Here is a 144179-nt window from a genome sequence, read left to right on the forward strand (position 1 = left end):
GCCTCAACTCCTGGGCTCCTGCTAATGGCTTCAGGTTCTCGCCGGAGAAGACCGTTTGCGTACACTTTTGTCGTTAGCGTAATCTTCATCCTGAACCTGAATTAAAGCTCGGACAAAATGTAATTCCAATAGCAGCGGACACAAAATTCTTGGGACTCGTATTCGATAAAAAGCTGACTTTTCTGGATCACATCCGTCAACTCCGCACAATGTGCACAAGAGGGCCAAATATTCTGCGGTCTCTTTCCTCAACATCTTGGGGTGCGGATCGATGCACCCTACTACGCATCTATCGTGCACTTGTACGATCCAGACTGGATTACGGGTCCCTGGTATACAATTCGGCCAGAGACAGTGTACTTCGTTGGCTCGATTCTGTCCATCATCAGGCTCTACGTATCGCTACTGGAGCATTTCGAACATCTCCTGTCCAGAGCTTATACGTCGAAGCAAACGAACCACCGTTATCGCTTCGTCGTAAGCAGTTGTCTCTAAAGTACGCCTTAAAACCAAAATCCCTGCCAGACCATCCTACGTGGCCATTCGTTTTTGAGCCACGACGGGAAAATTTGTACAACACCCGTAAGACTGCCAATCGTCCTTTTGTTATTCGGCTCCAAGAGCTACTCAAACAACTTAATATGAAGGTAGACAAGGTTGCCCAAACACCAAAGAAACCCTTTCCACCCTGGCATGCTCGTGTCCCGGCATGTGACTTGTCCATCAGAAATTGGGGAAAGTCGGACACTCCATCGTCTGTCTACCTGCAGCTTCATTCAGCACACCGAGCTGAATATTCCGACTTCGCGCCAGTTTATACAGACGGTTCTAAGTCGGAATCATACGTGGGATCTGCTGCTGTCTTTACAGACACCACTACATCAGAGCAGATTCCCTCTGAATGCAGTATATTTACTGCAGAGCTGCATGCCGTAGAGTTAGCCTTGGATCACATTAGTGAATGCCAATACCAACGGTTCATTTTATATTCCGACGCTCTCAGCGTGTTACAGGCTTTACTATCTGTCAGGTATAATCCTCATCCAGTTCTGTCTCGCATTCAGCAGAAGATTCACGTTCTCCATGAACGCGAATATGACATCCGCTTCTGCTGGATCCCGAGCCACATTGGGATTAGGGGAAATGATTTGGCTGACGCCGCAGCCAAATCAGCAATTCTCAATAACAACTGCTGCCTGTTAGTCCCCTATACAGACTACAGGCAAATAGTACATCAAAAGTTACACTCCCAATGGCAGGATTTGTGGAATAGACAGACTGCGAATAAATTACATCGTATAAAGCCTGTAATTGTACCGTGGCAGTCTAGTCTGCGCAGGAAACGTAAGGAGGAAGTTGTTCTTGCCCGGACCCGCATAGGACACAGTCATTTAACTCATTCGTTTCTGCTGAGGGCTGATGACCCTCCTATGTGTGAGTCCTGTGGAACAATTTTAACCATAAGACACATTTTAGTTGAATGTCCAGATTTTACCAATATCCGTTTTACCGCTTTTAATCATCTGACTGAGCCTTATACACTCAGTCAGATTATATCTGACAATGACAATGTGTCTGCTGTTTTTAGCTTTTTAAAAAGAATAAATATTTTTACTCTTATATAAAATTTTTACATTGTTCTTTTATATATTTGTTATACCTTTTGACATAGTGACCTAACTGATTAGGTCACTGCAAATTAAAAAAAAAAAAAAAAAAAAAAAAATTTATTAAAAAAAAAAAAAAAATTTTTAAATGACCTGGTCTTGGCGCATTATAGCCTTAGCAGCTAATGCGCCAAAAAAACCAAAACCCAAACCCAAATCTCACCAAAATTTGAAAACATATATAGGAATCGCAAAAGTGCAAACAAGCCTCTAGGAATCAGACTGCAAGAGCTATTGACAACATATGATCTTAACGTAAATAATGTTGCAATTCTTGAAAGGCACATAATACCACCATGGATAAACCACTCCGCAACTTGTGAACTCTCCACGCAAACCTGGAATAAAAATAACTTATCAGACATTAACTCTAAACAACTACATGCAGCACATAGAACTAAATATCCCAATCACTTACCAATATGGCCCCGGGTGCCAAGCGTTTCCGTGGCTAAGCGATTATTGTGCGTTTATAGAGCGTTTTCACTCCACAGCGACTGAGTTTTCCCTTGTTTTATCTCGCATTCATTAAAAATTTCTGTTAATTAGCTCTAATTTCTTAAAAGGAATAAGAAGAGAGCCCAGAAAAAGGAAAGCACCTTTTTCTTTAATTTAGATACTTTACTAATTGTACTAACCTCAACGCTTGGCCACAAAGCGGCACTGCTCCTGCCTCCCCGTGGCGGGGCCGGTAACCTGGGTGGTAAAGAGAAACCCCCAGGGCCAAAAGGAGCCAACATGGATAAATATAATTATCCACCCTTACAGCCTTCGAGTACAAGAACGGAAACATACCTTGACCATCATTCCAGTTACGACTTAGGAAATGATCCAAAGAGGCAGAAGACTACTCAGATGGAGCAACCCTGCCCATCATTTCTAATTATCCACTCCCTCACAAGTCAACCTATGAGTAAACTCTCTCCATTCGTAATTCAAAAATATCTGGAAGCTATTGCAGGATCTCCCAAAAATGTTAAGAGACTGCAATCTGGAGACCTATTAGTGGAAACAACGAATCAAAGACATTCGGAGAAACTTTTACAGATCACAAACTTTGCTGGCATTGCAGTAAAAATATCTCCCCACGCAACCCTAAATTCATCCAAGGGTGTGATATCCAGTTGGGACCTTCTAAATGTCACAGAGGAAGAAATTACCCAAGAGCTGCATGGACAAAATGTAATTCAAGCAAAACGTATAATGACTAAAAAAGATAATGAACTTATACCAACCAGAAATATTATTCTCACGTTCAATACACCCAACTTACCCGCCTCTGTAAAAGCAGGTTATTTACTTTGCCGCATCCGCCCGTACATTCCTAATCCTTTAAGATGCTATAAATGCCAAAAGTATGGCCACTCTCAAACAGTATGCAGAGGAGTTCCTGTCTGCCCCAATTGTGGGTCTCCAGATCACAATCAGAGCGATTGTTTGGCTACAAAAATGACGTGCGCTAACTGCAAAGGTGACCACCCTGCATATTCCAAAACCTGTGAAAAATGGAAATCTGAGAAAAAAATTGTAAAATACAAGGTGGAGAATAAAGTCAGCTACCAAGAAGCAAGAAAACTAGTTGCACCTGCTGTAAATAAAAATATTACCTATGCTAATGTAGTAAAAAAATACCAAACAGTCTCCACTCAAACAGATGTCACAGTTCACACTAACAAATCAATTTCTGACTGGGCTAGAACTGTCCTTTCTGAGCAACAACCAAGTATGCGACAACAACCCAAACTCTCAGACCAGGCAAATAATTCACCTCTGACAATACCAGCGGTAACTCCTCCATCAGTGATTGCTACCACATCTTGTATTACAAACACAAATACCCCTCGACGTGGGCACCTGTACGTGGTGAGGGGACCTCCCAGTGATGCTGCTGGGTTTCCAGATTAGCATCACTGGGATCTAACGCCCATACCTTGGTTCCAGGGTTACATCTTTGGAATCCGGCGTGTGCAGCCGTGCGCCGCGACCCGTGGAAGCGGAAAGGGGGATCCTGGTGGTTGAGGGGCCCAGCCTTAATACACCACTTTGGCCCCTGCTTCGACAAGACGGGCGGTCCCGGACCGGCTCGACTGGGATCAATCGGCGGGTGGTTTTATACTGCTAGGGTCAACTGCGTTCCAATAAGTCTCCCTCCCTATGGTCCTGGGACGGGATAAAGATTTATTGGTAACGTGGGTATGGTGTTCTAAGCGAACTCGGCGTCCCATTCGTGTACGCAGTACCTGCTAGTTCACGAGTGGGCGCCCCCTCGTAGGGCTCCGTGGTGGGTGAGGTACTTAGGCATCAGACACTTTCTCTTTACTCATATGAGTAATTTAAATCCCCTTTCTTCTGGGGCCCCAACAAGGCCCCTACCTAATCGAGAAGATGAAAAAGAAAACACCTCTGCAAAAAGAGCCAGAACTGAGGATACACCAACACCATCAGTGACACCGCTCTTCCTCATTCTCCATTCCATCGGAGAACAGTCAATTGGAAAGATGTCACCCTTCTTTATCCAGAAAGGATTAGAAGGGTTGGCAGGTTCACCAAAATCCGTTAAACGACTGCGTTCTGGCGATCTTTTAGTTGAAGCTTCCAGCACAAAACAAGCTGAAAAATTCTTGAACTCTACATCCATAGGGGGAATACCTATCACCGTAACCCCCCACAAAACTCTGAATTCTTCACGTGGTGTTATATCAGAGTGGGACCTTCTTCATGTTTCTGAAGAAGAGATCTGCTCTGAATTGAAAGACCAAGGAGTGACAGCTGTGAAAAGAATATCGATACGAAAGGATGGGAATCTCGTCCCTACCCGAGTTCTTATCCTCACGTTCAATACCCCAAGGACTCCAAGTTCCATCAAGGCAGGCTATCTAAACTGCCCAGTGAGGATTTACATCCCAAACCCACTGAGGTGTTTTAGATGCCAAAAATACGGCCACTCACAAACATCTTGTCGTGGTAACCCTGCCTGTGCTCGATGTGGTGTTAAAGACCACGAGAGCAAGGAATGTTCAGCTTCAAAACCGATTTGTATTAATTGCCAAGGAGAGCACCCCGCCTATTCTCGAGCATGCCAGCGGTGGAAGGATGAAACAGAAATCCAAAAACTGAAAACAGAGCTGAATATCTCCTACCCAGAGGCCAGAAAATGTATCGAACCAATAAATAGCGGGAAACCTTCCTATGCTCAGAAGGTTTCTGCCAAGTGCACTATCGGTACTCAAACTGAGATGACTATACCACCGAAAGAGTCATTCACTCCGATTGCACGCTATTTATTAAATTCACAAAAGCCCACCAAAAAAACACAATCAGTTGCCACTCCTATATCCGTACCTCCTAGTGCTCCACCACTACCAAAACCAAGTGGTAAAAAAGAGCAAAAACGTTCTGAAGAGTCACCCGTAATACCAGAAACAATGGATGTAGAGAACAAGGAGGTACAGGAGGAATCAGTCTTGGAACTCTTTGCGGAGGAAGAAATGGACACGGGACATCGTCCATTCTTCCCCAAAAAAGACAAAGCCAAGACTGATAAAAGTAAGCCCTCAGCACCTCGGAAGCCGCCTGATGGACCCACCAAGCCAAAATAATGGCTAAATTCCTACAATGGAATTGTCGTGGATTCCGGCGAAATACTGATGACATCAAGGCCCTCCTGCAAAAGCACGAGCCAGTTTGCTTTTGCTTGCAGGAGACTTATCTAAAGGCAACTGATGATCCCACCCTGCATAACATCACAATCTTTCGTAAGGATAGAATTGCGGATGGTCCTGCTCATGGAGGAGTGGCTATCCTTGTGGGTAATCAGACCCCAGTTCAGCCCTTGCTAATTACAACCAGCATAGAGGCTGTTGCAATTCGCCTTACAGTGGGATTTTTAATAACGGTCTGCTCTATTTATTTGCCACCTGGGACTGATATCTCCCAGGAAGACCTTGATGATCTTGTAACGCAGTTGCCTCCCCCTTTCTTACTTCTCGGGGATTTTAACGGACATAACACCCTGTGGGGTAGTGCTAACATCAACGGAAGGGGACGGGTCATAGAGCGTATGCTCAATGACAATGACCTTTCCCTTCTAAATACTGGAACAAACACCTTCTTCCATATGTCTACCCGTACTTTTTCTGCCATTGATCTCTCTATCTGCTCCCCTTCTCTACTCCCTTCACTCACCTGGGAAGTGGAGGAGAATCCATACGGAAGTGATCACTTCCCTGTGATAACCTTGTTACACAGTGGGAGACCGTGTCTTCCTTTTAGGTTACCACGGTGGAAGTTTGATCAGGCTGACTGGAATGCCTTCCAACATCAGGCAAATTTTGAACTCAGTACAGTCAGTCAGGAGCCTATCAATGACGCAGTAACGTACATCACAGAAATCATTGTCCACGCAGCTGCTACTGCTGTCCCAAAAACATAAGCCCGGTTTCCACCATTTCCCAAACCTTGGTGGAATTCACAATGCACAACAGCAAAAAAGGCTCAAAACAAAGCGTGGGGGATATTTCGCCGATATCCTACCACGAACAACCTTATAGCCTTTAAACGTGCACGAGCCAAAGCACGCTACATCCGTCGTCAGAGTCAAAAGGAATCGTGGATCCGTTTTACCTCATCTATTAACCAGTCTACCAACTCTAAGGTAGTCTGGGATAAAATCCGGAAAATGAAGGGAAAATATACATCCCACCCTTCTTCAATCTTAGATTATAATGGATGCGCTGTTGCAGATCCAACTGCAATAGCCAATGCTCTTGGGGAAACATTCTCTAACATCTCCGCAACATCCTCGTACTCCCCAGAGTTCCTGGTCCTGAAACATAAACTGGAAAGAGAACCACTTAATTTTAAGTCCAAGGGCCTCTATCCCTACAACGGGGATTTTACTATTCAGGAACTGAAAAGAGCCCTCGCTCTTTCCAAAGCAAGTGCTGTTGGACCAGATGGCATCCATTATGACATGATTAAACAACTTTCACCAAAATCTATGGATTGTCTGCTCCTTCTGTATAACAGAATCTTTACTGAAAGGCAGTTTCCGGATTCCTGGCAAAAGGCAATCGTTCTTGCCTTCCCTAAGCCAGGAAAGGATCCAAAAGTCACCACCAACTATCGTCCTATTGCTCTGACTAGCTGTCTGTGCAAAATCCTGGAGAGAATGGTTAATTATCGTTTAATATGGTACTTAGAATCAAATGACCTTCTCTCCAACATACAGTGCGGCTTCCGAAGGAACCGGTCCACTTTGGACCATCTTATTAGATTGGAAGCATCCATCCGGGATGCTTTCCTAAAACGTGAACACTTGGTGTCGGTGTTCTTTGACATGGAGAAAGCGTATGACACAACTTGGAGATTTGGCATCTTAAAAGATCTGCATAGCCTTGGCCTTAGGGGGCAACTCCCCATTTTTATTAAAAACTTTTTAGCCAATCGATCTTTCCAAGTTCGTGTGGGATCCTCACTCTCTCGTTCCTTCAGCCAAGAGGAGGGAGTACCACAAGGATCAGTATTAAGTGTCACGCTTTTTGCCATCAAAGTGAATTCCATCACAGAACAACTTCCTCCAACTGTAAACTGTGCCCTCTATGTTGATGACTTTAGCATATTTTGTCAGTCATGCAACATGAGGGTTATTGAAAGACAACTGCAGAAAGCTATTGATCGCCTCAACTCCTGGGCTCCTGCTAATGGCTTCAGGTTCTCGCCGGAGAAGACCGTTTGCGTACACTTTTGTCGTTAGCGTAATCTTCATCCTGAACCTGAATTAAAGCTCGGACAAAATGTAATTCCAATAGCAGCGGACACAAAATTCTTGGGACTCGTATTCGATAAAAAGCTGACCTTTCTGGATCACATCCGTCAACTCCGCACAATGTGCACAAGAGGGCTAAATATTCTGCGCTCTCTTTCCTCAACATCTTGGGGTGCGGATCGATGCACCCTACTACGCATCTATCGTGCACTTGTACGATCCAGACTGGATTACGGGTCCCTGGTACACAATTCGGCCAGAGACAGTGTACTTCGTTGGCTCGATTCTGTCCATCATCTGGCTCTCCGTACCGCTATTGGAGCATATCGCACATCTCCTGTCCAGAGCTTATACGTCGAAGCAAACGAACCGCCATTATTGCTTCGACGTAAGCAGTTGTCTCTAAACTACGCTCTAAAACTGAAATCCCTGCCAGACCACCCTACGTGGCTAACCGTTTTTGAGCCACGATGGGAAAATTTGTACAACACCCGTAAGACTGCCAATCGTCCTTTTGGTATTCGTGTCCAAGAGCTACTCAAAGAGCTTAATATAAAGGTAGACAGGGTTGCCCAAACACCAAAGCAACCCCTTCCACCCTGGCATGCTCATGTCCCGGCATGTGACTTGTCCCTTAGAAATTGGGGAAAGTCGGACACTCCATCGTCTGTCTACCTGCAGCTTTTTTCAGCACACCGAGCTGAACATTCTGACTTCGCGCCAGTCTACACAGACGGCTCGAAGGCGGAATCATATGTGGGATCTGCTGCTGTCTTTAGAGACAGCACTACATCGGAGCAGATTCCCTCTGAATGCAGCATATTTACTGCAGAGCTGCACGCTATAAAGTTAGCCTTGGATCACATTAGTGAATGCCAATACCATCGGTTCATTTTATATTCCGACTCTCTCAGTGCGTTACAGGCTTTAATATCTGTGAGATATAATGATCATCCAGTTCTGTCTAGCATTCAGCAGAAGATTAGCGTTCTCCATGAACGTGAATATGACATCCGCTTCTGCTGGATTCCCAGCCACATTGGGATTAGGGGAAATGATTTGGCTGACACTGCAGCCAAATCAGCATTCCCTAATAATAATCGCTGCCTGTCAGTCCCCTATACAGACTACAGGAAAACTATACAGCAGAAGATACACTCCCAATGGCAGGATTTGTGGAATAGACAGACTGGGAATAAACTGTATCTTATAAAGCCTGTAATTGAACCGTGGCAGTCTAGTCTGCGCAGGAATCGTAAGGAGGAAGTTGTTCTTGCCCGGACCCGCATAGGACATAGTCATTTGACACATTCGTTTTTGCTGAGGGCTGATGACCCTCCTATGTGTGTGTCCTGTGGCACAATCTTAACAATCAGACACATTTTAGTTGACTGTACCAGTTTTAGAAATGCTCGTTTTACCGCTTTTAACCATCTGACTGAGCCGTATACAATCAGTCAGATTTTATCCGACAATGACCATGTGTCTGCTATTTATAATTTCCTAAAATCAGTAAACCTTTTTAATCATATTTAAAAATCTTATTATTTTAAGATTTTCCATTGTTACTTATTTACTGATATTTGTCTGTTACAGTTTATACTTGTTTTTATAACCTGACGTAGTGACCTAATTCAGTAGGTCACTGAAACTTTTTTACCTTTTATGACAAGGTTTTGGCGCATTATAGCCATAGTTGCTGATGCGCCAATAAAACTCAACCAACAAACACAAATACTGTGAAAAATATTCAGGGCACAACCATGGATACAGATGGTACATCCATACAAGAAGATCCTATTTTAGAAATCCATGCTGAAGAAGAAGAAATGGACACTGGTCGGCCAGTCTTCCAAAAAAAAGACAAACAGAAATTGGAACGCCATAAACCAGTCACTTTCAAAAAGCAGTCAGAATCAGCTCAATCAACTAAACACAAATAATGCCTTGTTTTTTTACAATGGAACTGTAGAGGATTTCGTCGCAATACAGTCGATATCCAAGATCTAATAAATCGATTTTCTCCAGTTGCCCTTTGCCTTCAGGAAACTTACTTAACTTTGCAAATTTCCCCTTCGATAAAGAACTATTGCCTTTACCGAAGGGATCGTAATACAGCAAATGCAGCCCATGGTGGTGTAGCAATCCTAATAAACTCAAAGATCCCAACTAAACATATTCCACTTCAAACTGACATAGAAGCTGTTGCTGTGCGTATAACGCTCCATATTGAAATAACATTAGTATCAATCTACTTACAGCCAAACCGCACCTACTGTTTAAAAGATCTTGAAGATCTCCTTATACAGATACCTCCACCTCTCTGTATTTTAGGGGACTTCAACGGGCACCACCCCTTATGGGGCGATCCTAAATTGGATAGACGAGGTCGACTCATTGAGAGCCTAATAGAGGCAGTAAACCTCACAATACTAAATACTGGCACACACACTCACGTTCAGCTCCCAAATGGACATACCTCAGTCATAGATCTCTCCATTTGTTCTCCATTACTGGTCCCGACCATTGAGTGGTATGTCTTAAATGATCCAATGGGTAGTGATCACTTCCCAATCGTATGCAACCTGTTAATAGCACAGCCTCCTCCAGCTGAACCCTGCAGAAAATGGAAATTTTCCCGAGCAAACTGGGCAAAATTCCGGTCATCAATATCTTTTGATGAGGAAAAAATCCGTCTGCAGCCTATCGATGATGTGACAGAATACATCACGTCACATCTCCTAAATGTGGCTAAAGAAACAATACCACTGTCAAATCCCTCGGTTCGTAAGCATTATAATTATTGGTGGAATGAGCAATGCACAAAAGCCAAAAAAGAAAAAAATAAAGCCTGGAATTTGTTTCGGCAATATCCAACAACACCCAATCTAATAAATTATAAGAAGTCAAAGGCAAAAGCACGCTTCATACAAAGGCAAGCCAAGAAAGAATCCTGGATCCGTTTTGCATCAAGCATTAACAAAAACACCGACACCAAAATAATATGGAAAAAAATTAGACAGCTTTCTGGTAAGTTCCCTACTGTACCTTCACCAATTCTGTCCTATAATGGGCAAGATCTATCTAGTCCTTTAGATATCGCAAATGCTTTGGGCAACACATTTGCTGAAATCTCAGCGGCAGCAGCTTACACTCCACTTTTCCAGAGAATTAAAAACACTGCAGAACAGCACTCTGTTAACTTCCAAACTGCTCTCCTTCTGCCGTATAACAAACCCCTACAATATTCCGAACTCTTGCATGCTATCGGAACAGCCCACAATGGTGCTCCCGGACCAGACGGAATCTATTACGTCATGCTACAACATCTTGATGACAGAGCATTGCATCTCCTTCTGCTGTTTTACAATCGCATTTTTCTAGAAAATATCTATCCAACTTCTTGGCATCATTCTACTGTTTTGGCATTCCTAAAACCTGAAAAAGATCCAACCAATCCCCATAGTTATAGACCAATATCCCTCTCAAGCTGCCTCAGCAAAATTCTAGAAAACATTGTCCACTGTAGACTCGTCTGGATCATTGAGTCAGAACAGTTAATGAGCAATAGTCAGTATGGCTTTCGTCAAAACAGGTCATGCCTGGACCTTATGGTAAAGGCTGAATTTGCCATTCGTAATGCCTTTATTAAGCATGAACATCTAGTAATGGTCTCCATAGATATAGAGAAGGCTTTTGATACCAGCTGGCGGCATGGCATACTAAGAGACCTTTACTCTCTTGGTCTGCGGGGCAACCTTCCTATATTTATAAAGCATTTTCTACACACTAGATCTTTTCAAGTTCGATACCAACATGCCCTCTCTGCAACTTACATTCAGGAAGAAGGTGTTCCACAGGGATCAGTACTGAGTGCCACTCTTTTTGCCCTAAGAATAGACTCTATCACTAAACAACTTCCAAATACTGTAGAAACTTACCTTTATGCGGATGACCTTGCCATCTCCTGTCATTCCTAAAATATGAGATCTATTGAACGACAGCTTCAGATATCATTAAATAAAATACAGCAATGGGCCAGTCTTAACGGCTATAGGCTTTCGCAGCAGAAAACAGTTGCTATCCATTTTTGCAGACAACGCAAACTTCATCTGGATCCTGAACTTTACATCTCTAATATCTCCATCCCAGTCACTAGTAACATTAGATTTCTAGGTTTAATCATGGACAACAAGCTAAATTTCTTAGAGCACATTAAAAAAGTACGTACTGCCTGCTTAAAAAAGATAAACATACTCAGAGCTTTATCTGCACAAACGTGGGGTGCAGATCGTACCTCCCTTCTTCGATTATACAGGGCATTAATCAGATCTCGTCTTGATTATGGAGCTCCCATTTATGACTCTGCCAGAAAGAGCGCATTACGCTGGCTTGATCCAGTACAACACAGTGCACTGAGGATTGCACTTGGCGCATTCAGAACATCGCCAGCACATAGCCTTTACATTGATGCTCACGAGCCGCCACTATCTTTACGTAGGAAATTGCTTTTGCTGAAGTATTCTGTCAAGATACAACGTTGTGCCTCACATCCCATTCAGCCATATCTTTTCAATCCACCATTAGAAAATCTGTACAGAAATAAACCTAGCATAGGAAAACCAGCTGGCCATCGCCTTCTTGAACTATTGCAGGTATGGAATATATCCATTCATTCCGTACAACAAGTCGCCACTTGTACTCAACCACCATGGGTTCCACCTCCTATACCGACCTGTGACACTTACCTCTGTCAGTGGGGAAAGAATATCTTGCAATCATCAAATATCAGACAAGTTCATGCTGTTCACACTCAAAAGTATATTGATTTTTTACCAATATACACAGATGGCTCTAAATCAAATTCAAAAGTTGGAGCAGCTGCAGTGTTTCCGAATACAATTGTATCAGCAGCTCTTCCTTCTGAATTCAGTATCTTCTCAGCTGAGTTATTCGCAATTAAACTAGCTTTAAAAAATCTCCCTCCTGACTGCTCATTAAAATCAGTTATTTACACGGATTCCCTCAGCTCAATCAACGCTTTGTGTAGTTCAGATAAATTTCACCCTGTTATAATTGAAATTAGAAAATTATTACTAAAGATTATAGAACGCCACCAACTGGTCACATTCTGCTGGATACCAGCACATTCTGATATTTTAGGCAATGAACTGGCTGATAAAGCTGCAAAAAACCCAACCAGCTTAGATTTAACCAATATCCCTGTTCCAGCCTCAGACTATGCACTAATGATTCATGCTGCATGCCTATCAGAATGGACAGCACTATGGCATTCCCAAACGAATAATAAACTCTTACAGATTAAACAAGTTCCGAAAATCTGGCTCTCCAGTGTCCGGACATCAAGGCGGGAAGAAGTAATTCTTTCAAGAGTAAGAATAGGTCATACTTATCTAACCCATTTTCATTTACTCACAGGAGATGATCCACCACAATGTCCACATTGCTATATAAATATGACTGTTAAACACATTCTCACTGACTGCCCCCATTATAAACAAGACAGAATTTCCACCCTGCAATCACTGGTTATCCTCCAACAACCAATAACCCTAGAGAATTTGATAGGTGACAAGGCAAATATAACGGAATTCTTCCGTTTTCTGAAGCAAATTAGAATTATTAATCTATTCTGATTAAGGACATTTCAGGCAGTACGATTCTTTCTCATAAATGAATAGGCGCATTATAGCCAAAGTTGCTTATGCGCCATGAAACCCCCACAACAACAACAACAACAACAACAACTTACCAATATATACAGATGGATCAAAAGCAGAGAACCATGTAGGAGCATCGGCAGTATTCCCAGACACTACACTGGCACGCCAACTTCCAAAAGAATGCAGCGTCTACACTGCAGAATTAGTAGCAGTTCAGATAGCCCTGGAGTACTTCAGAACCACATATCATTTGAGAACAGTAATATACTCTGATTCATTAAGTGCAATACAAGCCATTCAAACCACGACCAATGCAACCCATCCAGTTCTAGTGCAAATTAAACAGATATTAACGGATTTAACAAAAGAAAAACAAGAAATACTTTTCTGCTGGATACCAGGACACAAAGGGATAAAAGGAAACGAAGAAGCTGATAGATTTGCAAAATCAACAACTAACCTTCAGAAACAACCTTTCCCAGTTCCGTATCAGGATTATAAACCAATCATTCAAAACCGCTCTCTGACACAATGGCAAGAACTCTGGCAAAAACAAACTTCAAATAAATTATATAAAATAAAACCAAAAGTTGAACATTGGAAAACAAGCACAAGAAAATCAAGGAGAGAGGAAGTTGTTCTGACTAGACTACGAATTGGACATACACACCTCACACATTGCTATTTACTACGTGCAGAAGAACCTCCAAGATGCCAAACATGCAATACTACCCAAACAATCAGACATATACTCATAGAATGCCCAACCTATGAAAATGATCGACGAAAGATTTTCTCATCATTATATAAAAGAAATCAAGACATCACCCTCAAAGATATCCTAGGTGACGAGGGACGGGTATCAGACATTTTCAGATTCATGCAGACAATCAACATCTACCATCTACTATAAATAATGATAGAGTATATAATCACAGAAAATATTTAACTCCAGTTAACACGACAAGATATAGAGAATCAATATACATACAAAGACATAATATAACGAATGAACTGGCGCATTATGATCTCCGTTGTCAATGTGCCAATAAACAACAAAACAAAACAAACAAAACCCATTTCAGCCTTTGCAGCTTACAACTAGCATTGAAGCTGTAGCAATTTGCCTTACAGTGGGGTTCTTATTAACTGTCTGCTCTGTTTATTTGCCACCTGGGACTGACATCCCCCAGAAAGACCTTGATGATCTTATCATGCAATTGCCTTCCCCTTGTTTAATTCTTGGGGATTTCAATGGACATAAAACTCTGTGGGGTAGTGCTGACATCAATGGAAGGGGACGAGTCATAGAGCATATCTCACTGACAATGATCTCTCCCTCCTAAATGTGGGAACAAACACCTTCTTCCACATGCCTACCCGAACTTTTTCTGCCATTGATCTTTCTATCTGCACCCCTTCTCTCCTTCCTTCACTTGCTTGGGAGGTAGAGGAGAACCCATATGGAAGCGATCACTTCCCCGTGATAATCACCCTAACTAGTGGTAGACCGTGTCTTCCATTTAGTTTACCGCGGTGGAAGATTGATCAGGCTGACTGGAATGCCTTTCAACATCTGGCAAATCTTGACATCGCTACAGTCAGTCAGGTGCCAATCAATGATGCAGTCGTGTACGTCACAGAAACAATTGTCCAAGCAGCTGCAATTGCAATCCCAAAATCATCTAGCCGGTTCCCACTCTATCCGAAACCCTGGTGGAATTCCGAATGCACAGCAGCAAAAAACAAAGCCTGGGGGATATTCCGCCGATATCCCACAACTGAAAATTTAATAACATTTAAACGTGCACGTGCGAAAGCGCGTTATGTACGACGTCAGAGCCAAAAGAAATCTTGGATTCGTTTTACATCTTCCATAACTCAGGCTGCTAGCTCAAAAGTAGTCTGGGATAAGATCCGGAAAATGAAGGGAAAATATCCACCATGCCCTTCTGTGATCCTCGAGCATAATGGATGTCCAATTGTAGATCGAACTGCAGTAGCAAATACTCTAGGGGAAACATTTGCAAAAATATCTGCAATAACATCTTTTCCCGCAGAGTTTTTGGCCCTGAAAGAGAAAAATGAGAAAAACCCCCTGAACTTCTATTCAAAAGGGCTTGAATCGTATAACAAGCCCTTTTCACAGGAGGAGTTAAATGCTGCACTCTTTCTCACGCACGCAAGTGCAATGGGGCCCGATGACATCCACTACGAAATGGTAAAACACCTCACACCACAATGTAAGGATCACCTTTTAATTCTGTTTAACAGAATTTTTCTTAATAAACAATTTCCGGACTCCTGGCGGAAAGCAATCGTTCTTGCCTTCCCAAAACCAGGAAAGGATCCTAGCAATCCAAGTAATTATCGTCCTATTGCTCTGACAAGCTGTTTGTGCAAAGTCCTGGAAAGAATGGTTAATGCACGCCTTGTATGGTATTTAGAAACAAATGGTCTGCTTTCCAGGACACAGTGCGGCTTCCGAAGAAATAGATCCACTCTGGATCATTTAATCCGATTGGAAACGTCCATTCGTGATGCTTTTATTAAATCCGAGCATTTGGTAGCAGTTTTCTTTGATATTGAAAAAGCGTACGACACAGCCTGGCGATTTGGAATTTTAAATGACCTCTATAACTTTGGTCTTAGAGGTAACCTTCCTGTTTTTATTAAAAACTTTCTTTCGAATCGCCAGTTTCAAGTCCGTTTAGGATCCACCCTCTCTCGAGTTTTCTCTCAGGAAGAGGGAGTCCCACAAGGATCCGTTCTAAGTGTTACGCTTTTCGCAATCAAAATAAACTCTATCACAGAACAACTTCCACCCACTGTAAACAATGCCCTCTATGTAGACGACTTTGCCATATTTTGCAATTCATGCAATATGAGGGTCATTGAACGGCAACTGCAGAAAACCATTGATCGTCTCACAGCTTGGTCTTTGGCTAATGGGTTCAGATTTTCATCACAGAAGACCGTTTGTGTACACTACTGTCGCAAACGTAATCTTCATCCTGACCCAGAATTAAGGCTTGGGCAAAATAACATCCCAGTTGTAGCAGAATTCAAATTCCTTGGACTTATTTTCGACAAAAAGCTGACATTTGTACAACACATTCGTCAGCTGAGGACAAGATGTGTCAAAGGGCTTAACATCCTTCGTGCCCTTTCATCAACTTCATGGGGCGCAGATCGTTCTACCCTTCTTCGCCTTTACCGAGCACTTGTCCGTTCCAAACTCGACTATGGGTCTCAGGTTTATGGTTCTGCTAGAGATAGTGCACTTCGGTGGTTAGATCCAATCCACCATCAAGCCATCCGGACAGCCACTGGAGCATTTCGCACATCTCCTGTCCAAAGCCTCTATGTTGAAGCAAATGAACCATCTCTGTCTCTTCGACGTAAGCAGTTGTCCCTACAGTACGCCTTCAAATTAAAATCCCTGCACGATCATTCCACGTGGCCATCCGTTTTTGAGCCGCGCCTGGAAAATCTCTACAACACCCGTCGGACTGCCAACAAACCTTTTGGTATTCGCATTCAAGGGCTGCTGAATGAGCTCAACCTGTCGGTAGACAACGTTGCCCAGTCACCAAGGCAATTCTTTCCACCCTGGCATGCTTATTTTCCAACTTGCGACTTCTCCCTTAAGATCTGGGAGAAGGCTACGACACCGCCATCTGTCTACCAGCAACTCTTTGCATCACATAGACAGCAGTATTCTGACTTTCTGCCAATCTATACAGATGGCTCAAAGTTAGAATGTCATGTGGGATCTGCTGTTGTGCTCCCTCACAAAACGTTATCCTATAAGATCCCACAAGAAACTAGCATCTATACTGCTGAGTTGCAGGCCCCGAGTGCCAAGCGAGTGATCATAGCGATATTTCCAAAGTGATTTGAAAGCGTCTTTTCTCTAAGCGACAGATTGTAGAGATTGTTAAAACCCTCTTTATTTATAAAATTATTTAATTTTGGCTTTTTCTAAATAAAGAACTTAGCTTCTATCAAGGAAGGAAAGACACCTTTCTTTTATATTTATATATATATAACCAACTTCTCTAACACACTAACCACTAATCTCTTATCGCTTGGTCACTGATGGCACCGCTCCTGCCTCCACGTGGCGGGGCTGGTAGTCTGAGTATTAATCTAATACTCAGGGCGAAAAGGAGCAAATATGGATCCATTAATATCACCAACTGTAGAGCCTACGTGCTCGCATGAACTTGAGTCATCTCAAGCAAAAAGAATCAAAAAAGATGATTCTTCACATGACCTACCTGCTTTTCTAATTGTACACTCGTTATCAACGAAACCTCTTAGTAGCTTATCGCCATTTCTTGTGCAGAAAAGCATAGAGGCTGTAGCAGGTACTCCCAAAATTGTCAAACGCCTTCGCTCAGGAGATCTTCTTATAGAGACTTCCCATCCCAGTCATTCTAGACAACTCCTGAAGCAAACGACCTTCGGAGGCCTTCCCATTTCGGTAACCCCGCACAGAACTTTAAACACCTCAAAGGGAGTCATCTCGGAATGGGACCTCCTTAATGTTTCTGAGGAAGAAATTGCCGAAGAACTTAAAGCACAACGTGTTGTCGGAGTTAAGAGAATTATGACCAAACAAGATGGTGTCCTTACACCCACAAGAAATGTTATCCTTACCTTCAGTAGTCCGAATCTACCAGAATCAGTAAAAGCTGGCTACCTTTCCTGTAAAATCCGACCATATATACCAAATCCACTTAGATGCTTTAAATGCCAGAAGTATGGTCATTCTCAAACAGCATGCCAAGGTAAGACAATCTGTCCCCTGTGTGGCTCATCCGACCATTCCCAAACTGAATGTACAGCAGCAACGCCAAAGTGTCCCAATTGCCAGGGTACTCACCCCGCATATTCTAGAACTTGCGAATTATGGAAAACGGGAAAGAAAATAATGAAGTACAAGGTAGAGAAAAATGTATCTTACCAAGAGGCACGTAAACAGATATTAAACGTGATGCCTGCCAAAACATATTCCAATGCAGTCAAAAACACTAAAGAATTTTCTACTCAGACGTATATTACTGTTCCTCCTAAATTATCTCTTATTCAATGGGCTAGATCCATCCTTGCGGATGGTGAGACACTAACAGCAACAAAGACAAAGAGTCTATCAAATACTACTAATACAAAGCCATCCAAACCACAACAAGACGTTCCAAACTCAGGCACATTATCAAAGGAGAAAGATGTTCATCGTACACAAAATAAACCAACTGAACGAACCATGGAAACCGATGAGAAATTAGACAATGATGATGCTGTTCTCATGCTTCATGCTGATGATGAGATGGATATTACTCGCCCAGTCTTTTCAAAACGAGATAAATATAAACAGGATCGAGGGAAAAACAAACGATCAGACCAATCCACCTAAACTAAACCCAAGTAATGCAGAAAATTATTCAATGGAATTGTAGAGGACTAAGAAGCAATCTTGACGAATTAAAATACCTAATGCACCAGCATGATCCTGCATGTATTTGTCTACAGGAAACTTATTTATCATCAAATTATACCCCACACGTCTCACGGTATACACTATATAGACGTGACAGATGTTCTGATTCTCCAGCAAGAGGAGGAGTAGCAATATTAGTTCGTAGTAACGTACCATCGAAACCCGTTCAGTTTTCCACTAATCTAGAAGCAATAGCCGTTCGTATTGTTCTTGGAATTAATCTCACTCTTGTCTCCATTTATATTCCACCAAACGTTTCTTGTTCCATTGCGGAACTTGACAACTTAATTAATCAACTGCCCCAACCTGTATGCTTTCTAGGTGATCTAAATGCTCATCATCCTTTGTGGGGTTCCCCGAACATGGATCGTAGAGGGAGGATGATCGAAACTCTACTTGATAACCATCACTTAACACTACTGAATACCGGTGTGCATACTTATATCCACTTGCCTACAGTTTCCAGCTCTGCTCTGGATCTGTCCATATGTTCCTCGTCTATTTATCCTAGCTTTGATTGGACAGTATTGACTGACCTTCACAATAGTGATCACTTTCCTATAATTTGCAAAATACAGACAGATACAAACTATACATCTAACCAAAGAATTACATGGAATTTTCACCGAGCTAACTGGGAGAAGTTTTCGAAAACAGTGCAATTTGATAACCATCTGATTCTTACTGCACCTATTAATAATGCCACTAGACATATAGTAGAACAACTACTTGGAGCTGCTACCAGCGCAATACCGAAAGTTAACCTTACAAAACAAAGGTATAATAATTGGTGGACAAGGGACTGCTATCTTGCCAAAAGGAAACAAAACAAAGCTTGGAACACTTTTCGCCGAAATGCTACAATGGAAAACCTTATAAACTATAAACGGCTGAAAGCTGAAGCACGCCGAATTCGTCGAAAAGCTAAACAGGATGCGTGGATTCGATTCAGTTCTACCATCTGCAGAAACACTGACCCCAGAATAATTTGGAGAAAGATCCGTATCCTCAGTGGAAAGTGCCAACAAACCAAAGCCCCAATCTTGACCTGGAAAGGAATAGATATTTCTTCTCCAACTGATATTGCAGAGGCTTTAGCGCAAACATTTGCAGTCACTTCATCATCTCAATCTTATGAAGACTCATTTAGACGCAAAAAAATGTCCATGGAAAAATATAAAATTAACTTCGTTACAAAACAACCTCATTCTTATAACCTTCCGTTCACTATGAATGAACTCAACGAAGCTCTCCAGAATTCTAGAAATAGTTCTGCTGGACCAGATGGCATTTTCTATATAATGCTTTGCCACCTCAACTCAAACTCAAAATCTATACTACTGAAATTTTACAATAGAATCTTTGAGGAGAATGTTTACCCTGATACCTGGCATCAGTCAGTTGTGGTAGCCATAGCAAAAGCCGGGAAAGATGCTTCCTCTCCCAATAGTTATCGTCCTATATCTTTGACCAGCTGTTTAGGAAAGATAATAGAAAAGATGGTTCACAAGAGACTTGTCTGGATTGTTGAAGATCAAGATGCTATATCATGCCACCAATTTGGTTTCCGCCGTAACAGGTGTACAACTGATGTCCACATCAAGGTTGAAGCTCACATTCGAAATGCTTTTCTTAAAAAACAGCACATGGTAATGATAACTTTCGATATTACCAAAGCATTCGATACAACCTGGAGATATGGAATCCTCCAAGACTTATACAAACTTGGACTGAGAGGTAACCTGCCTAGATTCATTCAGAATTTTCTTCACCTCAGGACCTTTCAAGTAAGATTCCAGAATGAGCTATCCAAAATTCACACACAAAAAGAAGGAGTACCTCAGGGATCTATTTTAAGTGCCACACTCTTTGCTTTACGTACCAGTAGCATTACAAGAGACATCCCAGCCACAGTAGAAGTTTATATGTATGCAGACGATCTTACTATTTCCTGTCAATCATCCAACATGGCTACCATTGAAAGACAACTACAGATAGCAATAAACAAAATTGAAACTTGGACAGAAAGCAACGGCTATCAATTAACCGAGGGGAAAACAGCAGCAATACACTTCTGTAAATTACGATCGCTTCATCCGGAACCTGTATTAAAACTGAAAGGCAGAGAAATACCGATGACAGACTGCATAAGATTATTGGGTCTGAATTTAGACACCAAATTAAATTTTCGTAAACATGTGACCTATCTACGAACTACGTGCCTCCAGAAACTAAACATCCTTCGTGCAGTATCCTCAACATCTTGGGGTGCTGACAGACAGTCATTGCTGAATTTGTATCGTGCTCTAATCCGGTCACGATTAGACTATGGAGCTATAGTATATGCATCAGCTAAAAAAAGCATCTTACGCTCTGTGAACACCATTCAACACAGTGCCCTTCGATCAGCATTAGGCGCCTACAGAACCTCGCCAGTTCAAAGCTTGTATATAGAAGCACATGACCCTCCACTTTATCTTAGAAGACAACGCCTACTCTGCCAATACGCTGCCAAAATAAGAAGCTTTCCAACTCACCCTTGTTGGGTATACCTCAACCAACCTTTATGGCCAACACTTTATGAATCTAAGCCTAATGAACCCAGACCTGCTGGGATTCGTCTTCAAGAAATAATAAAAAAGTGGAAACTCGATCTCAATAAAATTGCGGAAAATGAAAATATGCCCTTACCCCCATGGAATAGACATCATATAAACATTGATCTTTATTTCGCTCAGTGGCCAAAAAATACCATTCCACCATGTAATATCCGACAGTTGTATGCCAACTATACTTCGCAACACACTGGGAAACTCATAATCTATACGGATGGATCTAAGAGCCAATCACATGTAGGTGCAGCAGCCATGCTCCCATCGCATATAATTTCAAAATCCCTTCCAGTTGAGTGCAGCATTCTAACTGCAGAGCTGTATGCTATACAGCTTGCATTAAGTGAAATATGTCAACACTCGTCCCTTTCTGTCTTAATATATTCGGATTCACTCAGTGCTATTTCAGCCATACAGGGTAAACGACATTCTCGTCATCCTCTCCTACAAGAAATTGACTTTCTAATCAACCTCTGTCAAAAGAAACAATCCGAAATAACTCTTTGCTGGATCCCAGGACACTGCGGAATAGAAGGCAATGAAAAAGCAGACATTGCAACTAAGTCAGCATCCGAACTGCCAAATAAAACAATGATAGTGCCACACACCGATTTTAGTCCAATCATTATTAGAGAAAGTGAAAATGAATGGTCTCAAATATGGAAAAATGAAATCAACAATAAACTGCAGGAAATAAAACCTAATCCAGAAATATGGAAGTCCAGCATCAGAGAGAGTCGCAGAGAAGAAGTAATACTTGCCAGACTGAGAATTGGCCATACTCATCTTACTCATTTTCATCTATTGGCAAACAAAAATCCCCCACTCTGTGTCCAATGCCAAGTTCAGCTTTCCGTAAAACACATTCTTTTGGTATGCCCTCGATTCAGAAATTCCAGATTGCTTTGTTTTCAGAGTTCATGCAATAACCAGAATCCAGTTACCCTTCAACAGATCTTAGACAATTCTGCGAATATAGAGGAATTGCTTAATTTTATCCGGCAAATCAGATTTGACAAACAAATCTAATAAAAAAAAAAAAAGTTTGATTTACAACAAAACTTGGAAAAGACACATCTTGGCCATTGATGCCCTTGTGTCATTAAACCCTTAATCAACAACAACAGCTGAGTTGCATGCAATACAATCAGCCCTAGATCACATTAAAAATCGCGACTACCAGAGGTATATGATTTATTGTGATTCATCAAGCGCGTTACAGGCTCTGGTATCGGTGAGTTTTAACCCTCATCCGATCCTGTCTAGGATCCGGCAGATTCCATTTTCTCTCATAGAATTGGAATATGATATTCGCTTTTGCTGGATCCCAAGACACATTGGGATCCGGGGAAATGAATCGGCTGATGCCGCTGCTAAATCAGCCATTTCCCTGGATAATCATTGTCTGTCAGTCCCCTATACAGACTACAGGCAAATAATACGTTCTAAATTACTCTCCCAATGGCAAGATTCTTGGCACGCACAGGCCACAAATAAATTACATCGTATTAAGCCTGTAATTGCGCAATGGCAGTCCAGTCTACGCAGGGACCGAAGAGAAGGAGTTGTTCTTGCTCGGCTCCGCATAGGTCATAGTCATCTAACGCATTCCTACTTACTGAAGGTGGATGACCCACCTATGTGCGAGACATGTAACGTAATTTTAACCGTCAATCACATTTTTGTAGAATGTCCTGTTTTTATTGAAGCACGACGCTTGTGTTTTACTGATTTTAATAATTTGACTGAGCCATTTACACTCAGTCAGATAATATGTGACAGAGACAATATGTCTAACGTTTTTAACTTTTTACAATTTATTAATGTTCATACAAAGATCTAAGTTTTATGCTTTTACTTTTATACCTTTTTAAACATAATAATTAATTGTTTGACGTGGTAGCCTTTGCTACCAAAATGTTTAATAAGATTTTAAATTTGTCTTGGCGCATTATGGCCTTAGCTGCCAATGCGCCATTAAAACTCAAACCAAACCAAACCCAAACACCAAAGCAACCCTTTCCACCCTGGCATGCTCGTGTCCCGGCATGCGACTTGTCACTTAGAAACTGGGGAAAGTCGGACACTCCATCATTGGTCTACCTGCAGCTTCATTCAGCACACCGAGCTGAATATTCCGACTTCGCGCCAGTCTACACAGACGGTTCGAAGTCGGAATTATATGTGGGATCTGCTGCTGTCTTTACAGACAGCTCTATATTGGAGCAGATTCCCTCTGAATGCAGCATATTTACTACAGAGCTGCACGCCGTAGAGTTAGCCTTGGATCACATTAGTGAATGCCAATACCAACGGTTCATTTTATATTCCGACTCTCTTAGCATGTTACAGGCTTTAATATCTGTGAGGTATAATCCTCATCCAGTTCTGTCTAGCATTTAGCAGAAGATTCACGTTCTCCACGAACGCAAATATGACACCGCTTCTGCTGGATTCCCAGCCACATTGGGATTAGGGGAAATGATTTGGCTGACGCCGCACCCAAATCAGCAATTCCCCATAATAACCACTGCCTGTCAGTCCCCTATACAGACTACAGGCAAACAATACAGCAGAAGATTCACTCCCAATGGCAGGATTCGTGGAATAGACAGACTGGGAATAAACTATATTGTATAAAGCCTGTAATCGAACCGTGGCAGTCTAGTCTGCGCAGGAATCGTAAGGAGGAAGTTGTTCTTGCCCGGACCCGCATAGGACACAGTCATTTGACTCATTCGTTTTTGCTGAGGGCTGATGACCCTCCTATGTGTGAGTCCTGTGGCACAATTTTAACAATTAGACACATTTTAGTTGACTGTCCAGATTTTAGCAATATCCGTTTTACCGCTTTTATTCATCTGACTGAGCCGTATTCACTCAGTCAGATTTTATCTGACAATGACAATGTGTCTGTTGTTTTTAGCTTTTTAAAAACAATAAATATTTTTACTCTTATATAAAATTTTTACATTGTGCTTTTATATATTTGTTATACCTTTTTGACATAGTGACCTAACTAATTAGGTCACTGAAAATTTAAAAAAAAAAAAAAAAAAAAATTTTTATAAATGACCTGGTCTTGGCGCATTATAGCCTTAGTAGCTAATGCGCCAATAAAACCAAACCAAATCAAAAATCAAATCAAACCTATTTAAGTATACGTCACATTTTAACCGAGTGTCCACGTTTTAGACTCGAACGTGATTTATACTTTACTGCTTTCAGTCATCTGGCTGAGCCGGTACACTCAATCAGATTTTATCCGACAATGACCATGTGTCTGCTGTTTTTAACTATTTTAAATCAGTAAACGGTTTTGCTCGTATTTGAAATTTACATTTTATTGTGATTTTTTATTGATTTATATTTTATACCTTTTATACATTTGTTGTATATTTTGAAATGGTGACCTAACTAATTAGGTCACTGAAAGGTTAAATTTTTTTATATATGACCTGGTCTTGGCACATTATAGCCTTAGTTGCTAATGCGCCAATAAAATCTAAACCAACCAACCAACCAGGAAACAAACTATACCAAATAAAACCAGAACCAAAGATGTGGCTGCCCATCTTCCGGAAAAGCAGACGAGAAGAAACAATTTTAGGAAGGCTAAGGATTCGACATACGCATCTCACACATCTGTATCTATTAACTAATGACAGCGCTCCCCAATGTACATCATGTCAAGTACAACTGACCATTCTCCATTTGCTAGTGGACTGTCCCCACTTTCAAAATATCCGCTTAAACTCCTTCAAATCAATTGCTAATATACAGTCATCAATAAATTTATTTCAGATTCTTGGAGATGATTCTAATAAAGAACAACAACAACTTTCCTAAATCGTATAGGAATGTATCATAACATATAGTTATATTAATGAAGCTGATATTTCATATTCACCATTAGAAAGACACAATGTGGCCCCGGCAGCCTATGTGTCGTTAAATTCGACAACAACAACAACAACAACAACAACAACAACAACAACATACATGATAGATTCTAACTGGTTCCACAGCAGTATACACTTCGTAGATTCAAGTAGATTCATAGATGCAATATGGTCTAAGTAGCCACTTGTATATTTCCAGAAACTCCCATAAAAACAACAACAGTTGTTCTTTAGCTATCTGGATTGCGCATCCCCCCAGTTTGTGCAAGAGTTTAGCTTCCCACGTTATCTTATCTGTTTTCTGGACAGTTTCAGACACGGTGTGAGCAGCTGTATTCTATCACCTCTACATCCCTTTGATCGTCTCTAATCATCAATACTATGTTGATTGCTATTAACTGCGAAATCGCATTAATGTTTTTATCCCCTTAAGTTCAGTCCACATGAAATCTGAACTAAAAAACTAACCCAACTTAAGAAATTGAACCTATCTTGTTAACAGAAATATCTTACCAGCCATGGAATTAACTAACCAAGAGGTGACAACCCAAAATAAAGACTAACCTTGTATCTTGTACTTTTAATAATTCTTAAAATTTTCTTCCGGTACAATGATGTTGGTAATAAAAGGCGGTTCATGCGGGGTCCCATTTTTTCAACCAGTTCGTGAAATTGTGCTTTGCTGGAGATATGAAGTGGTGTGTAATGTGTCGCCATCTATCATTTAAGTAGAAAATTACAAACATTTATTCTGGTTATCTTCTTAACAAAACCCGATGGGGACTAATTTGGTCTGCTTCGTGCAGAGAAGACAGGGCCAGTGGAAAAGCTTTTCCTTGGCCCCATCACTTTGAAATAATGATATTTGAAAGTAGTAAGGGCTCGTGTTTTAAGGAAAGGATGGCGCTGTTTTAGTTTTGATTTTTGAAGTCCAGTGTTCGGGAATTATGGATTACACCTAATGAAAAATAAATATATTTGCTTTTAAATATATTATATTGAAATCCCAGTTTTAAAAATAATATATTTGTCGAAGCTTACCTTACTTGAATAAAATTTCATTTTCCGGGTTTTCTGAATGTAACAGATTCTGTGCCAGAAATTTTCTCGGCCCTGATCTTTTGCCTTATTTGTCTATCGTAAATTGGGCTCGCTACACAATCTTAATTATGGCAAAATTTATTATCCTACACTGGGTGGTAATTTAGAGTAGTAGGACTTTGAACATGGAATTTTGGAATCCTTACGGGTTGAGATTTCTCAAGGATATTTAACTGTCTGGGTTCGAATCCCATCAATAAATAATTAGAGGAACTTTATTGGGCTTTTTTCATTCTGTTGCTGAGTTAGTTTCAGGCGAGGTAGTTTGTCCAGAAAACAGACAAACTGACCTGAGGAAATGATGCAATTTACTGAAGAATACCCCGTGTATTTCTCATAAGTGAACTCAATTAATTTGGGAGGCGCAATATGGCCTAATGTGAAATATAGTAAACTCTTTAAAATCCGGCACCATCGGGGATTCATGGGTTAAGCATTTTTAAATTTTCCACATTTTAGAGAGGTGCATTTAATGGGTAGAGCAGCTTTAGAGAGCACATTTCAATAAATATTTAGTACAAACAGCAGAACTTATTTAAATCTGTAAAAAGTTATATTTATTGTGTCCTATAATCTGGTTTTGCAGGAAGCAAGTTTTAAACTGCACGAATAAGGCGATAATCTTAATTCCACAACAATTTTCCTTTGTAACGAGTTGAAATGGTGTTACACTACTTTCAACGGATAGGTTTAACTATAATAAAACATTGAAAACTGATTTCGTATACTGCATAGAAATCCACATTGAACAACATATTTACAACTGATTCATCCGCTTGTTGTCACTAGTGAGAATCTACTATTTAATAAGTGACCAGTTAACCCTGAAAACAGGCGGTCATACCATATTCATCTTTTAAAAAAATGCCATCCAATTATGCGAAAATATTTCAATACCAGATCAGTTCCTTGCAAATGCAAGTTTGTTCTGTTTGTGTGAGAATTATGATCGCTTCATTACCTATGCGGTGGTCTGCTGGCCACAGAAACACATTGATGGACAAAAAGATAGTCGTGAAAGCTTGCAATAAAGACAGAAGCGTAACTCCTTCTGCACCTATTTTTAAAGATAAAAGCTATCGTTGATCCAAGTGCAGAATTGTTTGCTTAGTAATTCCGGATTGTAAAGTGTGTACGTTTTTGTAAAATATGCTGAATTTTGCTGTGACTCGCACTGTATACACTTAATTTTAAGACCAGACTAAATAAGCTGAACTAGTCACTCCAATAAATTCATAGCGAAGACTCTAAAATTGGATTCTGATGCATGCGGACACGCTGATAATGTTTGCAAGTTCTGTTAAGAATATATTAAGCATTATAATTATGCTATAAAGTGGATATAAAATCTTTTAACTCTAACAGTAATTAAATTTGTCGAAATAAATCAAATTCTTATGTCCTTGTAAAAGAGAACCGGAATTATTATTACTTAACCACCAAGGACGATCAAGATCCGTTTGCTGATTTTCTCATGAGTTTATACTCATGAGAAACAGATGTCGACAAAATATATATCGAGAAGGGCAGCCATCAACAGGTGAATTATTTCCCTTGGGAGCTCCATAGTAATCTGACTCCGAATAGATAAGAAGTTTAATAAATTAAGAGACTTTCCAGAAACGGTTCCCCACAATCATTTCTCTGTTAGACTATCGTGACTAGGTCAACCAAAAAACCAGGTAAGTTCGATATTTCTTCTATATTTTTGGTTAGAATAGAATAGTGATTTCAATAAGAAATAGTTTAAGAAACTTTCTGTTATTAGTTTTTCTCCCAGCTGTTGTGCATTTTCAAAGATTTTCTACGAATGTTCAGAGAAAAGAAACCGAGTAACCAAAATTGTTTTTTGTTCAAATAGACCAGTTCAGAATATTTGGATACCAAATGAATGCTTGTATTAGTAGATGTAACATCGAACATTGTCCGAATAGCCCCTCGACGTGGGCACCTGTACGTGGTGAGGGGACCTCCCAGTGACGCTGCTGGACTTCCAGACTAGCATCACTGGGATCTAACGCCCATACCTTGGTTCCAGGGTTACATCGTTGGAATCCGGCGTGTGCAGCCGTGCGCCGCGACCCGTGGAAGCGGAAAGGGGGATCCTGGTGGTTGAGGGGCCCAGCCTTAATACACCACTTTGGCCCCTGCTTCGACAAGACGGGCGGTCCCGGAATGGCTCGACTGGGATCAATCGGCGGGTGGTTTTATACTGCTAGGGTCAACTGCGTTCCAAGAAGTCTCCCTCCCTTTGGTCCTGGGACGGAATAAAGACTTATTGGTAACGTGGGTATGGTGTTCTAAGCGAACTCGGCGTCCCATTCGTGTACGCAGTACCTGCTAGTTCACGAGTGGGCGCCCCCTCGTAGGGCTCCGTGGTGGGTGAGGTACTTAGGCATCAGACATTTTTTTCTTTACTCTCATGAGTAATTTAAATCTTTCTTCTGGGGCCCCAACAAGGCCCCTACCTAATCGATCAGATGAGAGTGAGAGCAATTCTGCAAAAAGAGCCAGAACTGAGGATAAAACACCATCTATAACACCGCTTTTCCTCATTCTCCATTCTACCGGAGAGCAGTCAATTGGGAAGATGTCACCCTTCTTTATCCAGAAAGGATTAGAAGGGCTGGCAGGATCACCAAAATCTGTAAAACGGCTGCGTTCTGGAGATCTCTTAATTGAAGCTTCAAGTACAAAGCAAGCAGAAAGAATCCTCAATGCGACATCCATAGGGGGAATACCGATCATTGTAACACCCCACAGAACTTTGAACTCTTCACGAGGAGTCATTTCAGAGTGGGATCTTCTTCATGTCTCTGAGGAAGAGATCTGCTCTGAACTAAAAGACCAAGGAGTGACGGCTGTCAAGAGAATATCAATGCGTAAGGATGCGAATCTCGTCCCTACCAGAGTTCTCATCATAACATTTAACACCCCACGGCCTCCAAGTTCCATCAAGGCAGGCTATTTAAACTGCCCAGTGAGGCTTTATATCCCAAACCCACTGAGGTGTTTTAAATGCCAAAAAAAAAAGGCCATTCACAAACGGCTTGTCGTGGTAACCCTGCCTGTGCTCGATGTGGTTCGAAAGATCACGAGAGCAAGGAATGTTCAGCTTGCAAACCGATCTGTATAAATTGCCAAGGAGAGCACCCTGCCTACTCCAGGGTATGCTTATAAAGCAGACTGGGTAAACTACTCAGCTTGTGTCCTTCTCGACACTCAATATGTTCAACATCAACATATTGATGACGTAACTGACCACATTACCAGCCAAATCCTATATGCAGCAGAAATTTCCATCCCAAAATCAGACCAATGCAAACATGTACACAAAAACCAATGGTGGAATACGGATTGCTCTAAAGCTAAAGTAGAAAAAAACCGTGCTTGGAACCGGTTCCGCAAATGCCCAACTACTGCCAACCTAATTTTATACAAAAAACTCAGAGCAAAAGCAAGGCAAATTAGAATGAAAGCAAAACGTGACTCCTGGATAAACTTTGCATCAACTATTAACAAAAATACTGACACACGAATTATATGGAAAAAAATACAAGCTCTCAATGGAAAATTTCCTCCGCAGCAGTCCCCGATAATACAATGGAATGGACAGGACCTATCCTCTTCTACTGACATTGCAAATGCTTTAGCAGAATCTTTCTATAACATTTCCGCCTCCTCTTCTTATGTCACCTCCTTTCAACGCATTAAATCTGTTGAGGAACGTCATAAATTTAATTTTTCAACTAGACTCTCACTTCCGTATAATCAACCCTTTTCTATAGCTGAACTCAAAGAATCCTTGAGCAAATCTCCAAATAGTGCAGCAGGACCAGACGGCATTCACTATAGTATGCTGAAGAATCTATGTGAAGCCGATCTCTACATACTATTACTCTTTTATAACCGGATCTTCTCAGAAAATACATATCCTCTCTCATGGCGTCATTCCTACATTTGTGCTATTCTAAAACCAAGTAAAGATCCTTCCATAATTGAGAATTACAGACCAATATCCTTGACAAGCTGTTTGGGCAAAATCTTTGAAAGGATGGTGCATAAGAGGCTCATGTGGGTGCTAGACTCCCAAAACGTTCTTTCCGATCACCAATATGGCTTCCGTAAAAACAGATCTACCCTAGATTTACTACTCAAAATTGAATCTAACATACGTAACGCTTTTGTCATGAGACAACATCTGGTGATGGTGAACCTAGATATTCAGAAAGCATTTGATACCACTTGGCGTCATGGTATTATTAAAGATATACATCAGTTGGGGTTGAGAGGCTACCTTCCACAATTCATCCAGAACTTTTTAAGGTTACGCACCTTTCAAGTCCGATACCAAAACATGCTATCAGCAACTCACATTCAAGAAGAGGGTGTTCCTCAGGGTTCCATACTGAGTGCTACCCTATTTGCTATTCGGGTCAACCACATATTGGAAGAACTTCCAAAATCCATACAAATATACATGTATGCAGATGACCTCACCATATCCTGTCAGTCACAAAGTATGAATACTGTTGAAAGACAGTTACAAATTGCTCTTTCCAGAATAGAATCGTGGACCTTACGTAATGGATACCGCCTAGCTGAGCAGAAATCCACCACTACTCATTTTTGCAAATTACGGTCACTGCATCCCGATCCTGAGCTAAAGATCAATAACATTTCAATTCCTCTTGTTCACACTGTCCGTGTTCTTGGCCTCGTACTTGATAAGAAACTGAACTTTCAAGCACATGTATCTTATCTTAGAACTATCTGCTTGAAAAAGTTGAATATTCTCCGGTGTGTGTCATCTATGTCATGGGGTGCTGATCGACATACCCTGATCCATCTTTATCGAGCCCTCATCAGATCCCGCTTAGACTATGGCTCTCCAGTGTATGACTCTGCGAGAAGAACTACTTTAGAGCGATTAAACACGATCCAGCACAGTGCGCTGAGAGTTTCTCTAGGAGCTTTCAGAACCTCCCCTGTTCAGAGCCTTTATATCGAAGCTCATGAGCCACCTTTACATCTTCGGAGGAAAACATTACTTTTGATGTTTGCCGCAAAAATTCGCAGTTTGCCCTCCCACCCTAGTTGGAAATATCTGTATAATACCGAATGGGAGTCATTTTACAACAGTAAGCCAAATGAAAACCGACCTGCTGCACTTAGACTTAGAGAACTCACTCAAGCATGGAATATAGACATCAGCAATATATTTCAGGACATGACACCTCCTGATCCGCCTTGGACAAATATTTCTGTTAATTACGACGGTTATTTTCAACAGTGGGGTAAGAACACCTTGTCGCCCTCCAATATTGCACAATTACATGAAACTCACTCTTCTAACTCAGAGGCCTACAAAATCTATACAGATGGATCAAAAACTGAGACTCAAGTAGGTGCTGCAGCAGTCTTCCCTTCATTCACCATTTCTGTTTCATTACCAACAGAATGCAGTATCTTTACTGCTGAGCTTTATGCTATTAATTTAGCTCTCGACCGGATAACTGAATTTTTAATTACAACCAGTTTAATATACACCGACTCACTCAGTGCTGTCACTGCTATAATAAGTGGTAACAACTCTTCTCACCCTGTAATAAAACAGATTCATTCTAAGCTACTTGCCTGTAAGGAATTAAACCAAACTGTGACATTCTGCTGGATCCCAGGTCATTCTGGAATAGCTGGCAATGAAAGAGCGGATCATGCAGCCAAACAACCAGAAACCACCACTTCGCAGAATTTTCAAGTTCCATATACAGATTACAAATACATTATCCGTAAAGCATGTTATAACAGTTGGTCATTAATCTGGAAAGGTTATTCAGGAAATAAACTCTACCAAATAAAACCGGAACCAAAGCTATGGCAATCCAGCTTCAGCAAAAACAGGCGAGATGAAATAATTTTAGGAAGGCTAAGGATTGGGCATACGCACCTCACTCACCTATATCTATTAACTAGTGACAGCGCTCCACAATGTACATTCTGTCAAGTACAACTGACCATTCGCCATTTGTTAGTGGACTGTCCCTACTTTCAAAATATCCGCTTAAACACCTTTAAATCAATAGCTAATACACAGTCATCAATAAATTTATTACAGATTCTGGGTGATGATTCTAATGAAAAAGAACTATTTATTTTCCTAAATCGTATAGGAATATACCATAAAATATAGTTATATTCACTATTAGAAAGACACAATATGGCCCTAGCAGCCTATGTGTCGTTAAACACAACAACAACAACAACAACAACAACCAGGGTATGCCAGCGGTGGAAAGATGAAAAAGAGATCCAAAAACTAAAAACAGAGCTGAATATCTCCTACCCAGAGGCCAGAAGACGCATGCAACCAATAAATAGCGGGAAACCTTCATATGCCCAGAAGGTTTCTGCAAAGTGCACTATCGGTACACAAACAGAGATGACTGTACCACCAAAAGAGTCATTCACTCCGATTGCACGCTATTTATTGAGTTCACAAAAGCCCACCAAAAAAACGCAATCAGCTGCCACTCCTATATTCGTACCTCCGAGTGCTCCACCACTACCAAAACCAAGTGGTAAAGAGCTAACAGATAAAACGGAAACAATGGATGTCGAGCGCAAGGAGGTACCGGATGAATCAGTCTTGGAACTCTTTGCGGAGGAAGAAATGGACACGGGACAGCGTCCATTCTTCCCCAAAAACGATAAAGCCAAGACTGATAAAAGTAAGCCCTCAGCACTTCGGAAGCTGCCTGATGGACCCACCAAGCCAAAATAATGGCTAAATTCCTACAATGGAATTGTCGTGGATTCCGGCGAAATACTGATGACATCAAGGCCCTCCTGCAAAAGCACGAGCCAGTTTGCTTTTGCTTGCAGGAGACTTATCTAAAAGCAAATGATGACCCCACCATGTATAACATCACAATCTTTCGTAAGGATAGAATTGCGGATGGTCCTGCTCATGGAGGAGTGGCTATCCTTGTGAGTAATCAGACCCCAGTTCAGCCCTTGTTAATTACAACCAGCATAGAGGCTGTTGCAATTCGCCTTACGGTGGGATTTTTATTAACGGTCTGCTCTATTTATTTGCCACCTTGGACTGACATCTCCCAGGAAGACCTTGATGATCTTGTAACGCAGTTGCCTCCCCCTTTCTTACTTCTTGGGGATTTTAATGGACATAACACACTGTGGGGTAGTGCTAACATCAATGGAAGGGGACGGGTCATAGAGCGTATGCTCAATGACAATGCCCTTTCCGTTCTAAATACTGGAACAAACACCTTCTTCCACATGCCTACCCGTACCTTTTCTGCCATTGATCTCTCTATCTGCTCCCCTTCTCTACTACCTTCACTCACTTGGGAAGTGGAGGAAAATCCATACGCAAGTGATCACTTCCCTGTGATAACCTTGTTACACAGTGGGAGACCGTGTCTTCCTTTTAGGTTACCACGGTGGAAGTTTGATCAGGCTGACTGGAATGCCTTCCAACATCAGGCAAATTTTGATCTTAGTACAGTCAGTCAGGAGCTTATCAATGACGCAGTAACGTACATCATAGAAATCATTGTCCAAGCAGCTGCGAATGCCGTTCCAAAAACATCTGCCCGGTTTCCACCGTTTCCCAAACCTTGGTGGAATTCACAATGCACAGCAGCAAAAAAGGCTCAAAACAAAGCGTGGGGGATATTCCGTCGATATCCTACCACTGTTAATCTAATAGCCTTCAAGCGTGCACGAGCCAAAGCACGCTACATTCGCCGTCAGAGTCAAAAGGAATCATGGATCCGTTTTACATCATCTATTAACCAGGCTACCAATTCTAAGGTAGTCTGGGATAAAATCCGGAAAATGAAGGGAAAATATACATCCCACCCTTCTTCAATCCTAGATTATAATGGATGCGCTATTGCAGATCCAACTGCAATAACCAATGCTCTTGGGGAAACATTCTCTAACATCTCTGCAACATCTTCGTATTCCCCAGAGTTCCTGGTCCTGAAACATAAAACTGAAAAACAGGCACTTAATTTTAAGTGTAAGAGCGTTTTTCCCTACAACGAGGCATTTACTATTCAGGAACTAAAAAGAGCTCTCGCTCTTTCCAAAGCGAGTGCTGTTGGACCAGATGGCATCCATTATGAAATGATTAAGCATCTTTCACCAAAATCTATGGATTATCTGCTCCTTCTGTATAACAGAATCTTTTTTGAAGGGCAGTTTCCGGATTCCTGGCGCAAGGCAATCGTTCTTGCCTTTGCTAAGCCAGGAAAGGATCCAAAAGTCACCACCAATTATCGTCCTATTGCTCTGACTAGCTCTCTGTGCAAAGTCCTGGAGAGAATGGTCAATTCTCGTTTAATATGGTACTTAGAATCAAATGACCTTCTCTCCAATATTCAGTGCGGCTTCCGAAGGAACCGGTCCACTTTGGACCATCTTATTAGACTGGAAACATCCATCCGGGATGCTTTCCTAAAACGAGAACACTTGGTGTCGGTGTTCTCTGATATGGAGAAAGCGTATGACACAACTTGGAGATTTGGCATCTTAAAAGATCTGCATAGCCTTGGACTTAGGGGGCAACTCCCCATTTTTATTAAAAACTTTTTAGCCAATCGATCTTTCCAAGTTCGTGTGGGATCCTCACTCTCTCGTCCCTTCAGCCAAGAGGAGGGAGTACCACAAGGATCAGTATTAAGTGTCACGCTTTTTGCCATCAAAGTAAATTCCATCACAGAACAACTTCCTCCAACTGTAAACGGCGCCCTCTATGTTGATGACTTTAGCATATTTTGTCAGTCATGCAACATGAGGGTTATTGAAAGACAACTGCAGAAAGCCATTGATCGCCTTAATTCCTGGGCACTTGCTAATGGCTTCAGGTTCTCGCCGGAGAAGACCGTTTGCGTACACTTTTGTCGCAAGCGTAATCTTCATCCTGAACCTGAATTAAGGCTCGGACAAAATGCTATTCCAGTAGCAGCGAACACAAAATTCTTGGGACTCATATTCAATAAAAAACTGACCTTTCTGGATCATATCCGTCAACTCCGCACAAAGTGCACAAGAGGCCTTAATATTCTCCGCTCGCTGTCCTCTACATCTTGGGGTGCAGATCGATGCACCCTTCTACGGCTTTACCGTGCACTTGTGCGATCCAAATTGGATTATGGGTCCCAAGTATGTTCTTCAGCCAGAGACAGTGCCCTTCGATGGCTGGACCCTGTCCATCATCAGGCCCTCCGTATCGCTACTGGAGCATATCGCACATCTCCTGTCCAGAGTTTGTACGTCGAAGCAAACGAACCATCGTTATCGCTTCGACGTAAGCAGTTGTCTTTAAAGTACGTTTTAAAATTGAAATCCCTGCCAGACCATCCCACGTGGCCATTCGTTTTTGAGCCACGATGGGAAAATTTATACAACACCCGTAAGACTGCCAATCGCCCTTTTGGTATTCGCCTCCAAGAGCTACTCATAGAACTTAATATCAAGGTAGACAAGGTTGCCCAAACACCAAAGCAACCCCTTCCACCCTGGCATGCTCATGTCCCGGCATGTGACTTTTCCCTTAGAAATTGGGGAAAGTCGGACACTCCATCATCGGTCTACCTGCAGCTTCATTCAGCACACCGAGCTGAACATTCTAACTTCGCGCCAGTCTACACAGACGGCTCGAAGTCGGAATCATATGTGGGATCTGCTGCTGTCTTTACAGACAGCACTACATCGGAGCAGATTCCCTCTGAATGCAGCATATTTACTGCAGAGCTGCACGCCGTAGAGTTAGCCTTGGATCACATTAGCGAATGCCAATACAAACGGTTCATTTTATATTCAGACTCTCTCAGCATCTTACAGGCTTTAATATCTGTGAGATATAATCCTCATCCAGTTCTGTCTAGTATTCAGCAGAAGATTCACTTCCTCCGTGGACGTGAATATGATATCCGCTTCTGCTGGATTCCCAGCCACATTGGGATTAGGGGAAATGATTTGGCTGACGCCGCAGCCAAATCAGCAATTCCCAATAATAACCGCTGCCTGTCAGTCCCCTATACAGACTACAGGCAAATAATACACAAGAAGATTCACTCCCAATGGCAGGATTCGTGGAATAGACAGACTGGGAATAAATTATATCTTATAAAGCCTGTAATTGAACCGTGGCAGTCTAGTCTGCGCAGGAATCGTAAGGAGGAAGTTGTTCTTGCCCGGACCCGCATAGGACACAGTCATTTAACTCATTCCTTTCTGCTGAGGGCTGATGACCCTCCTATGTGTGTGTCCTGTGGCACAATTTTAACGATGAGACACCTTTTAATTGACTGTCCAGATTTTAGCAGCACCCGTTTTACCGCTTTTAATCATCTGACTGAGCCGTATACACTCAGTCAGATTTTATCCGACAATGACAATGTGTCTGCTGTTTTTAGCTTTTTCAAATCAATTAAGGTTTTTACTCGTATTTAAAATGTATACGTTATTGTTATTTCTTTTATTGATAAGCTTTTATTATATATGGCCCCGGGTGCCAAGCGAATTCGAGGTCAAGCGTTCAAAGTGCGAATATACAGCGATCTTTCCCAGTGATAAAAATTCATTTTAAGTTATATCGTTCTTTACTGGAAGTTCATTTATAATTTAGTTCTATACTTGAAAAATCACAAGTAAGAACCAGGAAGGAAACTCACCTTTCTTTTTCAATACATATATTTACTCTATTTTACTAACCAACTAACTTATCTAACCGCTTGGCCTCCTTGCGGCACTGCTCCTGCCTCCCCGTGGCGGAGCCGGAAACTTGGGAGGGAAAGTCAACCTCCCAGGGCAAAAAGGAGCCTAACATGGACTACGACAACTACCCAGAGCTTGAGCAGCCTAGGCGCTCATCCAGTACCATCAACAATGCTGATCATGAAATTTCTCACGATGTAACAAAGTCTAAACGACTGCGTACAGACACAGACCAACAGGAATGCCCATCATTCCTTATCTTACATAGTCTGTCGGACAAATCTATGAGCACTCTCTCACCATTTCTTATTCAAAAATGTTTGGAAAATGTGGCGGGCTCTCCCAAAATGGTGAGAAGACTAAGATCTGGAGACCTCTTGGTAGAAACAGTGAGTCGCGCACATTCTGAGAGACTGTTGAAACTAACAGTATTTGGCGGACTACCCATTCAAGTTACCCCTCATGCAACACTAAATACTTCCAAGGGAGTAATTGCAGAGTGGGATCTGATAAATGTAACAGAAGATGAACTGGCCCAAGAACTCAAACATCAGAAAGTGATACAAGCCAAACGCATCATGATCAGGAAAGATGGAGAACTTGTTCCCACCCGCAACATCATCCTGACATTCGGAACACCTATCTTGCCATCCAGTGTCAAAGCCGGCTATCTCAACTGCCGAGTACGACCCTTTATCCCGAATCCTATAAGATGCTACAAGTGCCAAAAATTTGGTCACGCACAAATGGCTTGTCGAGGAGATCCAGTCTGCCCAAACTGTGGATCGAAAGAACATTCGCAAGCAGACTGTGACGCCAAAACACCACACTGTCTGAATTGCAAAGGCGTGCATCCAGCCTACTCCAAGTCATGCGATCTATGGAAAACTGAAAAAAAAATCCAAAAGTACAGGGTAGAACGAAAAGTCACATACCAAGAGGCAAGAAAGCAAATTATGCTTAACGCACCTAAGAACACATATGCAGCAGCAATGCAAAAATACCAAACAACAGCAACACAAACTGAAGTATCAGTTCCCCCAACCATGTCGATTGCAGATTGGGCCCGATCTATACTGTCACCAACAATGAAACAGACTCCAAAAGAGCAAAAGGTAGTAGATAGAGCCAACAACACCCCTGTCACAGTCCCACCTGCAACCCCACATAGACCATCAGATAATTCAAAGTCAAAAACCGACTCAGTTACAAATAGGAAGACAAACAATATTACTTCAGAAAATATGGACACTGATAACAATACTGACCCAAATGAACCTATTCTAGATCTTCATGCAGAAGATGTCTTGGATACCGGACGCCCAACCTTTCCAAGAAAAGAGAAAATGAAACTCGATCGCCACAAACAGCCTGGGAATAAAAAAGACTCAGAATCCACCTCAAGTAACAAAACCAAATAATGCACCAAATCATACAGTGGAACTGTAGAGGAATTCGCAGTAACATTGATGATATCCACGAGTTAATTGATCGTTACCATCCCGTAGGCATCTGCCTACAAGAGACAAATTTAACACGACATGTATCACTCTCAGTTAAGAATTATGCACTCTTCAGAAAAGATAGAATTGCTACAAATAATGCTCACGGAGGGGTAGCCATACTCATAGACTCACGAGTACCTTGCAGATTAATTCCTTTACAAACCTCCATCGAAGCTGTTGCAACACGTATTGTGATTGGTATTACTTTGACAATTGTTTCCATCTACCTTTCGCCCAATCACTCCTATACTATCCATGAACTGGAAGATCTTATTCAGCAGTTGCCAACCCCTATCTGTTTATTGGGTGACTTCAATGGACACCATCCATTGTGGGGTTCTCCCAATGCAGATAGACGAGGACAACTTATCGAACAGCTTGCTGACAGACAAAATCTGATTATACTAAATACTGGCTTGCCAACTTACATCCATCTCTCTACGGGTACAACTTCTGCAATAGACCTTTCGATATGCTCTCCGATCCTCTTCCCTAGTATTGAGTGGACGGCCCTCGACAACCCGCTAAATAGTGATCACTTTCCGCTAATATGTAAAATTCAAACAGGACATTCCATAATTTCCCAAAACTATGTAAAATGGAAATTTCACAGAGCAGATTGGGCAAAATTCACTTCCCGAGTGTCCTTTGATGAACAGATCATCGAAAGCTGTCCTATTGACACAGCTACCGATCACATCACGAGACAAATACTGGCTGCTGCATGCACTGCGATTCCACAATCACAGTCAACAACCCATAGAACCATAAACTATTGGTGGAACGAAGAGTGCAAAGGTGCAAAAAAAGAAAAAAACCGAGCATGGAATCTGTTTCGAAAATATCCCACCACCGCCAATCTTATAAACTACAAGAGACTCAGAGCCAAGGCCCGTCACATTAGGAAGAAAGCTAAAAGAGAATCTTGGATTCGATTTGCGAGCTCGATTAATAAGAATACTGATTCAAGAATAATATGGCGGAAAATAAAACAACTAAGTGGCAAAGTTCCCCAATTATCCTCTCCAATTCTGAACTGGAATGGACAGGATCTTTCTTCTCCTACAGATATAGCCAATGCCCTAGGGACTGTTTTTTCACAGCTATCTGCCTCAACAGCATATGATCTATCATTCCAGAAGATCAAAGCATTAGCTGAAAAGTCCAAACTGAACTTCAGATCTACGAGTAAATGTACTTTACCTTATAATCAGCCGCTTACAATGCTTGAACTTCAAGAAGCCATATCTAGCTCAAAACACAGTGCTGCAGGCCCCGACGGGATATACTACATTATGCTCCAACACTTAAATAAAGAATCGGTCTGTTCACTGCTCATTTTTTTCAATCGCATCTTTCTTGAACATTGTTTCCCCAGTTCCTGGCACCACTCCTATATAATAGCAATTCCGAAACCAGGAAAAGATCATTCCATTCCTGAAAACTATAGACCTATTTCTCTCACCAGCTGCTTAAGCAAAACCCTGGAAAAAATAATTCACCGTCGACTTACTTGGTTTCTCGACTCTAAAAATATAATTTCTGACAATCAATTTGGATTCAGGAAAAATCGATCAGCCCTGGATCTCATGGTCAAAGCGGAAACAAACATCAGGAATGCATTCATTCGAAATGAGCATCTCGTCATGGTATGCCTTGATGTAGAAAAAGCCTTCGACACCACATGGCGTTTTGGTATCCTAAGAGATCTGCATTCCCTTGACCTGAGAGGCCACTTACCGTACTTCATATTGAATTTCCTTCAGCACAGATCTTTTCAAGTCCGATACCGACAAGTTCTCTCTCAAACATATATACAAGAAGAAGGGGTCCCACAAGGCTCTGTGCTCAGCGCCACCTTATTCGCAATAAGAATAAACCATATGACTAAATATATGCCCAGCACTGTGAATTCATACCTCTATGCAGATGATCTCACTTTTTCTTGCAGTTCTCAAAACATGACTTTCATTGAGCGGCAGCTCCAAATTTCAATTAATAATATTCAGTTATGGATGGCACAGAATGGGTATAGACTCTCTTGTTCAAAATCGAAAGTAGTTCACTTTTGCAACAAAAGGAAGATGCATCCAGATCCAGAAGTACACTTAACAAATCAACCTATCTCAGTTGTGAGCAGCATTCGTCTGCTTGGTCTGACTTTTGATAGTAAGTTGAACTTCATAGAGCACGTTAAACATCTAAAGACGTCTTGCTTGAAAAAAATGAACGTACTTAGAGTCATTTCTTCTACATCATGGGGTGCAGATCGGTACACGTTACTGCATTTGTATAGAGCCCTAATCAGATCTCGCCTTGATTATGGTGCCCCGGTGTATGATTCTGCTAGAGGAAGCGTACTAGCGCGACTTGCACCAATTCAACACTCTGCCCTGAGGATTTCTACAGGCGCTTATAGAACTTCACCAGTCCAAAGTCTTTATATTGATGCTCATGAACTTCCTCTAACCCTCAGGAGAAAGATGTTAATTCTTAACTATACAACTAAAATCCAAAGTCTACCTACCCATCCCATTAGGCCGATACTTAACGACCCACAGTTCACAACATTCTATAGAAAAATAAACCAAGAGCAATTCAACCTTTTGCTCTCAGAGCTCAAGCACTATCAGAAACCTGGAATATAGATCCCGATAAAGTTCTACAAGATTTAAGCAGTACGGATCCCCCATGGAGGTGTATTATGCCACTCTGTGACAATTATTTTCTAAACTGGGGAAAACACTCTCTTGCAAATGTTAATATACAACAACTCCATATAGCCCATACACAAAATTATCTGCAATTTTCAAAAATATATACTGACGGATCAAAATCTGAGAGTGGAGTGGGTGCATCAGCCGTTTTCCCTCATAAAACCTTCTCTGTATCACTTCCCAATGAATGCAGCAGCTATACAGCTGAATTATACGCCATCAAAATTGCAGTGGAAAATATCCTCCATCTGACCATCCATAAAAGCATGATATATACAGACTCCCAAAGTGCGATTATAGCTTTACAGAACAATTCTCCTAAAACACATCCTTTAATAAAGCTCATAAAATCCAAACTGATGCATCTTCAAGAACTCCAACGAGTGGTCATTTTCTGTTGGATCCCAGGCCATGCTGGGATACAAGGAAACGAACGTGCAGACTATGCCGCTAAACATCCATCCGACAGTGAATTATCACAGCATTACGTCCCATATCTTGACTACAAAAGTAACATTCGAAGAATGTGTAAAGAACAATGGAGAATTCAATGGCAAGCCCAAACGCACAATAAACTCCGCCAAATAAAACCTGAACCGCAATCGTGGACCTCCAGTTTCCGTATGAACAGGAGGGAGGAAGTAATTTTAACTAGAGCGCGAATTGGCCATAGTCACCTTACCCACCTTTATCTCCTCACAGGTAATGATCCTCCACAATGCACACAGTGCAACTGTCCACTCACAATAAAGCATATTCTTATTGAGTGTACTTTATACACCACTGCCCGCCAAGTCTCTTTTAGCTTTCTGCCAAACCTTAAAGAACCTTTGACACTTTGCCACATCATAGGTAACGACGCTAATCTACTGGAGTTCTTTCATTTCACAAAAAATATCGAATTATATGATCGTTTTTGAGTAATGCCATCACAATCACCATGCATATGTAACATTTATAACGGTGATAGGTGCAATATGGCCTAAGCAGCCCTTGCACCAAAAAACAACAACAACAACAACAACAACAACATTATTATATATCTGGACATGGTGGCCTAACTACTTAGGCCACTGAAAGGATAAATTTTTATATATTACCTGGTCTTGGCGCATTATAGCCTTAGATGCTAATGCGCCAATAAAATTCAAACCAAAAAAAACCAAAAACCTGTCCCGAATCCAGCAGATAATATACAGCCTCTATGAAAGTGGATTCGATATCCGCTTCTGCTGGATCCCCAGTCACATCGGGATTAGAGGAAATGATTTGGCTGACACTGCAGCCAAATCAGCAGCCGTGACGGATAATCTTGACCTGTTAGTCCCCTATACAGACTACAGGCAAGTGATCCGTAGTAACCTACAATCTCAGTGGCAAGACTCGTGGCATCGACTGATTATTACAAACAAACTATGTCAAATTAAGCCTATGATCCATCCTTGGCGGTCCAGCTTACGCAGGGATCGCAAAGAGGAAGTTGTTCTTGCTCGGCTCCGCATAGGACACTGTCATATTACACACTCCTTTTTGCTGAGGGCTGACGACCCTCCTATGTGCGAGCAGTGCGACACCATTTTATCCGTTAAACATATTTTATGTGACTGTACCAATTTTAGCAATGCTCGTTTTACCGCTTTTAACCATCTGACTGAGCCGTATACACTCAGCCAGATTTTATCCGACAATGACAATGTGTCTGCTATTTTTAGTTTCCTAAAAACAGTAAACCTTTTTACTCATATTTAAAAAAAAAATCTTATTATTTTAAGATTTACTACTGTTACTTGTTTTCAGATATTTGTCTTATACAGTTTATAATTGTTTTATACTCTGACTTAGTGACCTAATTCATTAGGTCACTGAATGTTTTACTAATTTTTTTTTTTTTGACAAAGTTTTGGCGCATTATAGCCTAAGTAGCTGATGCGCCAATAAAACTCAACTAACTAACTAACTGATAAAAGTAAGCCCTCAGCACCTCGGAAGCCGCCTGATGGACCCACCAAGCCAAAGTAATGGCTAAATTCCTACAATGGAATTGTCGTGGATTCCGGCGAAATATTGATGACATCAAGGCCCTCCTGCAAAAGACGAGCCAGTCTGCTTTTGCTTGCAGGAGACTTATCTAAAAACAAATGATGATCCCACCACGCATAACATCACAATCTTTCGTAAGGATAGAATTGCGGATGGTCCTGCTCATGGAGGAGTGGCTATCCTTGTGAGTAATCAGACCCCAGTTCAGCCCTTGTTAATTACAACCAGCATAGAGGCTGTTGCAATTCGCCTTACAGTGGGATTTCTATTAACGGTCTGCTCTATTTATTTGCCACCTGGGACTGACATCTCCCAGGAAGACCTTGATGATCTAGTAACGCAGTTCCCTCCCCCTTTCTTACTTCTTGGGGATTTTAATGAACATAACACCCTGTGGGGTAGTGCTAACATCAATGGAAGGGGACGGGTCATAGAGCGTATGCTCAATGACAATGCCCTTTCCCTTCTAAATTCTGGAACAAACACCTTCTTCCATATGCCTACCTGTACTTTTTCTGCCATTGATCTCTCTATCTGCTCCCCCTTCTCTACTCCCTTCACTCACTTGGGAAGTGGAGGAGAATCCGTACGGAAGTGATCACTTCCCTGTGATAACCTTGTTACACAGTGGGAGACCATGTCTTCCTTTTAGGTTACCACGGTGGAAGTTTGATCAGGCTGACTGGAATGCCTTCCAACATCAGGCAAATTTTGAACTCAGTACAGTCAGTCAGGAGCCTATCAATGACGCAGTAACGTACATCACAGAAATCATTGTCCAAGCAGCTGCGAATGCTGTTCCAAAAACATCTGCCCGGTTTCCACCATTTCCCAAACCTTGGTGGAATTCACAATGCACAGAAGCAAGAAAGGCTCAAACCAAAGCATGGCGGATATTCCGCCGATATCCTACCACTGTTACTCTAATAGCCTTCAAGCGTGCACGAGCCAAAGCACGCTACATTCGCCGTCAGAGCCAAAAGGAATCATGGATCCGTTTTACATCATCTATTAACCAGGCTACCTATTCTAAGGTAGTCTGGGATAAAATCCGGAAAATGAAGGGGAAATATACATCCCACCCTTCCTCAATCCTAGATTATAATGGATGCGCTATTGCAGATCGAACTGCAATAGCCAATGCTCTTGGGGAAACATTCTCTAACATCTCCGCAAGTTCTTCGTATTCCCCAGAGTTCCTGGTCCTAAAACATAAAATCGAAAAACAGGCACTTAATTTCAAGTCCAAGGGCCTCTATCCTTACAATGGGGCATTGACTATAGAGGAACTGAAAAGAGCCCTCACTCTTTCCAAAGCAAGTGCTGTTGGACCAGATGGCATCCATTATTAAATGATTAAACATCTTTCACCAAAATCTATGGATTGTCTGCTCCTTCTGTATAACAGAATCTTTATTGAAGGGCAGTTTCCGGACTCCTGGCGCAAGGCAATCGTTCTTGCCTTTCCTAAGCCAGGAAAGGATCCAAAAGTCACCACCAATTATCGTCCTATTGCTCTGACTAGCTGTCTGTGCAAAATCCTGGAGAGAATGGTTAATTCTCGTTTAATATGGTATCTAGAAACAAATGACCTTCTCTCCAACATCCAGTCCGGCTTCCGAAGGAACCGGTCCACTTTGGACCATCTTATTAGACTGGAAACATCCATTCGGGATGCTTTCTAAAACGCGAACACTTGGTGTCAGTGTTCTTTGACATGGAGAAAGCGTATGACACAACTTGGAGATTTGGCATCTTAAAAGATCTGCGTAGCCTTGGTCTTAGGGGACGACTCCCCATTTTTATTAAAAACTTTTTAGCCAAATGATCTTTCCAAGTTCGTGTGGGATCCTCTATCTCTCGATCCTTTAGCCAAGAGGAGGAAGTACCACAGGGATCAGTTTTAAGTGTCACGCTTTTCGCCATCAAAGTAAATTCCATCACAGAACAGCTTCCTCCAACCGTAAACGGTGCCCTCTATGTTGATGACTTTAGCATATTTTGTCAGTCATGCAACATGAGGGTTATTGAAAGACAATTGCAAAAATCCATTGATCGCCTTAATTCCTGGGCACTTGCTAATGGCTTCAGGTTCTCGCCGGAGAAGACCGTTTGCGTACACTTTTGTCGCAAGCGTAATCTTCATCCTGAACCTGAATTAAGGCTCGGACAAAATGCTATTCCAGTAGCGGCGGATACAAAATTTTTGGGACTCGTATTTGATAAAAAGCTGACCTTTCTGGATCACATCCGTCAACTTTGCACAAAGTGCACAAGAGGGCTGAATATTCTGCGCTCTCTTTCCTCTACATCTTGGGGTGCGGATCGATGCACCCTACTACGCATCTACCGTGCACTTGTACGATCCAGAATAGATTACGGGTCCCTGGTATACAATTCGGCCAGAGGCAGTGTACCTCGTTGGCTGGATCCTGTCCATCATCTGGCTCTCCGTACCGCTATTGGAGCATATCGAACATCTCCAGTCCAGAGCTTATACGTCGAAGCAAACGAACCGCCGCTATCGCTTCGACGTAAGCATTTGTCTCTAAACTACGCTTTAAAACTGAAATCCCTGCCAGACCACCCTACGTGGCTATCCGTTTTTGAGCCACGTTGGGAAAATTTGTACAACACCCGTAAGACTGCCAATCGTCCTTTTGCTATTCGTCTCCAAGAGCTACTCAAAGAATTTAATATCAAGGTAGACAAGGTTGCTCAAACACCGAAGCAACCCCTTCCACCCTGGCATGCTCATATTCCGGCATGCGACTTGTCCCTTAAAAATTGGGGAAAGTCGGACACTCCATCATCGGTCTACCTGCAGCTTTATTCAGCACACCGAGCTGAACATTCCGACTTCGCGCCAGTTTACACAGACGGTTCGAAGTCGGAATCATATGTGGGATCTGCTGCTGTCTTTACAGACAGTTCTACATCGGAGCAGATTCCCTCTGAATGCAGCATATTTACTGCAGAGCTGCATGCAATAGAGTTAGCCTTGGATCACATTAGTGAATGCCAATACCAACGGTTCATTTTATATTCTGACTCTCTCAGCGTGTTACAGGCTTTAATAACCGTGAAATATAATTGTCACCCAGTTCTGTCTAGCATTCAGCAGAAGATTCACTTCCTCCGTGAACGTGAATATGACATCCGCTTCTGCTGGATTCCTAGCCACATTGGGATTAGGGGAAATGATTTGGCTGACACCGCAGCCAAATCAGCAATCCCCAATAATAATCGCCGCCTGTTAGTCCCCTATACAGACTACAGGCAAACAATACAGCAGAAGATTCACTCCCAATGGCAGGATTTTTGGAATAGACAGACTGCGAATAAACTATATCGTATAAAGCCTGTAATTGAACCGTGGCAGTCTACTCTGCGCAGGAATCGTAAGGAGGAAGTTGTTCTTGCCCGGACCCGCATAGGACACAGTCATTTGACTCATTCGTTTTTGCTGAGGGCTGATGACCCTCCTATGTGTGAGTCCTGTGGCACAATTTTAACTATCAGACACATTTTAATTGATTGTCCAGCTTTTAGCAATATCCGTCTTACCGCTTTTAATCATCTGACTGAGCCGTATACACTCAGTCAGATTTTGTCCGACAATGACCATGTGTCTGCTGTTTTTAGCTTTTTAAAATCAATAAATAATTTTACTCGTCTATAAAATTAATATTTTTATTTATACCTTTTGACATAGTGACCTAACTAATTAGGTCACTGAAATTTTAAATTTGTGTTAAAAATGACCTGGTCTTGGCGCATTATGGCCTTAGTAGCCAATGCGCCAATAAAATCCAAACAAACAAACAAACAAACAAACTTGATGTTGAGAAAGCCTTTGACACTACATGGCGATTCGGCCTCTTAAAAGATCTGCATTCTCTTGGCCTGAGAGGTAATCTATCATACTTTATCAAAAATTTTCTACATCAGAGATCCTTTCAAGTTCGTTACCGGGGAACCCTCTCTAAGATCTTTACCCAAGAAGAAGGAATTCCGCAAGGGTCGGTTCTCAGTGCCACTTTATTTGCAATGAGAATGAATCACATAATTGAACTCATTCCGAAAACTGTAGATTCCTACCTCTTTGCAGATGATCTCTCAATATCCTGTCATTCTCAAAACATGCATTATATTGAACGCCAGGTACAAATATCAATTAATCGCATCCTGACATGGATGACACAAAATGGTTATAGACTGTCCAGCCAGATATCTGCTGCCATACACTTCTGTAACAGACGCAATATGCATCCTGAACCCGAGCTCCACTTGAATAATCATCCTCTTCCCATAGCTAATTGTATTCGTTTACTAGGATTATTTTTCGACAGCAAGTTAAACTTCCAAAAACACGTTGAATATCTCCGGACAAACTGTCAAAAGAAACTGAACATACTCAGAGTTTTATCAGCGACAACATGGGGAGCAGATCGTTACACCCTGCTTCACCTGTACAGAACCATAATTAGATCACGCCTGGACTGCGGGGCGCCTGTTTTTGATTCTGCTAGGGAGAGTGTTTTATCTCGCCTCAACCCTATTCAACATTCAGCTCTTAGATCAGCATTAGGTGCGTTCAGAACATCTCCAGTGCAAAGTTTATATATCGAAGCCCATGAACCTCCTCTAAATATCAGGAGAAAGATGTTGCTGTTAAAATATGCAATCAAGATCCAAAGCCAGGTAACCCATCCTAATTGGTCAATACTTCATGATCAGCTGTATATGACCCTGTATAGAAACAAACCACAAACAGTTCGGCCTGCTGGTATTAGGCTAAAACATCTAACAGAAGATTGGGATATACACTTCGATAAAATCTTGCAAGATCCTATAGATCCTGACCCTCCATGGTCTGTCATCACGCCATGTTGTGACAAGTATTTCCATCAGTGGGGTAAACACTCTCTATCAGACTTTACCATCCAACAGCTGCACACTGAACATGCTCAACATTATCCTGACTTCGCTAAAATATATACAGATGGATCGAAATCCGAGAGTGGATCGGGTGCAGCAGTGGTGCTCCCTGATAAAATAGTTTCTCAATCTCTTCCGACAGAGTGTAGTAGCTACACAACTGAATTATTTGCCATAAAGCTTGCATTAGAAAATGTCTTCCATATGTCAATTCAAAAGAGCATAATATACACAGACTCGCAAGGTTCCGTATTAGCATTGCAAAACAATTCCCTACCTACTTATCCGATATTAAAGCTCATCAAAACACAATTAATACGTCTTAGAGAGCATCAGCAAAAGATTATCTTCTGCTGGATCCCAGGCCATACCGGAATACCAGGGAATGAAATTGCAGATGATGCTGCCAAAAATCCATCCAGCCCAGCCCAAACGAATTCTCTAGTACCCATCACAGATTATAAAATGAACATACAAAGAATATGTAAAGATCAATGGACTCTTCAGTGGCAAACACAATTCCATAATAAACTATTCCAAATAAAACCCTTACCAAAATTATGGGCTTCTAGCTCTATAGCAAACAGACAAGAAGAAGTAATTCTAGCCAGAGCCAGAATCGGCCATACTCATTTAACCCATCTGTTTCGTTTGTCAGGAAATGATCCTCCCCAGTGTAATCATTGTCATACACCACTCACAGTCAAACACATACTTCTGGACTGTACTCTATATAATAATGCTCGACTAATGTCTTTCAAATCTCTGTCAAATTTAAAGGAACCTTTGTCACTTCGCCATATCATAGGCGAAAATTCAAATCTTGCAGAATTCTTCTCCTTTCTAAAACGAATAAGATTGTATAACCGTATTTAACTGCTTCTAAGTCAACAAACACAGACTGTATGCATCACTTCCATAAGTGCAATATGGCCTAAGTAGCCATTGCACTTTAAACCCCAACAACAACAACAACAACAACTAAATGAACCAACACAGGCAGTATGAACCACTTTTCTAAGTGCAATATGGTCTAAGTAGCCATTGCACTTAAAACCCCATCAACAACAACAACAATCCCGGATACAGTAGGGGATCGTAATTTGATATTCGCTTCTGATGAATCCCTAATGACATTGGCACGAGTATAAAGGGAAACCATTTAACTGATATCGCAACCAAATGAATAAAGACCCTGGATAAATATGGATTTCCAAATGCCACATTCACTGCTTTGGATAGGCTGCAAAATATCATACGAGTTTAATACTTTAATCTAATACAGTATTGGCAGTGTTTCTTGGGCAGAATCGTAAAGAGAAAGTTGTACTAGCTCGGATAAAACACAGTCATCTTATTCACTCCCTTCAGATGAGGGCTGATGACCCTTCTATGTGGAACACTATAATACCATTTTAGCCATCAAACATATTTTTAAATGTACGCCTTTTGTGATTTAGCGCTTTTAATTGTCTGACTGAGTTTTATAAACTCAGTCAGACGGTTAAAAGCGCTAAATCGCAAAGGTTTTTTTAAAAACTCAGCAAGATTTGTCTGACAAAGATGACATGTCCTAAAGTATTAACCATTTAAAAATTATAGATTTCTATATACATATATAACTGTTTTTAACAATCATTGTATATAATTCTGTTTCTTTACCTGTTTTTACTTCAATTTACTTCGTTTTAGCTTTTTATATATTGGTACATGGTAACTATTTGTAAGTTACTGCTAATTTTAATATAGTTAATAACTGAAATTGGCACAGCATGCCTCAATTGGAATACTGGGATAAAACTACATTACTTCTAAGTCAGATCAGCTAAGATTAAATCTAAAGAGCATTCAGAGTCAAGCACATTTGTCTAAATATTTTGTGTTTTTCTTCTAGCCATGAAATTTCTTATCTTCATTTGTCTGCTCGGTGTTTCCTTTGCCTTCGTCCAGGGTAAGCCATTTTTGCATTCTTTCCTAAATAAGTTAATTTGTCAAATATGTAAAAAGACTGTTTTCCCTTTTTTTTTTTTGTTTTTAATTTCTATTCTTTCTTTGTAGATGAGGTTCCAACAGAAGATGTTGAAATCAAAGACCTGGATATACTGTAAGTATTTATTTTATTAAAAATGGTAGTTATCAGTTAAACAGTAATGCGTGAGGGACTCTAAGAAATATATCATCATATCTTGACAAACAGTGTTTTTGGTATGTAATTTTAGTTATACTGAGAATTACTTCACACTTTGAACCGCTATCCACCATTTTAATTTGTCTCCCTTCAAATACAAAATACTCCGTTTAGGTAATAATAATGGGAGACATTATCAGTAAGAATTCTTTTGTCATCCGGGTGAATAATAGGATCTAGAGCCCCCATGGACATCATACATTTGTGGAAGGTATTTCAGACATTTACACTAGCCGTTTTCATTAGACATTTACACTATCTGGAAAGGTCAACTTTTGAATCCCGTCAATGAGGGACTCGATTGCTAAGCGATTATTAATGTAACCAAGCGACTCCAGCGACACATATTTTATATTGTGTGTGCAAAAAACATAGTTTTCCCTTGATTTTAAATACAGTTTTCATTATTTTCTTGAACTGCGTAATTTTTACACTACAAGAAGTAGGCAGAGTTCCAGAAAGAAAATTCGACTTTCTGTTTCTTGTTAATAGCACTGACCAAACTAACTCAGCCGCTTGGTTACCTACCCTTGTGGCACTCATATGCTCATCAGCCCTTTTTCTACTGACTGGACTGCTCATGATAGATTACTAGGTATCGACCACTACCCAAAAATAGTCCGTCATATAGAAGCAAATTTACCATCCTGCCACAATTAGACAGCCAATTGGAACTTTGCAAAAGCTGATTTGGAAAAATATAGGCAATTACCTACCCTAAAAAGGTCGCACTGCTCGTGGCACTGCTCCTGCCTCCCCGTGGCCGGGCCGGAAACATGGAAGGAAAAGCTATCCTTCCAGGATTGGCCCCGGGTGCCAAGCGTATTTCGAGGCCAATCGATATTCTTGTGATATATAGAGCGCTGTTGTAAAGTGATTGAAGTTATTTTCTTTTAAGTTCCTACATTTTTATCAACGGCCTTTCTTTAAAACTAGTTCTATATTTGAAAACTACAAGTTAGAACACAGAAAGGAAACACACCTTTCTTTTTCTTATAATTCTAGTCCTACTTCAACCGCTTGGCCTCCGAGCGGCACTGCTCCTGCCTCCCCGTGGCGGGGCCGGTAATCTGGGGTAAAGTAATCCCCAGGGCTAAAAGGAGTAACGATGAATAAAAAAGACTATCCAGCTATAGAGCCTTCAAACTCAAGGCTAGATAACGCAGTGATGATGAATTAAGCCAACCAAAAAGGCTCCGAAGAGAAGTGCAGTGCAATGAGATGCCAAACTTTCTGATGATACACTCTCTCTCTCCAACCAGCCTGTTGGCAAATTATCACCATTCGTCATCCAAAGATTTTTGGAATCCATTGCTGGAACACCAAAAACGGTTAAAAGACTGCAATCCGGAGACCTATTAATTGAAACAGCCAACTCCAAACATTCCGAGTAGCTGCTCAAAACAACGACATTCGGTGACCTGCCAGTATCTATTACTCCACACAATACCTTAAATTCCTAGAAAGGCGTTATAACCGAGTGGGATTTACACTTTCTGAAGAGGAATTAGTACTTACAATTTCTGAAGAGGAATTAGTTCAAGAACTGAGTAATCAAAAAGTAATCAACGCCAAACGCATAATGACTAAAAAAGATGGAAATCTCGTCCCAACTAGGTCAATCGTTTTAACTTTCAGTACCACGGATTTGCCATCCTCAGTAAAAGCTGACTATTTAAACTGCCGAATTCGGGCTTATATCCCTAATCCCATTCGTTGTTTTAAATGCCAAAAATATGGCCATTCCCAACAAGCACGCAGAGGAGAAGCCATTTGTCCTATTTGTGGTTCCAAGGAACATACACAAACAGACTGTTCAGCATCAAGTCCCATTTGCCCCAACTGCAAAGAAAATCATCCAGCATTTTCAAAATCATGTGAAATGTGGGAAACGGGGAAGAAAATTCAAAAATATAAGATTGAACACAAAGTCACATACCCTGAGGCACGCAGACAGGTTACGTTGACCATACCCAGTCATTCATATGCATCTCACACTCGAATCTTTAATTCAACAGCAGTACACACTTATGTATCAATACTTCCCAGCACATCTATGGCTAATTGGGTTAAAAATACATTATTTAACTCAGGAAAAGACACACATCAAACTAAAACCAGTGAATCGATCAAAACACCAATCAGCATCCCAACTGATACACGGACAATCCCGCATGACAAAGAAAAATTAAAAACTACTAAAGACAACAAGAAACCTGAAACATCCACCAATAGTATGGAATTAGATGTACACTCAGATCATGAAGAACCCATACTAGAACTGCATGCAAATGACATTATGGATACTGGACGCCCCAGGTTCCCAAAAAAAGACCGGAAAAAGTGCTCCTCAAAAAAAAAAAAATAGTCAGAGGAATCATCCTCAACTAAACCTAAATGAACCATAATATCTTACAATGGAATTGCAGAGGTTTTCGTTGCAACACTGACGAAATTCAATACCTAATTAAACGATATTCTCTAGTTGCCTTCTGTCTACAGGAAACTTACCTGACCTCACAAATTTCTCCTTCCATAAAGAACTATTGCCTTTATCGAAGAGATCGAAATACTGCTAATGCTGCCCATGGTGGTGTAGCAATCCTAGTAAACTCGAAGATCACAACCAAACGTATCCCACTCCAAACTGAAATAGAAGCTGTTGCTGTTCGTATAACTCTCCATAGTGCAATAACACTTGTCTCAATCTACCTACCACCAAACCGTACTTACTCTTTAAAAGATCTTGAAGACCTCTTTATACAGATACATCCACCTCTCTGTATATTAGGGGACTTTAACGGGCACCACCCATTATGGGGCTCTCCTAAATTGGATAGACGGGGCCGCCTAATTGAAACCTTTTTAGAGGCACTAAATCTCACCATACTCAATACGGGTGCACCGACACACGTACAGCTCCCAGCAGGACACATTTCAGCAATAGATCTCTCAATTTGTTCACCAGTACTAGTCCCAACCATAGAGTGGTATGTAATAAATGATCCCATGGGGAATGACCATTTCCCAATAGTAAGCAACTTTCTGAAAACAAACACTCCTTTAACTCAACCCGGTAGAAATTGGAAATTTGTCCAAGCAAACTGGGAAAAATTGCAGTCATCAATCGACCTTGATGAGGAAAAAATCCGCCTCCAGCATATTGATGATGTGACAGATTACATCACGTCGCATCTTTTTAATATGGCTAAAGACACAATACCACTATCAAATCCCCAGGGCCGAAAGCATTATAATTACTGGTGGAATGACAAATGCACCACAGCAAAGAGAGCAAAAAATAAAGCCTGGCATTTGTTTCGGCAATGTCCGAGCACAGTCAATCTCATTAATTATAAGAAATTAAGGGCAAAAGGACGCTTCATACAAAAGCAAGCAAAGAAAGAATCCTAGACCCGTTTTGCATCCAGTTTTCACAAAAATACCGATCCCAAAATAATATGGAAAAAAATCAGACAGCTGTCTGGTAGGTTTCCTACCATACCTTCTCCAATCCTCTCCTGGAATGGGAAAGATCTCTCTAAACCTGTAGATATAGCTAATGTTTTAGGCAATACCTTTGCAGAAATCTCAGCAACATCAGCCTATACTGCCGCATTCCAAAGGATTAAAAACACTAAAGAAAAGCATGGTATTCACTTTCAAACTGCCCGTCTTCTCCCATGTAACAACCACTGCAATATTCTGAACTTCTATATGTCATTAAAACCGCCCGCAATGGTGCTGCCGGGCCAGATGGGATTTATTATGTCATGCTATAACATCTTGATGACAAAGCTTTGCGCCGCCTCCTGGTCTTTTACAATCGCATATTTTTAGAAAATGTTTTTCCAGCATCTTGGCATCGCTCTACAATTTTGGCATTCCTGAAGCGTGGAAAACACCCAAGAGGAGGGAGTACCACAAGGATCTGTTCTAAGTGTCACGCTTTTTGCGATCAAAGTAAATTCCATCAGAGAACAACTTCCTGCAACCGTAAATAGTGCCCTCTATGTTGATGACTTTAGCATATTTTGTCAGTCATGAAACATGAGGGTTACTGAAAGACAACTGCAGAAAGCCATTGATCGCCTTAATTCCTGGGCACTTGCTAATGGCTTCAGGTTCTCGCCGGAGAAGACCGTTTGCGTACATTTTTGTCGTAAGCGTAATCTTCATCCTGAACCTGAATTAAGGCTCGGACAAAATGCTATTCCAGTAGCGACACAAAATTCTTGGGACTCGTATTCGATAAAAAGCTGACCTTTCTGGATCACATCCGTGAACTCCGCACAAATTGTACAAGAGGGCTGAATATTCCGCCCTCTCCTTCCTCTACATCTTGGGGTGCGGATCGATGCACCCTACTACGCATCTACCTTGCACTTGTACGATCCAAACTAGATTACGGGTCCCTGGTATACAATTCGGCCAGAGACAGTGTACTTCGATGGCTGGATCCTGTCCATCATCTGGCTCTCCGTACCCCTATTGGGGCATATCGAACATCTCCTGTCCAGAGCTTATACGTCGAAGCAAACGAACCGCCGTTATCGCTTCGACGTAAGCAGTTGTCTCTAAACTATGCTCTAAAACTGAAATCCCTGCCAGACCATCATACGTGGCTATCCGTTTTTTAGCCACGATGGGAAAATTTGTACAACACCCGTAAGACTGCCAATCGTCCTTTCGGTATTCGTCTCCAAGAGCTACTCAAAGAACTTAATATCAAGGTAGACAAGGTTGCCTAAACACCAAAGCAACCCCTTCCACCCTGGCATGCTCATGTTCCGGCATGTGACTTGTCCCTTAGAAATTGGGGAAAGTCGGACACTCCATCTTCTGTCTACCTGCAGCTTTATTCAGCACACCGTACTGAACATTCTGACTTCGCGCCAGTTTACACAGATGGTGCGAAGTCGGAATCATATGTGGGATCTGCTGCTGTCTTTAGAGACAGCACTACATCGGAGCAGATTCCCTCTGAATGCAGTATATTTACTGCAGAGCTGCACGCTATAGAGTTAGCCTTGGATCACATCAGTAAATTCCAATACCAACGGTTCATTTTATATTCTGGCTCTCTCAGCGTTTTACAGGCTTTAATAACTGTGAGATATAATCCTCATCCAGTTCTGTCTAGCATTGAGCAGAAGATTCACTTCCTCCGTGAACGTGAATATGATATCCGCTTCTGCTGGATTCCCAGCCACATTGGGATTAGGGGAAATGATTTGGCTGACGTCGCAGCCAATTCAGCAATTCCCAATAATAATCGCTGCCTGTCACTCCCCTATACAGACTACAGGCAAATAATACATCAAAACATACACTCCCAATGGCAGGATTCGTTCAATAGACAGACTGCGAATAAATTATATCGTATAAAGCCTGTAATCGACCCGTGGCAGTTTAGTCTGCGCAGGAATCGTAAGGAGGAAGTTGTTCTTAGTCGGATCCGCATAGGACATAGTCATTTGACTCATTCGTAAATGCTGAGGGCTGATGACCCTCCTATGTGTGTGTCCTGTGGCACAATTTTATCCCTCAGACACATTTTATTTGATTGTCCAGATTTTAGCAATATCCGTTTTACCGCTTTTAATCATCTGGCTGAGCCTTATACACTCAGTCAGATTTTATCCGACAATGACAATGTGTCTGCCGTTTTCAGCTTTTTAAAATCAATAAACATTTCTGCTCGATAAAATTTTATATTTTTCATTTATATCTTTTATACATATGTTATACCTTTTTACATAGTGACCTAACTAATTAGGTCACTGAAAGTTCAAAATTTTTTATATATGACCTGGTCTTGGCGCATTATAGCCTTAGTAGCTAATGCGCCAATAAAAATCAAAACCAACCAACTGAGCCGTATACACTCAGTCAGATTTTATCCGACAATGACAATGTGGCTGCTGTTTTTAGCTATTTTAAATCAATAAACGTTTTTACTTGTATTTAAAATTTACATGTTATTGTTATTTCTTTATTGATTTATCTTTTTTACATTTTGTAGCTTTGTTATTTTATATCTTGACATGGTGACCTAACTAATTGCGTCACTGAAAACTTAAAATTTTTTATATTACCTGTTTTGGCGCATTATAGTCTTAGTTGCTACTGCGCCAATAGAAATCTAAACCAATCGAAACCACTGACGTCGCATGGATTGGCCGACACGGTCGAATACACCTGGAGTTTGAGAATAGCAGCAGCGCAGACGAGTCTCGCCACAAGATCCATTTCCGTGTCCACAGGCAATTCATATACGATAGATTTGAGGCCCCCCCCATAGAAAGAAATCAAGGCTCGATAAATCAGGTGATCAGGTCAGCTGAGGCCAGGCTACGGTTCCACCACGGCCAATCCATCGACGCAAAAACGCCTGTTCAAATTGTCACGAACACACCTTCCATAATGGGCAGGCGCTCCGTTATGTTGAAACCGAATGATGCGTCTCACATTTGCTGGAACATCGTGAAGTAACCCTGGTAGAACTTGTTCAAGAAAGATCCGATATTTAGCGGAGTTCATGCTGGATTGTAACAAGTATGGGCCTATTAAGCAGTCACCGACCATACCTGCCCACACATTTATTGGGAAGCGTTGTTGTGCCGCATGGGGGCGCACCGTGTGGGTTGTCATGAGCCGACACATGAGCATTGTGCTGATTGAATAAGCCTTCCTGAGTGTACTTGGTAATATTCAAAACTTGCTGGCTCATCTAGCTAAGAACACGAAAGTAGTAAAATTTTGGTGAGTCGCTAGCCATGTTGGCATACCTGGCAATGAGAGTGCTGACCACGCAGCCAAATCTACTGTGCAACCAATTCATGACGCTTTCAAAATTCCTTTCACCGATTATAAAAGTCTTATAATAAAGCGAAGTATTGAATTACTGGCAAACCATCTGGCAAAACCAAGAAGGCAACAAACTCCTTCGGATTAAACCGAAACTCCAGTCTTGGCCATCTAGTTTCCGCTCTAACCGAAAGGAAGAAGTCACACTTGCAAGACTACGAATAGGACATACACACCTTACTCACCTTTATCTTCTCTCTTCCTCAGACCCGCCTTCTTGTCAGAACTGTCATGCTCAAATCACAGTCTAGCACATCATTGTTGAGTGCCCTCTCTATAATGGAGTACGGCAGACCACCTTCTTATCAAATTATGCAGCCCAAATCACACCTACTTTGCAACAAATATTAGACGACAGATCTGATATTGATGCAATTTTCACTTTCCTAAAAGGGATAAAATGCTATGACAGAATGTAATGCTTAAATCTCACATAATGCACATATCTCACTTTTAATAAAGCCTGTTACCTCCTACCATTGTTTGGCGCATAATGGCCTCTATCTGCCGTGGCGCCGTAAAACATACAACAACAACAACAACTTCCCGAGTGAAATATGCCTCATCTGTTAACAAATCATAGGCTGGAAAATTCAAGTCTTGAACACTTTCTTCGAGAAACCACTGCGCAAAAGCCACACGTGCAGGATGATCTTGGGGGAGCAGTAACTGAACCCTTTGGAGATGAAAGGGGTGTAAGGAATCGTCGTGCCAGACAAGACACGACGATTGCTGTACGACATCTCGACAACAAGATGTCGTACATGTTGTTGAGATGCTGTACGACATCTCGTTACTGTACACTGCATAGTGTGTGCATAGTGTGCATAGTATTAGGGTCAGGCGCCACCTGTGGTTTCCCACATCTGCGCCATATGTTCGCTGTGAAGGAATACAGTACTACTGTAAATGCCAGAAAAGTGTTGTGTGTTGTATATGACATATTGCGTTAGGTTCTGTTGTGTGTCCTGGCATTTGGCCGCAGGGCCCCTGGTGGGACTCCACGTTGCCCGCACACACCACTAGGAGGTAGCCAGTCTGCCCATTATTCTCTGGCTTGTCTCCGCCAGGGTCGCCAGAGCTTCCTGGACGGAGACAAAAAAAAAAAAAAAAAAAAAAAAGGTAGAGTCGGGGAAGTACAGAGTGTACGCAAGAAAGGAGGGTATAGCTAGAAATATGGAGGATGTAGGCGAAGGTATCCTCCAGGTTATCAATGGAGCAATAAGCGCCATCAGTTGAAAGGGGAACCCGGGAAGGACGATAAATAAGACAGCAAGAGAGCCGTGTGCAAGTTGCCACTGAGGAATGAGGTGGTCCATACGCCAGTTGATCCTATCCAGGTTAAGATCAGTTGGCCAGTTAGGTTAGGATCAGATGTTTGGGTTGTTCCTATTTTGTGTTGGCAATAAGGTGCTCCGTCTTGTGAAGAGGGCTTGTGCAAACTTGGTAAACTCATAGTAGTAGTTTTCTTCTGTGATGAATAAGTGTTCATTTCCTTGAGGGTTATCTTGTATACGAGTAAACAGGATGCTGCGGAGGTCCTCATAGTGTTGGCAGGTATATACTAGATGGTTCCAGTCTTCTATTTCACCACATGCACAGTAGGGGTTGTCAATGATTCCCATGGATGTTAATTTATGGTTTATTGATCCGTGTCCAGTGATGAGGTAGGTGGTATGAAGACCAGGAGAAAACCAAGTTGGAGATTTAGGAAATACGGCATTCACATAAGGTATAAATTTCTTGGTGATTGGGCCCTTGTCGGTAGCAGTCCATCTGTCCTGCCAGGTCTGAAGTAGTAGGATGGCAATTTTTTTCTTTTCCTGCCTGATTTCATTCAGGTTATTGATGGAGTGTCCAAGGATAGTTGCTGGTATACCCCTGGATAGACAGTAGTGGAGGCCCCTTCGAATAACCTCCAGATCAAGCGGAAGGACGCCCGCAAGAACCTGAAGGGCTGGGTTGCTAACTGTGCAGCATGCCCTTGTAATAGTAAGAAGGATGGTGCGCTGGATGGTTCCCAGTTTACGTTTGTTGTTGTAAAGAGTTGCCCTGCGAAACCAGACCCCTGATCCATACGTTATGAAGGGAAGGAAGATTGATTTGTACAGAATCTTAAGGGTGCGTCGGTTCAATCCCCAATCGCGACGACTCACCCGTGCGATGAGAGCAGTGTAGTTTCTCACTTTCGCGTGGAGGTGTGCAAGATGCGGAGAGAAAGTGAGCTTAGGGTCAAGTATTATTCCCAGTAGTTTTAACGTAGAAACTAGCTTGACGGTTTGGCCTTGAAGTTTGATAGTGGGGTTTCTAGTAGGCTGCAGTGATCCCTTCAGGAGAATGGATTGTGTCTTTTGGGGTGAGAGTCTTAGTTTGTGTAGGGCTGCCCAGTTCTGAAGGATTTGAAGTGCCTGGTTTCCTCTGGCTTCCAGAGAAGCTCTGCTGTCAGCCTCAATCGAAATGGTCACATCATCAGCAAAGGCTTGTATACCTACAGGACCTAGGTCCAGTCCAAGGAGCTCATCCAGGACAATGTTCCACAAAAAAGGACCAAGGACTGAACCCTGGGGGCAACCTCTGTAGATTGACCTGGTAATTCTTCGGTACGTTGAGGAGATTGTAATTTTCCTATTTGATAAGTAGTTTTCGATGCATTTGTATAAATTTAATGGTATATTTGCTTGCCTAAGTCTGCGAAGGATACTTGCCCACCAGAGCCTGTCAAATGCTCCTGCGAAATCTATTGCTATTAGTAGGTAGTATTTGGAGGTAGAAGTTGAGACTGCAGAGATGATCCTTTGCAGTGCGTCTGTACACTGCAACGAGACACTCCTAAGGCAGAGGCAGCGGCACGTGTGCTGGTAGTAGGATTATTCTGGACGGCATTCAACACACTTTCTCCCATGGCGGGAGTTCGCGTTGTACGTGGTCTGTCCACACTACTCCTGTTACCTCCAAATGACCCATAATCGCGCAAATTTTGATGCACACGCGCAAACAAACGGTGGTCTGGTACATGTCTATCTGGGAAGCGTTCTCCATAAATTCGTTGAGCGGCTCGTCCATTGCCCTCTGCTAATGCATACACTAGGTGCATGTCTGCCAGCTCACAGTTCGTATATCGATGCATGCTCTTCGTGCGGCGACTACTGCTTGAATGAGTAAACCAGAAATTTTCCCTCTCGCGAACTGATGAACAGCGCCGTGTACCGACTTACGGTGACGTTTACGGTTATGGGTTCCTATTCGATTCACATTCCTTTAGATGTTACCTACCTCCCCAGGCGCCTCCGTAGCCAGGTGGGAAGGAGCAGCAGTGCGTAGCACATGCTTCTTGATTAGACTGGGGTTCGAGCCCGTCACCACCAAATACGGAGGATGTGGAAAGGTCAGGGAATGACCACCGCATATCCCGGAGCAATATGACCTTAGTTGCTAATGCTCCAAATAACAAACAAACAAACCTACCTCCCCTAAACGTTTGTACCAATATTTTTGAGACACCCTGTAGAAGAACTTTTTATGTATTTAAAACATACTGGCCTGTACACAGGAGCGTATAATTTAACATCTCTAACGATATGTTGCCGTAAATAAACTGACTGTGAACAGACACAATTTGGCCTCAGTAGCCTTTGTGTCGTTAATCCCAGTTGCAACAACAACAACAATACCATTGCAATTCGTTGTGAAGATATTCACAATATGAGATATAATTAAACGATGCATTAAAACTACATTGGTTGTAGAACTGATGTGTGTGCATTAACCCATGCATAAGTAAACTTCTTCATACTCTAAGACTTTAGCCAATAAATTCCTTCATAACTGTAGTCGTAAGATGTTTATTCGGTTTGTAACGACTTACTCAGGATCCTGGACCCAAATAGTATGCGCTAATTACTAACAAAAAATAAATACTATTGAAATTTTATTGCAGAAGGTTTTGTATTGATTTTGTCATCTGCGTTCTCTGGTATTTAGAGTCAGTCTTGATACTAAATATTTTATTCGTGCGACATCACATGATGTCTAGCTCAGATATATTCCCTGATGGACACAGAATTATAAGAGGAGTTGCTATTTGTGATATACAAATTTGGAGGAACTCTGCTAATTCATTCAATGAACTAATTAGTTACCAAAATTTAAGCAGCAGTTGTAAAAGTAGTGGAAATATTCGATTGCAGTTTTCGATGTATTTTAGCCAGATGTTCTTAACTAACTTTGGCAACCTTTATGCTTTCCTCTCCACTTATTATACTGTGGGCTGCCGGAACGATTACATTGCAATGGAGTTGGATCTTGTTATTGAATTCAGTACGCGACATCAGCACCATCTGATGGGTACTCAATTTATGGTCTTGGGGTATATGAAAAATACGTTATAAAATTGGGGCAGTGCTTAACTTTTAGAAACCAGTGTACTGAGAGTGACATTTAAATATACCTACGTTATAACGATTGCATATATTAAAAGTATGTGCTTTGGTTTATTTCTATTGTTATCTAGGGATTCTCTGAAACAGGTGGTTCAAAAACTTATGGACAAAATAAAAGAAGCCCTCCAAAAAGGGAGCACAAATGTGAAACAGCTTATTTCCAGGGTAAGGTTCCAATATAGCATATTTCGTACTTCTTTTGAGTCTCAGAATTCTATTTAGTAGATAATTATTTTTCTATTAACTGAAGTGAGTTGTGATACAGGTATAATCTAAATAGGAATCTAGTATATAGTGGTTTAATAAATTAAATTAATCGCAGTTTAAGGATAAATTAAACAATTAAAACTCTTGAAAACAGAAAACATTCCACTGCATAGAGTTTCTAGTCGTTTCTAGATCATCACACAGCTGTATCGGCAGAAGACCGATAAAATGAACAAGTCAAAAGGTCGCTTCGCTCCATTCTGCCTTGTGTCGCACGAACCTGAATAATACGTTTTTATATTTTAATTTCTTTTTAGTGGGGGGAAACCCCGTTCAATTGTCCATGCGAAAAACATGGTGATGTTAAGTCAACATCAACCTTAGATAATGTTTGACCTTGACTTTTGTTTTTTGTCATAATAAAAGCCAAAACTCTGATGAAGTTTTATTCCCCTTCATTTAAATATATATGAATCCGTGGAATATATTCTTTCGATCCAGCTCTCTCGCTTGTGACGTGTTCACAAACCAAACATTTCTTCCTTATTTCATCTCGACGTGAGCACCTACACGTGGTGAGGGGACCTCCCAGTGATTCTGCTGGCCTTCCAGATTAGCATCACAGAGATCCAACGCACGTACCTTGGTTCCAGAGTTACACCATTGGAATGCGGCCTGTGCAGCCGCAACGCGCGACTAGTGGACATTCGGAAAGGGCGGGGGGGGGGCGAGTGCCAAGCAATCTTTCTAGTGCGTTTTTTCTAGAGAGAGTACTAATACTTTCATAAACCCTCCAACGCTCGCAACATTACTGCTTCCCTCGTCGGAGCAATATGGCCTTAGTTGCTAATGCTCCTAAAAACCAAATAACAAAACAAAAAAACAGCTTCCCTCGCTGAGCAACTTCGCTGCTTCAACGCTAGCAATGTTACTGGTATCGCTAGCAACGTACTGCTCTCCTCTTCTGCTAATCGCTTGGTCACTGGTTAGCACCGGTCCTGCCTCCACGTGGCAGGGACACGTGGAGGCAGGAAGAAGAAGGAATTCCCTCTTCCAGGGCAAAAAGGAGCAACGATGGATTGCAATGAATATCCATCACTGGAGCCCACAGGCGGCAAAGTTAACTCTGTCTCAGAACATGAGTCGAATCGTTAGAAGAGACTTCGGACGGAACACCGATTTCAGATATGCCACCATTTCTTATAATGCACTCATTGTCCACACCTGTCGGGGAGCTATCACCTTTTTGATACAGAAATGTTTAGAATCGGTTGTTGGATCCCCTAAAAGGGTGAAGTGTATCCAGTCTGGAGGCCTTCTAATTGAAACATCAAAAACATCACATTCACAAAAATTTTTAAAATTAAAGACCTTTAACAATAATCCAGTGTCAGTTACGCCCCATAACCTCTAGATGCGTTATCAGCGAATGTGTCTTACTAACTGTTTGTGATGAAGCAGTAGTGCAAGAGCTTAATGAGCAAAAGATAACACGTTAAGGAAGAATAATGACTAAGAAAGATGGCAACCAGGTACATCATTTTAACGTTCGGTACTCCGACACTTGGCCCCGGGTGCCAAGCGTTTCCGTGGCCAAGCGATTCTCGTGCGATAGAAAAGCGTTTTTTGTAAGCAACTAGGTTCTATTTTGTTTTCTCCCTTGATTATTAAACTTTTTCTTTAAGTAGCCCTTTTTCTTAAAAGCACTAAGAAGAGAGCCCAGAAGAAGGAAAGAACCTTTTTCTTTAATTAAATTAGTCTTACTAATTGTACTAACCTATACGCTTGGCCACAAGCGGCACTGCTCCTGCCTTCCCGTGGCGGGGCCGGTAATCTGGGTGGTAAAAATATACCCCCAGGGCCAAAAGGAGCTAACATGGATACGAGTAATTATCCACCTTTAGAGCCATCAAGCTCAAGGTCAGAAATTCCTGACAATGACCGTGACACTAACCAGCCCAAAAGGTTTAGAAGGGAACCTGAATGCCATGAAGAATTACCAAATTTCTTGGTGATTCATTCCTTATCCTCCCAACCTGTAGGCAAATTGTCACCATTTTTGATTCAGAAATATTTGGAATCAATTACTGGATCACCAAAAATGGTGAAAAGACTACAATCCGGAGATCTCCTCATTGAAACTGCCACCGCTAAACATTCTGAGCGGCTCTTAAACACAACATCATTTTGTGGGCTCACAGTATCAATAACTCCACACAGAACCTTAAATTCATCAAAGGGTGTAATCAGTGAGTGGGACCTAATTACAGTCTCCGAAGAAGAGCTACTTCAAGAACTAAGTAGTCAAAAAGTTACAAATGTGAAACGGATTATGACTAAAAAAGATGGAAATCTCACTCCAACGAGATCCATCATTTTAACATTCAGCACGCCAGACTTACCATCCTCAATTAAAGCTGGCTATTTGAATTGTCGTATAAGACCATTTATCCCAAATCCCGTTCGCTGCTTCAAATGCCAGAAATACGGGCATTCACAGCAGGCATGTAGAGGTGAGGCCATATGTCCCATCTGTGGTTCTAAAGATCACACTCAAGCGGATTGCTCTGTCAAAACCCCTGTTTGTCCAAATTGCAAAGAAAGCCACCCAGCTTTTTCCAAAACATGTGAGCTATGGATTACAGGAAAGAAAATTCAAAAGTACAAAATAGAAAATAAAGTCACGTTTCCTGAGGCACGTAGACAAATTATGTCGACCCTGCCTAGTAGTCGTTCCTATGCAGCTCGCACTCGGAACTTCGTTTCTACCGCAGCTCAAACAGATGTATCAGTTCCACCTAACACCTCTCTAGCGAGCTGGCTCAAATCTACGCTTTCAACCTCAAAGAAAGATAATCCTCCAAAAAGAACTAGCGAAGCCACAAACACTCCAATCAGCATTCCTACTCATACCCCATTAGTCCCAGTTGGAAAAGAACAATTAAAATCTGAATCAGTCTCTAAAAAAACGGAATCTCCCTCCAAAAGCATGGATGTAGATGAGCTGCCAGACAATGAGGAACCTATTCTAGAACTCCATGCAGAGGACACCATGGATACTGGACGCCCCACATTCTCAAAAAAGGACCGGAAAAAATGTCCCACGTACAGAAAACAGTCAGATGAATCACCCTCAGGTAAACCTAAATAATGAACAATATCATACAATGGAATTGCAGAGGACTAAGCACTCATTCTGATGACGTAAGAGATTTAATAGCTCAATTTAATCCCATAGGTGTATGCTTACAGGAAACATTCTTGTCACCTCAAGTTTTGCCAAAATTTTCAGGTTATACCATTTACAGACGAGATAGGAACTCGGTATCACCTGCACGTGGAGGAGTTGCTATTCTTGTTAACGCTAGCATACCATCTAAGCCGATTCAATTGAGAACTACCCTAGAAGCTGTGGCAGCTCGCCTTGCAGCTGGTACGTCATTTACCATTGTTTCTATTTATATTCCGCCATCTGCACCACTTCTGCTTTCAGAACTTGACAACCTAATTGCACAACTGCCAACTCCAATTTGTCTTTTTGGTGACTGTAATGGACACCATCCAATGTGGGGATCGGCCACAATGGATATAAGAGGCAAATTGATGGAGGAATTCATGCATAATAATGATCTTAATTTATTAAATTCTGGATCTCCTACCTACATTCACTTAGCAACCGGATCTGCTTCCGCAATAGACTTGTCAATTTGTTCACCATCCATATTTCCAATCATGACATGGTCGGTATTAACCGATCCCTTCAACAGTGATCACTTTCCAATTATTTGCTCTCTACAAACAGGGGTAACTTCAAATCCTGACCAACGATCCACTTGGCAGTTTAAAAAGGCAAACTGGGGTGGCTATTCTGCCCAGATACGCTTAGACAGATTTTATGTTCAAAGGCAACATATTGATGATGTCAACACTTACATAACCAATCAGATTCTGACTGCAGCTAAGGCCTCCATTCCAAAATCCACACCATATCGAAAACACAGAAATAACTGGTGGAATACAGATTGTTTAATTGCCAAACAGGATAAAAACCGCGCCTGGAATCATTTCCGCAAGTATCCCACCACTACTAACCTAATTGCTTTTAAAAGACTAAAAGCAAAAGCTAGACAAGTTAGGCGGAAAGCGAAACGGGATTCATGGATTGCTTTTGCCTCCACCATTACCAAAGACACGGACACACAAGTCATCTGGAAAAGAATACAGGCACTAAATGGCAAATTTGCTCGGCCGCCCTCTCCGATACTTCATTGGAAAGGGAAAGACATTTCTACTCCCGAAGAAGTTGCAAATGCATTAGCAGAATCATTTGCAAAAATATCAGCTTCTGCCACCTATGCCTCCACCTTCCAGAAAATCAAAGCAGGTGCAGAACAGTATAAAATTAACTTCTCCACGCGCCGTTCATTCCCGTACAACCAACCGTTTACGTTAACAGAACTTCAAGAATCATTAAACAGATCTTCCAATAGTGCTGCAGGTCCGGATGGAGTTCATTACATTATGTTAAAGCATTTACTTGAAGAAGACTTGAGAACCCTATTAATTTTTTACAATCGGATCTACTCTGAAAATGCCTATCCATCTTCATGGCGCCATTCGTTCATTATCGCCTTACCAAAACCAGGAAAAAATCCTTCCTGTGTGGAAAACTACAGGCCAATATCTCTTACAAGCTGCATGGGAAAAATTTTCGAAAGAATGGTTCATACTAGGCTCACTTACATCCTAGAGTCAGAGAATCTCCTTCCAGATCACCAATATGGCTTTCGAAAAAATAGATCAACCCTAGATGTGCTCATTAAAGCCGAGTCTCATATCCGGAATGCCTTTGTCATGAAACAACATCTAGTCATGGTAAATTTAGATCTTGAAAAGGCATTTGACACTACATGGCGGCATGGTATTATTATGGACCTTTACCATCTGGGGCTTAGGGGTCATTTGCCAGAAATAATTCAGAATTTCCTGCAATTGCGCTCTTTTCAAGTCCGATACAAAAACGTCCTCTCTACATCTCACATTCAGGAAGAGGGAGTCCCGCAGGGATCAATACTCAGTCCAACACTGTTTTCAATCCGAGTTAGCAGCATGACCCGAGATATCCCAAAAACTGTTCAAACTTATATGTATGCAGATGATCTTACCATTTCCTGTCAATCCCAAAGTATGAATACCATTGAACGGCAGCTACAACTTGCCATAACCAAAATAGAATCCTGGACTTCACGGAACGGTTACAGACTATCAGAAAATAAATGCACTGTCACTCACTTTTGCAAGAAGCGAGCTCTCCATCCTGAACCTGAATTACAAATAAACAATACTCCAATCCCTCTAGTTAATACCGTTAAATTTCGTGGATTAATATTAGACCGCAAACTAAATTTCCAAGCTCACATCACTTATTTGAGAACTTCTTGCTTAAAGCATTTGAATATACTTCGTTCTGTCTCATCTATGTCATGGGGAGCTGATCGGTGTACTTTGCTGCATCTTTATAGAAGCTTAATCCGTTCACGGTTAGATTATGGTTGTCCAGTGTATGACTCTGCCAGGAGCACTACTTTAAAACGGCTAAATATGATCCATCATAGTGCTCTGAGGACTGCGCTGGGAGCTTTCAGGACTTCTCCGATCCAAAGTCTATATATTGAAGCTCATGATCCCCCATTACACCTGCGTAGAAAAACACTACTGCTTCACTACGCTGCTAAGATCCAGAGTCTACCATCGCACCCAAGTTGGGAATATCTCTATAATACTCGTTGGGAACCCTTCTTTGAGAGCAAGCCAAAAGAAAATAGACCCGCCTCCCTCAGGATCAAAGAGCTTGTTCAGACTTGGAACGTCGATGTAAATGAAATCTTCCAAGACACAACTACACCTGTTGCTCCTTGGACATATGTGTCTGTCTCTCACGATACATACTTCCTCCAGTGGGGGAAAAATATACCTTCCTGCAACATCAGACAGTTACATTCAGCTCATGCTACGGACAACCATGCCTGTAAAATTTATACCGATGGTTCAAAAACTGAGAGTATGGTAGGTGCTGCGGCAGTTTTTCCTTTATGTACAATTTCAGCTACACTACCGCTTGCTTGCAGTGTCTTCACAGCTGAATTATATGCCATTAAGTTGGCGCTTAGTAAGGTAATTGAGCTTTCCATCTCATCTGCCATAATTTACACAGATTCTCTTAGTGCTGTCTCTGCCATAAGTAAGAATTCCTCCATTCCTCACCCTATATTGAAACAGATTCATTCCCAGCTATTTTCTTGCAGTGTGTCCAATCGGTCAATTAGTTTTTGCTGGATCCCTGGCCATTCAGGCATTCCGGGAAATGAAAGTGCCGACTTTGCCGCTAAACATCCTCAACCCGCTCTCTCACAACATCCTCAGGTTCCTTTCTCTGATTTTAAGTCTGTCGTACGCAAAGCCTGCTACAATAAATGGTCACAGACCTGGAAAAGTGACCCTAACAATAAACTTTACCAGATAAAAGAAGATCCAAAGCTGTGGCTGTCTGGCTTCCGAAGAAACAGACGAGAGGAAGTGGTACTGGCAAGACTCAGAATTGGTCACACTCACCATACTCATCTCTTTCTATTATTGGGTGAAAACCCACCCCAGTGCCCATCCTGTAAGACGCAACTTACAGTCCGTCATTTCCTGGTTGATTGTCCCTTACATTCAACCATCCGGTCAAACAATTTTCAGTCTCTCTCTACATTGAATATATCACCTGATTTATCTCGCATCTTAGGAAATGAAGCAAATATTGAAGAACTTTTATTATATCTAAAACATATTGGTTTGTACAGAAGCATATAATGTAATTTCTCTAACAATATGCTTTTTGCCAATTAACGCTGAAGAGACACAATTTGGCCTTAGTAGCCCTTGTGTCGTTAAACCGAACAACAACAACAACAACAACTCCGACACTTCCATCTTTTGTTAAGGCAGGTTACTTAAACTGCAAGATCCGGCCATACGTCCCGACTCCCATTCGCTGCTTAAAGTGCCAGAAGTACGAGAACCCCTCGACATGGGCACCTGTACGTGGTGAGGGGACCTCCCAGTGACGCTGCTGGACTTCCAGACTAGCATCACTGGGATCCAACGCCCACAGCCCAGGTTCCAGGCTTACATCAATGGAATCCGGCGTGTTTGCCGTGCGCTGCGACCCGTGGAAATTCGGAAAGGAGGATCCTGGTGGTTGAGGGGCCCAGCTTCAATACACCACCTTGGCCCCTGCTTCGACAAGACGGGTGGTCCTGGAAGGCCCGGCTAGGATCAATCGGCTAGTAGTCTCGCCTGCGAGGGTCAACCGTGTCAATGCCACGCCTCTACCCTCATGATCCGAGGGACAGGATTCAGGTTGGCGGCGGTACGGGTTTAGTGTCTGGGTAGCCCTGGCGTCCCACTCCCGAGCGCATTTATTGCATGCCGGGTAGTGGGCGTCCCTTTGGGCTCCGTTAGTTGGTGGGGAGCCCGGGCACTGAACAACTTTAAAACTATATGAATCCTGATAAACTTACTTCTTCAGGGGCCCCAACCCGGTCCCTATCTGAAAATATTGACGGAGAGCCAGATAGCATTATAGCTACAATGAGGCAGCGAACCGAATTACCATCAGGGCCTGTCCCAAGGTTCTTAATAATGCATTCCACCAACGAAACACCGATTGGTAAAATGTCACCCTTTTTTATACAAAAAGGGTTGGATGGGTTAGCAGGTACACCCAAGTCAGTTAAGAGGCTCCGTTCTGGGGACCTCTTGATTGAAACAAAAAATGACAGGCAATCAGAACATCTACTCCGAGTAACATCAATCGGAGGAATACCCATAACAGTGACACCACACAGAACACTAAATTCATCGAGAGATGTCATTTCGGAGTGGGACCTTCTCGACGTCACCGAGGAGGAAATCTACTCCGAATTAAAACCACAGGGAGTTACTGCCGTCAAGAGAATCACTGCGCGAAGGGATGGAAAAATTGTTAAAACCAGGAGTGTTATCCTGACTTTTAACTCTCCCAAACCTCCTGATGAAATTAAAGCTGGCTACATCAACTGTCCAGTGCGTCCATATGTTCCAAACCCTTTACGGTGTTTTAAATGTCAGAAATATGGACATTCTCAAATGGCCTGCCGTGGAGTCCTTGCATGCGCTCGATGTGGTGCAAAGGACCACGAAACAACAGCATGTTCAGCCACGAAACCCACCTGCATTAACTGTGAAGGCGAACACCCGGCCTACTCACGAGCATGCCAGAGGTGGAAAGAAGAAAAAGAAATTCAACGGCTGAAGGCAGAGCTAAACATATCGTACCAGGAGGCAAGGAAAGCAGTGAAACCTCTCAACATCAAAAAACCTACCTACGCCGAGAAGGTAGCAGGGAGGTGTTCGATTGGGACTCAGACGGACATGTCCGTCCCTTCAAAAGAATCATTTACTCCCATCGCACGTTATCTTTTAAGCTCCCAAAAACCTGCACAGAAGGACCAATCAGCTGCTACTCCTATATCGGTACCTCCTAATGCTCCACAAATAACAAAAGCAAATGCAAAAGAAAAGAATAAGAAAGGTGAAATACCACCTAGTACCCAAGAAAACATGGATGTCGAGCAGAAGGATGTACAAGAAGTCTCAGTTTTGGAGCTCTTTGCTGAGGGGGAAATGGACACTGGACAGCGTCCATACTTCCCCAGGAAGGAGAAAGCCAGAACTGAAAAAGGTAAGTCCTCAGCACCTCGGAAGCCGCCTGATGGACCTACCAAGCCAAAATAATGGCTAAATTCCTACAGTGGAACTGTCGTGGATTCCGGCAAAATACTGATGACATCAAGGCACTCCTGCAAAAGCACAAACCAGCTTGCCTTTGCATACAGGAGACTTATTTAAAGGCAAATGATGACCCCACTATGCATAACATTACCATCATTCGTAAGGATAGAATTGTGGATGGTCCTGCTCACGGAGGAGTCGCAATCCTCATCGGCAACCAGATCCCATTTCAGCCTTTGCAGCTTAAAACTAGCATTGAGGCTGTAGCAATTCGCCTTTCAATGGGGTTCTTATTAACTGTCTGCTCTGTCTATTTGCCACCTGGGATAGACATCCCCCAGACAGACCTTAATGATGTTATCAAGCAATTGCCTTCCCCATGATTACTTCTTGGGGATTTCAATGGATATAACACTCTGTGGGGTAGTACTAACACCAATGGAAGGGGAGGAGCCATAGAGCATATGCTCACTGACAATGACCTCGCCCTCTTAAATGTGGGAACAAACACCTTCTTCCACATGCCTACCCGTTCATTCTCTGCCATTGATCTTTCTATCTGCTCCCGTTCTCTCCTTCCTTCACTTACTTGGGAGGTAGAAGGAAATCCATATGGAAGCGATCACTTCCCCGTGATAACAACCCTAACTAGTGGTAGACCCTGTCTGCCATTTAGTTTACCGCGGTGGAAGATTGATCAGGCTGACTGGAATCCCTTTCAATATCTGGCAAACTTTGACATTGCTACAGTCAGTCAGGAGCCAATCAATGAAGCAGTCATGTATGTCACAGAAACGATTGTCCATGCAGCTGCAATTGCAATCCCAAAATCATCCAGCCGGTTCCCACTATTTCCCAAACCTTGGTGGAATTCAGAATGCACGGCAGCAAAAAAAGCACAAAACAAAGCGTGGGGGATATTCCGCCGATATCCCACCACTGAAAATTTAATATCATTCAAACGTGCACGTGCGAAAGCGCGTTATGTACGACGTCAGAGCCAAAGGAAATCTTGGATTCGTTTTACATCTTCCATAACTCAGGCTGCTAGCTCAAAAGTAGTCTGGGATAAGATCCGGAAAATGAAGGGAAAATATCCACCATGCCCTTCAGTGATCCTCAAGCACAACGGATGTCCAATTGCAGATCGAACTGCAGTTGCAAATACTTTAGAGGAAACATTTGCAAAAATCTCTGCAATAACATCTTTTCCCGCAGAGTTTTTGGCCCTGAAAAAGAAAAGTGAGAAAAACCCACCGAACTTCTCTTCAAAAGGGCTTGAATCGTATAACAAGCCCTTTTTACAGGAAGAGTTAAATACAGCACTCTCCTCATGCATGCAAGTGCTGTGGGGCCCGATGACATCCACTACGAAATGCTAAACCACCTCTCACCACAATCTAAGGATCACCTTTTAATTCTGTTTAACAGAATTTTTATTCACAAACAATTTCCGGATTCCTGGCAAAGGGCTATCATCCTTGCTTTCCCAAAACCAGGAAAAGACCCTAGCAATCCAAGTAACTATCGTCCTATTGCTCTCACAAGCTGTTTGTGCAAAGTCCTGGAAAGAATGGTTAATGCACGCCTCGTATGGTATTTAGAAACAAATGGTCTGCTTTCCAGGACACAGTGCGGCTTCCGAAGAAATCGATCCACTCTGGATCATTTAATCCGATTGGAAACGTCCATTCGTGATGCTTTTATTAAATCCGAGCATTTGGTAGCAGTTTTCTTTGATATTGAAAAAGCGTACGACACAGCCTGGCGATTTGGGATTTTAAAAGACCTCTATAACTTTGGTCTTAGAGGTAACCTTCCTGTTTTTATTAAAAACTTTCTTTCGAATCGCCAGTTTCAAGTCCGTTTAGGATCCACCCTCTCTCAAGTTTTCTCTCAGGAAGAGGGAGTCCCACAAGGATCCATTCTAAGTGTCACGCTTTTCGCAATCAAAATAAACTCTATCGCAGAACAACTTCCACCCACTGTAAACAATGCCCTCTATGTTGATGACTTTGCTATATTTTGTCATTCATGCAATATGAGGGTCATTGAAAGGCAACTGCAGAAAACCATTGACCATCTTACAGCTTGGTCTTTGGCTAATGGGTTCAGATTTTCAGCACAGAAGACTGTTTGTGTACACTTCTGTCGCAAACGTAATCTTCATCCTGACCCAGAATTAAGGCTTGGGCAAAATAACATCCCAGTTGTAGCAGAATTCAAATTCCTTGGACTTATTTTCGACAAAAAGCTGACATTTTTACAACATATTCGTCAGCTGAGAACAAGATGTGTCAAAGGGCTTAACATCCTTCGTGCCCTTTCGTCAACTTCATGGGGCGCAGATCGTTCTACCCTTCTTCGTCTTTACCGAGCACTTGTCCGTTCCAAACTCGACTATGGGTCTCAGGTTTATGGTTCTGCTAGAGATAGTTCACTTCTGTGGTTAGACCCAATCCACCATCAAGCCATCCGGACAGCCACTGGAGCATTTCGCACATCTCCTGTCCAAAGCCTTTACGTTGAAGCAAATGAACCATCTCTGTCTCATCGACGTAAGCAGTTGTCCTTACAGTACGCCTTCAAATTAAAATCTCTGCCCGATCATCCCACGTGGCCATCCGTTTTTGAGCTGCGCTGGGAAAACCTCTACAACACCCGTCGGACTGCCAACAAACCTTTTGGTATTCGCATTCAAGGGCTGCTGAATGAGCTGAACTTGACGGTAGACAACGTTCCCGAGTCACCAAGGCAATTCTTTCCACCCTGGCATGCTTATTTTCCAACTTGCCGCTTCTCCCTTAAGATCTGGGAGAAGGCTACTACACCGCCATCTGTCTACTAGTAACTCTTTGCATCACATAGACAGCAGTATTCTGACTTTCTGCCAATCTATACAGATGGCTCAAAGTTAGAATGTCATGTGGGATCTGCTGTTGTGTTCCCTCACAAAACGTTATCCAATAATATCCCACAAGAAACTAGCATTTATACTGCAGAGTTGCATGCAATACAGTCAGCCCTAGATCACATTAAAAATCGCGACTACCAGAGGTATATGATCTATTGTGATTCATTGAGCGTATTACAGGCTCTAGTATCGGTGAGGTATAACCCTCATCCGATCCTGTAAAGGATCCGGAAGATTCTTTTTTCTCTCGTGGAATTAGAATTTGATATTCGCTTTTGCTGGATCCCAAGCCACATTGGGATCCGGGGAAATGTATTAGCTGATACCGCCGCCAAATCAGCCATTTCCCTGGATAATCATTGCCTGTCAGTCCCCTATACAGACTACAGGCAAATAATATGTTCTAAATTACTCTCCCAATGTCAAGAATCTTGCCATTGGGAGAGTAATCTTGCCATTACTCTCCCAATGGCAAGATTCTTGGCACGGACAGGCCACAAATAAACTACTTCACATAAAGCCTGTAATTACGCAATGGCAGTCCAGTCAACGCAGGGTCCGAAGAGAGGAAGTTGTTCTTGCTCGGCTCCGCATAGGTCATAGTCATCTAACCCATTCCTTCTTGCTGAGGGCGGATGACCCACCTATGTGTGAGATATGTAATGTTATTTTAACCGTTAGTCATATTTTAATAGAATGTCCTGTTTTTATAGAAGCACGACGCTTGTATTTTACCGCTTTTAATAATGTGACTGAGCCATTTACACTCAGTCAGATAATATGTGACAGAGACAATATGTCCGACGTTTTTAACTTTTTACAGTCTATTAATTTTTATACAAGAATCTAAGATTTATACTTTTTATACTTTTACTTTGTATCTTTTGACAATAATTAATTGCTTGACGTGGTAGCTTTAGCTACCAAAATGTTTAATAGCGTTTTAAAATTTGACTTGGCGCATTATGGCCTTAGCTGCCAATGCGCCATAAAAAATCAAATCAAATCAAATCTGCCAAAAGTCCAAGTTCAGACCTAACTTCTGCCCCTATTGCAGCGCCCGATTATAATATCTTAATTCATGCAGCATGCCATGCAGAGTGGACAGAATTATGGCATAACCAAACGAATAACAAACTTTTCCAGCTGAAACAATACCCAAAGTTCTGGCACTCCAGCAATCAGACAGTGCGGCGGGAAGAAGTGGTACTCACACGAATGAGAATAGGACACACCCATCTGACTCACCTCCATCTACTAATGGGTGATGATCCTCCTCAGTGTCCACACTGCTTAGAACATCTAACAGTCAAACACATTCTGATTGACTGTCCACAGTATCAACAACATCGAGCTGCAATACTTCAAAATCTGGCTAATCGTCGAGAACCATTGACATCATATCATTGGAGAGGGCGCAAATGTTAACGAGCTTTTCTGATTTTTAAAACAAATTGGAGTGTATCATCTTTTATGAATAGGTTTCAGAACTGAAACTAATTTAAACTGGATTATTTTTTAATATTCCTACGAATAGGCGCACTATAGCCAAAGCAGCTAATGCGCCAATAAACAACCATACTACACACACACATAGCTACCTACTAACAAACGATGATCCTCCACAATGCTGTAACTGCTTATGCTCATTAACAGGAAAACATATCATCCTGGAATGCCCGTTATATCTGAAGGAACGGAAAACTGCTTTCTTCTCTCGTTTTCATAACTCCAGCCAGTTTATCATTACAGTGTGTTCTAGGAGATCGTGAGGATATGGATGGCATTTTTCTCTTCCTAAAATTGATAAATAAATATCACAATATATGAACCATATCACGCGTAAGACAAACGAAGAAGACATTAGACAGTAATCAGTGCATTATAGCCTAAGTTGCTGATGCACCAATAAATTTAACAACACACACACACACACACACAATTTGGAAACTTCTCTTATGAAACCGCTTTTATTTTTCAAACTAGGAAATTGAATTATATTATATTACATTCTCTTACAGCTCAGGGATTTGGTCAAGTTTCTCGTCAGCTCTAACATAAAATTCACCGGTGAACTCATACAAAAGATGAAAGAGATGGCCGAGCTCGCAACTGGATCCATGAAGGAAATGTTTGATGAAATTGTGGCCATAATGAGTAATGTATTTCAATATATCTTATAATTAGAAATTTTATCAAAAAGGTGTTATCTGATGCCAAATTACTAATACGTATTAAAACGTTAATATTAAAATTAACCTCTATATTAACATTATATTGTAGACATGTATAGTATCTTATGTAATGTCTCTCGTGGTAAGCAACTGTATGTTGAGGGGTATCTTCAAGTGATGTTGTTGGCGTTCAGATTAACGTCACCGGGATCTACGATATCTTTGTTCCAAGTTTACACACCGGGTGGAAAAGGCCTGGGTTCGAATCCCGTCGATGACGCGAGGAACTTTAGGGGACTTTTTTCATTCCGTGGCTGAGTTAGTCGGTCTCAGGCGTAGATAGCAAGTCACCCCCTCCCCAGAAACTGGGGGTTTTTCGTCCAGCAAAACAGGCAAATCGTCCAGAGAACACACGAAATTTACAATCATAATACATATATGGGTATATGTAGAGATTGCGGGTGAATTTTACTTTGGCAGGTTCTGCTGCCACTTAGGTTACTAGTACCACACACACACACACACACACACACATTATGTCTGAGCGGATTCCCCTTGAATGCAGCATATATACTGCAGAATTGCATGCTATGCAGTTAGCCTTGGATCACATAACAACCCGCCAACATCATCGGGTTATTATATATACCGATTCGTTGAGCGCAGTACAGGTTCTATCATCGGTGAGACTCAACAATAACCCAATCCTGTCCCGGATTCAGCAGATGATTTGCTCTACGGAAGGCGGATTCAATATCCACTTCTGCTGGATCCCCAGCCACATGGGCATTACTGGAAATGATTTGGCTGATAATGGAGCCAAATCAGGAGTCCTGACGAATAATCTTGGCCTGTCCGTCCCCTATAAAGACCAGACGCAAATAATCCGTAAGATTTATTCGCAGTGGCAAGACTCATGGGATGGGCAGATAACAAACAAACTCTATCAAATTAAGACTGTAATCAAACTGTGGCGGTCTAGTCTGCGCAGGGTTCTTGCTCGGCTCCTCATAGGACATAATCATCTGATACATTCATTTTTGATGAGGGCCGATTACGCTCCTGTGTGCGAGCAATGTGACACTGTTTTGGACAGACTGTCCAAATTTTGGAAGTTCACGTTTATTGCTTTTAGCCATCTGACTGAGCCTTATATATTCAGTCATATTTTATCTGACAATGACCGTGTTTCAGCAGGTTTTCACTTTTTACGTGCTATTAATATATATATATATATATATATATATATATATATATATATATATATATATATATATATATATATACTATCATTGATTTATATTAAATATTAACATGAATTACATTATAATAAAGTGAATAAATAAATAAATAGGCATTCATTAGAGGCAGCGACATGCAATTCCTCCATATGAAGCTGAAATACATCCAATATTTGAAATTAAATAAAATAAAACATAAGCCAGTAGTATGGCAAAAACTGTAGAGCGAAAATTAACATAAAAATAACCCAAATAAACAAACGAACGAAAAAAAGGAATAGACATAATAGTAGCCCGATAACCCTTATATAATTTCGAGTTTTAAATCCAATTAATAAAAACTATACAAATTTTAGAATAATGCCAATTATATAATAATTTAGCGGTACCCCCCAGAGGTACCAGTTCCGAAAGAGACGTGAAATATCACCAAAAGAGGGTTAAAGGAACTACCAAACGATAACAAAATCAAAATAAATTAAAGTAAAATAGACTGTCCATTATGCCCCATATCGACAGAGGACCACGAGGCCAATAATGGTCATGGAATGCAGCGATTCCATGACCATTATTGGCCTCGTGGTCCTCTGTCGATATGGGGCATAATGGACAGTCTATTTTACTTTAATTTATTTTGATTTTGTTATCGTTTGGTAGTTCCTTTAACCCTCTTTTGGTGATATTTCACGTCTTTCGGAACTGATACCTCTGGGGGGTACCGCTAAATTATTATATAATTGGCATTATTCTAAAATTTGTATAGTTTTTATTAATTGGATTTAAAACTCGAAATTATATAAGGGTTATCGGGCTACTATTATGTCTATTCCTTTTTTTCGTTCGTTTGTTTATTTGGGTTATTTTTATGTTAATTTTCCCTCTACAGTTTTTGCCATACTACTGGCTTATGTTTTATTTTATTTAATTTAAAATATTGGATATATATATATATATATATATATATATATATATATATATATATATATATATGTGTGTGTGCATATATATACACGCAACGTTTGACGAGGTGACCTCTTTCATAGGTTACCAAAATCGTAAATTTTTTTTGTAAATTTAAACTATTCCTGGCGCATTATAACCGCTGATCTTTTTGCGCCATAAAAACAAAAATCAATTAATCAATCAACCCCCTCTCTCACAACATGCTCAGGTTCCTTACAGCCACTATACGCCTATCACTCGCAAAGAACTTGTCACAGGTCTGAAAAACTAACACGAACAATAAACTTTACCAGATAAAACGAGATCCAAAGCTGTGGCTCTCTTGGCTTCCGATGAAACAGAAGAGAGGAAGTGATATTGGCAAGACTCAGAATTGGACACACTCATCTTGCACATCTCTTCCTACTATTGGGAGAAAACCCACCTCAGTGTTCATCTTGTCTGACGCAACTTACAGTCTATTATTTTCTGGTTAATTGTCCCTTACATTCAACCATCCGCTCTAACTCTTTTCAGTCTCTCTCCCTCCACATTGAACATCTCTCATGATTTATCACACTTCATAGAAATGAAGCAAATATTGAAGAACTTTTATTGTATCTAAAACATATTGGCTTGTACAGGGGCATATGATTTAACCACTATAACTAAATGTTGCCTGTAAATAAACAATGAACAGACACAATTTGGCCTCAGTAGCCCTTGTGTCGTTAAGCCCAATACCAACAACAACAACAATGACCAACAGCTGAGCAGCTGTGCATTGATTTAAAAGCAGAACGCGAGAGGCCAATTTCGTCGAGAACCCCAGAGAGCTGTATATATGAAGATCTACTTCCAGTTCACAAGCTATTCATCGAACCTGACAACTCACGTCGTTTCCTTTTATTAACTACCGAGGAATACGCAGCTCAGTAGCAGACCAATACGAACCAACTTCTCCATGAAGCAATCTCCGTTGTCGATGCGCCAATAAACACCAAAACAACAACAACAACATCCATGAAGCAAAGCAATGATTCACTGCTCACCCTTCTCCATCACAAGAGGCTGGCTCGCTATGGTGGTCTAAACCAGACATTTTGTTTTTACCACATTTGTGATTTGAGCTAACCTCACACCCTACATATGGCCCACTATGGCCAGAGCTGCTGATACGCGGTTAAACAGAAAAACAAACAAATCAAACTGTTTTGGTAAATTACGCCCCTTGGTAAATTGTAACTCGTCGCAGGCATATGGTTCACCTGCTGGAAAATCTCCAGTAAATTACAAATTGTATATCTTTAAATGATATCTGTCATCAGTAATGAACAGAGAATTTCAGAAAGGCTTTCTTTTATTTTATCCCAATAGTAATATTTAAAACATTAATAGCACGATAAATTAGTTCAAAAATTTCATTTCTATACGTAATTAGATAGAAAAAAACAACAACAATATTTTGCCTTATTGGAATAAATGAATTTTTTAAAAATGGCATTTTTGCATTAGGTCTTATATTTTGAAATCCTTCCCAACGAGTTACCCACTCTTGCACTTTAAATGAACAACACTTCTAATTATAAGGAGTGTGTTGTTACTTATGTACTTATTTGAGTCTCTCCACCACCCAGACAATATCGTTTAGTTAATATACTGTGAGCTTATCTGCAGGTGTGTAGGTATCCCGCGTATGAGAGTTGAAAAACTCGATGTGAATTTTTTTCTATAATATGAGAGATGAAGAAAGATGTGATATTTTTAAACTTTAGAGCGAAAAAGCCACAAATTAATACAATTTATACTTTTGTGTTGTGTATTACTTTAACAATGAAAGATGCATCAGAACTCCAAGTAACATCAAGTATTCTTCCTTTAGCAAAAAATCAGAAAGAAGACGCTTTCAAGTGGTGAGTCACTCATCGTCAGATGAAGAGGATTAATGTGCAAAGCAAAGTTTATTAATGTAAAGTGATAATAAATAAGCTCAACTTACCAGTTGTCTCCTGTTTATTTATTAGTAGTTATTATTATTTACAAAAAAGCAGTTTTTTACAATAAATGTTGGATGCACGACAACAATTTGCGAGTATTTCGCAAAGACAAAAATATCTTCGACAACGGGTGTAAATTTTTATTTTCATTTTGACAAAGAACGACAGAGAAAGAAACTTGGTTTCAGCTACCTTAAAATTAAAGTTAGGTCTCTTCCGTGTTTCAGCTTCGTTTTTTCCATTTGTGGAAATGCACGCGTGATAACTTTCTTGATCGTCACCAGAAAATCAGCAGTCAGTTTAATTTTCATTTACATCATTTTCGGCTGTTTTTAATATTTTCAGGGTATTCATTCGTGTAAGGGCTCCGAGTGCCAAGCGATAGGGACCAAGCGATTTTTCTTAAGCGAATTATAAAGTGATCCTTCCAAACGGGCCCCAGGTGCCAGGCGATTTATTAGTGACTAAGCAATTCCCAGCGATTTATAGAGAGTTAGAAAAAAATATACCAGTTTCTTTAATTTTCATCGTTAACTTCCTTTTATTTTTAGTGAAACAGCTCTTTGTCTTACAATCAGTAAGTGAAGACACAGGAAGGAAACTCATCTTTCTTATTTTTTTTCTCTTAATCTCACTTTTACTGACCTAACACAGTAGCCGCTTGGTCACTAAGTGGCACTGCTGTTGCCTCGACGTGGCGGGGCTGGTAACCTGGGAGAGGAAAGTAACCCTCCCAGGGCCAAAAGAGCAAACATGAGTAGTAAAATAACTACTGATACTACAGGGCTTCAAGAGAAAGTCCTACAAAGTAGAGACACAGAAAAGACAAAGAGACAGAAGACAGATATGGACCCACCAAAAATACCGACATGCATTGTTATACGTGCGACAGGAGATCAGACATTAGGACGTATTTCTCCCTTCGTAATTCAGAAAACATTAGAGGGTCTAGTAGGATCTCCCAAGTCTGTTCGACGCCTGAGATCCGGGGACATACTAGTGGAAACAGAAAGTCCTAATCACTCCCAGACGTTGCTAGCAACGACAACAACGACACCACACAACACTCTGAATTCTTCCAAAGGAGTGATCTCCGAGTGGGACCTCTTAAATGTGTCAGAAGAAGAGCTCACAGAAGAATTAAGAAGCCAAGGGGTAACAGGAGTGAAGAGAATTAATATCCAAAGGGATGGAAATATAATTCCAACAAGAACAGTAATCATAACCTTTAATACTCCGAAACCTCCAACAACAGTCAAACCAGGATATCTGAACTGCCGAGTAAGACAGTACATACCACATCCATTGCTATGTTACAAATGTCAGAAATTTGGACATTCGCAAATGGCATGCAGATACTCGGCTACCTGTGCAAAATGTGGTTCTAATGAACACGAGACTACTGATTGCTCTGCCAACACCTTGAAATGTACAAACTGTAAAGGGGAACACCCAGCCTACTCACAAACGTGCGAAAAATGGAAACAAGAGAAACTAATTCAGAAATACAAAACAGAACACAACACAACGTACCAAGAAGCAAGAAGAATAATACAGCCATGGCCTACAAACAAGCCATCATATGCACAAGCAGTGATCCAATATAAATCAGTAGAAGTTCAAAACTGAAATTTCCATGCTGCCAAAAGAATCACTTAGTGGATTTAATGCACAAAAAACAAGAAAAAATAGTGAATACTCCAATTTATATGGCCCCGAGTGCCAAGCGATAGTGTCCAAGCGATTTTCCAAAGCGATATATAGTGCTATTTCCGAGTGACTTTGTTATATTTTCTTTCCAGTGCGTTTCTCATACTCATTTCTCTGTAAGTGGTTCTGTACTTAACAGATCCTAAGTAAGAACCCAGAAAGGAAAATTACCTTTCTTTTCCTAGTATATTTATTAACTTTTTGCACTAACAAACTAACCTCTCCAACCGCTTGGCCACTAGGTGGCACCGCTCCTGCCTCCACGTGGCAGTGCCGGAAATCTGGGAGGAAAAGCGCTCACTCCCAGGGCTAAAAGGAGCAACAATGGACTGTGATACATGTCCACCACTAGAGCCGACAGGCTCTCAACATACTGAGACTCGAAGAATGGAAGACGATCCCCAATCTGGCAAAAAGAATGAAAAAAGACTGTAACAAATCAGAACCACCAGCTTTTCTGATTGTACATTCTTTATCGACTCAGCCGCTAAGCAGACTCTCTCCCTTTGTCATCCAGAGATGTCTGGAGAATGCAGCAGGTACACCGAAAATGGTGAAAAGGCTGCAATCAGGAGATCTCTTAATTGAGATCACTCAAGCAAGGCATTCAGAATTTTTACTAAAAATGACATCTATAAGCGGAATCCCAATCAAAGTCTCACCACATAACACCTCGAACTCCTCAAAAGGAGTAATAAGTGAGTGGGATTTGTTGAACGTAACTGAAGAGGAGATAGTCGTGGAATTAGCAGAACAGAAAGTAACTCAAGCAAGAAGAATTATGATAAAGAAGGATGACAAACTTGTTCCTACACGTAATATTATACTGACCTTTAGTACACCAAATTTGCCGACCTCAGTTAAAGCAGGCTACCTAAACTGCCGTATCCGCCCATACATTCCAAACCCTTTAAGATGTTTCAAGTGCCAAAAGTTTGGTCACTCCCAAACAACATGTAGAGGCGAAAATACTTGTCCTAACTGCGGGTCAAAAAACCATTCACAAACAGAGTGCACTGCAAAGGCTCCGGAATGTCCAAATTGCAAGAATGACCATCCAGCATACTAAAAATCATGCGAACTCTGGAAAATTGAAAAAAGAATACAAAAGTACAAGACTGAGAATAAGGTCACATATCAAGAAGCAAGAAAGCAAATAAAATCAACTGTCCCAAAAACCACGTACGCTGCCATTACACTAAAATGCCAAGCTGTTTCAACCCAAACTGATGTATCAATTCCGCCCAATACATCCATTGCAGAATGGGCACGATCTGTGCTATCAACATCTCAACCTACCAGCAAACCCGTTGTAGTTGATGAAATAAGCAATACCCCTATCACAGTTCCGCCTAAAATAAAATCATGTGATAAAATGTCAAATAAATCACGAAGGCAACAAGCCACTGAATTACAAAAGGCAAACTTAAATAGAATGGACTCTGAAAATATAACTGCACACGATGAAACAGTACTTGACCTTCATGCAGAAGATGATATGGAGACTGGATTTTCATCAGGTCAAACTGATGAAGTAGAAGAGGGTACAGATTCCGGACGTCCCAATTATCCTAGAAAAGATAAAATGAAATACGACCGTCAAAAGCAACCCAATCACAAGAAACAGACAGACTCGCCTTCCCTCCTCAAACCCCGATAATGCAGAACATTGTTCAACGGAATTGTAGAGGTTTACGCAGCAATACCGATGACATCTATGATTTAATCTCCCGATATGGTCCTATAGCCGTTTGCATACAAGAGACTAACCTAACTCCACAAGTCACTCCATCAATCAGAAATTTCACATTATACAGAAAAGATAGAAACTCCTCATTATCCGCACGTGGAGGCGTCGCGATTCTAGTTGACTGTAAAATTCCATCTAGAAACATTCCGCTTCAAACCCACTTAGAAGCCATTGCCGTACGTGTATCAGTTGGGCAAATTCTAACTCTAGTATCTCTGTACCTTCCACCTAACAAGATGTGCACGTTTAAAGAACTAGAAGACCTTATAAGACAGATACCACCACCTTTTTGTATCCTTGGTGATTTCAACGCGCATCATCCATTGTGGGGATCAGACCACATGGACAGTAGAGGACACTTGATCGAGACGATACTAGACCAACTGAATCTAACATTACTGAACACTGGTGAAAATACTTATACTCACCTTCCCACTGGATCTATGTCAGCAATTGATTTAACACTCTGTTCCCCCATATTATACCCTAGTATAGAATGGAGAGTATTAAACGACCCACACAACAGTGATCACTTTCCGATCATATGCAGAATCCAAACGCTTCAAACATCATATCCTGATAATCGCTCAAAATGGAAATTCTCCAGAGCAGACTGGAAAATGTTTTCAACCTGTCTTTCTTTTGATAGCCAATTGATCAAACTACAATCCATTGATGATGCCACAGAGCATATTATCAGACAAATACTGACCACTGCCTCCGAAGCAATACCTCAAGCCTCCACATTTAAACACAAAAACCTTAAACACTGGTGGAATGAAGCTTGTACCAATGCCAAAAAGGAAAAAAATAAAGCTTGGAACCTGTTCCGGAAGTTCCCAACTACCAACAACCTTATTCAGTATAAAAGGCTAAAGTCAAAAGCTAGGCAAGTTAGAAGAAAAGCCAAAAAGGAATCATGGCTACAGTTTATCGCTTGGTCACTGGTGGCACCGCTCCTGCCTCCACGTGGCGGGGCTGGAAGTCTGGGAGAAGAAATCCACTCTCCCAGGGCTAAAAGGAGCAGTAATGGAAAACACAAAACAGTCGGCCCCGGGTGCCAAGCGATTGTGACTGAGCGATTACTCTGTGCTATTACTGCGATTTCTCAAAAGTGATTTATAGTTATTTTGAGTTCTTCACGTTAATAAATCTATTCATTTAAAAACAGCTCTTGTTACAAAAACACTTGTACAGAGCAAGAAAGGAAAGGCACCTTTCTTTGTTTCTTCTAGTTTACTACTAACCACTTACTACTTTTCGCTTGGTCACACCAGGCACTGCTCCTGCCTCCCCGTGGCGGGGCCGGTAACCTTGGCAGAAAAGTTCATCTGCCAGGGGCTAAGAGGAGCCAACATGGAACAAAGTATGTTTCCAACTCTAGAGCCGTCGAGCTGTCGGCCAACCACAGAAAATGACCATGACCATGATTCGTCGCAAGCAAAGAGGTTGAAAACCAATCCCTCGGCGACAGACTTACCTGCATTCTTAATCATGCACTCGCTATCTGACCAGCCTCTCAGTAAGCTATCCCCTTTTTTAATCCAAAAACACCTGGAAAGTATTGCAGGGTCTCCCAAGACGGTTAAGAGACTGCAATCAGGGGACTTACTTATTGAAACTATAAATGGCAAACACTCTGAAAAATTACTTAAAAAGACAACTTTCGCTGGTATTCCAGTGAAAGTAACTCCACATGCAACCCTAAATACATCAAAGGGTGTAATATCTAGTTGGGACCTGATGAATGTGACGGAGGAAGAAATTAAAGAAGAGCTTCAGGAGCAAAATGTAATAGCTGTAAAAAGAATTATGATAAAAAAAGACAATATTCTCACACCTACCAGAAATATCATTCTTACATTCAACAGTCCAAGCCTACCCTCATCAATAAAAGCTGGATATCTACTTTGCCGCACTCGTCCTTTCATACCCAATCCGTTGAGATGTTATAAATGCCAGAAGTATGGCCACTCTCAAACAACGTGCAGAAGCAACCCAGTTTGTCCCAACTGTGGATCCTCCGATCACATTCAAAGTGATTGTTCGGTGAAAGAAATGATCTGTCCCAACTGCAAAGGCAACCATCCGGCCTACTCTAAGACATGTGAGAGGTGGAAAACAGAGAAAAAAATTGTGAAATATAAAGTTGAAAACAGAGTTAGTTATCAGGAGGCTAGAAAATTAATTGCACCGAGTATACCTAACCGTACCTATGCCAATATTACAAAAAAATATCAAACCATTGCCACACAAACCGATGTTACCGTACCTTCAAACACTTCCATCTCTGACTGGGCTCGAGCTGTTCTCTCTCAGCAACAGTCCAGTGCCGTTAAGCACTCAGACCAAGCAAATAATACGCCTCTCACAATACCAGCAAAATCTCAATCTCCGCCAGTGAATGCCACTACAAATAATAATAGTTCGACTTCGAAAAAGATTATCCAAGACAAATCGATGGAGGCAGAGTATCCATCCAACCAGGAAGATCCAATTCTGGAAATATTTGCTGAAGAAGAGATGGACACTGGTCGCCCTTCCTTTCCGAAAAGAGAAAAACCAAAGCCAGAACGCCATAAGACAGCCACGTCAGGTACAGCTTCTTCCTCTAAATTCAAATAATGTCTAATATCTTGCAATGGAATTGCAGAGGCTTTCGTGGAAACATTGATGACATCCGTTATTTAATTAATCGCTACTCTCCAGTTGGTTTCTGCCTGCAAGAAACCTATTTAACTCCTCAAATTTCCATTTCCATCAAAAACTACTCGATCTATAGACGCGATCGGAATACATCCGATTCTGCTAGAGGTGGTGTAGCAATTTTAATTAGTACAAGGATTCCAGCTAAGCAAATTACTCTCCAAACCCAAATCGAAGCTGTCGCTGTGCGTCTGATTACTCAAACTGCATTAACTCTAGTCTCACTTTATCTCCCACCAAACCATGCTTACTCTTATAATGATCTTAAAGAACTTTTATTGCAGCTAACCTCCCCTATCTGCCTGCTAGGGGACTTCAACGGCCACCACCCTTTATGGGGTTCATCTAAATTAGACAGACGCGGCCGACTGATTGAATCTTTACTGGAAAAAGAAAACCTCACTCTTCTTAACAGTGGCTCGCACACCCATATACAGTTACCCAATGGACAGACTTCTGCCATTGACCTATCGATTTGCTCCCCAATACTGTTTTCAGCTATGCAATGGTCCACCCTGGATGATCCCATGGGTAGTGATCACTTTCCAATTGTTTGTAATCTGTTGACTACCCAACCACAATTACAACATCCCTGCAGGAAATGGAAATTCTCTAAAGCCAATTGGGCGAAATTTCAATCAGCAATCACTCTTGACAAAAAAACTATTCAACTACAGCCAATTGATGAAGTTACTGATTATATTACATCCCGCCTTTTAGTTGCAACTAAGTACTCAACTCCGTTATCAAATCCCCCGTCCCGACGGCATTTCAACTACTGGTGGAACGAAGAGTGCACAAAAGCAAAGAAGGAAAAAAATAAAGCATTTAATTTATTCCGTCGATCTCCAACCACAGCTAATCTAATTAGCTACAAGAAACTAAGGGCAAAAGCGCGTTACATTCAAAAGCAGGCCAAGAAAGATTCTTGGACTAGGTTCGCATCAACTATCAATAGGAACACTGACTCCAGACTAATATGGAAAAAAATTAGGCAGCTTTCTGGGAAGTTTCCAACTGTTCCTTCCCCAATTCTCTCCTGCAATGGGCAACAACTCTCTGCTCCTATAGATATAGCCAATGCCTTGGGCAAAACTTTTGCTGAAATATCGGCTGCATCAAACTACACTCCAAAATTCCAGAAAATTAAGACTGCCAAAGAACAGAGACCTATCACCTTTCGAACCTCACTGTCACTTCCATATAATCAGCCTCTGCAATATTGTGAACTTTTACAGGCCATCAGAACAACGCGAAACAGTGCCTCTGGGCCAGATGGCATATATTATGTCATGCTGCAGCATCTCGATGAGAAAAACTTACAAATGGTTCTAATCTTTTTTAACCGGATCTTCCTGGAAAATATTTATCCAACCTCTTGGCACCACGCTACAGTTTTGGCGTTTTTGAAACCTGGAAAAGATCCCTCCAGTTCTAATAGTTACAGACCAATATCTCTGTCAAGTTGCCTTGGTAAAATTCTTGAAAAAATGATCCATAGTCGACTCACTTGGATCATTGAAACTCAACATCTACTGAGTAATTGTCAACATGGCTTTCGTAAAAACGGGTCATCCCTAGATCTGATGATCAAGGCGGAATCTGAAATTCGCAATGCCTTTGTGAAAAACGAACACCTTGTCATGGTCTCCATTGATATAGAGAAGGCATTTGATACTACCTGGCGGTATGGCATTCTCAGTGACCTATATAATCTTGGTCTACGAGGCAACCTACCCATATTTATTAGGAACTTCCTCGAGAGCCGATCTTTCCAGGTGAGATATCAAAATTCCCTTTCTGCTACATTCTCGCAGGAAGAAGGAGTACCACAAGGATCAGTTTTGAGTGCAACCTTGTTTGCCCTTAAAATTGATTCCATTACAAAAGTACTCCCAAATACCGTAGAGGCTTCCCTTTACGCTGACGATCTCGCTATTTCTTGCCATTCTCAGAACATGAGATCTGTCGAAAGGCAATTGCAGATGTCCCTCAATAAAGTTCAAAAGTGGGCTGAGCTCAATGGATATCGTCTTTCCCCAGAGAAAACAGTTGCGATCCACTTTTGCTGTCAACGCAAATTGCATGCAGATCCTGAACTTCGGATTTCAAATTCCACCATTCCGATTGCCAGCAATATGAAATTCTTGGGACTAATCCTGGACAGTAAGCTCAACTTCTTGGATCATGTTAAATTAATACGTACTGTCTGTCTTAAAAAGATCAACATGCTAAGAGCTTTATCTGCCCTCTCTTGGGGAGCAGATCGTACAACTTTGCTGCTCTTATATAGAGCACTGATTAGATCCCGTTTAGACTATGGTGCTCCAGTTTATGATTCTGCCCGAAGGAGTGTGCTACGCTGGCTGGATCCTATTCAACATAATGCATTGCGGATTGCAATTGGTGCATACAGGACATCTCCAACTCAAAGTCTATACATTGAAGCTAATGAGCCCCCTTTGCATCTTCGTAGAAAAATGTTACTACTTAAATATGCAGCCAAAATACAGACTTGCCCTTTGCATCCTATTCAGCCATACCTTTTTAATCAACCACTAGTTAATCTCTATAGAAATAAACCAAGTAAAATCCAACCGGCTGGCCTACGGCTCCTTGAAATATCACAGAACTGGAATGTTCCTCTCCACAATATGCAACAGATAAAGAATTACTCTCATCCACCATGGACCACCTTTCCTCAACTGACCTCTGATACCTCTTTTCTTCAATGGGGAAAGAATTGCCTACCGGCAGTGACTGTGCAACAACTCCATGCTAGCCATATTCAAACTTATGCCGACTTCTTACCGATATATACGGATGGTTCCAAATCTCTGTCAACTGTTGGAGCAGCAGCAGTGTTTCCCTCTGCTATCATATCAGCTTCTCTTCCACCTGAGTATAGCAACTTTTCAGCAGAACTCTATGCAATACAGTTAGCTCTAGAAAATTTGAATTTACATCCATCTGCAAAATATATAGTTTATACTGACTCTCTCAGCTCAATCAAAGCAATGCAGAATACAGCTCAAAAGAATCACCATATCGTAATGAAAATCAGGAGTTTATTATTGCAGATTTATGATCGTCAACAACTAGTGAAGTTTTGCTGGATTCCAGCACATTCAGGCATAAAAGGGAATGAAGTGGCTGATACATTTGCCAAAAGTCCAAGTTCAGACCTAACTTCTGTCCCTATTCCAGCGCCCGGTTATAATATCTTAATTCAAGCAGCATGCCATGCACAGTGGACAGAATTATGGCATAACCAAACGAATAACAAACTTTTCCAGCTGAAACAAAACCCAAAGTTCTGGCATTCCAGCAAACAGACAGTGCGGCGGGAAGAAGTGGTACTCACACGAATGAGAATAGGACACACCCATCTGACTCACCTCCATCTACTAATGGGCGATGATCCTCCTCAGTGTCCACACTGCTTAGAACATCTAACAGTCAAACACATTCTGATTGACTGTCTGCAGTATCAACAACATCGAGATGCAATACTTCAAAATATGGATAATCATTCAGAAACATTGACATTACATCATATCATTGGAGAGGATGCAAATGTTAACAAACTTTTCTGCTTTTTAAAACAAATCGGAGTGTATCATCTTTTATAAATAGGCTACAGAACTGAAACTAATTTAAACTGGATTATTTTTTAATATTCCTAAGAACAGGCGCACTATAGCCATAGCAGCTAATGCGCCAATAAACACCCATACCACACACACACACACACAAAACAGTCCAGCTGCGGATCTACTGATCCAGATCTAGATAGGCATGACCTAGATCATGACTTAAACCCATCCCATGCCAAGAGACAAAAAAAAGAAGGGACAGATTATTCTACTCCTCTCTTTTTAATATTGCATTCCTCCACGGACCAACCACTGAGTAAGTTATCTCCATTTTTGATTCAGAAATGTCTCGAAAATGTGGCTGGCCCTCCAAAAATGGTTCGTCGATTAAGATCTGGAGATTTATTAGTGGAGATGAATGAACATAGACATGCAGAGAGACTCCTGAAAATTTCTACCTTTGGTGGAATTTCCACAAAGGTTACCCCACATGCCACCTTGAACTCCTCTAAAGGGGTAATATCAGAATGGGATCTCCTAAATGTATCGGAAGATGAACTTGTCCAGGAATTAAACAACCAAAATGTAATCCACGCCAAAAGAATTTTGATCAAAAGAGATGGAGAGCTTGTCCCTACTCGGACAGTTATACTGACTTTTAAAACACCAATTCTCCCCACAACTATAAAGGCTGGATACCTCAGATGTCATGTTAGACCATACATTCCCAATCCGGTACGGTGCTTCAAGTGCCAAAAATTTGGTCATTCGCAAACGGTATGCAGAGGTGTAGTCACTTGTGCTGCTTGTGGTTCTAAAGAACACACACATACCGATTGTAACAAGGAAACTCAAAACTGTCCTAATTGCCATGGAAATCATTCTGCCTTCTCTAAGGACTGCGATCAATGGAAACAAGAGAAGAATATTCAGAAATATAAAATAGAGCATAAGGTGTCATATCAAGAGGCAAAAAAACAATTTACAACTCCTGTCAAATCATCTACGTATGCATCAATTACTCAACGACTACGCTCAATATCAACTCAAACTGACTGCTCAGTCCCTCCAAATATCTCTATATCTGGTTGGGCTAAATCAGTACTTTCTTCATCAAAGGAACACTCTCCCTCCAGATATGTAACAAAAGAAGTAAATACACCAGTAACAGTTCCTCCAGATAAGAATCCCAAACAGCAACAGAAAGAACAAATCAAGAGCTCTGAAAGAAGTGATAAATACAAACTCAGATCTGATACCATGGACCTCGATGAAAAAGCAGGCGAAGACGATACAATCCTTGAAATTCATCCAGAAGATGACATCGACACAGGCAGACCAGTATTCTCAAAGAAGGAAAAGGGAAAAATAGACAGGCGTAAGCAGACTACTTCACGGATGTTAGCAGACACCAGTTAAAACCAAACAATGAGTACAGTTATTCAGTGGAATTGCCGTGGGCTCCGTGGTAACGTAGATGACTTTTACGATCTATTAAGTAAATATAAGCCTGTTGCAGTGTGCATTCAAGAAACCAATCTCACAAATACAGTGTCTATGACAATTAAGCATTATACTATATATAGAAAAGATAGGAGTTCCTCTAATTCAGCTCATGGAGGAGTAGCAGTCTTAGTGAACTCTGTAGTTCCCTGTAGACCTATCCCCATGCAAACATCTTTAGAGGCAGTTGCAGTTCGAGTCACCATTGGTATAACAGTAACATTAGTTTCGTTGTATCTATCGCCAAACCATTCATACAGCCTTGATGATTTAGATGATATAGTTAAGCAAATACCTGTTCCCTTTTGTATTATGGGTGACTGGAATGGCCATCACCCCCTATGGGGTTCCCAACATCTTGACTCTAGAGGACAGATAATAGAAAAATTTTTAGATAAACATAATCTAACTATTCTAAACAGTGGTGATCACACATACATACACTCTCCATCTGGTTCAAGTTCAGCTATTGATCTTTCAATATGCTCCCCAACAATATTTCCTATCATAGACTGGACTGTTACTGATAACCCTTGTGGTAGCGATCACTTTCCTATCATCTGTACTTTCAGCTCAAGTTCTCCTCCCCAGAGAGAAATTAGGACAAGCTGGAAATTTGAAAAGGCTAACTGGACTAAATACCAGGAAATAGCTCGAATAGATACTGCCGTCATAACAACCCTCACAATTGATTCTGCAGTCAGGTATACTACACGAAAAATAATGAAAGCATCGGAGGCTGCTATTCCAAAATCTTCATCCAAAATCAGGCTTCATCCAAAAATGTGGTGGAATGAAGCATGTAACAATGCTAAAAAAGAAAGAAATAAGTACTGGAATCTGTTTCGAAAATATCCAACTACAGCCAACCTCCTACAGTTTAAGAGAGCCAGAGCTAAAGCTCGTCATATAAGAAGAGAGAGTAAAAAAGAAGCATGGGCACGTTTCGCTTCCACCATAAACAGATCCACAGATACTTCTAAAATATGGAAAAAAATCAAACGAATTAATGGCAAATACTCACAATCAATTTCTCCTATTCTACTTGTAAGAGGGAAGGAAATTTCTGAACCTCTGGAGATTGCCAATATCTTAGGTAATTCATTTGAAACACTTTCAGCTGTTGCCACATATGAACCAACATTTCAATTGTTAAAATCCCGGACAGAAAAATACAAACTAAAATTTAATACTGCCGTCCCATATTCGTATAACCTACCTCTGACCATGATTGAATTGCGCAGTGCACTTTTCAGATTAAAGAATAGTGCTCCAGGCCCCGATGGAATTTTTTACACCATGATCTTTCATTTAAGTGAGGATTCATTAACTGCCCTATTACAACTGTTTAACAGAATTTTTCTAGAGGAGTATTACCCTGCTAGCTGGTGCCATTCTTATGTGCTGGCTTTCCCGAAACCAGGAAAAGACCACACAGATCCCAGAAACTACCGCCCTATTTCTCTAACCAGTTGTCTGGGAAAAACATTAGAAAAAATAGTTAACGCTAGATTGACATGGTTTCTAGAAACGGAAAACATTCTAAGTCCAAACCAGCATGGCTTCCGGAGAAGAAGATCTACACTTGATCTCATTATCAAAGCAGAAACAAATATCCGGAACGCTTTCCTCAGAAACGAGCACCTAGTCATGATATGCGTTGACATAGAGAAAGCCTTCGATACAACTTGGCGATATGGGATTCTTCAGGACTTACATAAATGTGGACTTCGGGGTCATCTGCCGATATTCATTAAAAACTTTCTAGGCAATAGATCATTTCAAGTCCGATTCCATTCATCATTGTCTCGAGCATATGTACAAGAAGAGGGAGTTCCCCAAGGTTCAGTGTTGAGCGCCACACTCTTTGCCATTAGGATTGATGCCATAACCAAGTGTATACCTAATACAGTTGACGCATACCTATATGCTGACGATCTTGCCATCTCATGTCACTCTCAAAATATGCGACTAATTGAAAGACAACTACAAGGTACCATTAACAAAATAGTCTCTTGGGCCAAAAACAACGGATATCGACTTTCTAAACCAAAAACAACAGCCGTACACTTCTGTCGCAAACGTTCTTTACATCCTGATCCAGACCTACAGTTAGATTCTCATCGTATTACTTTCCAGCCTAGTATTAGATTCCTTGGTGTAATTTTTGATAAAAAATTAAACTTTCTGGAGCATATAAAACATATCCGTACAAGTTGTCTTAGAAAACTAAATCTTCTGAGAGTAATTTCCTCCATGTCATGGGGCGCAGATCGCTATGTGTTGCTACAGCTATATCGATCGCTGATTAGATCCAGGTTAGACTATGGGTCTCCTGCATATGACTCGGCCAGACCGAGTGCACTTAAATGGCTCGATCCTGTACATCATAGTGCCCTACGAGTTGCACTGGGGGCTTTTCGTACTTCACCAATCTTAAGTCTATATACCGAAGCCTATGAGCCACCGCTACATCTTCGACGACAAGTTCTGTTACTAAATTACGCAGCCAAAATCAGCAGTCTTCCACATCATCCCATAGGGCAATATCTATTTATACCCAAATGGAGTAAACTTTATGAAAGTAAACCACGGCTCAATAAACCATCTGGCATTAGGCTTCAAGCTCTTATCACAAGCTGGGACCTGAATTTTACTAACATTCTTCAGGATACTAGCATGGAAACCCAGCCATGGCAAATGCCCCCGATACATATTGATAGACACTTTCAGCAATGGGGAAAGAATAACCTTCCAGATTCCAACATTAGACAAATTCATAAGACCCACTCCTCTGAGTTTAGCACTTTCATTCAAATATATACAGATGGATCCAAAATTGGTAGTAAAGTTGGTACCGCTGTAGTATTACCAAATATCACCATCTCCAGACAGCTTCCGTCTGAATGCAGTACTTATACCTCAGAACTATACGGCATTGTTCTAGCTCTAGAGAATATCAAAGAAGAGTCGTATACCAAATCCATCATATATACGGACTCATTGAGTGCTGTTAATTCTCTACAGCGTCAATTCTTCCCTAGTCATCCGCTGGTACAAAAAATTTGGGCACAGCTACTAGAACTTCATGGACAGCTAGTAATATTTTGTTGGATCCCTGGACACGCTGGAATACTAGGAAACGAGCAGGCAGATTTAGCTGCTAAATGTGCTACAAATGTGATATCATCTAATTTCAGGACTCCTTATATTGACCATAAATCCATTATCAAACAGATGTATAAACAACAGTGGACACGCATGTGGCAAAGTCAAGCAAATAATAAACTTCTTGAAATCAAGAGAGAACCCAAGCAATGGCAATCCAGTCTGAGACGAAAGAGAAAAGAAGAAACCATCCTAGCCAGATTACGCATTGGTCATACATTCCTCACACATAGCTACCAACTAACAAACGATGATCCTCCACAATGCAGCAACTGCTTATGTTCACTAACAGTAAAACATATCATCCTGGAATGCCCGCTATATCTGCAAGAACGGAAATCTGCTTTCTTCTCTCATTTTCATAACTCCAGCCAGTTATCATTACAGAGTGTTCTAGGAGATCGTGAGGACATGAATGACATTTTTCTCTTTCTAAAATTGATAAATAAATATCACAATATATGAACCATATCACGTGTAAGACAAACTATGAAGATATTAGACAGTAATCAGTGCATTATAGCCTAAGTTGCTGATGCACCAACAAATTTAACAACAACATGGCTACAGTTTGCCTCCACTATTACAAAGGATACTAGCAGTCGTCTCATCTGGAAAAAGATTCGGCAATTAAATGGGAAATATCCACCTCTTCCTTCTCCCATCTTAATCAAAAATGGACAGGAAATTTCTTCTTGTCAAGAAATAGCTAACGTCCTTGCAGAGAACTTTTACCAAACATCTGCCACGTCAGCATATAGCAACTCTTTTCTTAAAATCAAAGCTTCAGCAGAAAGGTACAAAATAAAATTCCATACTACCCAATATATTGCCTATAATCAACCGTTTAACCTATTTGAACTGCAAACAGCATTAAATAGATCACCCAGCAGTGCAGCTGGACCTGATGGTATATATTATGTAATGCTGAAACATATAAACAGTACAGCCTTGAATTTACTATTAATGTTCTATAATCGGATTTTTCTTGAAGGTACATCTTCCTGGCATCATTCCATCATTTTGGCCTTTCCTAAACCAGGAAAAGATCACACATTTCCAGAAAATTACCGACCTATTTCTCTAACTAGCTGCCTAAGTAAAATCCTAGAAAGAATGATACACAGACGGCTTACCTGGGCTCTTGAAACTAAAGAACTGATGAACAGCAATCAGTTTGGTTTCCGACAAAACAGATCCACTTTAGATCTAATCGTGAAAGCCGAGACTAACGTCCGCAATGCTTACGTCAAAAATGAACATCTTGTAATGGTAAGTCTCGATATAGAAAAGGCTTTCGACACTACCTGGAGATACGGCATATTGAGAGAGCTTCATTCCATAGGATTGCGAGGGCACTTACCAGAATTCGTTAAAAATTTTCTTCAACACAGAACCTTTCAGGTCCGCTATCAATCTGTACTTTCCCGGTCCTACACTCAAGAAGAAGGTATCCCGCAAGGATCAGTACTGAGCTCTACCCTTTTTTCACTTAGACTGAACACCATAACACACAACATCCCAAATACTGTAGAACTATATATGTATGCTGATGATCTAACTATATCTTGCCGTTCCCAAAATATACATACCATTGAAAGACAGCTGCACCTCTCCATAAATAAGTTGAAGGCATGGACAATGCAGAATGGATATCGTTTATCAGATCAAAAAACAATTGCAGTTCACTTTTGCAAAAAACGTAAGCTACACCCAGAACCAGAACTCAGATTAAAAAACCATTTGATCCCTCTCACCAGTAATTTCCGTTTCTTAGGCCTAATATTGGATACCAAACTGAATTTTGTCTCACATATCACATACCTCCGAACTGTCTGTCTAAAGAAACTTAATATACTTAGGTCCATTTCTGCTATGACATGGGGAGCTGATAGATACACTCTATTACATTTGTATCGTGCTATTATCAGATCTCGTTTAGACTACTGTGCTATTATATATGATTCAGCTAGGAAAAGCGCATTAATCAGACTTAATACCATACAAGACAGTGCCCTTCGAACTGCTCTGGGCGCATTTAGAACATCCCCTGTTCAGAGTCTGTATGTAGAGGCACAGGAACCTCCACTTCACCTTCGAAGGAAAATGTTGCTTCTAAATTATGCAGCTAAAATTCAGAGCCTTCCAGACCATCCCATTCGACCATTGCTTTCCAACCCTGAGTGGACAACGTTCTATAACAGTAAACCGAATGAAAATAGACCAACTGGCATGAGACTAAAAGATTTGCTTCACACCTGGAATATTGATTTTGATAACATACTGAAAGAGAGCGATAATCCTGATCCACCCTGGTCTGTAAATCTCCCTCATTGTGATACGCACTTTCAGCAATGGGGAAAGAACTCCCTGGCAGATGAAAATATCAAACAACTACATAAAGAACATGCCCTCAACAATATACAAAGCTACCAAATATATACAGATGGCTCAAAAACAGATTCTACAGTTGGTGCCGCAGCTGTCTTTCCATCTTTTGCAGTCTCCATATCACTACCAGTTGAATGTAGCAGTTATACTGCTGAGTTATATGCAATTAAACTAGCCTTACAGAATATTAACACAATCCACAATACTAGCAGTATAATATACACTGATTCATTGAGTGCAGTGTCTGCTTTGGGCAATCAGTTTTCAATATCGCTACCAATCGAAAAACAAATCACTTGCTACTTAAACCACCTACGAAGTAGGAATCATAAAGTGAAATTCTGCTGGATCCCAGGGCATTCTGGTATCTTAGTCAATGAGAGAGCAGATCAGGCAGCCAAAAATCCAAACAGTACAACACCAGCAAATTACCAAGTACCATATAGAGATTATTTGAAGCATATTAAAAAAGTCTATATGTTTCAGTGGTCAGAAATATGGAAGGCACAAAGTAATAACAAGTTGCTCCAAATCAAAAAAGAACCTGCGTTATGGATTTCCAGCTTTAGACAAAATAGACAGGAAGAAGTTGTTCTAGCAAGACTAAGGATTGGACATACTCATTTAACCCATATGTTTCTACTCATGGGGCCCCTCGACGTGGGCACCTGTACGTGGTGAGGGGACCTCCCAGTGATGCTGCTGGTTTTCCAGATTAGCATCACTGGGATCCAACGCCCATACCTTGGTTCCAGGGTTACACCATTGGAATCCGGCGTGTGCAGCCGTGCGCCGCGACCCGTGGAAGCGGAAAGGGGGATCCTGGTGGTTGAGGGGCCCAGCTTCAATACACCACTTTGGCCCCTGCTTCGACAAGACGGGCGGTCCCGGACCGGCTCGACTGGGATCAATCGGCGGGTGGTTTTATACTGCTAGGGTCAACTGCGTTCCAATAAGTCTCCCTCCCTATGGTCCTGGGACGGGATAAAGACTTATTGGTAACGTGGGTATGGTGTTCTAAGCGAACTCGGCGTCCCACTCGTGTACGCAGTACCTGCTAGTTCACGAGTGGGCGCCCCCTCGTAGGGCTCCGTGGTGGGTGAGGTACTTAGGCATCAGACACTTTTCCTTTACTCCTATGAGTAATTTAAATCTTTCTTCTGGGGCCCCAACAAGGCCCCTACCTAATCGAGATGATGACGCAGATAACACCTCTGCAAAACGAGCCAGAACTGAGGATAAACCACCACCATTAGTGACACCGCTTTTCCTCATTCTCCATTCCACCGGAGAGCAGTCCATTGGAAAGATGTCACCCTTCTTCATCCAGAAAGGATTAGAAGGGTTGGCAGGTTCACCAAAATCTGTAAAAAGACTGCGTTCTGGCGACCTTTTGGTCGAAGCTTCAAATGTTAAACAGGCGGAAAAAATCCTGAACGCCACATCAATAGGGGGAATACCTATCATCGTAACCCCCCACAAAACTTTGAACTCTTCACGTGGTGTCATTTCAGAGTGGGACCTTCTTCATGTTTCTGAAGAAGAGATCTGCTCTGAATTGAAAGAACAAGGAGTGACGGCTGTCAAAAGAATATCAATGAGAAAGGATGAGAATCTCGTCCCTACCCGAGTTCTCATCCTAACGTTTAACACCCCACGGCCTCCAAGTTCCATCAAGGCAGGCTATCTAAACTGCCCAGTGAGGATTTATATCCCAAACCCACTGCGGTGCTTTAGATGCCAAAAATACGGCCACTCACAAACATCTTGTCGTGGTAACCCTGCCTGTGCTTGATGTGGTGCGAAAGACCACGAGAGCAAGGAATGTTCAGCTTCTAAACCGATCTGTGTAAATTGTCAACAAGATCATCCTGCCTACTCTAGAGCATGCCAGCGGTGGAAGGATGAAAAAGAAATACAAAAACTGAAAACAGAGCTGAATATCTCCTACCCAGAGGCCAGAAAACGTATCCAACCAGTAAATAGCGGGAAACCTTCATACGCCCAGAAGGTTTCTGCTAAGTGCACTATCGGGACACAAACTGAGATGACTATACCACCAAAAGAGTCATTCACCACGATTGCACGCTATTTATTGAGTTCTCAAAAGCCCACCAAAAAAACACAGTCAGTTGCCACTCCTATATCCGTACCTCCTAGTGCTCCACCACTACCAAAACCAAGTGGTAAAGAGCCTCAAGTAACAACAGAAAGAATGGATGTAGAGAACAAGGAGGTACAGGATGAATCAGTCTTGGAACTCTTTGCGAAGGAAGAAATGGACACGGGACAGCGTCCATTCTTCCCCAAAAAAGATAAAGCCAAGACTGATAAAAGTAAGCCCTCAGCACCTCGGAAGCCGCCTGATGGACCCACCAAGCCAAAATAATGGCTAAATTCCTACAATGGAATTGTCGTGGATTCCGGCGAAATACAGATGACATCAAGGCCCTCCTGCAAAAGCACGAGCCAGTATGCTTTTGCTTGCAGGAGACATATCTAAAGGCAAATGATGATCCTACTATGCATAACATCACAATCTTTCGTAAGGATAGAATTGCGGATGGTCCTGCTCATGGAGGAGTGGCTATCCTTGTGAATAATCAGACCCCAGTTCAGCCCTTGCTAATTACAACCAGCATAGAGGCTGTTGCAATTCGCCTTACAGTGGGATTTCTATTAACGGTCTGCTCTATTTATTTGCCACCTGAGACTGACATCTCCCAGGCAGACCTTGATGATCTTCTTACGCAGCTGCCTCCCCCTTTCTTACTTCTCGGGGATTTTAACGGACATAACACCCTGTGGGGTAGTGCTAACATCAACGGAAGGGGACGAGTCATAGAGCGTTTGCTCAATGACAATAACCTTTCCTTTCTAAAGACTGGAACAAACACCTTCTTCCACATGCCTACCCGTACCTCTTCTGCCATTGATCTCTCTATCTGCTCCCCTTCTCTACTCCCTTCACTCACTTGGGAAGTGGAGGAGAATCCATATGGAAGTGATCACTTCCCTGTGATAACCTTGTTACACAGCGGGAGACCATGTCTTCCCTTCAGGTTACCACGGTGGAAGATTGATCAGGCTGACTGGATTGCCTTCCAACATCAGGCAAATTTTGAACTCAGTACCGTCAGTCAGGAGCTGATCAATGATGCAGTAACGTACATCACAGAAATTATCGTCCAAGCAGCTAAGAATACTGTTCCAAAAACATCTGCCCGGTTTCCACCTTTTCCCAAACCTTGGTGGAACTCTCAATGCACAACAGCAAAAAAGGCTCAAAACAAAGCGTGGGGGATATTTCGCCGATATCCTACCACGACCAACCTTATAGCCTTCAAACGTGCACGAGCCAAAGCACGCTACATCCGTCGTCAGAGTCAAAAGGAATCGTGGATCCGTTTTAGATCATCTATTAACCAGTCTACCAACTCTAAGGTAGTCTGGGAAAAAATCCGGAAAATGAAGGGTAAATACACAGCACACCCCTCATCGGTCCTTGAATATAATGGATGTACTATTGCAGACTCTACTGCAATAGCCAATGCTCTTGGGGAAACATTTTCTAAGATCTCTGCAACGTCATCTTACTCCTCAGAGTTTCTGGTTTTAAAGTGCACGACTGAATATCAGGCCCTTAAATTCACATCGAAGGGTTCCCACCCATATAATGGGCCATTTACTATCCACGAGCTAAAAACAGCACTTGCCCGTACAAAGGCTACCGCTGTTGGACCAGACAACATCCATTATGAAATGGTCAAACATCTTTCACCAGAATCCATGGACTGTTTGCTTTTCATGTATAACAGAATCTTCCTTGAAGAGCACTTTCCGGATACCTGGCGCAAGGCAACTATACTTGCTTTTGCTAAGCCGGGAAAGGATCCTAAATGTCCAAAAAACTATCGTCCTATTGCTCTGACCAGCTGTCTGTGCAAAATATTGGAGAGAATGGTCAATGCTCGTCTCTTATGGTATTTAGAATCGAACGACCTTCTCTCCCTCTTTCAGTGCGGCTTCCGAACAAACAGGTCCACACTGGACCACTTAATTAGACTGGAAACATCAATCCGTGATGCTTTCCTAAAAAGAGAACACTTGGTGTCCATCTTCTTTGACATGGAAAAAGCGTACGACACAACTTGGAGATTTGGTATTTTAAAAGACCTTTACAATCTCGGTCTGAGAGGCCACCTTCCCATTTTTATTAAAAATTTTTTATCCTGCCGTTATTTCCAAGTTCGTGTAGGATCCTCCCTTTCACGGCCTTTTTGCCAAGAGGAGGGGGTACCGCAAGGATCTGTCTTAAGTGTTACGCTTTTTGCCATTAAAATAAATTCTATTTCTGAACAACTTCCTCCAACTATAAACAGTGCACTCTATGTCGATGACTTCAGAATATTCTCTCAATCATGCAATATGAGGGTTATTGAGAGACAACTGCAACAAGCTATTGACCGTGTTAACACCTGGGCCACGGCCAATGGTTTCAGGTTCTCACCGGAGAAGACCGTTTGCGTCCATTTTTGTCGCAAACGTAACCTCCACCCTGAGCCTGAATTACGACTTGGACAAAGCACCATTCCAGTTGTATCAGAGGCGAAATTCCTGGGACTCATTTTTGACAAAAAGTTGACATTTGTTCAACACATTCGTCAGCTACGTACGAAGTGTACGAGAGGGCTTAACATCCTCCGCTCTCTCTCTTCTACCTCTTGGGGTGCAGACCGATGCACTCTCCTACGTCTGTACCGTGCACTTGTACGTTCAAAATTGGACTATGGGTCTCAGGTATATGCATCTGCCAGAAATAGCGCTGTTCGTTGGCTTGACCCCGTCCATCATCAAGCCATCCGCATTGCTACCGGTGCTTTTAGAACTTCGCCTGTCCAAAGTCTGTATGCCGAAGCAAATGAACCATCTTTGTCGCTTCGGCGAATGCAGTTGTCTCTGCAATATGCCTTCAAGCTGAAGTCCCTGCCGGACCACCCCACGTGGACATCCGTTTTCGAGCCACGATGGGAAAATCTTTATAACACACGACGCACTGCCAATCGGCCATTCGGCATTCGTGTTCAAGAGCTACTCAATGAGCTTAACATCTCGGTAGACAAGGTTGCTCGATCACCAAAGGAGTCCCTTCCACCCTGGCATGCACAAACACCAGCATGTGACTTCTCGCTCAAACTTGCGACGAAGTCTAATACTCCGCCCTCTGTCTACTTTCAGCTCTATTCACAACACCGTGCAGAACATTCTGACTTCTTGCCAGTTTACACAGACGGCTCGAAGTCGGAATTATATGTAGGATCTGCTGCCGTTTTTCCAGATAAAACCATATCAGAGCAGATACCTGTTAACTGCAGCATTTACACTGCAGAGCTGCATGCCATAGAGTTAGCTCTAGATCACATAAGAAAACACCGTTACCAACGGTGTATTATATATGCCGATTCAATGAGTGCACTACAGGCTTTATCAGCGATGTCACACACCAATCATCCAACCCTGTCCCGAATTCAGCAGATAATATACAGCCTCGATGCAAGCGGATTCGATATCCGCTTCTGCTGGATCCCCAGTCACATCGGGATTAGAGGAAATGATTTGGCTGACACTGCAGCCAAATCGACAGCCCTGACGGATAATCTTGACCTGTTAGTCCCCTATACAGACTACAGGCAAGTGATCCGTAGTAACCTGCAATCTCAGTGGCAAGATTCATGGCATCCACTGATTACTACAAACAAACTATGTCGAATTAAGCCTGTGATCCATCCTTGGCGTTCCAGCTTACGCAGGGATCGCAAAGAGGAAGTTGTTCTTGCTCGGCTCCGCATAGGACACTGTTATTTGACACACTCCTTTTTGCTGAGGGCTGATGACCCTCCTATGTGTGAGCAATGCGACACCGTTTTAACCGTCGAACACATTTTATGTGATTGTTCTAGTTTTATAAATGCTCGTTTTACTGCTTTTACCCATCTGACTGATCCGTATACACTCAGTCAGATTTTAAATGACAACGACAATGTGTCAGCAGTTTTTAAATTTTTAAAGTCGATCAATTTGTATACAGTCATATGAAATAAACAATTTGCTTTTGTCATTGTACTGATTTTATGACTGTATGCACCTTAAGACGAAGTAGCTTTTTTACAAGTTACCAGTCTTACCTTTTTATATTTTAACTTTTTCCTGGCGCACTATAACCCTGCTGTTTTTGCGCCACAAAAAATCAAAATCAAATCAAATCAAACCGGACCGGCTCGACTGGGATCAATCGGCGGGTGGTATTATACTGCTAGGGTCAACTGCGTTCCAATAAGTCTCCCTCCCTATGGTCCTGGGACGGGATAAAGACTTATTGGTAACGTGGGTATGGTGTTCTAAGCGAACTCGGCGTCCCATTCGTGTACGCAGTACCTGCTAGTTCACGAGTGGGCGCCCCCTCGTAGGGCTCCGTGGTGGGTGAGGTACTTAGGCATCAGACATTTTTTCTTTACTCCAATGAGTAATTTAAATTCTTCTTCTGGGGCCCCAACAAGGCCCCTACCTAATCGATCGTCAGATGAGAGTGAAACCAATTCAGCTAAAAGAGCCAGAACTGAGGAGAAAACAACATCTGTGACACCTCTTTTCCTCATTCTCCATTCCACCGGAGAGCAGTCACTTGGGAAAATGTCACCTTTCTTTATCCAGAAAGGATTAGAAGGGATGGCAGGTTCACCCAAATCCGTAAAACGGCTGCGTTCTGGAGATATTCTAATAGAAGCATCAAATATAAATCAAGCTGAAAAATTTTTGAAAGCCACATCTATAGGGGGAATACCCATCATCACAACCCCTCACAAAACTTTGAACTCTTCAAGAGGTGTGATATCAGAGTGGGATCTTCTTCACGTTTCTGAAGAAGAGATCTGCTCTGAATTAAAAGAACAAGGAGTAACAGCTGTCAAGCGAATATCCATGCGTAAGGATGGGAATCTTGTCCCTACCCGAGTTCTCATCCTAACATTCAACACCCCAAGGCCTCCAAGTTCCATCAAGGCAGGGTACTTAAACTGCCCAGTGAGGATTTACGTTCCAAACCCACTGAGGTGTTTTAAATGTCAAAAGTATGGCCACTCACAAACAGCTTGTCGTGGTAACCCTGCCTGTGCTCGATGTGGTACTAAAGATCACGAGAGCAAGGAATGTATAGCTCCTAAGCCTAACTGTATTAACTGCCAAGGAGAGCACCCTGCATACTCTCGAGCATACCAGCGGTGGAAGGACGAAAAGGAGATACAAAAGTTAAAAACGGAGCTTAACATCTCCTACCCAGAGGCTAGAAAACGCATACAACCAATAAATAGCGGAAAGCCTTCATATGCTCAGAAGGTTTCTGCGAAGTGCACTATCGGTACACAAACAGATATGACTATACCACCAAGAGAGTCATTCACGCCGATTGCACGCTATTTATTGAGTTCACAAAAGCCCACCACAAAAACACAATCAGCTGCTACTCCAATATCCGTACCTCCTAGTGCTCCACCACTAACAAAACCAAGTGGTAAAAAAGAGCAACCAAAATTAACAGAATCAATGGATGTAGAGGACAAGGAGGTACCGGACGATTCAGTCTTGCAACTCTTCGTGGAGGAAGAAATGGACACCGGACAGCGTCCATTCTTCCCCAAAAAAGATAAAGCCAAGACTGATAAAAGTAAGCCCTCAGCACCTCGGAAGCCGCCTGATGGACCCACCAAGCCAAAATAATGGCTAAATTCCTACAATGGAATTGTCGTGGATTCCGGCGAAATACAGATTACATCAAGGCCCTCCTGCAAAAGCATGAGCCAGTTTGCTTTTGCTTGCAGGAGACTTATCTAAAGGCAAATGATTATCCCACCATGCATAACATCACAATCTTTCGTAAGGATAGAATTGCGGATGGTCCTGCTCATGGAGGAGTGGCTATCCTTGTGAGTAATCAGACACCAGTTCAGCCTTTGCTAATTACAACCAGCATAGAGGCTGTTGCAATTCGCCTTACAGTGGGATTTTTATTAACGGTCTGCTCTATTTATTTGCCACCTGGGACTGACATCTCCCAGGAAGACCTTGATGATCTTCTAACGCAGTTGCCACTCCCTTTCTTACTTCTAGGGGATTTTAATGGACATAACGCCCTGTGGGGTAGTGCTAACATCAATGGAAGGGGACGGGGCATAGAGCGTATGCTCAATGACAATGCCCTTTCCCTTCTAAATACTGGAACAAACACCTTCTTCCACATGCCTACCCGTACTTTTTCTGCCATTGATCTCTCAATCTGCTCCCCTTCTCTACTCCCATCACTCACTTGGGAAGTGGAGGAGAATCCATACGGAAGTGATCACTTCCCTGTGATAACCTTGTTACACAGTGGGAGATCATGTCTTCCTTTTAGGTTACCACGGTTGAAGTTTGATCAGGCTGACTGGAATGCCTTCCAACGTCAGGCAAATTTTGAACTCAGTACAGTCAGTCAGGAGCCTATCAATGACGCAGTAACGTACATCACAGAAATCATTGTCCAAGCAGCTGCGAATGCTGTTCCAAAAACATCTGCCCGGTTTCCACCATTTCCCAAACCTTGGTGGAATTCACAATGCACAGCAGCAAAAAAGGCTCAAAACAAAGCATGGGGGATATTCCGCCGATATCCTACCACTGTTAATCTAATAGCCTTCAAGCGTGCACGAGCCAAAGCACGCTACATTCGCCGTCAGAGTCAAAAGGAATCATGGATCCGTTTTACATCATCTATTAACCAGGCTACCAATTCTAAGGTAGTCTGGGATAAAATCCGGAAAATGAAGGGAAAATATACATCCCACCCTTCTTCAATCCTAGATTATAATGGATGCGCTATTGCAGATCCAACTGCAATAGCCAATGCTCTTGGGGAAACATTCTCTAACATCTCCGCAACATCTTCGTATTCCCCAGAGTTCCTGGTCCTAAAACATAAAATCGAGAAACAGGCACTTAATTTCAAGTCCAAGGACCTCTGTCCCTACAACGGGGATTTTACTATTCAGGAACTGAAAAGAGCCCTCGCTCTTTCCAAAGCAAGTGCTGTTGGACCAGATGACATCCATTATGACATGATTAAACATCTTTCACCAAAATCTATGGATTGTCTGCTCCTTCTGTATAACAGAATCTTTATTGAAGGGCAGTTTCCGGACTCCTGGCTAAAGGCAATCGTTCTTGCCTTTCCTAAGCCAGGAAAGGATCCAAAAGTCACCACCAATTATCGTCCTATTGCTCTGACCAGCTGTCTGTGCAAAATTCTGGAGAGAATGGTTAATTTTCGTTTAATATGGTATCTCGAATCAAATGACCTTCTCTCCAACATCCAGTGCGGCTTCCGAAGGAACCGGTCCACTTTGGACCATTTTATTAGATTGGAAGCATCCATCCGGGATGCTTTCCTAAAACGCGAACACTTGGTGTCGGTGTTCTTTGACATGGAGAAAGCGTATGACACAACTTGGAGATTTGGTATTTTAAAAGACCTTTACAACCTTGGTCTAAGGGGCCACCTTCCAATTTTTATTAAAAATTTTTTATCCTTCCGTTATCTCCAAGTTCGTGTAGGATCCTCCCTTTCGCGGCCCTTTTGCCAAGAGGAGGGGGTACCACAAGGATCTGTCTTAAGTGTCACGCTTTTTGCCATTAAAATAAATTCTATGTCTGAACAACTTCCTCCAACTATAAACAGTGCACTCTATGTCGACGACTTCAGCATATTCTCTCAATCATGCAATATGAGGGTTATTGAGAGACAACTACAACAAGCTATTGACCGTGTTAACTCCTGGGCCACGGCCAATGGTTTCAGGTTCTCACCGAAGAAAACCGTTTGCGTACATTTTTGTCGCAAACGTAACCTCCACCCTGAGCCTGAATTACGACTTGGACAAAGCACCATTCCAATTGTATCAGAGGCGAAATTCCTGGGACTCATTTTTGACAAAAAGCTGACATTTGTCCAACACATTCGTCAGCTTCGCACAAAGTGCACGAGAGGGCTTAACATCCTCCGCTCTCTCTCTTATACCTCTTGGGGTGCAGACCGGTGCACTCTTCTACAGTCTGTACCGTGCACTTGTTCGCTCAAAATTAGATTATGGGTCTCAGGTATATGCATCTGCCAGAAATAGCGCTGTTCGTTGGCTTGACTCCATCCATCATCAAGCCATTCGTATTGCTGCTGGTGCATTCAGAACATCACCTGTCCAAAGTCTTTATGTCGAAGCAAACGAACCATCCTTGTCGCTTCGACCAATGCAGTTGTCTTTACAATATGCCTTCAAGCTGAAGTCCCTACCAGACCATCGCACGTGGACATCCGTTTTCGAGCCACGATGGGAAAATCTCTACAACACACGACGGACCGCCAATCGCCCATTCGGCATTCGTGTTCAAGAGCTACTCAATGAGCTTAACATCTCGGTAGACAATGTCGCTCGATCACCAAAGGAGCCCCTTCCACCCTGGCATGCACAAACACCAGCATGTGACTTCTCGCTCAAGATTGCGACGAAGTCGAATACTCCAATTTCTGTCTACCTTCAGCTCTATTCACAACACCGTGCAGAACATTCTGACTTCTTGCCAGTTTACACAGACGGCTCGAAGTCAGAATCGTATGTGGGATCTGCTGCTGTCTTTCCAAATAATACCATATCAGAGCAGAAACCCCTTGACTGCAGCATTTACACTGCAGAGCTGCATGCCATAGAGTTAGCTCTAGATCACATAAGAAAACACCGTTACCAACGGTGTATTATATATGCCGACTCAATGAGTGCACTACAGGCTTTGTCAGCGATGTCACACACTAATCATCCAACCCTGTCCCGAATCCAGCAGATAATATACAGCCTCTATGAAAGTGGATTCGATATCCGCTTCTGCTGGATCCCCAGTCACATCGGGATTAGAGGAAATGATTTGGCTGACACTGCAGCCAAATCAGCAGCCCTGACGGATAATCTTGACCTGTTAGTCCCCTATACAGACTACAGGCAAGTGATCCGTAGTAACCTACAATCTCAGTGGCAAGATTCGTGGCATCGACTGATTATTACAAACAAACTATGTCAAATGAAGCCTATGATCCATCCTTGGCGGTCCAGCTTACGCAGGGATCGCAAAGAGGAAGTTGTTCTTGCTCGGATCCGCATAGGACACTGTCATATTACACACTCCTTTTTGCTGAGGGCTGATGACCCTCCTATGTGCGAGCAGTGCGACACCATTTTATCCGTTAAACATATTTTATGTGACTGTACCAATTTTAGAAATGCTCGTTTTACCGCTTTTAACCATCTGACTGAGCCGTATACACTCAGTCAGATTTTATCCGACAATGACAATGTGTCTGCTATTTTTAGTTTCCTAAAAACAGTAAACCTTTTTACTCATATTTAAAAAAATCTTATTATTTTAAGATTTACTACTGTTACTTGTTTTCAGATATTTGTCTTATACAGTTTATAATTGTTTTATACTCTGACTTAGTGACCTAATTCATTAGGTCACTGAATGTTTTACTAATTTTTTTTTTTGACAAAGTTTTGGCGCATTATAGCCTAAGTAGCTGATGCGCCAATAAAACTCAACTAACTAACTAACTACTCATGGGGGTTGACCCACCTCGATGCACGCATTGTTCACTACCGCTAACAGTCAAGCATATACTTTTAGATTGTCCTCACTATTCTCCTTTTAGAAGAATTTTCCACTCTCAATCACAGCTGCAAGAACCGTTATCGCTTAACCACATGATTGGCAATAGTGCTAACCTAGCTACACTCTATACATTTCTGAAGGAAATACATATATATGAATTCCTATGATGCCAAAATAGAACATATTATATTACCTTAGATTAATAATGTAGGACCTGGCACATTTTGGCCTTAGCTGCCCTTGTGCCTTTAAACACCAATACCAATACCAATACAACAACAACTACAGGCAAGTGATCCGTAATAACTTACAATCTCAGTGGCAAGATTCGTGGCTTCGACTGATTACTTCAAACAAACTATGTCGAATTAAGCCTGTGATCCATCCTTGGCAGTCCAGCTTACTCAGGGATCGCAATGAGGAAGTTGTTCTTGCTCGGCTTCGCATAGGACACTGTCATGTTACACACTCCTTTCTGCTGAGGACTGATGACCCTTCTATGTGCGAGCAGTGCGACACCATTTTATCTGTTCAACATATTTTATGTGACTGTACCAATTTTAGAAATGCTCGTTTTACCGCTTTTAACCATCTGACTGAGCCAAATACACTCAGTCAGATTTTATCCGACAATGACCATGTGTCTGCTATTTTTAGTTTCCTAAAAACAGTAAACCTTTTTACTCATATTTAAAAAATCTTATTATTTTAATATTTAATATTGTTACTTGTTTACTGATATTTGTCTTTTACAGTTTATACTTGTTTTTATACCCTGACTTAGTGACCTATTTCATTAGGTCACTGAAAGTTTTACTTTTTTTATGACAAGGTTTTGGCGCATTATAGCCTAAGTTGCTGATGCGCCAATAAAACTCAACCAATCAATCAAGCTGTTTGTGGTATGCAAATTTGAAGGAACTCCACTTCCCATTTATTTATACATTGAACTGATTAGTTACTAAGATTTAAGCCGCAATTGTAAAAGGGGCACATCTCAGAACTAGTGGAAATATTCGACTGCTGCTTTGGTAGTAATTTAGCCAGTTGTTCATAACACTTTTTTGGGAAACCTTTACGAGGTAAGTTATTCACCGATGAGATATAAATCTAGCTTTCCTGTCCACTCACCTATATAGTGGGGCGGCTGAAATGATCACATTGCAATGGAGTCTGGTCTTTTTATTGAATTCGGTACTCGAAATCAGCACCATCTCATGGGTACGCAATTTTCTGTTCATTTCCTGGTCTTGGTGTATGTTAAAATTATGTTAAAATATTGGGGTAGGGCTTAACGTTTGGAAACTAGTGTATTTGGAGCGACATTTAAATATACCTACGTTATAATCATTGCATATATTGAAATAATGTACTTTGGTTTGTTTTTATTGTTCTCTAGGGATATTCTGAAAAACTTGTTGCAAGATTTTGTACAGAATATAAGGACAGCCATACAAAAAGGGCAGGAAGTTTCCAAAAGCCTTTTAGACAAGGTAATGTGCCAATATAGCAATATTTCGTACTTTGTTTCTTCTCCGAATTCTATTTAGTGCATAATTAGTTTTCTCTTAACTGAAGTGAGTTGTAATATAAACTAAATTGGAATTCTAATATACACTGCTCGACAAAATGAACAGAACAAAATGTTTTCAGGAATATTTTATTGTGAATACTGTCGCCGATGGCGAATATTTGTAATAATAGGCATCCTGACATGCAAATTCCGAGTATCCAATAGAAATCGGTCTATGACCTTACATAGCCACACATATTATGTAAATTATCCATGACTATAAAACACGGGTTGCGACTACATTACTCCAGCCCCGTTTTTTGGCTTATTTAGTGACAAAACAAATTATGATATTAGGGTTACCCGTAATTTAATACATAAACCCGTATTTGTGTCTGTAAATTGCGTGTGTCCCCTGGACGATTTGCCTGTTTTACTTGTCGAAAAAAACCCAGTTTTTGGAGGGAAAAAAAAAAAATTGCTATCTACGTCTAAGACCGACTAACTCAGCCACGGAGGGGAAATACCCATTAAAGTTCTACGCGTGATCGACGGGATGAACCCGGACCTTTTCTACCCGGTGTGGGGAGGGCTGTGACGATACCATTGTACTACACGCCCAGATTATTCAGTGATATAACCACATCTGCATTACTCAGGATGGTAAGTCATTTCTATAATTCTTTGAGATGGCAGCCGTTGGACGAAAGAAGCCTGGCAGTCACAGGTGTAGGAGCATTAGCAACAAAGGCCATATTGCTCCGGGGACATGCGGTAGTCATTCCCTGACCTTTCCGCATTCTCCGCATTTGATGGTAACGGTCTCGAACCCCGGTCTAATCAAGAAGCGTGTGCTACGCACTGCTGCTCTTGTCCTCCTGGCTACTGAAGCGCCACGATGTCCTGTCATCAACTGTCTCTTAAGGTTGTTGCGGCCACAGATGAAAACATTTCCAACTGGACTGTGTTAAGAGCTCAAATGAAGTGGACTCTACGCAAGGAATTCAAGAGTTGTATCCAGTAGTCCAAGAACTACAACATCAAAAAGTTATACAGGCAAAGCGAATTAAAATCAAGAAAGATGCTGAACTGGTTCCGACACGCAGTGTTATACTGACCTTTTCCCCCTCGACGTGGGCACCTGTACGTGGTGAGGGGACCTCCCAGTGACGCTGCTGGACTTCCAGACTAGCATCACTGGGATCTAACGCCCGTACTTTGGTTCCAGGGTTACATCGTTGGAATCCGGCGTGTGCAGCCGTGCGCCGCGACTCGTGGAATGCCGAAAGGGGGATCCTGGTGGTTGAGGGGCCCAGCCTTAATACACCACTTTGGCCCCTGCTTTGACAAGTCGGGTGGTCCCGGATCGGCTCGACTGGGATCAATCGGCGGGTGGTTTTATACTGCTAGGGTCAACTGCGTTCCAATAAGTCTCCCTCCCTTTGGTCCTGGGACGGGATAAAGACTTATTGGTAACGTGGGTATGGTGTTCTAAGCGAACTCGGCGTCCCATTCGTGTACGCAGTACCTGCTAGTTCACGAGTGGGCGTCCCCTCGTAGGGCTCCGTGGTGGGTGAGGTACGTAGGCATCAGACACTTTTTCTTTACTCTATGAGTAATTTAAATCCTTGTTCTGGGGCCCCAACAAGGCCCCTACCTAATCGATCAGATGAGAGTGAGAGCAATTCTGCCAAAAGAGCCACAACTGAGGATAAAACACCATCTATAACACCGCTTTTCCTCATTCTCCATTCTACCGGAGAGCAGTCAATTGGGAAGATGTCACCCTTTTTTATCCAGAAAGGATTAGAAGGGCTGGCATGATCACCAAAATCTGTAAAACGGCTGCGTTCTGGCGATCTCTTAATTGAAGCTTCAAGTATAAAGCAAGCAGACAGAATCCTGAATGCGACATCCATAGGGGGAATACCGATGAGTGTAACACCGCACAGAACTTTGAACTCTTCACGAGGAGTCATTTCAGAGTGGGATCTTCTTCATGTCTCTGAGGAAGAGATCTGCTCTGAACTAAAAGACCAAGGAGTGACGGCTGTCAAGAGAATATCAATGCGGAAGGATGAGAATCTCGTCACTACCCGAGTTCCCATCATAACATTTAACACCCCACGGCCTCCAAGTTCCATCAAGGCAGGCTATTTAAACTGCCCAGTGAGGCTTTACATCCCAAACCCACTGAGGTGTTTTAAATGCCAAAAATACGACCATTCACAAACGGCTTGTCGTTGTAACCCTGCCTGTGCTCGATGTGGTTCGAACGATCACGAGAGCAATGAATGTTCAGCTTCCAAACCGATCTGTATAAATTGCCAAGGAGAGCACCCTGCCTACTCCAGAGCATGCCAGCGGTGGAAGGATGAAAAAGAGATCCAAAAACTAAAAACAGAGCTGAATTTCTCCTACCCAGAGGCTAGAAGACGCATGCAACCAATAAATAGCGGGAAGCCTTCATATGCCCAGAAGGTTTCTGCGAAGTGCACTATCGGTACACAAACAGAGATGACTGTACCACCAAGAGAGTCATTCATTCCGATTGCACGCTATTTATTGAGTTCACAAAAGCCCACTAAAAAAACGCAGTCAGCTGCCACTCCTATATCCGTACCTCCGAGTGCTCCACCACTACCAAAACCAACTGGTAAAGATCTAACAGATAAAACAGAAACAATGGATGTCGAGCACAAGTGGGTACCGGATGAATCAGTCTTAGAACTCTTTGCGGAGGAAGAAATGGACTCGGGACAGCGTCCATTCTTCCCCAAAACAGATAAAGCCAAGACTGATAAAAGTAAGCCCTCAGCACCTCGGAAGCCGCCTGATGGACCCAACAAGCCAAAATAACGGCTAAATTGCTACAATGGAATTGTCGTGGATTCCGGCGAAATACTGGTGACATCAAGGCCCTCCTGCAAAAGCACGAGCCAGTTTGCTTTTGCTTGCAGGAGACTTATCTAAAAGCAAATGATTATCCCACCATGTATAACATCACAATCTTTCGTAAGCATAGAATCGCGGATGGTCCTGCTCATGGAGGAGTGGCTATCCTTGGGAGTAATCAGAACCCAGTTCAGCCCTTGCTAATTACAACCAGCATAGAGGCTGTTGCAATTCGCCTTACAGTGGGATTTTTATTAACGGTCTGCCCTATTTATTTGCCACATGGGACTGACAACTCCCAGGTAGACCTTGATGATCTTGTAATGCAGTTGCCTCCCCCTTTCTTACTTCTCCGGAATTTTAAAGGACATAACACCCTGTGGGGTAGGGCTAACATCAATGGAAGGGGACGGGTCATAGAGCGTATGCTCAATGACAATGACCTTTCCCTTTTAAATACTGGAACAAACACCTTCTTCCACATGCCTACCCGTACTTTTTCTGCCATTGATCTCTCTATCTGCTCTCCTTCTCTACTCCCTTCACTCACTTGGGAAGTGGAGGATAATCCATACGTAAGTGATCACTTCCCTGTGATAACCTTGTTACACAGTGGGAGACCGTGTCTTCCTTTTAGGTTACCACGGTGGAAGTTTGATCAGGCTGACTGGAATGCCTTCCAACATCAGGCAAATTTTGACCTCAGTACAGTCAGTCAGGAGCCTATCAATGACGCATTAACGTACATTACAGAAATCACTGTCCAAGCAGCTGCGGATGCTGTCCCAAAAACATCTGCCCGGTTTCCACCATTTCCCAAACCTTGGTGGAATTCATAATGCAGAGCAGCAAAAAAGGCTCAAAACAAAGCGTGGGGGATATTTCGCCGATATACTACCACGACCAACCTTATAGCCTTTAAACGCGCACGAGCCAAAGCACGTTATATCCGCCGTCAGAGTCAAAAGGAATCGTGGATCCGTTTTACATCATCTATTAACCAGGCTACCAATTCTAAGGTAGTCTGGGATAAAATCCGGAAAATGAAGCGAAAATATACATCCAACCCTTCTTCAATCCTAGATTATAATTGATGCACTATTGCAGATCCAACTGCAATAGCCAATGCTCTTGGGGAAACATTGTCTGACATCTCTGCAACATCTTCCTATTCCCCAGAGTTCCTGGTCCTGAAACATAAAATCGAAAAGCAGGCACTTAATTTCAAGTCCAAGGGCCTCTATCCCTGCAACGGGGCATTCACTATAGAGGAACTGAAAAGAGCCCTCGCTCTTTCCAACTCAAGTGCTGTTCGACCAGATGGCATCCATTATGAAATGATTAAGCATCTTTCACCAAAATCTATGTATAATCTGCTCCTTCTATATAACAGAATCTTTATTGAAGGGCAGTTTCCGGATTCCTGGAGCAAGGCAATCGTTCTTGCCTTTGGTAAGCCAGGAAAGGATCCAAAAGTCACTACTAATTACCGTCCTATTGCTCTGACTAGCTGTATGTGCAAAATTCTGGAGAGAATGGTTAATTTTCGCTTAATATGGTATTTAGAATCAAATTACCTTCTCTCCAACATCCAGTGCGGCTTCCTAAGGAACCGGTCCACTTTGGACCATCTTATTAGATTTGAAACATCCATCCGGGATGCTTTCCTAAAACGCGAACACTTGGTGTCAGTGTTCTTTGACATGGAGAAAGCGTATGACACAACTTGGAAATTTGGCATCTTAAAAGATTTACATAACCCAGGCCTTAGAAGGCATCTCCACTGTTTTATTAAAAATTTTTAGCCAATCGATCTTTCCAAGTTCGTGTGGGATCCTCACTCTCTCGTTCATTCAGCCAAGAGGAGGGAGAACCACAAGGATCAGTATTAAGTGTCACGCTTTTCGCAATCAAAATAAATTCCATGACAGAACAACTTCCTCCAACTGTAAACAGTGCCCTCTATGTTGATGACTTTAGTATATTTTGCCAGTCATGCAACATGAGGGATATTGAAAGACAACTGCAGAAATCCATTGATCGCTTCAATTCCTGGGCACTTGCCAATGGCTTCAGGTTCTCGCCGGAGAAGACCGTTTGCGTACATGTTTGTCGTAAGCGTAATCTTCATCCTGAACCTGAATTAAGGCTCGGACAAAATGCTATTCCAGTAGCAGGGGACACAAAATTCTTGGGACTCATATTTGACAAAAAGCTGACCTTTCTGGGTCATATCCATCATCTCCGCACAACGTGCACACGTGGGCTTAATATTCTTCGCTCGCTCTCGTCTACTTCTTGGGGCGCAGACCGATGCGCCATTCTTCGGCTTTACCGTGCACTTGTGCGATCAAAATTAGATAATGGGTCCCAGGTATATTCCTCAGCCAGAGACAGTGTCCGTCGATGGCTGGACCCCGTCCATCATCAGGCCCTACGTATTGCTACTGGAGCATATCGCACATCTCCTGTCCAGAGCTTATACGTCGAAGCAAACGAACCATCGTTATTGCTTCGACGTAAGCAGTTGTCTTTAAAGTACGCTTTCAAACTGAAATCCCTGCCAGACCATACTTCGTGGCCATTCGTTTTTGAATCACGATGGGAAAATTTATACCATAAGACTGCCAATCGTCCTTTTGGTATTCGTCTCCAAGAGCTACTCAAATAACTTAATATCAAGGTAGACAAGGTTGCCCAAACATCAAAGCAACCCTTTCCACCCTGGCATGCTCGTGTCCCTGCATGTGACTTGTCTCTGAGAAATTGGGGTAAGTCGGACACTCCATCGTCTGTCTACCTGCAGCTTCATTCAGCACACCGAACTGAATATTCCGACCGCGCCAGTCTACACAGACGGTTCGAATTCAGAATCATATGTGGGATCTGCTGCTGTCTTTACAGACAGCAGTATATCAGAGCAGAATCCCTCTGAATGCAGCATATTTACTGCAGAGCTGCACGCTGTAGAGTTAGCCTTGGATCATATTAGTAAATGACAATACCAACGGTTCATTTTATATTCCGACTCTCTTAGCATGTTACAGGCTTTAATATCTGTGAGATATAATCCTCATCCAGTTCTGTCTAGTATTCAGCAGAAGATTCACTTCCTCCGTGGACGTGAATATGATATCCGCTTCTGCTGGATTCCCAGCCACATTGGGATTAGGGGAAATGATTTGGCTGACGCCGCAGCCAAATCAGCAATTCCCAATAAAAACCGCTGCCTGTCAGTCCCCTATACAGACTACCGGCAAATAATACGCTCTAAATTATATTCCCAATGGCAAGATTCTTTGCACGGACAAGCCACAAATAAACTACGTCACATAAAGCCCGTAATTTCGCAATGGCAGTCCAGTCTACGCAGGGTCCGAAGAGAGGAAGTTGTTCTTGCTCGGCTCCGCATAGGTCCTAGTCATCTAACACATTCCTATTTGCTGAGGGTGGATGACCCACCTATGTGCGAGATGTGTAATCTTATTTTAACCGTCCGTCATCTTTTTATTGAATGTCCTGTTTTTATAGAAGAGCGTCGCTTGTGTGTCAATGCTTTTAATAATTTGACTGAGCCATTTACACTCAGTCAGATAATAGGTGACAGAGACAATATGTCCGACGTTTTTAGCTTTTTGCAATCTATTAATTTTTATACAAGGATCTAAGATTTATACTTTTTATACTTTTACTTTGTACCTTTTTAACAATAATTAATTGCTTGACGTGGTAGCCCTGGCTACCAAAATGTTTAATAGCATTTTAAATTTGACTTGGCGCATTATGGCCTTAGCTCCCAATGCCATCGTTACTGCTGACCGCTCGCAACGTTACTGCTTCCCTCGCTGAGCAACGTCACTGCTTTACCGCTAGCAACGTTACTGCTAACCCCGCTTGCAACGTCACTGCTATCGCTAGCAACGTACTGCTCTCTTCTTCTGCTGATCGCTTGGTCACTGGTTGGCACCGCTCCTGCCTCCACGTGGCGGGGTCGGTAACCTGGGAGAAGGAATTCCCTCTTCCAGGGCTGAAAGGAGCAACGATGGATTGCGATGCATATCCACCGCTAGAACCCACGGTTTCCAGACCTGTCAACTCTGATTTAGAGCATGACTTGAATCGACCGATGAGACAGCGGACTGAAAAACAGAGTGCAGATATGCCAGCATTTCTAATAATGCATTCATTATCCACACAACCTGTAGGCAAGTTATCGCCATTTCTAATACAGAAATGTTTAGAATCGGTTGTTGGATCTCCTAAAATGGTGAAGCGTCTTCAATCTGGAGACCTTCTAATTGAAGCTTCGAAGCCAAGCCATTCAGAAAAATTGTTAAAATTGACAACTTTTAACAACATTCCAGTATCAGTTACGCCACATAACACCCTGAACACCTCTAAAGGCGTCATCAGCGAATGGGACTTACTAAATGTCTCTGAACAAGAAATAATACAAGAGCTTAGTGAACAAAAAGTGACTCATGCACGGAGAATCATGACTAAAAAAGATGGCAACCTACTACCAACCAGGTCCATCATTTTAACTTTCAGTACTCCGACTCTTCCATCTTGTGTCAAAGCAGGTTACCTAAATTGTAAGATGTCCTTACATCCCAAACCCCATTCGCTGCTTTAAATGTCAGAAGTACGGTCATTCTCAAACAGCATGCCGAGGCGATGCCGTGTGTCCTCTTTGTGGTTCCAAGGAGCATTCTCAAGAAGACTGTACAGCTTCCACTCCTATCTGTCCAAACTGTAATGAAAACCACCCTGCATTTTCTAAAGCATGTGACCTTTGGAAAACAGGAAAAAAAATCCAGAAATATAAAGTTGAACATAAAGTCACTTACCCTGAAGCAAGAAAGCAAGTGCTACTAACCATTCCTAGCCGATCATACGCATCTGTTACTAGAACCAGCCGCTCAGCTGCAACTCAAACAGATGTGTCCATAGAACTGAGAATTTCCTTTGCCACCTGGGCTAAAACTGTTTTATCATGCAATAAGAAACCTACAGTCAACGAAACCAGCAATACGCCGATCAGCATCCCAACTGATGCTATCTCAACTTTATCCGAAACAACAAAATCAACTACCGTTGAAAATCAGAAAAAGGTGAAGCCACGAAATATCAACATGGAAACAGATGTCCAATCAGAGGATGACGACACAGTACTAGAGTTACATGCTAGTGATATCATGGATACAGGACGCCCAATCTTTCCCAGAAATGAAAAACCAAAACCAAGCAGACAGAAACCTCAGAAAAAACAGTCAGACCAATCTTCCTCAAACAAATCCAACCAATGAATAAATTCCTACAATGGAACTGTCGAGGATTACGCAGTAATATAGACGACCTCAGTGATTTACTCACTCAAACTAATGCAGTAGGTGCGTGCTTACAAGAAACATTTTTATCACCACACGCTTCGGTCAAAATCAAAAACTATACTATGTTTAGGCGAGACAGGGTTTCTAACTCTCCTGCTCGTGGTGGGGTAGCTATACTTGTGAAATCTACAATTCCCTCAAGACATCTCCAACTAAATACCTCCTTAGAAGTTGTAGCAGTCCGGATAGCAATGGGAATATCGTTATCACTTGCATCCATCTACATATCACCGAATTATCCTTGCTCCCAGACTGAACTGGACAGTCTCATTACGCAACTTCCACCTCCCGTCTGTTTACTTGGTGATTTCAATGGTCACCATCCATTGTGGGGATCCTCCACCATGGATGGTAGAGGCAAACTAATCGAAACATTCCTGGATATCCATAACCTGACTCTTTTAAACTCTGGTTCTCCAACTCATATTCAACTACCTGCTGGTACTACATCCGCCATAGACCTATCCATCTGTTCAGCATCTCTTTTTCCAAGCATGGAATGGTTAGTGCTAAATGATCCATTCCACAGTGACCATTTCCCTATCATCAGTTCAATACAAACACAGGTCATGTCATACCCTAAAGGCCGTATTTCTTGGAACTTCCAAAAAGCAGACTGGAAAACCTATTCCAGTTGTGTTATATTTGAAAAGCAATATGTACAGCAACAGAATCTTAATAACGTAACTGACCATATTACCAGCCAAGTATTATCTGCAGCAGAAATTTCCATTCCAAAATCTAACCTGCACAAGAGTGTACACCAAAATCAGTGGTGGAATGAAGAATGCTCCAAAGCAAAGCGTGATAAAAACCGAGCTTGGAATCACTTTCGTAAATTCCCAACTACCGCCAACCTAATTGTTTACAAAAAACTCAGAGCTAAAGCGAGACAGATTAGAAAAAAAGCAAAACATGAATCCTGGACTAACTTCGCCTCATCCATTACCAAAAATACTGTCACTCGAATTATTTGGAAAAAAATACGCGCACTCAATGGGAAATTTCTACCGTTGCAATCACCAATAATACAATGGAATGGGCAGGAATTATCTTCCCCTAATGATATTGCAAATGCGCTATCAGAGTCTTTTTATGACATTTCCGCCTCATCCTCTTATGTGACATCCTTTCAACGCATTAAAACTAGTGAAGAACGTCAAAAATTAAATTTTCAAACTAGACTCTCACTCCCTTATAACCAGCCTTTTACTTTAGTCGAGCTGAAGGAATGCTTAAGCAAATCGTCAAATAGTGCAACAGGACCAGACGGTATTCACTACAGTATGTTGCAGCATCTATGTGAATCTGACCTTGGTATATTATTAATATTCTTTAACCGTATCTTTTCAGAAAATACTTATCCTCTGTCCTGGCGGCATTCCTATATTTGTGCTATTCCAAAACCAGGCAAAGATCCCACTCTGGTCCAGAACTACAGACCGATATCATTAACCAGCTGTTTAGGCAAAATCTTTGAAAGGATGGTACATAAGAGGCTCACCTGGTTTCTAGATTCCCAGCATCTTCTCTCTGATCACCAATATGGCTTCCGTAAAAACAGATCTACCCTAGATTTACTTGTAAAACTTGAATGCAACATACGAAATGCCTTCGTCATGAAACAGCACCTAGTGATGGTCAACCTAGATATTCACAAAGCATTCGATACTACCTGGCGCTATGGCATCATTAAAGATATACATCAGTTGGGGCTGAGAGGCTATCTTCCTCAAATCATTCAGAACTTTTTAAAATTACGCACTTTTCAAGTCCGATATAAAAACGTGCTGTCTGCAACTCACATTCAAGAAGAGGGTGTCCCGCAGGGTTCAATACTAAGTGCTACCCTATTTGCGATTCGAGTCAACAAAATATTGGAAGATCTTCCAAAAACCATTCAAATTTATATGTATGCAGATGACCTCACTATATCCTGCCAATCACAAAGTATGAATACTATCGAAAGACAGTTGCAAAATGCTCTATACAAAATAGAAACCTGGACCTTATGCAATGGATATCGTCTTGCTGAACAGAAATCCACCACTACTCACTTCTGCAAACTACGGTCACTTCATCCTGATCCTGAGCTAAAGATCAATAACATGCCAATACCTCTTACTCACACTGTCCGTTTTCTTGGCCTGGTGCTAGATAGGAAACTAAACTTTCAAGCACATGTGACCTACCTTCGGACCATCTGCTTGAAGAAATTGAACATCCTCCGGTGTGTGTCATCTATGTCGTGGGGTGCTGATCGGCATACCCTGATCCATCTCTATAGAGCTCTCATCAGGTCCCGTTTAGACTACGGTTCTCCAGTGTATGACTCTGCGAGGAAGAGTACTTTAGAACGATTAAATACCATCCAGCACAGTGCCCTTCGAGTTTCTCTAGGGGCTTTCAGAACCTCCCCAGTCCAGAGCCTTTACATTGAAGCCCACGAACCTCCCTTACATCTTCGGAGGAAAACATTGCTTTTAATGTATGCCGCAAAAATCCGCAGTCTTCCCTACCACCCGAATTGGAGATGTCTGTACAACACCGAATGGGACTCATTTTACAACAGTAAACCAAATGAAAACAGACCTGCTGCACTTAGACTTAAAGAACTAACTCAAACGTGGAATATTGCAATCGACAATATATATCAGGACATAACACCTCCTGTTCCACCGTGGGCAAATATCCCTGCAATTTACGATGACTATTTCCAACAGTGGGGAAAGAACACCTTGTGTCCCTTCAATATCTCACAGTTACATGAAGCTCACTCTGCTTTTAATTCACAAGCCTGTAAGATCTATACAGATGGATCGAAAACTGAGACCCAAGTAGGCGCTGCTGCGATCTTTCCATCTTTCAGCACTTCTGTCTCATTACCTGTAGAATGCAGTATCTTCACTGCTGAGCTTTATGCTATTAACTTGGCTCTAGGTCATATTACTCAACTTCTAATTTCGTCTGCCATAATATACACTGACTCGCTCAGTGCTGTCTCTGCCATAAATAGTAATAACAACTCCTCTCACCCTGTAATAAAACAAATCCATTCCAAATTACTTATGTGTAATGAATCAAACCAAACTGTAACATTCTGTTGGATTCCAAGTCATTCTGGGATAGCAGGAAATGAAAGAGCAGATCTAGCAGCCAAACAACCAGATACTACTCTTTTGCAGACTTTTCGAACCCCATATACTGATTATAAACATATCATCCATAAAGCATGTTACAATAGCTGGTCATTAATCTGGAGAGGTTATCCAGGAAACAAATTATATCAAATAAAACCAGAACCAAAGCTGTGGCCGTCCAGCTTCCAGAAAAGCAGACGAGAAGAAACAATTTTAGGAAGGCTCAGGATTGGGCATACTCATCTCACTCACCTGTATCTAGTAACTAATGACAGCGCTCCACAATGTACATCATGTCAAGTACAACTGACCATTCGCCATTTGTTAGTGGACTGTCCCCGCCTTCAGAACATCCGCTTAGATACTTTTAAATCAATTGCTAAAACACAGTCATCAATAAATTTATTGCAGATTCTGGGAGATGATTCTAATAAAAAAGAACTATATACTTTCCTAAACCGGATACAAATATATCATAAAATATAGATATTATTTCATATTCACCATTAGAAGACACAATATGGCCCAAGTAGCCTATGTGTCGTTAAACCCAACAACAACAACAACAACAACAGCTCCCAATGCGCCATTAAAAATCAAATCAAATCAAATTAAAAAGCCCTCGTGGGTAGCACGTTTGGTAGGATCGCCGTCCTCCCCACACTGAGTGGAAGAGACCTAATTTCGAATTCCGTGATGACGGGAGGAATTTGTATGGACCTTTTTCACAACGTGTGTCAATTGGCCGGTCTCAGGCGAGGGTAGCATAGTTTTGTTCCTCCGGAAACTGAAGTTTTTCGTCCAGAAAAAAGAAATCGACCTCAGAACACGTGCAATTTACAGACAATATGCAAGGAGGAGCATGGCCTTAGTTGCTGATGTTCCTAAAACTTAATACAACAACAACATCTTCTTGCCAATTCTACAGTAACTTCATCTTCACTGGGGCTTTTTGATTCTTCATTTTCTTCAATGCATGTTCCATCTCATCAGGCAGGATATCGGGTATGTCTCATGTGTTGCAAATTTGCGATCTATCTTCCCCCCTGCTTGCATCATTCCCTTGCTCCTTATATAATTCTTTATAGTAGTCTTCTTCTATTTGAATTATGCCTTCTCTGCTATTTTTAAGTACACCATCACTGTTCTTCAGATTCGGATTCACCTGTCTTTCTGTATTACTGCTCATGATTTAATAAATGCACAGTTTATTTCATTTAACTGAAAATATTAAAGAAACTTCGTTGGCACAAAAATATACTTATTTTAAAATTTTAAAGGAATAGACACTTGAAATTTGTCATTTATTCGTTTTACGAAATTTCTAGAGTATTCTGCTGCGGAAATTTGTGCTAATGAGATTCGTTTAAAATTTCTGTTAATTTTAGTGCAATTTACCTTGTAATTTCTCCTTGTTAACAGATTGGAAAATATGAAATTAAAAATCAGGAAAAATTACGGAATGTTCATTTTTTCTAATAAGTCAAGGAAATTGTTTTCCTACCAGAAACACATGCAATTTATGAACATGAAATCTACGCAGGTGAGATTGTTCTCAAGTAGCCTAATATTGGAGTTTTTTCTAGCGTTCTTTCAAATTTCGTATAGAGTCCTCTCTCTCTCTCGTTTTTTTTTTTTTTTTTTTTGTTTTTGCCGAAAGCAGCGAGTTCCACAAGGAACCATACTGACTGTTGCACTTCTTGCATTAAAGTTAATTCTATTACTCTCTTTTTATTGATGGGAAGGTAGTAATAAAAAATTAATCCAACTACGAACAGCTTCCTCTTTGCTGATGACTTCAGTATTTTTACTAAAAATACTGAAGTCATCTATAGTTTTATAGATCTATTCAACGTGAGGATTATTGAAAGACAATTTTAGCCAGCCATCAACTATTAAAGTTCTACTTCAGGGTGAAGATCCTGAACTGGAACCAAAGTACAGACAAAATGTAATTTCTGCAATAAGACACTATTCTTGAGCATTGTATCCCAATACGTAGTTGACATTCCACTACACATTCATCAACTTTGAATATTTCTCGTGAGGTGTGAACCATCTTATGTGCCATTTATTGCAGCAGTTGAATTATTTATGTTTGCTTTTTATTTCATCTCAATCATGGATTGCGTGCTGTAAACAATCCCACCATCGTGAAGGTACAAGCAGAAGATTTAACTATCACACATCGACCGGACTTCTCCGAAATTGGGTCCACTTGACTTGTGTTCACCCGAATATCAGTTCCATCAGTCCTTTACACTCCCAGGTAGCAAGCCTAGCTTGACATACTGAGAGAGTGTCTTTGACAGACTCAAGGACCTGAAAAATTGGCACATTCATCCAAGATTGTTTTTCCTATTATTGGACGAAAATCCTACCCACTGCTCGTCCTGTGATATTCAGCTTACGTTCCGTCATTTACTGGTTGATTGTCCCCTATATTTATCCATCGGTTCAAGCACTTCCAATCACTCTCCAGGTTGAGCATTGCTCAGGATTTATCTCATTTCTTGGAAATTATATAAATATAGAACTTTTGTTTTATTAGTAGAATATTGACCTGTATAGGAGCATATAATTCAATACCTGTAATGATATGCTACTTCCAAAAAAGCAATGAACAGACACACGTTGGCCTCAGTATTCCTTGTATCGTTAAACCCAATACCAACAACAACAAAAATATCCGATAATGATCATGTGCCAGCAGTTTATAAGTTTTTGCAAGCTGTTAACATGTACACACGTACATAAAACAGATAATTTAATTTTAATCTTATATTGTATTTTATATTTTTGCATATGTAACCTGTTGACAAGGTAACCTATTTAAAACGTTACCAAAATCTAGATATTTTTAAAAATTTCACTTCTTTTCTTGTGTAAAATACTCTTGTCGGTTTTGCACCGTTAAAGCCCAAATCAAATAGTCAATCAGTGCATCGGGTATTAGGCGAATGCCACAAGTTCAGAAAGTGTTGAGAGCGTTAACTAGTTTCGGAAAACTAGATATGACTAAGCATACCTCTTGGACACTTGGGTTCAAAATTATCCAGGAAAGTTTAGTCTTATCAAGTTGTCTGAAACTTCTAAAAAATTCCTTTTAATTTTGAAACTTTTGTTATAAAATCTATTTTGTTTTCCAAACCATTAAATTTGATTACATTGTTTTTCACTCTCCTACAGTTCAAGAGGGTGATCGAGACTTTCGTCCGTTTCGGCTTGAAATTCAACAAGGACATGTTGAAACATATAAAAGACTTACACGATCACGCAACGGGCAGCTTAAAGGAATTCTTGAAGGACATTTGGGACATAATGAGTAATGTATTTCCATACAGCTTATAGTTAGAAATTTGATCAAATGGTGTTATCTGATGCCTTATCACTACTACGTATTAAAATGTTAATATTAAAATTAACCTCTATATTAACGTTATATTTTAGACATGTATAGTATCTTATGTAATGTCTATCGGCGTGAACTGGTGGTTAGCACACTTGAGAATATCGCCTTCCTCTCCACACCGGGTAGAAAAGATCTGAGTTAGAATCCTGTCAATGACGGAACGAATTTTTATGGATCTATTTCAAAACGTGGCTGATTAGTCGGTCTCAGGCGAGGGTAACATAGTTTTTTCTCCGGTACAGTTCAATTTGAGCAGCTATACGTGGTGAGGGGACCTCCAAGTAATTCTGCTGGTCCCCCAGGTTAGCATCGCTGAGATCCAACGCCCATAGCCTAGGTTCCACGCTAACATCATAAGAATCCAGCGTATTTGTCCTGTGCTGAGACCTGCAGAAATTCGAAAAGGGGGAACCTGGTGGTTGAAGGACCCAGCTTCAACACATCACATTAACCTCCGCTTCGATAAGGGCCCCGAGTGCCAAGCGATCAAAGCGAATCTAAAAGCGAATTTCAAAGCGCCTTCTCTAGAGTTAATAGATTTCAGAGAAATTTCAAGTGTTTATTAGCTAAGTTATTTATTTTCAGCTCTTCTAAATAAAGAAGTAAACTTTTCAAAAAGAAAGGAAAGGTACCTTTCTTCTTCTTGAATATAGAAATAACATACATAACACACTAACCACTAATCTCTAATCGCTTGGTCACTGGTGGCACCGCTCCTGCCTCCACGTGGCGGGGCCGGTAACCTGGAGGAAAAGTTATCCTCTGGGGCTAAAAGGAGCAACCATGGATTATGACAACTTTCCAGTACTTGAGCCTAGACGCTCATGTCATGCCCCTCGACGTGGGCACCTGTACGGGGTGAGGGGACCTCCCAGTGATGCTGCTGGTTTTCCAGATTAGCATCACTGGGATTCAACGCCCATACCTTGGTTCCAGGGTTACAACATTGGAATCCAGCGTGTGCAGCCGTGCGCCGCGACCCGTGGAAGCGGAAAGGGGGATCCTGGTGGTTGAGGGGCCCAGCCTTAATACACCAATTTGGCCCCTGCTTCGACGAGATGGGTGGTCCCGGACCGGCTCGACTGGGATCAATCGGCGGGTGGTTTTATACTGCTAGGGTCAACTGCGTTCCAATAAGTCTCCCTCCCTATGGTCCTGGGACGGGATAAAGACTTATTGGTAACGTGGGTATGGTGTTCTAAGCGAACTCGGCGTCCCATTCGTGTACGCAGTACCTGCTAGTTCACGAGTGGGCGTCCCCTCGTAGGGCTCCGTGGTGGGTGAGGTACTTAGGCATCAGACATTTTCTCTTTACTCATATGAGTAATTTAAATCCCCTTTCTTCTGGGGCCCCAACAAGGCCCCTATCTAATCGAAATGAAGACGCAGAAAACACCTCTGCAAAAAGAGCCAGGACTGAGGATACACCATCATCATCAGTGACACCGCTTTTTCTCATTCTCCATTCCACCGGAGAGCAGTCCATTGGGAAGATGTCACCCTTCTTTATCCAGAAAGGATTAGAAGGGTTGGCAGGTTCACCTAAAACTGTAAAAAGACTGCGTTCTGGCGACCTTTTGGTCGAAGCTTCTACCACCAAGCAAGCGGAAAAAATCATAAAGTCTACATCCATAGGGGGAATACCTATCATCGTAACCCCTCACAAAACTCTAAATTCTTCACGTGGTGTCATATCAGAGTGGGACCTTCATGTTTCTGAAGAAGAGATCTGCTCTGAATTAAAAGAACAAGGAGTGACAGCTGTCAAAAGAATATCAATGAGAAAGGATGGGAATCTCGTCCCTACCCGAGTTCTCATCCTAACGTTTAACACCCCACGGCCTCCAAGTTCCATCAAGGCAGGCTATCTAAACTGCCCAGTGAGGATTTATATCCCAAACCCACTGCGGTGCTTTAGATGCCAAAAATACGGCCACTCACAAATATCTTGTCGTGGTAATCCTGCCTGTGCTCGATGTGGTGTTAAAGACCACGAGAGCAAGGAATGCTCAGCTCCAAAACCTATCTGTGTCAATTGCCAAGAATAGCATCCCGCCTACTCTAGAGCATGCCAGCGGTGGAAGGATGAAAACGAAATACAAAAACTGAAAACAGAGCTGAATATCTCCTACCCAGAGGCCAGAAAACGTATCCAACCAGTAAATAGCGGGAAACCTTCATATGCCCAGAAGGTTTCTGCTAAGTGCACTATCGGGACACAAACTGAGATGACTATACCACCAAGAGAGTCATTCACCCCGATTGCACGCTATTTATTGAGTTCTCAAAAGCCCACCAAAAAAACACAGTCAGTTGCCACTCCTATATCCGTACCTCCTAGTGCTCCACCACTACCAAAACCAAGTGGTATAGAGCCTCAAGTAACAACAGAAAGAATGGATGTAGAGAACAAGGAGGTACAGGATGAATCAGTCTTGGAACTCTTTGCGGAGGAAGAAATGGACACGGGACAGCGTCCATTCTTCCCCAAAAAAGATAAAGCCAAGACTGATAAAAGTAAGCCCTCAGCACCTCGGAAGCCGCCTGATGGACCCACCAAGCCAAAATAATGGCTAAATTCCTACAATGGAATTGTCGTGGATTCCGGCGAAATACAGATGACATCAAGGCCCTCCTGCAAAAGCACGAGCCAGTTTGCTTTTGCTTGCAGGAGACTTATCTAAAGGCAAATGATGATCCCACCATGCATAACATCACAATCTTTCGTAAGGATAGAATTGCGGATGGTCCTGCTCATGGAGGAGTGGCTATCCTTGTGAATAATCAGACCCCAGTTCAGCCCTTGCTAATTGCAACCAGCATAGAGGCTGTTGCAATTCGCCTTACAGTGGGATTTCTATTAACGGTCTGCTCTATTTATTTGCCACCGGGGACTGACATCTCCCAGGAAGACCTTGATGATCTTGTAACGCAGTTGCCTCTCCCTTTCTTACTTCTTGGGGATTTTAATGGACATAACACCCTGTGGGGTAGTGCTAACATCAATGGAAGGGGACGGGTCATAGAGCGTATGCTCAATGACAATGCCCTTTCTCTTGTAAATACTAGAACAAACACCTTCTTCCCCATGCCTACCCGTACTTTTTATGCCATTGATCTCTCTATCTGCTCCCCTTCTCTACTCCCTTCACTCACTTGGGAAGTGGAGGAGAATCCATACGGAAGTGATCACTTCCCTGTGATAACCTTGTTACACAGTGGGAGACCATGTCTTCCTTTTAGGTTACCACGGTGGAAGTTTGATCAGGCTGACTGGAATGCCTTCGAACATCAGGCAAATTTTGACCTCAGTACAGTCAGTCAGGAGCCTATCAATGACGCAGTAATGTACATCACAGAAATCATTGTCCAAGCAGCTGCGAATGCTGTTCCAAAAACATCTGCCCGGTTTCCACCATTTCCCAAACCTTGGTGGAATTCACAATGCACAGCAGCAAGAAAGGCACAAAACAAAGCGTGGGGGATATTCCGTCGATATCCTACCACTGGTAATCTAATAGCCTTCAAGCGTGCACGAGCCAAAGCACGCTACATTCGCCGTCAGAGTCAAAAGGAATACTGGATCCGTTTTACATCATCTATTAACCAGGCTACCAATTCTAAAAGGTGGTCTGGGATAAAATCCGGAAAATGAAGGGAAAATATACATCCCACCCTTCTTCAATCCTAGATTATAATGGATGCGCTATTGCAGATCCAACTGCAATAGCCAATGCTCTTGGGGAAACATTCTCTAACATCTCCGCAACATCTTCGTATTCCCCAGAGTTCCTGGTCCTGAAACATAAAATCGAAAAGCAGGCACTTAATTTCAAGTCCAAGGGCCTCTATCCCTACAACGGGGCATTCACTATGCAGGAAGTGAAGAGAGCCCTCACTCTTTCTAATGCAAGTGCTGTTGGACCAGATGGCATCCATTATGAAATGATTAAACATCTTTCACCAAAATCTATGGATTATCTGCTCCTTCTATATAACAGAATCTTTATTGAAGGGCAGTTTCCGGACTCCAGGCGGAAGGCAATCGTCCTTGCTTTTCCTAAGCCAGGAAAGGATCCAAAAGTCACCACCAATTATCGTCCTATTGCTCTGACTAGCTGTCCGTGCAAAATCCTGGAGAGAATGGTTAATTCTCGTTTAATATGGTACTTAAAATCAAATCACCTTCTCTCCAACATCCAGTGCGGCTTCCGAAGGAACCGGTCCACTTTGGACCATCTTATTAGATTGGAAACATCCATCCGGGATGCTTTCCTAAAACGAGAACACTTGGTGTCGGTGTTCTTTGACATGGAGAAAGCGTATGACACAACTTGAGATTTGGCATCTTAAAAGATCTGCATAGCCTTGGTCTTAGGGGACGACTCCCCATTTTTATTAAAAACTTTTTAGCCAATCGATCTTTCCAAGTTCGTGTGGGATCCTCACTCTCTCGTTCCTTTAGCCAAGAGGAGGGAGTACCACAAGGATCAGTATTAAGTGTCACGCTTTTTGCCATCAAAATAAATTCCATCACAGAACAACTTCCTCCAACTGTAAACGGTGCCCTCTGTGTTGATGACTTTAGCATATTTTGTCAGTCATGCAACATTAAGGTTATTGAAAGACAACTGCAGAAAGCCATTGATCGCCTCAACTCCTGGGCACTTGAAAATGGTTTCAGGTTCTCGCCGGAGAAGACCGTTTGCGTACACTTTTGTCGTAAGCGTAATCTTCATCCTGAACCTGAATTAAGGCTCGGACAAAATGCTATTCCAGTAGCGGCGGATACAAAATTTTTGGGACTCGTATTTGATAAAAGTTGACCTTTCTGGATCACATTCGTCAACTCCGCACAAAGTGCACAAGAGGGCTAAATATCCTCCGCTCTCTCTCCTCTACATCTTGGGGAGCAGACCGATGTACCCTCCTTCGGCTTTACCGTGCACTTGTGCGATCCAGACTAGATTACGGGTCCCTGGTATACAATTCGGCCAGAGACAGTGTACTTCGTTGGGTGGATCCTGTCCATCATCTGGCACTCCGTACCGCTATTGGAGCATATCGAACTTCTCCAGTCCTGAGCTTATACGTCGAAGCAAACGAACCGCCGTTATCGCTTCGTCGTAAGCAGTTGTCTCTAAACTACGTTTTCAAACTGAAATCCCTGCCAGACCATCCTACGTGGCTATCCGTTTTTGAGCCACGATGTGAAAATTTGTATAACACCCGTAAGACTGCCAACCGACCATTTGGTATTCGTGTCCAAGAGCTACTCAAAGAATTTAATATCAAGGTAGACAAGGTTGCCCAAACACCGAAGCAACCCCTTCCACTCTGGCATGCTCATTTCCCGGCATGTGACTTGTCACTTAGAAATTGGGGAAAGTCGGACACTCCATCGTCTGTCTACCTGCCCCTCGACGTGGGCACCTGTACGTGGTGAGGGGACCTCCCAGTGATGCTGCTGGTTTTCCAGATTAGCATCAATGGGATCTAACGCCCATACCTTGGTTCCAGGGTTACATCTTTGGAATCCGGCGTGTGCAGCCGTGCGCCGCGACCCATGGAAGCGGAAAGGGGGATCCTGGTGGTTGAGGGGCCCAGCCTTAATACACCACTTTGGCCCCTGCTTCGACAAGACGGGCGGTCCCGGACCGGCTCGACTGGGATCAATCGGCGGGTGGTTTTATACTGCTAGGGTCAACTGCGTTCCAATAAGTCTCCCTCCCTTTGGTCCTGGGACGGGATAAAGACTTATTGGTAACGTGGGTATGGTGTTCTAAGCGAACTCGGCGTCCCATTCGTGTACGCAGTACCTGCTAGTTCACGAGTGGGCGCCCCCTCGTAGGGCTCCGTGGTGGGTGAGGTACTTAGGCATCAGACATTTTTTCTTTACTCCTATGAGTAATTTAAATTCTTCTTCTGGGGCCCCAACAAGGCTCCTACCTAATCGATCGTTAGATGAGAGTGAAAGTAATTCAGCTGAAAGAGCCAGAACTGAGGAGAAAACAACATCTGTGACACCTCTTTTCCTCATTCTCCATTCCACCGGAGAGCAGTCACTTGGGAAAATGTCACCCTTCTTCATCCAGAAAGGATTAGAAGGGATGGCAGGTTCACCCAAATCCGTAAAACGGCTGCGTTCTGGAGATATTCTAATAGAAGCATCAAATGTAAATCAAGCTGAAAAGTTTTTGAAAGCCACATCTATAGGGGGAATACCCATCATCACAACCCCTCACAAAACTTTGAATTCTTCAAGAGGTGTGATATCAGAGTGGGATCTTCTTCACGTTTCTGAAGAAGAGATCTGCTCTGAATTAAAAGAACAAGGAGTAACAGCTGTCAAGCGAATATCCATGCGTAAGGATGGGAATCTTGTCCCTTCCCGAGTTCTCATCCTAACATTCAACACCCCAAGGCCTCCAAGTTCCATCAAGGCAGGGTACTTAAACTGCCCAGTGAGGATTTACGTTCCAAACCCACTGAGGTGTTTTAAATGTCAAAAGTACGGCCACTCACAAACAGCTTGTCGTGGTAACCCTGCCTGTGCTCGATGTGGTGCTAAAGATCACGAGAGCAAGGAATGTATAGCTCCTAAGCCTAACTGTATTAACTGCCAAGGAGAGCACCCTGCATACTCTCGAGCATGCCAGCGGTGGAAGGACGAAAAGGAGATACAAAAGTTAAAAACGGAGCTTAACATCTCCTACCCAGAGGCTAGAAAACGCATACAACCAATAAATAGCGGGAAGCCTTCATATGCTCAGAAGGTTTCTGCGAAGTGCACTATCGGTACACAAACAGATATGACTATACCACCAAGAGAGTCATTCACGCCGATTGCACGCTATTCATTGAGTTCACAAAAGCCCACCACGAAAACACAATCAGCTGCTACTCCAATATCCGTACCTCCTAGTGCTCCACCACTAACAAAACCAAGTGGTAAAAAAGAGCAACTAAAATTAACAGAATCAATGGATGTAGAGGACAAGGAGGTACCGGACGATTCAGTCTTGCAACTCTTCGTGGAGGAAGAAATGGACACCGGACAGCGTCCATTCTTCCCCAAAAAAGATAAAGCGAAGACTGATAAAAGTAAGCCCTCAGCACCTCGGAAGCCGCCTGATGGACCCACCAAGCCAAAATAATGGCTATATTCCTACAATGGAATTGTCGTGGATTCCGGCGAAATAAAGATGACATCAAGGCCCTTCTGCAAAAGCACGAGCCAGTTTGCTTTTGCTTGCAGGAGACTTATCTAAAGGCAAATGATGATCCCACCATGCATAACATCACAATCTTTCGTAAGGATAGAATTGCGGATGGTCCTGCTCATGGAGGAGTGGCTATCCTTGTGAATAATCAGACCCCAGTTCAGCCCTTGCTAATTACAACCAGCATAGAGGCTGTTGCAATTCGCCTTACAGTGGGATTTTTATTAACGGTCTGCTCTATTTATTTGCCACCTGGGACTGACATCTCCCAGGAAGACCTTGATGATCTTGTAACGCAGTTGCCTCCCCCTTTCTTACTTCTCGGGGATATTAATGGACATAACACCCTGTGGGGTAGTGCTAACATCAATGGAAGGGGACGGGTCATAGAGCGTATGCTCAATGACAATGACCTTTCCATTCTAAATACTGGAACAAACACCTTCTTCCACATGCCTACTCGTACTTTTTCTGCCATTGATCTCTCTATCTGCTCCCCTTCTCTACTCCCCTCACTCACTTGGGAAGTGGAGGAGAATCCATACGGAAGTGATCACTTCCCTGTGATAACCTTGTTACACAGTGGGAGACCGTGTCTTCATTTTAGGTTACCACGGTGGAAGTTTGATCAGGCTGACTGGAATGCATTCCAACATCAGGCAAATTTTGACCTCAGTACAGTCAGTCAGGAGCCTATCAATGACGCAGTAACGTACATCACAGAAATCACTGTCCAAGCAGCTGCGAATGCTGTCCCAAAAACATCTGCCCGGTTTCCACCATTTCCCAAACCTTGGTGGAATTCACAATGCACAGCAGCAAAAAAGGCTCAAAACAAAGCATGGGGGATATTCCGCCGATATCCTACCACTGTTAATCTAATAGCCTTCAAGCGTACACGAGCCAAAGCACGCTACATTCGCCGTCAGAGTCAAAAGGAATCATGGATCCGTTATACATCATCTATTAACCAGGCTACCAATTCTAAGGTAGTCTGGGATAAAATCCGGAAAATGAAGGGAAAATATACATCCCACCCGTCATCGATCCTTAACTATAATGGATGCAATATTGCAGAACCCACTGCAATAGCCAATGCTCTTGGGGAACCATTTTCAAACATCTCTGGGATATCATCCTATTCCCCAGAGTTTCTGGTCCTGAAACATAAAAGAGAAAAAGAGGCACTAAATTTCACATCGAAAGGCATTTTTCCCTACAATGTGCCTTTCACACTGCCAGAATTAAAAAGAGCTCTCTATCATTCCAAGGCAAGTGCTGTTGGACCAGATGGCATCCATTATGAAATGCTTAAACATCTCTCATCTACATCTATGGATCGCCTGGTTGCTCTGTATAACAGAATCTATATAAAAGAGCAATTTCCGGATTCCTGGCGCATGGCACTTGTGATTGCCTTTGCGAAGCCAGGAAAGGATCCTAAACTCGTTACTAATTATCGTCCTATTGCTCTGACTAGCTGTCTGTGCAAAATCCTGGAGAGAATGGTTAATTTTCGGTTAATATGGTATTTAGAATCGAATGATCTTCTCTCCAGCATCCTGTGCGGCTTCCGAAAAAACAGATCAACTCTTGATCATTTAATTAGACTGGAAACATCCATCCGGGATGCTTTCCTAAAACGCGAACACTTGGTGTCAGTGTTCTTTGACATGGAAAAAGCATATGACACAACTTTGAAATTTGGCATTTTAAAAGATTTGCATAGCCTTGGTCTGAGAGGGCACCTTCCCATTTTTATTAAAAACTTTTTAGCCAATCGATCTTTCCAAGTTCGTGTGGGATCCTCACTCTCTCGTTCCTTTAGCCAAGAGGAGGGAGTACCACAAGGATCAGTTTTAAGTGCCACGCTTTTCGCCATCAAAATAAATTCCATCACAGAGCAACTTCCTCCAACTGTAAACAGTGCCCTCTATGTTGATGACTTTAGCATATTTTGTCAGTCATGCAACATGAGGGTTATTGAAAGACAACTGCAGCAAGCCATCAATCGCCTTAATTCCTGGGCACTTGCAAATGGCCTCAGGTTCTCGCCGGAGAAGACCGTTTGCGTACATTTTTGTCGTAAGCGTAATCTTCATCCTGAACCTGAATTAAGGCTCGGACAAAATGCTCTTCCAGTAGTGTCACACACAAAATTCTTGGGACTTGTGTTTGATAAAAAGTTGACCTTTCTTGAACATATTCGTCAGCTTCGTACAAATTGCACAAGAGGACTAAATATTCTTCGCTCTCTCTCCTCCACGCATTGGGGAGCAGACAGGTGCACCCTACTACGTCTTTATCGTGCACTTGTACGATCCAAATTAGACTACGGGTCCCAGGTATATTCCTCAGCCAGAGATAGTGTCCTTCGATGGCTGGACCCTGTCCACCATCAGGCTATTCGTATCGCTACTGGAGCATTTCGAACATCTCCTGTCCAGAGCTTATACGTCGAAGCAAACGAACCATCGTTATTCCTTCGACGTAAGCAGTTGTCTTTAAACTATGCTCTAAAGTTGAAATCCCTGCCAGACCATCCTACGTGGACATCCGTTTTTGAGCCACGTTTGGAAAACTTATATAATACCCGTCAGACTGCCAACCGGCCTTTTGGTATTCGAGTCCAAGAGCTACTCAGAGAGTTTAACATCATGGTAGACAAGGTTGCACAAACACCAAAAGAAACTCTTCCACCCTGGCATGCTCATACCCCATCGTGCGACTTTTCCCTTAAGAAATGGGTAAAGTCTGAGACCTCATCATCTGTCTACCAGCAGCTCTTTTCTGCACACCGAGCTGAGAACTCCGACTTCCTGCCCGTCTACACAGACGGCTCGAAGTCTGAATCGTGCGTTGGATCTGCTGTTGTGTTTCCGGACACTATAATATCTCAGCAGATTCTTCCTGAATCCAGCATATACACTGCAGAGCTGCATGCCATAGAGTTAGCCTTGGATCACATTCGAACTTGTCAATGCCAAAGGTCAATAATATATTCTGATTCTTTGAGTGTATTACAGGCTTTATTATCTCTGAGACACAACTCTCATCCAGTTCTCTGTCGGGTTCAGCAGAAGATACATTCTCTTCATGAATACAAGTTTGATATTCGCTTCTGCTGGATTCCTAGCCACATTGGGATAAAGGGAAATGATTTGGCTGACACTGCAGCCAAATCAGCAGCTCCCACTAATAATCGTTGCCTGTCAGTCCCCTATACAGACTACAGGCAAATAATACGAAAAAATATATATTCCCAATGGCAAGAACTATGGCATAGAGAGAGAACAAATAAATTATACCAGATAAAGCCTGTAATAGAAACATGGCAGTCCGGTCTGCGCAGGAATCGGAGCGAGGAAGTTGTTCTTGCTCGACTCCGCATAGGACACAGTCATCTGACACATTCATTTCTGCTGAGGGCGGATGACCCTCCTATGTGCGAGTCTTGCGACACCATTTTAACTGTAAAGCATATTTTAATAGATTGCGTTAATTTTACCGATATTCGCAATATATATTTTACCGCTTTTACTCATCCGACTGAGCCTTATACACTCAGTCAGATTTTATCAGACAACGCAGTTTTTAAGTTTTTACAAGCTATTAATATATACGCACATATATAAATTGGATCATTTACTTTTAAACTTATACTGCTCTATATATATATATATATATATATTTATATATATATAACAATTTGACGAGGTAACCTTTTAAAGGTTACCAGAATTTATATTTGTTGATCTTTTAATTATTACTTGGCGCAATAAAACTAAAATCAAATCAAATCAAAATCTGTCTACCTGCAGCTTTATTCAGCACACCGAGCTGAATATTCTGACTTCGCGCCAGTTTACACAGACGGCTCGAAGTCGGAATCATATGTGGGATCTGCTGCTGTCTTTACAGACAGCATTACATCAGAGCAGATTCCCTCTGAATGCAGCATATTTACTGCAGAGCTGCTCGCTATAGAGTTAGCCTTGGATCAGGCCCCGAGTGCCAAGCGAGTGACTAAAGCGATTCTATAGTGATTTGAAAGCGATTTTCTTAAAAGAGCGATTGATTGCAGTTGAACGTTAGTTTCTAATTTCCAAAGTTATATAATTTTGCTCTTCTAAAGTAAAGAAGTCAGCTTACTCAACAGAAAGGAAAGCCACCTTTCTTCTTGTATATAAAACTAATCTACTAACGCACTAACACTAACAACCTTATCGCTTGGTCACTGGTGGCACCGCTCCTGCCTCCACGTGGCGGGGCTGGAAGCCTGGGAGGAGAAATCCACTCCCCCGGGACTAAAAGGAGCAACTATGGACAACACAAAACAGTCCTACTATGGATCACTTGATCCAGATTCAAGTAGACATGACGACCATGATAATTTGAATAAATCCCATGCTATGAGACAAAAAAAAGAAGGGACAGATTTTTCTGCTCCTCTCTTCTTAATATTACATTCCTCCACAGACCAACCATTGAGTAAACTCTCCCCATTTTTGATTCAGAAATGTCTCGAAAATGTGGCTGGGCCTCCAAAAATGGTTCGGCGACTAAGATCTGGAGACCTATTAGTGGAGATGAGTGAACACAGACATGCTGAAAGACACTTGAAAATTTCTACCTTTGGTGGAATTCCCACAAAGGTTACCCCACATGCTACCTTGAACTCCTCTAAAGGGGTAATATCTGAATGGGATCTTCTAAATGTATCAGAGGATGAACTTGTCTCCGAATTAAGCAACCAAAATGTAGTCCAGGCAAAAAGAATTGTCATCAAAAAAGATGGAGAGCCTGTCCCTACACGAACAGTCATATTGACATTTAAGTCACCAAATCTCCCCACAACTATAAAAGCTGGATATCTCAGATGCCATGTTCGACCGTACATTCCCAACCCAGTTCGGTGCTTTAAGTGCCAAAAATTCGGTCATTCGCAAACTGTGTGCAGAGGTATAGTCACTTGTGCTTCTTGTGGTTCAAAAGAACACACACATACGGACTGTAATAATAAAATTCAAAACTGTCCTAACTGCCAGGGAAATCATTCTGCCTTCTCTAAGGACTGTATCCAATGGAAAAGAGAGAATAACATTCAGAAATATAAAATAGAGAACAAAGTGTCATATCAAGAGGCAAAGAAACACTTTTCAATCCCTACTAAATCATCTACATCAGTGTTTCTCAAAGGGTGTGCCGCGTCACATTAGTGTGCCGCAAAATTTTCCAAGTGTGCCGCGAAATCTTAAAAAAAAACTAGCGTCGTTTTTATTTTAACATCACTGTCCGAATATTTTATTTTCGTTGTAAGAATTGTTTGCATAACACAGATATAATATAAGTATAAATAAAAAAATTGTTAATATTATTTTTCGTTCTATTTATTTAATTTAGAAATTTCTTCTATGACTACGTAGGTGTGACGCGAAGTTTTTCTTCTTTAGAAAATGTGCCACGAGAGTAAAATGATTGAGAAACACTGATCTACATACGCCTCAGTTACTCAACAGCTTCGCACAATATCAATCCAGACTGACTGCTCCGTCCCTCCAAATATCTCTATATCTGGTTGGGCGAAATCATTACTTACTTCATCAAAAGAACAACCTCCCTCCAAATATGCAACCCAAGAAGTAAATACACCGGTAACTATACCTCCAGATAAGAATCCCAATCAGCAACCGAAAGTACAAACTAAGAGCTCTGAAAGAACTGATACACAGACATTCAGATCTGATACCATGGACACTGATGAAAAAGCGGATGAAGATGACACATTTCTTGAAATTCATCCAGAAGGTGACATTGACACAAGCAGACCAGTCTTCTCAAAGAAGGATAAAGGAAAAATAGACAGGCGTAAGCAAACTACCTCACGGAAGTTAGCAGACACTAGCTAAAACCAAACAATGGATACAGTTATTCAATGGAATTGTCGTGGGCTCCGTGCTAACTTTGACGACTTTTACGATCTCCTATCTGAATACAAGCCTGTTGCAGTATGCATTCAAGAAACAAATCTCACTAATGCAATATCTATGAAAATTAAGCATTACAATATGTATAGAAAAGATAGAAACTCATCTAATTTAGCTCATGGAGGAGTAGCACTCATAGTGAACTCTTCGGTGCCCTCTAGACCTATCCCCCTGCAAACATCTTTAGAGGCAATTGCTGTCCGTGTCACCTTCGGAATCACAATAACATTAGTTTCATTGTATCTATCACCAAATCACACATACACCTTTGCTGATTTAGATAATTTAGTAATGCAAATACCTGCTCCCTTTTGTATTATGGGTGACTGGAATGGCCATCACCCGCTATGGGGTTCTCAACATCTTGACTCTAGAGGACAGATAATTGAAAAAATTTTAGATAAACATAACCTGACAATTTTAAACACTGGTGCTCACACATACGTGCATTTACCATCTGGCTCAACCTCTGCTATTTATATTTCAATATGCTCTCCAGTGATGTTTCCTCTCATAGACTGGACCGTTACTAATAATCCTCGCGGTAGCGATCACTTTCCTATCATCTGTACTTTCTGTATAAGTTCTACTCCTCAGAGTAACATTAGGACAACCTGGAAATTTGCTAACGCTAACTGGATTAAATACCAAGAAATAGCTCACTTAGATACTGTTTTCATAGCAACCCACACAATTGACTCTGCAGTAAACTACATTACAGATAAAATAATGAAAGCATCCGAGACTGCTATACCAAAATCATCATCCAAAATCCGGCTTCATCCAAAAATGTGGTGGAACGAAGCATGCAACAGTGCTAAAAAAGAAAGAAACAAATATTGGAATATTTTTCGAAAACATCCAACTACAGCTAACCTTCTACAGTTTAAGAGAGTCAGAGCTAAAGCTCGTCATATAAGACGGGAGAGTAAAAAAGAAGCATGGGCGCATTATGCCTCCACTATAAACAGATCCACAGATACTTCTACAATTTGGAAAAAAATCAAAAGAATTAATGGTAAATACTCGCAAACAACTTCTCCTATTCTATTTGTAAAAGGGAAAGAAATCTCTGAATCTACAGAAATTGCCAATGCCTTAGGTACTACGTTTGAAACGCTTTCAGCTGTTGCCACATATGAACCTGCATTTCAATTGCTAAAATCCCAGACAGAAAAATACAAACTAAATTTTAATACTGTCTTCCTTCATTCTTATAATCTGCCTCTGACCATGAATGAATTGCGTAATGCACTTGCACGAGTGAAAAACAGTGCTCCAGGTCCTGACGGGATTTATTACACCATGATCTGTCATCTAAGTGAGGAATCATTAACTGTACTCTTACAACTGTATAACAGAATTTTCTTAGAGGAGTATTACCCCGCTAGCTGGTGCCATTCTTATGTGCTAGCCTTCCCGAAACCAGGGAAAGACCACACAGATCCCAAAAATTACCGTCCTATTTCTCTAACCAGTTGTCTGGGAAAAACATTGGGAAAAATAATTAACGCCAGACTGACATGGTTATTAGAGACTCAAAACATTTTAAGCCCAAGTCAGTATGGTTTCCGGAGAAAAAGATGTACGCTTGATCTCATTATCAAGGCCGAAACAAATATCCGGAATGCGTTCTTGAGAAATGAACACCTAGTTATGGTATGTGTTGACATCGAAAAGGCCTTTGATACAACTTGGCGATATGGGATTCTTCAGGACTTGCATAAATTTGGACTTCGGGGTCATCTCCCAAAATTTATTAAGAACTTTCTAGGCAATAGATCCTTTCAAGTCCGATTCCACTCTTCATTATCTCGAACATATGTACAAGAAGAGGGAGTTCCCCAAGGATCAGTGTTGAGCGCCACACTCTTTGCCATTAGGATTGATTCTATTACCAAGTGCATACCTAACACAGTTGACGCATACTTGTACACTGACGATCTTGCCATGTCATGTCATTCTCAAAATATGAGGCTTATTGAAAGACAACTACAAGGCACCATTAACAAAATAGTCTCTTGGGCCAAAAATAATGGATATCGGCTTTCTAAACCAAAAACGACTGCTGTACACTTCTGTCACAAACGTACTTTACATCCGGATCCAGACCTTCAGTTGGATTCTCATTGTATTACTTTCGAACCTAGTATTAGATTTCTTGGTGTAATATTTGATAAAAAATTAAACTTCCTGGAACATATAAAACATATTCGTACAAGTTGTCTTAGAAAACTAAATCTTCTCAGAGTAATTTCTTCTATGTCATGGGGTGCAGATCATTACGTGCTGTTACATCTATACCGCTCACTGATCAGATCCCGGTTAGACTATGGGTCTCCTGCATATGACTCAGCCAGGCCAAGTGTATTGAAATGGCTTGACCCTGTACATCACAGTGCATTAAGAGTTGCACTGGGGGCTTTTCGCACATCACCAATCTTAAGCCTGTATACCGAAGCCTATGAACCACCGTTACACCTTAGGCGGGAAACTCTACTACTAAATTATGCAGCCAAAATCAGCAGTCTCCCACATCATCCCATGTGGCAATGCCTCTTCACGCCAAAATGGAGAGAAATCTATCAAACTAAACGGCGTTACAACAAACCATCTGGCATTAGGCTTGAAGCTTTGATCACAAGCTGGGGCCTGAAGTTTTCTAACACCCTCCAGGATACTAGCATGGAAATGCAGCCATGGCTTTCCATGGCTCCAGTAAATATTGATAGACATTTTCAGCAATGGGGAAAGAATAACTTCTCCGATATCAACATTAGACAAATACATATGGCTCACTCTACAGAGTTTAGCAGCTTCATTCAGCTATACACAGATGGATCCAAAACTGGTAATAAAGTTGGCACAGCTGTAGTACTACCAAATGCCACCATCTCCAGACAGCTCCCACCAGAATGCAGTACTTATACCTCAGAGTTATATGGTATTCTACTAGCCCTAGAGAATATAAAAGAAGCCTCGTACGCTAAATCCATCATTTATACGGATTCGTTGAGTGCTGTTAATGCTCTGCAGTGTAAATCCTTCCCTAGTCATCCTCTGATACAGAAAATTTTAGCACAGTTATTAGCACTTCATGGACGTGGACAGCTCGTAATATTTTGCTGGATTCCTGGACACGTTGGAATCGTAGGAAACGAGCAGGCAGATTTAGCTGCTAAAATTGTTACAAATGTGATACCATCAAATTTCATTACTCCTTATATTGATCAAAAGTCCTTTATCAAACAGACATATAAAGAAGTGTGGACAAGCTTGTGGAAAGATCAGAAAAATAATAAACTTTTTGAAATCAAGAGAGAACCTAAACTGTGGCAATCCAGCCTGAGACGAAACAGAAAAGAAGAAACTATTTTAGCCAGATTACGCATTGGTCATACTTTCCTCACTCATAGCTATCTACTAACAAACAGTGACCCTCCACAATGCCGTAATTGTTTATGCCAACTAACAGTAAAGCATATCATCATCGAATGCCCGCAATATGAAAAAGAACGGAAAACAGCTTTTTCCTCTAATTTTCATAATTACAATCATTTAACACTGAAGTGTGTCCTAGGAGATCGAGAGAACATAGATGACATTTTTCTTTTTCTAAAATTTATTAATAAATATCACCTTATCTGAACTGCTATCTCCTGTAAGAAAAACGAAGGAAATATCAGACAGTAATTAGTGCATTATAGCCTAAGTTGCTGATGCACCAATAAATCTAACAAACAACAACAACAACAGCCTTGGATCACATTAGTAAATGCGAATACCAACGGTTCATTTTGTATACCGACGCTCTCAGCGTGTTACAGGCTTTAATATCTGTGAGATATAATTCTCATCCAGTTCTGTCTAGCATTCAGCAGAAGATTCACTTCCTCCGAGAACGTGAATATGATATCCGCTTCTGCTGGATTCTCAGCCACATTGGGATTAAGGGAAATGATTTGGCTGACACCGCAGCCAAATCAGCAGTTCCCAATAATAATCGCTGCCTGTCAGTCCCTTATACAGACTGCAGGCGAATAATACACGAAAAGATACACTCCCAATGGCAGGATTCGTGGAATAGACAGACTGCGAATAAATTATATCTTATAAAGCCTTTAATTGAACCGTGGCAGTCTAGTCTGCGCAGGAATCGTAAAGAGGAAGTTGTTCTCGCCCGGACCCGCACAGGACATAGTCATTTGACTCATTCGTTTTTGCTGAGGGCTGATGACCCTCCTATGTGTGAGTCCTGTGGCACAATTTTATCTAGTAGACACATTTTAGTTGACTGTCCAGATTTTAGCAATATCCGTTTTACCGCTTTTAACCATCTGACTGAGCCGTATACACTCAGTCAGATTTTATCCGACAATGACAATGTGGCTGCTATTTTTAGCTTTTTAAAAGCAATAAACGTTTTTAATCGTATTTAAAATTTATGTTATTATTTATTTCGTTTATTGATTTATCTTTGTAATTAGATCTGGACACGGTGGCCTAATTAATTAGGTCACTGTGATGTTAAATTTTTATATATTACCTGGTCTTCGCGCATTATAGCCTTAGATGCTAATGCGCCAATAAAACCAAACCAAACCAAACCAAAGCTCATGTCATGACTTAAATGAACTCGAACGTGACGAATCACAATCTAAGAGACTACGCAAAAATGAGAATCAGCAGGAATATCCAACGTTCCTCATATTACATTCTCTTTCTGCCAAACCTGTGAGTTCACTTTCACCATTTCTAATCCAGAAATGTTTGGAAAGTGTGGCTGGTTCACCGAAAATGGTGAAAAGACTCCGATCTGGAGATCTGCTAGTCGAAACAACTAAGCACCAGCATTCTCAGGCTCTACTGAAATGATCAACTTTCGGCGGAATACCAGTACAGGTCACCCCTCATGCCACTTTAAATAGTTCCAAAGGTGTAATAGCAGAGTGGGACCTGATGAATGTCACTGAAGATGAGATAGTGGAAGAACTAAAGGATCAAAAAGTAGTTCAAGCAAAGCGGATAATAATTAAAAAAGATGGTGAACTTGTTCCCACTAGGAATATTATCCTCAAATTTAGTACACCAACCTTACCATCATGTGTCAAAGCCGGATACCTTAATTGCCGAATACGTCCCTACATTCCGAACCCAATCAGATGTTTCAAGTGTCAAAAAATTTTGACACTCGCAAACAGTATGTCGAGGAGACGCCATCTGCCCAAACTGGCTCTAAAGCTCATGCACAAACGGACTGCAATGCTGAAACGCCACAATGCCCAAATTGTAAAGGCCGGCATCCAGCATACTCAAAATCATGTGAATTCTGGAGGGTAGGAAAAGAGATTCAGAAATACAAAGTTGAACAAAAAGTCACCTACCAGGAAGCTAGGAAAAAAGTCATGCTCAATATGCCAAAAATTACCTATGCTGCGGCAGCCAAAAAATAACAGTCAGCTGCAACACAAACGGCAGCGGCCCCGGGTGCCAAGCGTTTCCGTGGTCAAGTGATTATTGTGCGTATATCAAGCGTTTTTCTTGCCAGCGAATAAGTTTTCCTTTGTTTTATCTTGCAGTTATTCAATTTTCTGTTAAGTAGCTCTAGTCTCTTATAAGAAATAAGAAGAGAGCCTAGAAGAAGGAAATCACCTTTTTCTTTAATTTAGATCTAGTAACCGTACTAACTCTACGCTTGGCCACAAAGCGGCACTGCTCCTGCCTCCCCGTGGCGGGGCCGGTAACCTGGGTGGTAAAGAGAAACCCCCAGGGCGAAAAGGAGCCATTATGGATAAAAATAATTATCCACCGTTAGAGCCTTCGAGCTCAAGAACAGACACTTATATAAATTATGACCCCAATCACGACTTAGAAAATGATCGTCCAAAGAGACAGAGGACTAATCAGATGGAGCAACCCTGCCCATCCTTTTTAATTTTCCACTCCCTTACTAGTCAGCCAATGAGCAAACTGTCTCCCTTCGTAATACAAAAACATCTCGAAGGTATTGCAGGATCTCCTAAGACTGTCAAGAGATTACAATCAGGAGACCTGCTAGTGGAAACTA

General features: G+C 41.8%; 1 protein-coding gene across 1 annotated transcript; it reads left to right on the plus strand.

Annotated features, from left to right (window-relative positions):
- The first annotated feature begins 27855 nt into the window (after positions 1–27855).
- On the plus strand, positions 27856–79938 carry LOC150081564 (uncharacterized). The gene is made up of 6 exons (XM_090379590.1): positions 27856–27921; positions 50089–50145; positions 50253–50298; positions 61763–61856; positions 75651–75786; positions 79869–79938. The coding sequence occupies exons 2-6, from the start codon at positions 50091–50093 to the stop codon at positions 79901–79903; spliced, it is 366 nt and encodes a 121-aa protein (XP_090235716.1). The 5' UTR covers positions 27856–27921; positions 50089–50090; the 3' UTR covers positions 79904–79938.
- The last annotated feature ends 64241 nt before the right edge of the window (positions 79939–144179 follow it).

The sequence above is a fragment of the Mastigoproctus giganteus genome, chromosome 8, assembly GCF_048544385.1.
Source record: "Mastigoproctus giganteus isolate SK-2022 chromosome 8, ASM4854438v1, whole genome shotgun sequence".
Lineage (NCBI taxonomy): Eukaryota > Metazoa > Arthropoda > Arachnida > Uropygi > Thelyphonidae > Mastigoproctus > Mastigoproctus giganteus.

Bases quoted from the DNA above. Each gene is read 5' to 3' on its own strand.
- LOC150081564 (XM_090379590.1), top strand. From the start codon at position 50,091: ATGAAATTTCTTATCTTCATTTGTCTGCTCGGTGTTTCCTTTGCCTTC. The intron at 50,146-50,252 runs GTAAGCCATTTT...CTTTCTTTGTAG, and splicing joins TTCCTTTGCCTTCGTCCAGG to ATGAGGTTCCAACAGAAGAT. The intron at 50,299-61,762 runs GTAAGTATTTAT...ATTGTTATCTAG, and splicing joins ATCAAAGACCTGGATATACT to GGATTCTCTGAAACAGGTGG.